At 41.6% G+C, this 144,179-nt stretch overlaps 2 protein-coding genes across 3 annotated transcripts; one reads left to right on the plus strand and one right to left on the minus strand.

The window, feature by feature from the left end:
- Positions 1–27,063: 27,063 nt before the first annotated feature.
- On the plus strand, positions 27,064–91,439 carry PDE3B (phosphodiesterase 3B). The gene is made up of 16 exons (XM_054725684.1): positions 27,064–27,210; positions 29,215–29,265; positions 36,127–36,375; positions 38,986–39,128; positions 47,873–47,979; positions 54,032–54,245; positions 54,807–54,883; positions 57,275–57,426; positions 58,182–58,319; positions 59,192–59,303; positions 61,286–61,399; positions 66,001–66,200; positions 80,237–80,440; positions 83,562–83,723; positions 87,264–87,516; positions 89,263–91,439. The coding sequence occupies exons 1-16, from the start codon at positions 27,064–27,066 to the stop codon at positions 89,469–89,471; spliced, it is 2,532 nt and encodes an 843-aa protein (XP_054581659.1). The 3' UTR covers positions 89,472–91,439.
- An 18,250-nt stretch (positions 91,440–109,689) lies between these two features.
- LOC103294602 (vitamin D 25-hydroxylase) lies at positions 109,690–120,358 on the minus strand. Of its 2 annotated transcripts, XM_008151003.3 has the most exons (5): positions 120,134–120,358; positions 115,206–115,347; positions 112,291–112,923; positions 111,134–111,463; positions 109,690–110,013 (listed from the first exon to the last, which is right to left on the minus strand). In XM_008151003.3, exons 1-5 carry the CDS (start codon positions 120,356–120,358, stop codon positions 109,838–109,840), a joined length of 1,506 nt encoding a protein of 501 aa, XP_008149225.1. In that variant the 3' UTR covers positions 109,690–109,837. The 2 variants fall into 2 exon arrangements, with proteins under 2 accessions (XP_008149225.1, XP_054581188.1); XM_054725213.1 differs by lacking the exon at positions 120,134–120,358 and having other exon boundaries at positions 112,291–112,514; positions 115,206–115,282.
- Positions 120,359–144,179: the final 23,821 nt, after the last annotated feature.

Raw genomic sequence — 144,179 nt, forward strand, 5'->3', positions numbered from 1 at the left:
GCATGAATTTCTAAGGATAAGGACTCCAATATAACTACAAAACTCTTACAATATCTAAGGAAATAATGATTCTATATTAACTAATATCCATTCTTTATGTAAAATTTTCCAAATGCCCCAACACTATCTTTTATACATTTCATTTTTCCAAACCGGTTAAGATTTATACACTGCATGTGGTTATGTCTTTAATTTTATTTAATCTAGAACTGTACCCTTCTCACTATCTTTTACCAATGAAGTGACTTTTTGAAGAATCCAGACCAATTATCTTAAGAGATACTATCCCTATTTTCAAAGAGCTTTATATTAATACTAGAGACCCAGTGTACGAAATTTGTGCATGGGTGCGATCCCTAGGCCTGGCCAGTGATGGAAGCGTGAGCATCTGGCATGGAAGTGCAGGTCCCAGCTAACCTCTGGGCCCTGGGCAGCACCTGGGCCCCGGGACCCCCGCGAGTCCCCTTCTGCTTGAGTCATCGGCCCCTCCCCCCCCCCCCCCCCCCCCCCCCCCCCCGCTCTCTCAGCACCTGGGAGCTGGACAGCGGTCACGCCCCCTGCCACTGCGGGTCGCAGATGCCCGCCATGTTCCACACCGCCCCCCTGGTGGTCAGCACACGTCATAGCAAGTGGTCAAACTCCCAGTCCAGAGGTCAATTTGCATATTAGGCTTTTATTATATAGGATAAGACAGACATTAAACATGCAATTTCATACTTTAGTTTGTAAATGTGTAGAATTATGTGGATGAGAAAACTGGTTACTGCAGCAATTAATTATTCAAGATAACACAATGGATAAGTGTCCAAACTGTGTTTTAACTGGGTCTGGTTTCAAAACTCATTCTATTTCAATTGTTAACAAGATGCTTCAAACTTAAAAATGTTAAAGAAAACTTAGAGCTTGTAAAACTTTGCTGAGATTTTTATTTTTCATTGATACATATTTCTTTTCTTAATTGCAGACAAATAAAGTTCCTAAGCAGTAAAATCTTAAAACACACACACACATACAATATTCTCTTTAGAACTGTCAGGCTCTGGGGTTCTAAATAATCTACAGGTTAATTTGCAGACCACTGTATACTAGTACAGCATCCGCCTGCGTTCTAAAGGGTCCCAAGTTTGATTCCGGCCAAGGGCACATGCCCGGGTTGCAGGCTCGATCCCCCCCCAATAGGGGGCATGCAGGAGGCAGCCAATCACTGATTGTCTCTCATCATTGATGTTTCTTACTCCCTTTTTTCTCTGAAATCAATAAAATATATATGTAAATTTCCAGACCACTGTGACTTAGAGATGTTCTTGTGATATATTCTCTAATGAAGTAGACTTCATTATGAAGTAGACTTCACTGTAGATTTTAGAATTTCCTTTGGTTCAGTTTTTCACAGAATTTTATCCATTGTTTTAATTATTTAAAAATTTGCTTACACATAATCTGTTACCTTGTAAGTAACACTATAAAAGATAATGTTGGCAAGTTTTCTTTTGGTTAGTAGTCAAACACCTGGAAATCAGGTATGGTAGTGATCCAAGACGAAATCTATATATTTGCTATTCAGTCAGGAATCATTCTAGACATACAGGTGATTTCTATGGAGTATGGAGTGTAGAATAAATTCCTTAACTCTTTGCAACTCCATATTTAGAGTTTAGCTGCAAGATTTAATTAATGTTTGCTCTGGAATTTGGGGCACGATAGTAATGTCATTTGTTGTAACTGCTACAGCCAAGGAGCCAGAAATTTTAAATGCCTGAATATTACAATAGGGGATTTGAAGTTAATCCACTTAAGTTTTCTATACTATCTGCTGGCTATTTAGGCACTACTAAATACAAGTAACATTTTCTTATGTTCAATTTTTGTAGCATTTATTTCTGTCATTAGTTCTATATTGTTAAACTTTTGGGGATGAAGGTATTTAAACCACATTGGCAGAGAAGATCATTAATATTTACTGAGCACTTTGTCCTCAAGTACAAGCACTGTAGTAAGTGATCGACTCTGGTTATCTTGCTTAATTCCCACAATTGTCCTTTAAAGTAGGTACCATTATTAGCTCCATTTTTACACACAGCTACTAGGGAGCAGAACTCAGTTGTGGGAAAGATACTCTATTGTCTTACCTCTGCTACTACTGCCTGTTCAACTAACTCTGTTGTACAGATTAGGAAACTAAGTTACAAGGAGGCTAAGTACTTTTCTTCCAAAGGACTTCACTGACTACTTGGCCCACCTGTTAATTCATTGACATATTATTTCTCTAGAATAAATGCAAAGAATGTGCTGCCTTTCAAGACTCTGCTCAAGTGGCAGCTGTTAGCAAAATTCCATTAGTTTGATACATTTCATAAACACGAGTAATGCAAATAGATAAAAAATCATGAAAACTTAAGAAACCACTTAGAATATCTTAACCAAGTCAGTATTGTGTTAGAACTGCAATTTTAGAATTACTTTACTCAGATGCTAATACACAGCGATAAGAGAAGGGCCGCTCGTGCTGTTCTTTCTGAAATGAGCTGTCCTTCCAGACACTACTTCCCTCACTCCCATTCCTTCTTCCTCCTTTCCCCTTTTTTGTCATAATTAAATCTCATCCACCTTGTTTCTCTGGCTCCCTTAAAAACAATCTCTTCTTCCTTTGAACTGCCATAATAAGATTTACCTGCTTTTCTCTTGATTAGGGTACTTTTTCATTTGTCAGAATACATTCTCAAGGAACCTTTGAGGAAAGAATATGTGGAAGATATGCTGTCTGAATTCTTGCAGCACTGAACAGGGCTTTATCAGTCTCAGGCTTGATTATATAGTATCTATATAGTTTCTGCTCTTATTTGCATCAGTATTAATCAGAGATATTGGTCTGTAGTTTTTTTTTTTTTTTACACACATATATATTTTTATTGATTTCAGAGAGGAAGGGAGAAGAAAAGAGAGATAGAAACATCAATAATGAGAATCATTGATTGGCTGCCTCCTGCACGTTCCCCACTGGCGATGGAGCCCGCAACCAAGACATGTGCCCTTGACCAGAATCAAACCCGGGACCCTTCAGTCTGCAGGCTGACGCTCTACCCACTGACCCAAACCAGTGAGGGCTGTAGTTTTCTTCTCTGTGTGTGTTAGCCTGGTTTTGGTTATCAGGGTTATGTTGGCCTCATAAAATGTGTTAAGAAGTATCGCCTCTTTTTCTTTTTTTTTTTTTTTTTTTTTTTTTTTTTTTTTTTAATTTCTTTATTGATTAAGGTGTCACATATTTGTCCTCATCCCCCCATTCCCATCCCACCCCTCTCCCCACGCATGCCCCAATCCCCTGTTGAACTTAACCGTTGGATAGGCTTATATGCATGCATACAGGTCCTTTGGTTGAACTCTCCCCCTCCCCCACCCTCCCCCTACCCTCTTCTATCCTCCCTCTGAGGCCCGATAGTCCGATCGATGCCTCCTTGCTTCTGGTTCTGTTCTTGTTCCTCAGTCTATGTTGTTCATCATTTCCTCTAGATGAACGAGTTCATATGTCACTAGATATATACTAATAAGAACTGAATGTGAGACGAGCAATAATATTTATGCTGACAGGCAAATGAATCAATCTGTAGTGAGCTTCCCCCTGGACCAACAGTTCTTTTGAGACCCAATTTCGATGTCCAGTAGTTCCTTATGTGTACATGTCAGCACTGACCCCTCAGCTCTGGATGGTGGACAAATGGTGGTAACGGAGGTCCGACTCCCTCTGGTTTGGTCTCGGCCGAACCCAGGGGCACGGCGTCACCCGGACTAAGGGGCACGTGGCCTCACCCATACCCAAGGGGCGCGTGTTCTCACCCGGGCCTGGGACCCAGCCTCACCCGGATGGATCCAGGGGCGCACGGCCTCACCCGGACCCAGGATCTGGCTTCACCCGTACCCAGGGATGCTTGGCCTCTCCCAGACCCAGGGCCACTTGGGCTCACCCGGGCCTAGGTGCACGAGGCCTCACCCAGCTCCAGGGACACATGGTCTCACCCGGACCCAGGGACGCTTAGCCTCTCCCAGACCCAGGGGCACGTGGCCTCACCCGGGCCTAGGTGCACGAGGCCTCATCCGGATCCAGGGACACATGGTCTCACCCGGACCCAGGGACGCTTGGCCTCTCCCAGACCCAGGGCCACTTGGGCTCACCCGGGCCTAGGTGCACGAGGCCTCATCCGGATCCAGGGACGCATGGTCTCACCCGGACCCAGGGACGCTTGGCCTCTCCCAGACCCAGGGCCACTTGGGCTCACCCGGGCCTAGGTGCACGAGGCCTCACCTGGATCCTGGGACACATGATCTCACCCGGACCCAGGGATGCTTGGCCTCTCCCAGACCCAGGGCCACTTGGGCTCACCCGGGCCTAGGTGCACGAGGCCTCACCCGGATCCAGGGACGCATGCTCTCACCCGGACCCAGGGATGCTTGGCCTCTCCCCGACCCAGGGCCACTTGGGCTCACCCGGGCCTAGGTGCACGAGGCCTCACCTGGATCCAGGGACACACGGTCTCACCCAGACCCAGGAACGTTTGGTCACTCCCAGACCCAGGGCCACTTGGGCTCACCCGGGCCTAGGTGCACGAGGCCTCACCCAGATCCAGGGACACATGGTCTCACCCGGACCCAGGGACGCTTAGCCTCTCCCAGACCCAGGGGCACGTGGCCTCACCCGGGCCTAGGTGCACGAGGCCTCATCCGGATCCAGGGACACATGGTCTCACCCGGACCCAGGGACGCTTGGCCTCTCCCAGACCCAGGGCCACTTGGGCTCACCCGGGCCTAGGTGCACGAGGCCTCACCCGGATCCTGGGACACCTGGTCTTACCCGGACCCAGGGACGCTTGGCCTCTCCCAGACCCAGGGCCACTTGGGCTCACCCGGGCCTAGGTGCACGAGGCCTCACCCGGGTCCAGGGACGCATGGTCTCACCCGGACCCAGGGACGCTTGGCCTCTCCCAGACCCAGGGCCACTTGGGCTCACCCGGGCCTAGGTGCACGAGGCCTCACCCGGATCCAGGGACACACGGTCTCACCCAGACCCAGGAACGTTTGGCCACTCCCAGACCCAGGGCCACTTGGGCTCACCCGGGCCTAGGTGCACGAGGCCTCACCCAGATCCAGGGACACATGGTCTCACCCGGACCCAGGGACGCGTGGCCTCTCCCAGACCCAGGGCCACTTGGGCTCACCCGGGCCTAGGTGCACGAGGCCTCATCCGGATCCAGGGACGCATGGTCTCACCCGGACCCAGGGGCGCTTGGCCTCCCCCAGACCCAGGGCCACTTGGGCTCACCCGGGCCTAGTTGCACGAGGCCTCACCCAGATCCAGGGACACATGGTCTCACCCGGACCCTGGGGCGCTTGGCCTCCCCCAGACCCAGGGCCACTTGGGCTCACCCGGGCCTAGGTGCACGAGGCCTCACCCAGATCCAGGGACACATGGTCTCACCCGGACCCAGGGGGAAGTATCGCCTCTTTTTCAATTTTCTAGAAGAGTTTGAGGATAGGTATCAGGTCTTTGAATGTTTGGTAGAATTCACTAGTGAAGCCATCTGATTCTGGACTTTTATTTTTGGGAAGGTATTCGATGGTTATTTCAATTTCCTCACTGATTGGTCTTTCTTTTCCAATTCCTCATGATTCAGTCTAGAAAGGTTAAATGTTTCTAGGAACTTACACATTTCTTCCAGGTTACTGAATTTGGTGGCATATAGTCAGTCCTTCATAATATTCTATTATGATCCTTTGTATTTCTGTGATGTCTGTGTTAACTTCCCATCTTTCACTTCTGGTTTTGTTTATATGAGTCTCTTTTTTCCCCTTAGTCTAGCCAAGGGGTTGTCAGTTTTATTAATCTTTTCAAAGAACCAGCTCTTTGTTATATTTTTTTTATAGTCATCTTGTTTTCTGTTTCATTCAGTTCTTCTCTAATATTTATTGTTTCCTTTCTTCTGCTGACTTTGGGCTACTTCTATTCTTCTTTTCCTAGTTCCATAAGATGTAATGTTAGGTTGTTTACTTGAGATTTTTCTTGTTTCGTGATATACTGTAAACTTCCCGCTTATTACTGCAGCCCAGAAGCTTTGATAGGTTGTATTGTCAGTCTTATTTGTCAATATATATATTTTGATCTCACCTTTTATTTCTTTTTTGACCCAGTTAGTTTTTAGTAGTATGTTGTTTAATCTCCACTTATTTGTGGAGTTGTTTACTAATTTCAAAGCTTTGTGGTCAAAGAATATGCTTGGTATGATTTCAATCTTAAATTTGTTGAGGCTAGTTTTATCACCCAATATATGATCGATCTATCCTTGAGAATGTTCCATGTGCACTGGAGAAGAATGTGTAATCTGATATTCTGGGATGAAAGGCTCTGTAAATGTCAATTATGTCCATTTGGTCTACTGTGTCATTTAAGGCCAATATATATATATATATTTTTTTCACACTGAGTTACCAGATTATGATCTCTGAATGCATAATAATCTGGCCACTCAGTGTATAGCCTACCTAATAAAAGAGTAATATGCAAATTGACCGTCACTCCAAGTCACAAGATGGACACCCCCATGTAGTCAAAAATGGCTACCCCCATGTGGACACAAGATGGCCGCCACAAGATGGCCTGCAGGGGAGGGCAGTTGTGGGCAGTTAGGGGTGACCAGGCCAGTGGAGGAGGGCAGTTGGGGGTGAACCAGGCCTGCAGTGGAGGACAGTTGGGGGTGACCAGGCCTGTAGTAGAGGACAGTTGCGGGGGACCCAGGCCTGCAGGGGAGGGCAGTTAGGGGCAATCGGTCTGGCCGTGGAGCAGTTAGGCATTGATCAGGCTGGCAGGGGAGTGGTTAGGGAGTGATCAGGCTGGCAGGCAGAAGCACTGAGGGGCAATCAGGCAGAGGCAGGCGAGCAGTTGGGAGCCAACAGTCCTGGATTGTGAGAGGGATGTCTAACTGCCTGTTTAGGCCCAATCCCACACCAAGATTGGGCCTAAACGGGCAGTCAGACATCCCTCAAGGGGTCCTAGATTGAAGAGGGTACAGGCTGGGCTGAGGGACACCATTCCCATGCACAAATTTTGTGCACTGGGCCTCTAGTCCTATATAATAAAAGGCTAATATGCAAATTGTCCCCTTGACCAGGAGTTTGACTAGCAGGCGGGCTGGCCAACCACCCATGTTCCTTCACCTTGGCCAGGCTGGCCGGAACCCATCCATGCATGAGTTCATGCACCGGGCCTCTAATATATATACATACACATACACATACATACATACAGTGAGTGGCCAGATTATTATGCGTTCAGAGATCGTAATAATCTGGCCACTTAGTGTGTGTTTGTTTGTGTGTGTGTGTGTATATATATATATGTACTTTTTTTTGATCCTTACTTGAGGATATTTTCCCATTGATTTTTAGAGAGTTGAAGTCAGAGGGAAAGACAGAGAGAAATATTGATGTGAGAGAAACACATCGATTGGGTGCCTCCTGCACACACCCTGACCAGGGCCTGGGCCAGGGAAAAGCCTGCAACAGAGGCATGTGACCGTGACTGAATTGAACCTGGGACCCTTCAGTCCACAGGCCTACACTCTATCCACTGAGCCAAACCTGCTAGGGCTAGACAACATATTTTAGACAATAGCATATCAACACAGAAAATATCATTTTATGAGCATCTCTGTAGTATTTTATCAAGTATATTCTAACTTGATCCTTACAACAAACTTACGATAGTGCATTCTTTTCTACATAGATATCTGAAACAAAGGTAGTTCAGCCTTGGTACTCTAAATTTATAGACTGCTTCTTCCACTGCATAAAGTTGTTCTACTAATAGGAGCAGATGCTATTTTAACTGGTTAAGAACTCAACTTCAGCAGGAAGACACGTACTAAAAGCCAGGAGGCAAACAATGCATTCATCATTTAAAAATTCATCATTTTTATATTTTTGTAAACTGGTTTTGTCTATAGGATGAAAGACATAAGTAGATTCTCAGCATAATAATTATGAATATTTCAATATAATATTATCATTAAAATTATTGATTTTGTAGTTAGAAAGACCAGTTTGAATTCTGGGTCTGCCATAGTTAACTGTAAAAATGAGGACAGCCACAGGTCTTAAGTGAGATAATATGCTCTCAATAAATATTAGGTATTTTTAGTAGTATTAATAGATTCCATGAATAAAAGTTCAAATTTATAAAATGTGACAAGTGGTAGATATAGGTTAATTCATTATACAAGTGTTTACTGATCAAATGTTATATGCTAAGTACTCACTTAGCTTCATGATCATGGTTAGGAACAAATCAGACCTTGTCCTCCTGGATGCTGAAGGTGCATAATTTGCATCTGATTTATATTAATAATTTTTGAATTAGTAAACAGTGCCTATAATGATATACATGTTTCCAGCCTAGTGGTTTATTTATCTTTCCTCATTTGCCATCACCATACCAAAAAGGCTAGGTTAGTTTATTTTTTAATAGTTGTTTGGTCAGTAATTAGCACAACTTATCACTATGCTAGACTCTTCAATCTCAGGAAAACACTAGGTTGTGTGCATTTGTCCCATAATGAATGAGCAACCATTAATTTGGGGGTGGGGGAAAGACTGGAGTTAAAAATAGAAGTATTTTTAAAATTCTACTAATCTATTGATCAGTGACAGACCTTAATGTAGCTATATGTGGTTTCCTTTTCTATAAAAATTGGAATTATTAATGGTAACTTTTTTTGTGTGTGAAGCACTGTCAGAAAGTTTAATGTTTGGAATTATAACTTATTCCACATTGCACAGTTGTGTCTTTTTTTAGTTTAGATATATTGACCTAAAACAGACATCCAGATATTTCTCCAGCAAAATGGGTTTATTCTGTAAGAAGGAAAAATTGCAATTCAGGTCCCGTGGGCTAGTGCACAAGTTCCTAGAAACAAAGGAGAGAAAACTTGCACAGAGAAGAGGAAGTTGGGAAAACTATTCTAGATGGTTCTTCCTGTTGGGCTCAGTAGTCCAAGTAGGGCATGAGAACTCCCCCTTCTGGCTTACTAACTTCATGTTAAATGAGGTTTCTGTTTATTTTCACAGATAGGCTCTCTGCAAGTTACTTAAAGCTTGCTTCTATTCTGTCAGTTTCTTTAGCTGATCCATGTCACATTATAACACAACTTACTTTAAATAATTCCCACATTTTTACTATTTTATACATGGAAAATTTCACTGTTTTATATGTGGAAACTCCTACATGGTAAAGAGTTTCTATCTGTTTATTGAAAAAAGTCATTTTATTTATACAGAGCATAAAATGTTTAGTGCTCCCCCTCCCCCCCAAATAAGTTTAGAATACTGTAATAATACTTGAGGATCTGATTTGTTTAACAGATTAGAGGTCCACTTTTTTTCATTTTGAAATCATCTCTAAGGCACTGGTATCTTTGTTTGCTTAATTTTAAGTTTAGTTACCATGACAAAACTTATTTACTCAACTAATGCCTAGCAGTTTCAAACAGATACTGCTGGCAACTTGAGTAAGTTCTGTCTGACCAATAAATATCCCAAATGAAAAATGATAGTTTTATTTTAAATAGAAAAAAGAATAGTTTTGTTAGTGTACATTGATATTTTTTTCTTGGCTAATTAACACCTACTTTAATGCTGTTCTAATTTTTAAAAATATCTATATCTCTTAAATTTAATATTCCGTTATAAAATAAAGGCATGTAAGAGACTAATAAATATATCTTCTATTAAATACTTAAAATTTTACCCATGAAAAGTTGAATTTCACACAAGTGATAAAATATTCTTAAACATACCTGTGCTTCTTTCCTATATAGTCTTTTTTTGTGTATGAAATGTCTTTTATGCTTTGGAGATGAAGCCATTTGGTAGAATCAGCGTTCTTTATTTATGGTCCTAAATCTTTACCATGTTGGCAGTGTGCTTGTTCATATATAAAAGGTAATCAGAGAGAGATGTTTATATTTCCTTTGAGACAAGCCTCAAAAGCAAATAGTTCCTTTGTTTTACTAGAATGTCTGCCCACAGGTAGATTTTTAGTTGAGTGTTGGGACAGTGATAAGAAAAAGGAGAAAAATCACATTACTCTGGTTCTTGTTTTCTTTATCTATAAAATGTGAAAGATTGGAATTATTGTCTTCTAAATTCCCTTCAGCTCAAATATAGTCTATAACAGAACTAGAGGCCTGGTGCAAAAAATTCGTGCGGGAGGGCAGGTGTCCCTTAGCCCAGCCTGCACCCTCTCCAATCTGGGACCCCTCGAGGGATGTCAGAATGCTCGTTTTAGACCCGATCCCACCAGGCTGTTGGACATCCCTCACAATCCAGGACTGCTGGCTCCCAACAGCTCGCCGTCCTGCCTGCCTGATTGCCCTTAACTGCTTTTGCCTGCCAGCCTGATCACCCCCTAAACCAGTGATGGGCAACCTTTTGAGCTTGGTGTGTCAAACTTCGCCAAAAAACTGAGCATAACTCGGGTAGTGTGTCACTTTGAGGAAAAAACATTATTTCGCAAATGTTTCATCCTCAGGAGCAGCAAATGTTTCATCCTCGGCATGCGGCCACCTCAGCGGCCGCATGTCATCAGAAATGGCTACGCATGTCAGTGCTGACACGCGTGTCATAGGTTCGCCATCACTGCCCTAAACACTCCCCTGCCAGCCCGAGTGACGCCTAACTGCTCCCCTGTTGGCCCGATTGCCCCTAACTACCCTCCTCTGCTGGCCTGGTTTCCCCCAACTGCCCTCCCCTGCAGTCCTGGTTGCCTCCAACTGCCCTCCCCTGCATTCCTGGTCCCCCTGACTGCCCTCCCCTGCCGGCCTGGTCACCCCTAACTGCCCTCCCCTGATGGCCTGGTCACCCCTAACTGCTCTCCCTTGCCAGCCTGGTTGCCCCCAGCATCAGTCTACCTGAGTTATTGTATGTATAGATGGGGGTTTCTTGGATTTTGGTCGTAAGACCATCATCTTTAGTTAATCTAAAATCTTCCCAGCAGGACTTTGTCTTGTGATCTTCTGGTTTTCTTTCCAGACCTGGAGTCAAGTTTGTACCATATTCCTATTAGTGAAGTGAGGAGCCAGCCTTATTTTCTTTTTTGGTTTTGTTTATATACTATGCATAGAATTCTACAATATTTATTTGGATTTTCCTCATGCAATCCTGAATTATTCAAGTGTTTCAGTAAGGGCTTATAAATATTAGCTATTATAAATTTAATTATACTGAAAATTATATTGTAACTTAAGAGGAAAATGTTTTATTTATTTGAGGTAGGAGGAAAATAGAAAATTTATTTTTGAAAGGTTCACAATCCCAATTAAGTTATTTTTGGCACTCTATCGTGAAAATGTATGTATCTCTTGGTGAGAATGTACAGTCTATACCCCGGATGGAGATGAAATTTTGCTCATCCATAAGCTAGAAAAACTAGCTGAGGCCTGGGCGAAGGTATATATCCAGAAAAACATAGGAGGTCCAGAAGAGAAGTAGTAGGTAGGTAAATACTTGAAAACATCCCGAGAGAACAAGTGATTGAGTATTCTGGTAAAATAGAGGCAATTTTATATACTTAGAAAATGGGCCTCTGTGCTTAAATTCCTTTAGCAAACTAATTAGACCATGGTATGTAGAACTGTTTTATAACTTTAAAATTGTTCTGAAAATCTTAAGGTTAAGAAAAAGGTAGGTGTTTGCTAAATTTCAGAACATAAAATAATAAAAACAATCTCGTAGGAACTCATGGATAAAATTTTAAATGCTTATTAGTTCATCAATAGGAATAGAGATTGAAATAATTGGTAGGTATACAGATTAAAGTTCTACCCATTCCAAATAATGTATGACTAGTATTTTCGTATTTCTCTCACTCACCCATTTTTATTCTGTCCCTTTAAATATCTTGCTTCTGGTTTTCAATTCTTGACAGAAAAAAAACCCCAAACTTATATGTATATTTCAAGTGCTACTTTATAAAATCTGAATTATCAATACATCTTTAGAAAGTCACACCTGATGTAACATTTATTTTTTAACTTGCTAAGAGAAAGGAAGGGGAAATGCATTTTATTGGACTTGCCTGGCATGTTCAAGGACCAACAAATAAACCAGTGTAGCTAGAGTAGTGTCACCTTAAACAATTACTGGTATAGGAGGAATTGAAAGATAAGTAAGCACCACTCTTCTTGAGGAATTTCGCTGTAAAAGGGGAGCAGAGAAATGGAACTGGGGCTGGGTGGAAGTATGATCTTGAGAAGGTATTTCTGTGAGATTTGGGAAATTGCAGCATGCTTATAATCTAATGCAAATGATTTCAGAAAGAGAGAAAATTATGATTTAGGAGAAAGAGAGAATTGCCAGTGAAATGTCATCATGTAGGCAACAGGGAATTAGAACTAGTGCATTTATTCCCATATCCATGGGCATAGATTCCAAGACTCCCAGTGGATGCTGTGGAGAATAATGACCCCTGTATACTATTATACTATTTTTTTCCTATGCATACATACCTATGATAAAGTTTAATTTATAAAGTAGTAACAGAAAAATTACAACAATCCTAATATGTAAAAACCCTGGGTCCGTCACATCCGCAATGACCGGAGACTCGACCTAATGCCCAGGCTGTGCGTGCGGCAGGTTCTGATGGGTGGGGACTTGTGGCAGCGGAGACGGGGGTGGAGGAGGCAGGGCTGGCACTCACACTCACTCACAACCACACACACGCACAGACACACACAGTGCCCATCAGCTCACAACCTTTTCTCCCTTTTTTTCCCTCCCTCCCAGCTTACTCTTGGAGCCTCTCCGAATGAGGAAACAAAACAGACTGGGCCTAAGGGGCCTGGATGGAAGAGAGGGCGGGCAGAGGGTGGAGCAGCCCCCACTGGCCCCGCCCCCTCCCAGCAGAGAAAGGAAGAGGGACACAGGGAGGAAGGGAAGCCTGGAGGACTGCTGAGAAAAAGAGAGACAGAGTGAGATCAGGCCAGCAGGAGAGGGCAGTTGGGGGCCATCAGGCCGGCAGAGGAGGGCAGTTAGGGGTGATTAGGCAGGCAGAGGCAGTTGGGGGCAAGATCAGGCCGGCAGGGGAGAGCAGTTGGGGGCGAGATTAGGCCGGCAGGGGAGGGCAGTTAGGGGTGAGCAGGCAGGCAGGCAGGTGAACGGTTAGGAGCCAGCGGTCCCTTATTACGAGAGGGATGTCCAACTGCCAGTTTAAACCCGATCCCTGTGGGATTGGGCCTAAACCAGCAGTCAGACATCCCCAAGGACTCCCCGATTGGAGAGGGTGCAAGGCTGGATTGAGGGATCCCCCGCCCCCATGCATGAATTTCATGCATCGGGCCACTAGTATATTATAATAAGTCATGTGAATATGGCAGTAAGTAAAATAAATGTTACTTGAACACAAGCACTGCAATACTGGGACAGTTGATGGGATAGCCGAGATGGCTACTAAATGACAAACCAGGGGATAGTGTATACACTGTGGGTAAGCAGAACAGGATGATTCATGTCCCCAGGGGACCTGCATGAGATTTAATCATGTTGCTTAGAATGGTGTGCAATTTAAAACATGAATCCTTTATTTCTGGAATTTTTTATCTAATACTTTGGACTATGATCAACTGCAGGTAACTGAAACCATGGATAGCAAAAGCACGGGTAAAGGGATTCTAAGTCATACGAGTTTCCTGATCCCCCTCTTCCTCACCCCAACACCTTTTTTTCTGCTTTTCAGTTTTTTACTTGGAGCCCTTCTTTGACATATAGGGGTCAAGATTACTATTTTTGTACTTTAGACTACATTAGAAAGTACAGTTTCAGTTTAACTTTGTGGCTATCGAATGGTATTTTTCATTGGGCCTGAATTGGAAGACAAATAGAAAAGCTAGAAATCCTGAAACTCAGTGTTTCATAACATAGATTTGTACACAAAGCTCAAATAAAATGTCATCAAGAAATATGAGAACAAAAGATGCTATAACCATTAATTCACAGCTCTACTATAATAATATTCTTTTACATTTCATAAAAATATAATAGCTCTGTAAGTTTGATTTGAAGACACATATATGTTTTTCTGTTTGACTGCATAGGGAACAATGAAATAAAACCTCATTGACGTAATTGAGCCTGATAACATCGCCTGGTTGTACTGCTGATGTTTCACTGTGGTATTGGTGGTTTTGTAAAGCATATTGGACTTATAAACATTCAAACAGAAACTTTTATCAGGATTCAACGTTTTAACCACAGAGGAAAGCTGAATTTATATAAAGGCTCAGTCTTGGGTTCACTTTATCAAATCAACTAAAAATATATATATTTTAATAATGTATACCTCATGTTACTTAAAGGAAATGCTGTTTATTTTAAAAATTAGATAACCAGTATGTGAAAATATATAAAAATTATATTTGAGCTTAGGAGGGAATAAATAATGGAAGTGCCTAAAATCAGCAAATTAAATGTCTTATATTATAACACAAGCATGTTTTGAGAACATAACATAGTCACTATAACTTTTTTTTACTGTGATTCAAAATTCAGCTGTATTTAAACTATTCTTATATTTAAATTATTTACAGGTTCTACTTTAGTATTGTGAATAAAGTTTAGATATCTAAAATTTTGCTGACTTTGGAACAATGTATATACTTTCTACTTGGAAGTAAGATTTTAAAAGACCTCTCATATACTATTACATAGGGGGAATGAATGCTTCTATCAGTGTTTCTTAAACTGAGCAAATAGGTTGTGTATGGCAGGTTTTTTCAACATCCAGATTCTTTTCTCTATTTCTCTTAATCAAAATTACAATTTATATCGCAACAAAAAATTTAAGATGCCTAAGAATAAACTTAACTAAGGACGTAAAAGAGCTATACGTGGAAAACTACAGGACACTGAAAAAAGTGATAGAGGAAGACATAAACAGATGGAAGAACATACCATGTTCATGGATTGGTAGAATCAACATCATTAAAATGTTCATACTACCCAAAGCAATCTATAGATTAAATGCACTCCCCATTAAAATACCATCGGCATATTTCACAGACCTAGAACAAACTTTCCAAAAATTCATCTGGAATAAAAAAAAGACCCCGAATAGCTGCAGCAATTCTCAGAAAGAAGAACAAAGTAGATGGGATCTCAATACCAGATATCAAGCTGTATTACAAAGCCACTGTTCTCAAAACTGCCTGGTACTAAATAGATACTTTTTGAAAGAAGACAGAAGGAAGGCCAAGAGACATATGAAAACATGCTCAAAGTCACTATCAGAGAGATGCAAATCAAAACGACAATGCGGTACCATTTCACACCTGTCAGAATGGCTATCATCAACAAATTAACAAACAACAAGTGCTGGCGAGGATGCGGAGAAGAAGGAACCCTTGTGCACTGCTGGTGGGAATGCAGACTGGTGCAGCCACTGTGGAGAACAGTATGGAGTTTCCTCAAAAAACTAAAAATGGAACTCCCATTTGACACAGTGACCCCACTTCTAGGAATATATCCCAAGAAACCAGAAACACCAATCAGAAAGGATATATGCACCCCTATGTTCATAGCGGCACAATTCACCATAGCTAAGATTTGGAAACAGCCTAAGTGCCCATCAGCAGATGAGTGGATTAAAAAACTGTGGTACATCTACACAATAGAATACTATGCTGCAGTAAAAAAGAAGGAATTCTTACCATTTGCAACAGCATGGATGGATCTGGAGAGCATTATGCTAAGTGAAATAAGCCAGTCAGAGAAAACTAAATATCACATGATTTCACTCATTTATGGAATATAATGAACAACATAAAGTGATGAGCAAAAACAGATCCAGATACAGAGAAGCATCAATCAGACCATCAAACCTTAGAGGAAAGGTAGAAGGGGAGGGTGGGGGTCAAAGGGAGAGATCAACCAAAGGACTTATATGCATGAATATAAGCCTAACCAATGGACACAGACAACAGGGGGGTGAGGGCTTGAGCGGGGGGCAATGGTGGGATAAGGACACATATGTAATACCTTAATCAATAAAGAAATTTAAAAATAAAGACAATAGAATGATATGAAACCTTGAAAAAAATTACAATTTATGACAGAAAGCAGTGAGTGCTTGTAGGCTATCGATTCTGAATAATCAGATTCAACAGGGACCTGGAATTTTAAAGAGATTTCTCAATGAAGATTATTTCCAGGGCTCTGTCAATAGTTAAGTTATTGGGCATTGTCACACTGTTAATTTGCATTTTATTGAACAGAATACTTTTATTACATTTGCTATTTATTTTTATATTTGCTTTTTTCATTAAATTTATTGGGGTGACATCTATAGATGTAAAAGGCTAATATGCTAAGTGTCCCTCTGACCATCCGACCAGTTGCTATGACACACACTCTCCACCAGAGATCAGATGCTCAACGCAGGAGCTGCCATAACACGCACTGCGGACCTGGCACTGACAAAGCAACACTTGGCTTCCCCCAAGTGGGACACAGACCCTGCCACCACCCTGGAGCGACATCCCACCAAATCGCAGCCAACGCTGCAAAGACCCCATGGCACAAAATCTGGCCCACATCCCAGCCCAGCCTGGAAATGGTTGCTGTGAGCGGCAGGTAATGACGTCCCATAACAACGCCCGGCTTCCTCTCCCTAGGGACTAGCCTCCTTAGAGTTTCTTCAGCCCAGGAACATGACTTGCTTTATAGCCAGGTGCAAACATTTTACACTTTAACCAAATGTCTGTGAAGCATCTTATTTGATCCTCACAGAAGTCCTGGAATAGGTAGATAGGAGACTTGGTAGAATCTTATTTTCTTTTCATTAGCCGGAAAATGGAGATTTAGAAAGTTTAGGGGCTTCACTGGGCTGAAAAAGTTGAGCTAAATCAGAAAGCACGTCTAATTAAGCAACTTTGTTCTCTATCTATAAAAGGCTAAGTTGACTCATGCATGCACGATACATATATAGTTCTCACTGGCGCCAATTGCACACTGTGTTTCGATCTGTCATTGTCGATCATGAATTTGGTTGACACTTCCATTATAAAGAAAGGGTGAACAGTGATATTAAAATATTTCTTCTAATTAATTTACTTTCAATGTGCACAAATCCGTGCACCGGGCCACTAGTTGGTTAACATCATAGTAAAGGGTAAAGGGGGCCAAATATATGATGATTTAACTTTGGATGGTGGATACACAATGCAATATACAGATCATATATTTGCATTTCAATGTTTATATTTGCTCCATTTTGTCTTAGCTCACTAAAAAGATGTGTTGTAACCACCAGCTTGTTGTCTGTGGATAAAGTGGCATGTAGATTTGCAGTTAGGAGACACTCATTGTTTAGCAAATATCTTCCTTGCTGTACAGGAAACGGATTTTCCCACACATGTTTTTTAGTCTATCATAATTCACAAAAGTAATCATTAAGTAGGGGGGAAATCACTTTTGTAGTAGGGTTTTCTGTGATAAACATGTAAAAAGTCAACTACCATTGTTCTTCATGTGTATTGCACATATACCAAGAGCTGATTCGGACTCAGCACATGAATTCATCTATCCAGCGGCAAAGTGAAATATCTGCTGGGCACAAATATGACAGTACTCTTTTACATTTATGCATTGATTCGGTGCTGTCCCAAGGTTTCATGTGGTAAATACATTTTGGAAATGACTTAATCTGTTCTCTCTTTCAGCATAATGTTTATCACCTGTCTGGCTAGTTTTACCAGTCTCTTAGCAATAGTTTATTGTTTTTACATGCTTTTGCTATGAGAAGAACAGAATCTGAAGGGTATCTCTATAGTTTTTGTCCCATTTTAGGAACAAAAACATCAGTTTCATATAAGAATGCATTGCATGCTGAGAATTTTTTTAAAAAAGATCATATTTCTGTGAAAATTAGAATTTCACATTTGAAATATATGTAAACAAAATCCATTTCTTTTTTCCCTCTAAATAGTCTAGACCATGAGAAACAAGTTATAATTTGATAAATAATGGCTAACACTCTATTACTGTTTCTTAGTTTAAACTTTTATCTAAGTGCTAATATTATTATGAGACATTAGGCTATATTTTCATTAAGGAGTTTGCTCCTTTGGATCACCTATATCATTAGTTTTCTTACTATCCTGGATCATTTTTAAGTACAAACAAGCTCTAGAACCTATCATATTAGTAACAAAAAAGTATCACCCCACATTCTTTTCCAACTATTATTCCATTTTATTTTTGCTTTTGCAGTACAATTTCTCAAAAAATTTCTCTAGTCACTATCTCTTCTTGTCTACCTTCATAAATTCTTAATTTTGTATTGAAGCTGAATACTTATAATGTATAGAGACTAAGAATAGCAAACACCATCTACCCATCATTAACTTCGGAGTTTCCTGTATGCCACTCTCAGATCATTTCCCTTAGAGATGTTCACCACCCTGAATTTCTTTAGTTTCCCAGATACTTATATTCCTAAAAAGTACATTTAAATGTATAATTTTGTTTCTATACTTTGAATTCATTTTCACTGTTGTATTCCATTGCATGAATATACCAAAATTTCTCCATTTTATTTTTGGACATTTGGATTGTATCTAGTTTTCTTTTTCTTTTTTTCTTTATTATGTACTATGTACTATTATTAATTTCAGAGAAGAAGGGAGAGGGAGAGAGAGATAGAAACATCAATGATGAGAGAGAATCACCATTTGGCTGCCTCCTGCATTTCACACTGGGGATCAAGCCCACAATCCGGGTATGTTGCCCCAACTGGGAATTGAACTGTGATCTCCTGGTTCATAGGCCTACGCTCAACCACTGAGCCACACTGGTTGGGCTATATCTAGTTTTCTTGCTACCCCAAACAGAACAGCTATATATGCATTCATGTTCTTGTCTCCTGATGTAAAAGATCAAGATTTGGGGTTTTCCCCTGTATTGTGGAATGATGCTTTTGTAAAATTCATAACAATGTCATAACAATGTCAAATTGCTATAAAAATTTTGAAACATTTACTGTTAATTTCTATATTTAGCTTATCAATTTTCAACCAGTTTTCATTCAACACTTTGAATAACTGTTAAGACATATTTAGTTGTAAAATTCCTGGATCATACATCAAACTTATGTAGAAAATTTTGTTTTCTCAAAATCACTAATATTCTAGTTTTTCAAATTACACAGAAAGCAGTCTACCAGCAGTATGTGGCTGTCGCTGTATCTGTTTTCAGTTCCTAATAATGTAGGGGATTTCAGATAAAAGACTTGCTGCTTTATATTTTATTATTTCCATCACCATTTATCCCCTCTGTGCCCTCTTCCACCTTCACCTCCTCCCTAGCCACAAGTGAGAGAAGACCAAAATGGGATGAAGAGCCAAGGAGAAATGAATTTATTAAAGGAGATGGTCTGCAATACAAAATTCTACAGTAGGGATCTAAAAAGTAATCATAGGGGGGAAAACTGTATATTGTAAGGTTTTTAGAAACCTCTTAAGAGCACAATTAAAATAGGGTGTACATTATCTCTCATGTTAGCAGAAACTTTTGAGTAGGCAGCCCCAGAATGGTCTCAGTGCATTAGGGAACATTCTCAAATTGTAAGCTAATATGCTCTTATACTCAAGAAGCAGGACTACTTTATAGCATTGTTTCTCAACCTTGTTTTCATTCTCAGCCCGCTAAGGAGCCCTTTTAAGACATTTTTCCTACTCTTACTCCCACTCTATAAAATTTTAACACCATAGATTTACGTGTATTTGTTTATTATGTACTATAGCTTTTGGAGGGCCACAACAATTTTAATATTTTTAAAATTATTTTTTGCTCTCCAGGAACCAATTTTCATCTTCTTGGGAGTGATATACTTAGTTAAGAATGCATGGCATGAATATAAATACGTGTTTCAGAGAGGAAGGGAGAGGGAGAGAGAGAAGAGAGAAACATCAATGAGAGAGAATCATCTATCCAGCTGCCTGGTAGCAACATAATGCAAATATTTGAAAATATAATATTTAAGGGGCAAAGGAGACTCAATGTTAAACTATTTTAATGGAAATAAACTTTAGTTAGCAAAAAAATCAACTACAGCAAAAAAAAAAAAAAAAGTCAACTTCTACTAGTGAATTAGGGAAATGAGGTACTGTATGGGCATTTGTCACTGTTGGATGGTACCATTGTGGAAGTATGGATTGGTTGATAAGATAGGTAGGCAAGTTTGTAGATTCAGAATTTAAATTAGATAAATTTTAGTGACCCATCATATGATTCTATCTTCACTCCTGTCTGTTGTGTACTTTCATTAGTGAACTTAAGAAAAAAATCAGATTTATAGATGTCTCAAATATAGGAAAAATTGTTACTGAACTGAACAAGAGTTGATCTGCCCTTACGCACAGACCAAAAAATAATTATTTTATTAAAATTGGCACCAATCTGGAGAATGGGTGAGGTCGTGTTCCAAAAACCCAACTGCCCAATGGTTTACAGACAGGCTTTATAGAGCAAAAGTCAAGAGTCATCATAAATAATGGGGTTTGGGTTGTGGGTGTTGCTGATTGGTCAAGAGTGAGGTAAGGGCAATAAATGGTTTCAGGTCTTTCAGTCTGGTTTCATGAGGGTGTGGTCAGGGGTCATTCCACTTTAGGGCCCAAGAGCTGAAACACAAGTTAGGCCAGGTTATCTTTAGCTTAATAGAGACCTTACCTTGTGAACCTTAGTCAAGGCATGGTCATTGTTTCTTGCTGCCTCAGGGGGTTAAAGATTAGTGAGGGGGAAGAGTTTAGACTTATAAGGCATGCTGTGAAGAAACGGAATAGAGAGCTGGGGTCACATATTAAATCAAAGTCCTACATTAAATAGGGCCCTTGGAACTGGCCAATGTGGCTCAGTAGTTACGACCTATGAACCAGGAGGTCGTGGCTCAATTCCCAATCAGGGCACATGCCCAGGTTGGGGGCTTGATCCCCAGCATGGCATGTAGGAGGCAGCTGATTGATGATTCTCTCTCATTGATGTTTCTCTCTCTCTCTCCCTCTCCCTTCCTCTCTGAAATTAATATATAGTAAACTAGAGGCCCGGTGCATGAAATTCGTGTACGGGGGTCCCTCTGCCCAACCTGCACCCTCTACAATCCAGGAGCTCTCAGAGGATATCCTACTGATGGCTTAGGCCCACTCCCCATGGTTCTCTGCTCTCTGCGGGGCCTGGAGGTTTCCGTGCAGCCAGGGAGATGAAGCCCCCATCCCCTGCTGTCGCTCTCTGCCTGCTGCCGCCATGTGCCATGTGAAGGAAGCCCCAATGCCCTGCAGTGTGCTCTGTCTGCCGGGCCTAGGGGCTTCCCAGACACGGACACACTAAGGAAGCCCCATGCCCTGCTGTCTGGGCTCTGTCTGCCGGGCCTGGGGATATTTCCACCGCCACTGCCCACCAAGGAAGCCCCCAAGCCCTGCTGTCTGGGCTCTGTCTGCCATGTCTGCGGACTTCCCTGCCACTGCCCCACTAAGGAAGCCGCCATGCCCGGCTTTGCAGGGCCTGGCGGCTTCCCGGCTGCCGAGATCAGGAAGCCACCATGCCCTGCTCTGCTGGCACTGGAGTCTTCCCGATAGCCTCTGCGACCAACGGGAAGACAGACGCCAGGCCCCGCTCCTCCGCTGGCTCCATGTGCACGGGGCCTGGCAGCTTCCCGATCGTCGCGGAGACCAACGGGAAGACGGACGCCAGGCCCCGCTCCTCCGCGGGCTCCGTGTGCGCGGGGCCTGGTGGCTTCCCGCTGCCGCAGCACTAAGAAAGCAACCATGCCCTGCTCTCAGTGCTCTGTTTGCTGGTGGGACAGGCCAGACACTCCAGCAGCGGGGCTGAGGAGACTGGGCGCCGCCATCTTGTGGGTATGGGGGTCGCCATTTTTGTCGTGGAGTGACGCCTAATTTGCATATTACTCTATTATTAAATAGGATGGGGCCCTTGGTTTCACTTGCCCTTTTTTATGCATTCCTCAAACCTTAAGGGAAAACAGGCAATGATCTAGCTGCTACCTGCTGATTAGGGACATTGATTAGAGAAAGAAGAATGGCATTGTCTCACAATCAGTTGAAAGTATTCTGGAGTCTCAGGTCTAAGATCCCTAGTTTGAATTACCATTAGATTACTATCCTTGGCTATCTTTTAGGCAGCAATGATAAAGACAGATTACCAGTAGTAGCTCAATATCACTAATGTAGACATTCTCCAAGGGCCAGGCAGAGAAGTGAACCAGTGGGGTGAATGCATCTGCATAGTAATGGTTGTCAACCTGATCTATGGCAGTGTTCATGGAGTTAATAAATTGGAAACATTAAAGTCAGAAGCTCGGATGTAAGTGCAACATTCCTATCTAAAAAGCGTGTATATTTCTTCTTGAGCTGCAGTTGGTAGGTCTAATGCTATTTAGTTCTGTAAAACCACCTTTCTTATTTGGGCCATTACTTGATTCCACAGAAGAATGCTTTGTCTGGAGTTATTAAGAACTGAGGCTGTGACCTTCGTTAAGGCCTGTATTTCTGGCTTTGCTGAGATGTCTGCATATAGGGACATGAAAATGGAGACCAGTCATTCTCACCAGGTCATGATCCTTGGACATCCGGACCTCAGTGCTGGCAGATTCTTTGTGTTCTTTTTTCAGGAAGGATCTTACAGATCCATCCTGACAAGGATGGGAACCCCCTAGTACATTGCCCAGTCCAGCAATAGGTGAGGTAAGGCCAAAGATTAGTGCCACAAATATAAATTCCTTCTTTTGGGAGTAGAAAAGACCCCAGGTAAGAAGGACTTATTGTCTCTTCCTGTCTATTTGTTACCTAGATAGGAATGTATGAACCTATGTACATGCTGACAAACATTCAGGGATGCCCCATCCTACCCGACGAAGAGCAAAATTAGACTGGTTGGTTCATTCAATGCAGAAAGGGGCCATGATGAAAGAGTCAATGTGCAAATCCTAGGCCATCTCAGACATGATATGTGACGGGGGACAATAGAGGCATTAGTGCATTTCTAAGACAAAAATGCATGCTTTAGTCTTAGTACAAGTAAATTGGTGTTCCCCTGGATGTGGGGTAGGAAATAGAGGTCCCAGCTTATCTTTAGTAGCTTGTTCCATCCATCTCTCCCAGTCCGCGATGTTGAAGGATTGTATGATCCAAAGCATTCCTTCTGCACTTGACATAGGCAGCACCCCACAGACCCTGCAGTCGGACTGGTTATGGACTTCTGTGGAAGTGGCAACCCACGGAAAGAAGACGTTTCCCATAACAGAAATTGAAACAGAAGAAAGTTAGAGATTAGAAAACAAACAGTTACCTGGGTGGTCTTCATTTTGGTGTGAGGTTCAGCCTGTGTTTTCAGATGTTTGTTTTCTGATGGGTATTGTATAGTCAAGATGGTCTCACAGGGGTAATCATATTGTTTGGTGATTCCTAATGGGAGTGGTAGGTTCAGGGCTTGATTCCTTCTAGTTTAACAGAGGAATGAGTCATTAGTAAAATCTGATAAGATCCCACCTATTTAGGTATAAGCTGATCAATCCATGTAAGGTTATTCTTGTGGTGTAAAAAGGTGCTCTAGTTTTTTGTTTGTTTGTTTGTTTTGCACATATCTGTCCAATTTTCCCAACACTATTTACTGAATAGACTATCCTTACCCCATTGTATGTTCTTGCCTCCTTTTTCATATATTAATTAACCATATAGACATGAGTTTATTTTTGAGATCTATTCTATTCCATTGATCTGTCTGTTTTTATGCCAGTACCATGCTGTTTTGATAACTAAGGCCTTGTAGCATAGTTTGATATAGGTAGCAAGATACTTCCAACTTTGTTCTTTCTCAAGATTGCTATGGCTATTAGCAGTCTTTTGTGGTTCCATATAATTTTTGAATTATTTGTTCTAGTTCTATGAATAATATTATTGGTATTTTTATTAAAATTTTTACTTTTCATTGATTTCAGAGAGGAAGGGAGAGGGAGAGAGCAATGGAAACATCAATGATGAGAGAGAATCATTGATTGGCTGCCTCCTGCACGCCCCTACTGAGGATTGAGCTCACAACCCAGGCAGGTGCCCTTAACTGGAATCGAAACCCGGACCCTTCAGTCCACACGCTTATGCTCTATCCACTGAGCCAAACCAGCCTGGGCTCATTGGTATTTTTATAGGAATTGTGTTGAACCCAGAGATTGCTTTGAGTAGTGTAGATATTTTAATGTTAATTTTCCCCACCCATGAGCATAGTGTACGCTTCAATTTATTTGTATTTTCTTCAGTTTCTTTCTTCAGTGTCTTATAATTTTCTGAGTACAGATCTTTTACTTTCTTGGTTAAAGTTATTTTTATGTATTTTTTGATGCAATTGTAAATGCCATTGTTTTCTTAGTTTCCCTTTCTGATCATTTATTATCGGTGTATAAAGATGCAACTGATTTCTGATTAAGTAAGAGTGGTGCAAGTGGACACTCCTGTCTCGTTCCTCGTGTTACCGGAAACTCTTTTCATTTTTCCCCATTGAGTATGTTACCTGTGTTATGTTGATGTACGTTCCCTCTATCCTCACTTTGCTGAGAGTTTTTATCATAAATGGGTGCTAGATTTTGTCAAACGCTGTCTGTTTTCTGATGGCCTGGACAATGAATAACAGCAATCTTATGAAGTATTGCTCCATTGTCCAGTTGAAATTCTCTTAGATCTCTGGCAAAAGCCTCTCTAAACAATGGGGGAGGTTTTGAACTCTTGGAGAATAACAGTTCAACAGTCTTCCAAATGTAAATAGCTCCTGAGATTCAGAGTTCAAGGGTATACAAAGGAAAGGCATTTAAGTCCAGGACAGCAAACCACCAAAATTTCCCAAAGTGGTCACCAAGGCAGAAGGGTTAGGGACCACCAGGCAGACGTCTTCCACTGTTTGGTTGAGGGCCCTCAAGTTCTGAATAGAGCTGTATTCCTCAGTACCTCATTTCTATCCTGGTAAAATGGAAGAATTATATGGTGAATGACAGGGCTGAATAAGCTGATATACTAGGAATGCTGTTACTAATGGTTGGATTCCTCTCCTAGCTGGTTCTTTTAGAAGGTCCTGTTTTAGACAGAAAGACATTTGCTCCTGTGCAAAATCATATTTGGATTGGGGTAGCCGTCTTTGCCTCTGCAGGCCTGCCCTTTGCCCATCCTTCCAGACTTATTTCTTGCAAGATTTCTTTGGAGAGCTCAGCCAGTTCTTTTCTTTGGCCAAAGCCAGCAATGCTGCCTGTAAAACACAAGCTTCTTCCAGAGGCACTTTAATATCAACCCTCCGGGGGCAGAGGTTATTTTGGCCTTTAGTTTAGTCAGTAAGTCCCATCCTAAAGGTGGCACTGGGCATTTCAGCGATACAAGAAGCTATGGTTAAGGTTTGTTTTTCCCAATTGGCAATCTAATGGCTTCCTTACTGACTGTGACATTCCAGTCACAAGCCTTGTTTCAGAGGAGAGTTTAGTCAACCTAGTATTTAATACAAAATATGTGCCTCCAGTGTCAATTAGAAAGTAAATTAAGCCCAGCCGGTGTGGCTCAGTGGTTGAGTATCAACCTATGAACATGGAGGTCACAGTTCAATTTCCCGGGCGGGCCTGATCCCCAGTAAGGGGTGTATAGGAGGCAGCTTAAAAATGATTCTCTCTCTTCATTGATATTTCTGTTTCTCTCCCTCTCCCTTTCCTCTCTAAAATTAATTTAAAAATATATTTTTAAAGTCCATTAATTTCTTTCCCCACTGTTCCATGTGGGTGGTGTTGACCAGAGGCCCCAGGTCCGTCACTCAGGGACAATTGGGTTATCTATAATGCTCCTCCTACCTCTCTGTCCCGTTCTCTGTTTAAACTTGTTCACCCCCCTCCTCCCCCAATGACCCTCTGGCTTGCAGTAAGCACATTGTTTGGGGCCCACTTTTGGAGCAGGTCCCTTGGTCCCAGCAGCCTTTACCTTGTTCGTTGTCTTCTTAGGCCCTCTGGTGGTCAGAGCAGCAGCCAGCAAGTCAGCCTGTTGCTTCACCTCCTTCTGCTCCCCAGATCTGGTCTCTGCTATTGAACAACTGAAAAGCAATCTCCACCAACAGTGACAGAGGCATTCAAAAGGACTCTTAACGTTTTGAAGCTTTCTTTGGACATCAGGGGCACTCGGAGCCAAAACAGTCATGTTCACAACCTTTAAGTTTTTAGGGGCCACTGTGTCTACATCAGTATTTTGGTGACAAGCCTCAAAGATACATTCTAGGAATTTGGCTGGGTCTTTGCTGAACACTGTTTTGGCTGCTGGACCTGATTAAAACTTATTTGTTTGGGCACTCCCTTCCTTTTCCAACAGAATGCAGTTCCTGTCATGTCCAAGCTTGCGCTGATCCGCGTCATTTATATTCCAGCGTGGTCCAGTAGTAGGGACACAGGGTTTTGGGGTGGCTCATTATGCAGGTGACTAGTGTTCCCCCCCCCCCCGTCCCCCCTCTTCTAAGATAACCCACCGTTCTTTGGCAGTAAGTAGAGTGTTCAATAGATGTTGAATATCTGCCTAAGTCAGGTTGTAAGTGTCAGCAATGGGAGGAAAAAGAGACTTTCCATATTTCTAGGATGGTCCCTATAGGCAGGCATATTAACTTCAGCATCAATTCCTCCAATTGGCACCTGCTTTAATGGGAATTGTCCTGTCTAGAGTGGCCCCCTGACCAATTTTGGTACCCTGCTGGATGTGAGAGGGGAGACCACTGCTCAGCCTGTCAGAGCTCTTTCTCCAGCTGCCTCACAGCCAAAGGGCAGTGGAATGGCCAAGGGTGCTGCAACCTTAAGCTAGAGTGATAATAAGTCACCTTCATTCTCCTGGAATTCTCATCAGACTTGCCTGGTTTCCCACTCTGGTGTATCATAATTTTACATTTCATTTGAATGGGCTTATTCTGATACAAAAGCATAAACACTTGTACATAGTGGATTTCATCCATTTTTCCTCAATGACTCAAGTTGCAAGATGGTACTCTAGTTCAAAGACCCAGCCTCTGGCCAGTGTTCTCCTGACTCTAGAGCAGACTGTGGCCATGTCATATGACAAAGAAAAAGCATTTTCTTCATTGGTTCATAGCCAAGCATGGCTCAGTTCTGTAAGATGCATCCCAGGGGGCTGCATTAGGGGACCAAGTTAGATATGCAGTTCCCCTTGATAATACAGAGTATAGAACTTTTTTCACAGTAACAAACCAAGTTATTTTAAAGAGAAAAATCAACCTCTAATTTTGCACTAGTTTAACTTTTGATGCTTTAAATCCACTTATTTGATTAGATTTCTTTCAGTCTTACTCAGTTTAACCACACAAAATTTCCTCTCAGGTTTTCACAAACCTTCTACAACTTTTCTAATCCCTCTTAAGTTTGTCTCTTCTTAGTCATTCAGAAGTAATCATCCTTAGTTTAGGACAAATTACTTCCTTCTAATTCCTTCAAAATGTTATTTCCATACTTTATGACTTTTAGGATCTAGAATGAATGCTGGTTAAATTACAACCTGAAATAACTTTATCAGAGTAACAGCTACGGCCATATAAAACAGTGAATAAATTTAATGAGTACTAGACCACACCCATTTTTTGGATACTAGTCCATGAATTTTGTAAGTGGTTATAGGACATCTGGATTTCTTTGGGAGATAATAGGTTTCTCTGCCCTGGCAAGGGATGACTTTTCTTCGAGAGTGTTGACAAGGAGATGCTGGTAATGACAGCTGACAAATTTGAGTGATTAAGGGTGGGTACCCTATATAATAAAAGCATAATATGCGACCACTTAACCAGTCGCTATGACACGCACTGACCACCAGGGGGCAGATGCTCCGACCGGTAGGTTAGCTTGCTGCTGGGGTCTGGCTGATTGGGACTGGGTGAGAGGGTGGGGCAGGCCCTGGATCCCTCCTGCAGTCCCTCCCCAGGCGGCCAGCCTCCATCGGCCCCGATCAGAACTGGGTGAGACGCCTGATCGGCCCCGACTGCCAGCTAGGGCAAGGGACCCCATCCATGCACAAATTTGTGCACCGGGCCTCTAGTATTATATGAAACAGAGGTCAGCGAGCTAGAGACTGCTGACAGATCCTTCTAGCAGCCTGTTTTGTATGGCCCTAAAGCTAAGAATGTTTTTTGCATCTTAAGAGGTTGTAAAACAAAAACAAAAGAATATGCCATAGAGACCTTATGTGGCTTGCAAAGCCTTAAATATTTACTGTCTGTCCTTCACAGAGAAGAAGTCTGCCAACTTCTAATAAAATATTGGACTAATGATAGAGTAGATAACACTAAGATCTTTTGCAATAAAGGACATGAAACAACACAAATAGTTCAGTATATGGAAATTTTGTGATATCACTCATGAGCTAGGCTTGTATTTAAGACTAAGGTTCAAAACTATATATAGAAAATTGCAATTATAATCAATTTCTTAAGCAAAAAGAGACCTATTTATTAACTAAGTAAGCTTAGAAGACATTTAAGATTAATGATATGTAAGTTATAGCTTGCTAATAAATTAAAGCCAATTTTATCTCCTTGAGAATAGTGACTGTTGGATAGGTAAACAGCCAGAAAGCCTGCTAGAAAAAGAGGGGCAGGAAAAAACTAGTCTAGGACTAAAAAGTTACCATTGTATACAGAGACAAACAGGAAAACCACTAATTATCTGCATGTCAAAGGAGTTATGTGTTGCTTTTCGTGCTCCATTCCTTTATACTTAATCTAACCACAAAGATAAGCTTTTTAAACTGCTTTTGACAGAAGTGCCTTATTGGTAAGAAAATAGCACCACCATCATTTAGACTATGATGATTTATATTTTTCCTTACTCTTTTAGTGACTGGATGTGATTTTTTTATGTATATGTTTTCTTTTGGGGCAGTAGATATAGCTTACCGTATTTATGTGACTATTCTGACTTTCCTTTTGGTTTCTCACAGAGTGCATAATTAATAAAATATTCTGTCTAGAGATAATTTTTATTCTGCCCTTCCCAATAGTTCTCTCAAACTTTAAGGTATTTGAAGTATCTGTAATTGAGATGCTCTATTTTGTTTTACATATATTTGCTTATTTTTGGTTTGTAACTAAGTGAATTTTTTTTTCCAGATGATTCTTTGGGATTGGGACTTGAAGCAATGGTATAAACCTCATTATCAGGTAAATATGTGATTATCACTGATATCTAGAATGAAACTTTTGACATTTAAAGTTACAGTCACAAGACTGCTATGACATAAGATTTTCCTTACTTGAACTAAAATGAACTTTCATTTAGATAGATTACAATGTTTTAATTGTAAGGGGGAAATGAAATGGTAAAAAACCAAGCATATATAGTTATACTTAAATGTTGCTATAATAGTCTGGACTCAGGATAAACTAATAATTTTATATTAAGGATGAGATTTTTTTCCTGATTGTGAGCAACTGATCCACACGGGGGAAAAATAGATTAAAGGCCATATATGAGAAAAAGCAAGACAATTGGCAAAATATTTTATCAGGAAAGCAATATCATTTTGCTCTTTGGTAAATTTCCACTAGTACTCATATCAAGAAAGAACACCTGGCCAGCATCCCAGAAGCTTCACTTATGCACCATTCTAGTTTTTACTTATATCCCCAAAGATAATCTCTTTCCTGACTTCAAGCAGTTAGTTTTGCTTACTTGTGAATTATATATATATCTATATATCTATATATATGTATATATATACACACACACGTATATATAACTCTTCATATTAAAGTTATCTATATATGTGTGTGTATATATGTGTGTGTATATATGTATGTGTGTGTATATATATATATATATATATATAGAGAGAGAGAGAGAGAGAGAGACTCATTTAATATTAGTATGTACTCTGTAAATATTTTTGATCGCTTAAGTAATATATGTTTGTATCAGAGGAACAGAAAATAGAAGTATAGGAAAAAAAAAAACATCAGGTAACAACTCATAAATAGCAGGTAACAACTATGTTAACAATTTTTGTTCTTGTTAACCCTCACCTGAGGATATTTTTTCCATTGGTTCTTAGAGTAGAAGGGAGAGAGGGAGGAGGAGAGAGAAACTTTGTAAGCAAGACACTGGCACACAGGCCAACCATGGAGCACTTTTGATGCATATATTTACAAATCTTTCTCTATTGTATTGAAATGTGTTTGTATATTCTATTCTACAAAAATTATATGAGGTTTAATATGCTTTATGAAACCTAATGTTTTCCTGTCTTTGAATTTTACATAAATGGAATCGGTCACATGTACTGTGTGGTTTACTTCTTTGAGAACTTTATCTGTAAGATCAATGCATATCATTGCACATAATACTATGACCTTACACAATATGGTCTCTCTACTTGCTTTTACTTCTCTGACCTCATTTTCCCGCACGTTCTCCTTCGTTTACAGATCCAACTACACTGGCCTCCTTGTTTTTGCAAATGAGCTGGGCAGGCTTCTGCCTCTAAGTCTTCACACTTGGTAGTCTCTCTGCCTGGAATGCTCTTTTCCCACACCTCTGTCAGATCTTAACAAATTGCAGCCTTATACTCTTAAAATTTCAGTGCCCTCCATCACTTCCTTTTCCCTCTCCTTGCTTCTCTTCAACCTGCTCAAAAACCCATGATTCTCCATTGCCCATAGTCCTTTGCCTGGAAGCCAGTGTCCCAACATGCCTCTCCAATCTTATTTTCCACTGCTCTCTCTCTTTTTTTTAAATATAGCCTGTACTTTAATAATTTTGTTTTCTGCACCTTGCTATTTTACCACCTTTTTTTAAATCACCTTTTTATCTTTATTTATTCTCCTTCTTGAAAAATGAGCTCCCCAAAATATATTTTTTGTTTAATTTTATTGTAAAACATTATTTCCCCTATCTTTTATAAATGAAATCCTACCAAATGCTACCTCTCCCATAAAGTTTCTGTTAGCTCTTCATATTAAAGTTATCTATATTTCCTTTGAACTCTAATACTATTTTATTTGTATCTTTATGTCATCATTTCCCATAACATTAATAAAATAATTTTTATTGCACTTTTCCTATATGTATTATACCCTGTCTTATGTGCTCTGCATGTATCATCAGATTTAATTCTCTCTGTTAAGTACAACTATAAACTCTGGAAATAATGCATGAAAAAAAACTTTGAAAAAGAAAAGGAAAGAGTAGGCTGGCCTCGTTAAGGACCACAGTAATGGAGAAACAACATAGTGACAGGGTTTTCTACAACCCCCACCCAAAAGCAAAAGGTGACTCAGGCCCTCACTCTCAACCTAGCAACAGAAGGTGTCGCAAGGAGCCTCATTTCTTCCCTAAGGTTGAAGGAGAGTCCTGCAAACAATACTAAGTGAATCTGGTGGCTTTGGCAAGAGGGACTTGATCAGGAACGCTACTGGCAATAAGTGCGAACATCACAGAGCACACTTTCACAAACCTGTATGTGCAGCCTACTATACGCTAGGCTACATGGTGTATACCATTGTGGTAGATGCAGTCTGTCGTTGATCAAAATGTTATGAGGCACAGGACTGTACTCTCATTCTGTACTGGGCATGAGATTTCCTTCCCCAGTGAGAGACATGGGGTGGCCAGGGGGCCTGGCATAGAGGATACTGCCACAAGTGCCTAGCCCAGAAAGTGTTCTTTGTCCCTGTGGCCTGGAGTCTCCTTTCTTCACCTGAAGGTACCAGGTAACCCAACCTGAGGAAGTTCCCTCTTCCCCACAGAGGAGGAACCAGCAGGGACCAGTGGGAACCCTAGTGACACCAGAAAAAAAGAAAAAAAGCAGACTGAAATAACACTGTGAATGCCCTAAAAATTAAATTGACATTAGAGCCTGGCCAGTGTGGCTCAGTGGATTGAGCATTGTCCCATGCACCACAAGGTTGATGGTTTGATTCTTGGTCAGGGCACAAGCCCAGATTTCAGGCTTGATTGTGCAGGAGGCAGTTGATCAATGGTTCTCTCTCATCAATGTTTTTCTTCCTTTCCCTTCCTCTCTATCTAAACATCAATACAAACATTAAAAAAAAATTAATTAATTGTCATTAGAACCACAGCCTAAAAAAGTAGACCAGGATCTTTGTGTGAAATCTAAACAAGTCTACCTCCTAATATAAAAGTTTTAAATAGGACCCGGTCTCCTAGCATTATATGAAGCATTATTAGCCAAAATATTGATAAAATAAATAAAAAAACACCTGTCGTACCAAAAATCAGAAAAATCACAGCTTGAATGAGAAAAGACTATATTAGTACTTACCACCAAGATGAACAGATTTAGAATTACCTGACAAGGACATTTAAAGCAGCCATCAACAGAAAATTGCTTCTAACAAACAGTTACAAATTCATTTGAAACAAATAAAATAGAAAAATCTCAGCAAATAAACTGAAGTCATAAAAAAGAAACAAATGGAAATTAAAAACTTGCTGAATGGGCTCAGCATTAGAGTGGTGACGACTGAGGACAGAATCTGCAAGCTCGAGGATAGAGCAATAGAATTTACCCAATTTAAACTATATAGAGGAAATAGATGGAAATAAAATGCACAGAGCCTTAGGGACCTGAATGACACAACAAAAGATCATCAGTGTTTAGAAAGGAGGAGAGAAAGAGAGTGAGTGTAAAAGAGTATTTGAAGAAATAATGACTGAAAACTTCCCAGATTTTGCAGAAGACATAATTCTACAAATTCAGGAAGCTGAGCGAATACCAAATGGGATCACTGCAAAAAAAAGTCTCCAAGACAAATAATTAAACTTTTGAAAACTAAAGATAAAATATTTTGAAAGCAGCCAGAGAGAAATGCCACATTACCTATAGGAGAACACCAACTCAAATAGCAGGCTTCTCATTTGGGTGTAAGGAAAGTAGATGGATGCTATTAGGTATAATTTGGGGAAGTATATATAATATTTTATATAATAGAGGCCTGATGCATGAAATTCATGCAAGAGTAGGTCTTCCTTCCCCTGTCTGCCAGCACCAGCTTCCCTCTGGCCACCAGCAGGCACCCAGGACCCGGGCTTCCCTTGCAGCCCCGGCTTCGTCCGGAAAGATGTCCGGTCTAATTAGCAATATTATGCTTTTATTATTATAGACTAGTGGCCAGGTGCACAAAATTTGTGCAGGCGGGGGCGGGGGGTGTCCTCAGCCCAGCCTGCACCCTTTTTAATTGGGGACGCTTTGAGGGATGTCTGACTACCAGTTTAGGCCCAAACCGGCAGTCGGACATCCCTCTTGCAATCTGGGACCACCGACTCCTAACCGCTCACCTGCCTGCCTGCCTGATTGCCCCTAACTGCCCTCCCCTGCCAGCCTGATCTTGCCCCCAACTGCCCTCCCCTGCTGGCCTGATCTCGACCCAACTGTCCTCTCTGCTTCGGCCCCCACCACCATGGCTTTGTCTGGAAGGAAGTCATACATCCAGAAGATGGCCGGTCAACCTGGTCTAATTAGCATATTACCCTTTTATTAGTATAGATAGATTATATAGGATAGGATTGCTTAAATGGAGAGGGGAGCCTTTTTCAGCAGGAGGAAATGCTCTTGGCAGACAAAAATACATAATCCCTATATCTGGACTGATAGCCAGCTATATGCACTATACTGCCAAAACAGTCATTAAAAAATTGAACCACTTTCTTACACCTTACACCAAATAGCTATTGCCCTTAAAACTCCTCCTCAGCCCCCACCTGAGGTTCTGCCTTCGCAGTTCACCCAGATTATGTTCTGATTGGTCGGTTTCAATGCCAGTCAGCATCAAAAGCTCCATCTCCTAGGCAGCCATTGGCTCCTTGCACTTCACCCAGACTTGGTTCTGATTGGTTGGTTTCTATGCCAGTCAGTGTCTCCGGGCCTATCTCTGGGCCTGATCAGAGAGGTGGTGCTGATTAGCATCCCCCGTGGAGGCCCAGAGAGAAAGAGAGGCATGGCTGCTGGAGAAGCCTGGAAAGAGGCGGGGGTGGGCAACGGCTGACCAACAGCTGCCACGGAGCCTGCAGATCAGACCCTGCATTTCTCTCCCAGGGCCTGATCCGCAGCCCCCTTGGCAGTCAGTGCTTGGTCGCCGCGCCCGCAACAGCGGCAGTCAGTGCTGGGTCACCATGGCAACCCAGCACTGACTGCAGGACTGACTTCTGGTCAGTCAAGCCTTTGGTCATTTTGGACGTTACAGACCCTGGGTTTTTATATATTAGGATTTGACCAACATGTGAGGGAAGGTTTATAGTAATAATTAAATTTTAACATGTTCATTAACTTTGGCTTATCAATTCAAATTATAACAAGCCATTTGTTAGAAGTACTCTTAATTGACCAGAAATAGCTGGACTGTGCCCCAATAATGGGGAATTTTTAAAATAAAAATCAACACAAAATAATGCTTCACAAGAAAAAGATAAAAAAAATTCCACATAGAGCAAAGACATTACTTAGCTAATTACTGGTCTCACTTTCATAACATTTTTTTCATTTCTAAAATGTCTTGAGCCCTAGCCGGTTTGGCTCAGTGGATAGAGCGTTGGCCCGTGGACTGAAGGGTCCTAGGTTCGATTCCAGTCAAGGGCACATGCCAGGGTTGCAGGCTCGGTCCCCAGTAGGGGGCATGCAGGAGGTAGCCAATAAATGATTCTCTTGCATCATTGATGTTTCTAGCTCTATCTCCCTCTCTCTTCCTCTCTGAAATCAATAAAAGTATATTTTTAAAAAATAAAATGTGTTGAGGCCCAGCTGGTGTGGCTCACTGGTTGAGTGTCAACCTCTGAGCCAGGAGGTCATGGTTCAGTTCTTGGTCAGGGCACATGCTTGGGTTGCGGGCTCAATCCCCAGTAGGGGGCATGCAGAAGGCAGCCGAGTAATGATTCTCTGTCATCACTGATGTTTCTATCTCTCCCTCTCCTTTCCTCTCTTTAAAATCAATAGAAACATATTTTAAAAATAAATAAAATGTGTTGAGGATAGTTAAACAGTTTCATTGTGAAATCATTAAATACTTTGAATACTTAAGAATTCTAAATACACTCAAATGTAAATTCAAGATACAATAAAACAAACAAAAGTAACATTTAATTCACTGTTCTGATTATTAGTGTACTTATTTCTGTGGTTTATTTAGTTGAATAAAATTTATATAGAATTTCAAAAAGTACAAAATGTATACATTAATGAAATATTTTATTTTTAGAATACATTTTCTACCTATTTTTTAGGACCCAGGCTGATGCTATTTCCAGTAGTTGTTTGTTAACCATTTAGTTCAAAGTTATCACCATTTACTTTGAACTGTAATACCATTTTTTCTGTACTCTTATCTCATTATTTTCCATAATATTGATAGTAATACTATTATTTGTTACACTTTAAATATATGCACCACACATTGCTTTATGTGCTTTGCATGTATTAATAGATTTAATTTTAATATCAGCCCTTAATAAAGTAGATGCTATTATCCCGTTTATAGTGAAAAAAACTAAAAAGTTCAGATGTTAAATGACTTGCTCAAAGTCACACAGTTAGGGTTAAAGTCTAGATTTCTAAGTCATCTTTGCCAACAAAGCTTTGTCTCTGTGCTAGAGTGACAAAGGTAAATGAAAGAAATGCTATATATGTTTAAAAGAAATTTTGACATAAAGGAAATCATCAATAAATTAATGCAATTCTCTGATTGTAGATTTTGATGCATTACAAATTTAGTTTTATGCTAGTTCTTGTCAGTAAAGAATACTATTAAATATAGCTAAGCTAATGGAAAACACAGAAAAAATTAAAATTCATGTTATCTGCTACATACTTCAACATCAGAAATTTTAAAGTGATAATTATACCATGTGTTATATCATTTATATCATGCCCAAATTAATGAATATTAATATTTAATAGAATTAAGTTATTTAGATATTAGATAGACCTTGATTTTAAAATAGAGGAAGTTTGTCTTAAATGTTGAATTTTCTGTGTAACAAATATATAATTTTACTTTTCTTTTCTCCTCTAGAGTTCTGGAGGTGGAAGTGGAGTTGATCTTTCTGTGCTAAATGAGGCTCGCAATATGGTGTCAGATCTTCTGATTGATCCAACCCTCCCCCCTCAAGTCATTTCTTCCCTGCGGAGCATCAGTAGCTTGATGGGTGCTTTCTCGGGTTCCTGTCGGCCAAAGATTAACCCTCTCACACCGTTCCCTGGATTTTACCCTTGCTCAGAAACAGAGGACCCAGCGGAAAGAGGAGACCGAAAACTTCACAAGGTCAAAACACAGCAATCAGCCAGCCCGATTTATCGCATTTTCAAATTAAAACTGCTTTTTAAAATCTTACCTAAATTAGAATTTCTTTTTCAAGGATCAGCTTCTTTTCCTGTATGTTGAGCTCCTTGGGTCTTTAAAAGTAGTAATAATCTCAAATAATTTGAAACAAGTATTCAGTTTTTATTCCAAATAACATGGCTGTAATTAGCTGATACAACTGCAGCGGTACCAACTATTTATTGCTATTGTTGTTGTTTTAAGTACTATAGCAAAAAAGCAATCCAGACTTGTACGACATACTAGTAGTGTAATCATGTCAGTAATCTATTTTATTCTTTAGAATACAGGAATTGTTCTTGTTGAACCAAGAAAAAATGATCATTATAATGTTCATTTTATGCATTATATAGCATTATGTACTTTAAATTGATTTTTACATTTTTTAACCCCCCCCCCCCTTATTTACCCACTAGAAATTGCTACGGCCCAATAGACATTGCTTTTTCCATCATTAGAAATGGGATTAACTTAATTTTCTAAAAATGCATACATTGTGCTTGTCCAGAGTGCTTTTAATTGTTTTGACTATCAATATCTTTACCAATTGCTAAAATCATAAAACTAAAAATGGAAACATTTTGGACATTGTTCTCATTTAACTACTTTGTTCTACAGGTAAAGAAACTAACCAAGAGAAGATAAAATTCAAATCAGTTTGTTTTTGTTTATTGATAATAGTGTATATAGAGCTTAGGAAAAGTTAAATATAGTTTTTGGCGGATTTTGATCATCAGTTAATGTCATTTTGTTCTCGGTATTAGGGTATAGAAATGTTGAAAAACTAACCAAGCCTGATTAAGGCAAACATTTGATAATTATTGATCACAGAGCTGGGTCATAGGTATTTATGTGATGCTTTTGTTTATTTATTTTAGAGAGGGAGGGAGGGAGAGAGAAACAGTGATGGGAGAGAGATACATTGATTGGTTGCCTCTAGCACCCGCCCCAACTGGGGCTCAAACATGAAACTAGGTAAGTGCCCTGATCTGGAATGGAACCTGGAACCTTCCAGTGCATGGGACAATGCTTCAACCAACTGAGCCACACGACCCGGTCTGTGATGCTTTTATTTTTTAAAGTATATACAGTATCACCTGCAACAGTCAAAACCCAGCTATACCAGTGATACTTAGAGGTTAATCATGGGATAGCAACAAATTCATCACTAAAAGAGCTAATATATTCTTGAGTTAGTTTTCACTTGATCTGTTGCTCTTCCTTTTTATTTCTCATGGACATTTGATGTTTAGTAATTTTTAAAGTTTTTTAAAAATCTTAATCATAAAATCATAATTGATAGCATTATTGTTACTATGTTTGCTGTGTAGAAAAGTGTACTGGTACATTTTAGAAACATTTAAACAATAATATTGCCTAAATGCCTCATTTCTTGCACATTCTAGTTAATTGGGCTTATTTTGGTTACTGGACTCTATTGGTAAAAATAAGTCAGATAAGAATCTGGCCCTAGCTGGTTTGGCTAAGTGGATAGAGCATCGGCCTTCGGACTGATGGGTCCCAGGTTTGATCCCCATTGTGGGGTGTGCAGGAGGCAGCCAATCAATGATTCTCTCTCTTCATTTATGTTTCTCTCCCTCTCTCTCTCTCTTTCTCTTTCTCTCTCCCCCTTCCTCTCTGAAATCAATTAAAAAAAAAAAGAATCAGGATGTAACTCTTATTTTTCGTAGTGTTCTTGAAACTTCTTGTTTGAATTTTATATCTAATTTGTCTCTGCTTTTGGAAAAGAAGAAGCCTAATGTTACTTAAGAAAAGAACTAGTTATGAAAAAGTAACTAGTAAGGAAAAGGGAGCTGGAATAGATACTTTAATATAAATGTCTTATATACTGTGTTAAGAAACAAGACAGATTATATGAACCTAAATTTCTAACTAACCACAAGCCTTTACTAAATCAACATCCTTGGGAAAACTGTAAGAGATATTTATCTCTCTGAGATGGTTTCAGTGTCTGCTGATAGAGGAAATTCTTAAGAAAGAAACTTTTCTGTATATCTCAGTAAAACACCTAATCACAGTGGTAAAAAAATAGAACATTTTCAAAAATTAAGGTAAAACTGTATTAAGGCTAAAGGTGTTCTGGATTTAGTCATTTGTTCAAAAAGCAGCTCAGAATCCTGCAGTTTCTCCAGATTAACCTCTATGGACATTAGCCCTGTACTGAAAATATGAATGGTTCAGGACAATCCCTGATCTTAATTTTGTCCTCTGAAGTTTTTTCTTAAGGTAAATCTTTCATATCTACTTTTTAAATTATCAACTGTTTATGTCTCATGATACTAGGAATAAAGTGTGCAAAAGAAAAAATATATAGTTAAATTGTAGGGAGTTCAGATATCATTTTTTAGTACTGGAAGGATAAGTAGAACAATATAGAATGTGGAGTAAAATTGACATACTTTCAGAATAAAATGTTCTGTTTCTCCAGTGCATATTAAAAATATACTTTGTATTGATTTTTATGTGACATCTTTAAGACATACACAGATATTATAGGGTGACGGTTTTAATCACTGTTCAATTATCCAACAGGGACTACACAGTAGGAATAGTTTACCAACTCCACAGCTGAGGAGGAGCTCAGGAACTTCAAGTCTGCCCCCTGTTGAACCTCCTTCTTCAAGGTGGGAACGCAATAATGGCAAAAGGCCTCATCAAGAAGTTGGCATTTCAAGGTAAAATCCCCAGAGCCTGTTAAAGAAATCTGAATCCGATACATTTGCTTTGCTTCTGTGAACGAAGTTTGAAATAGTTCTAAAAGCGGAAAGGAACAGTCGACATACTTATTTAGGTATAGGACAGCATACCAAAGCTATACATATAAAAGCCTAAGCAACCAGAACGACCAGAACAACGAGAACGACCGGAATGACTGGCTGCTATGACGCACACTGATCACCAGAGAGCAGATGCTCAACGCAGGAGCTGCCCCCTCGGGGTCAGTGCGTTCCCACAGCCAACCTCCCCTGGCTGGCCAACCTCCCGCAGTTCCTACCCTTGGCTGTCAGGCCCTGATCAGCCTGCCACCTGCCCACTGCAGTGGTGGCACGGTGGCAAGGGAAGGGGGGGGGGGAACCACGTAGTGGCAAGGTGCCAGCGATGGTGATGTCAGCATCCGGTGTCCGTTCCTTCTGCGCCTGGCCTGGCAACTGTCACCTCCTCTCTGACCCAGCCAAGATCAGCCTGGCCCTGATTATCCCTGTTCGCCAGCCAGGCCTAGGGACCCAACCTGTGCACGAATTTTGTGCACCAGGCCACTAGTATGACATAATAGAGAAAGTGATTCTTAAAAAGAAGAACCTGTCTTATCCCCAAACTTAGGTAAGTTGGGACCTGAAAGGAAGTTAGGATCCATTTAGTACAGGGTGCTGGGAAAGCTTGTAAATTGGTAGAGGTGGACACTACAGGAGCAGTCACCAGGTCCAATGCACGATACCCAAAGTAGGGCAACAGTTACTGACTTGTGAGAGGAGGAGCACATTCTCAGATGTTAAGTGTCTTTGAAAGGCACCAGTAACTATGAAACAGAAAATGCCAGGAGCTGAGATCTGAATGTAATTATATCCATTTACACTGATAACAAAAGATTCAGTGCTTTGTCTTAAAAGCCAGGAAAGATAGTGATCTCTTGTGATCAGGAAAGATAAGCTTCTATTTAGTCAGTCACCTGGTCATATTAATAAAATTGGTATCAGTGTAAATTTCCTGTTAAACCACCGGTCTTACTGAGCATGTGTTTTACTTTTAGCTTGAGCTAGGTAGTTACACATTTAAAACACTAGGTGGCAGAATTGGATCATAGCTATTTGTTAAAATTGGTTAGTATTTATATGTGAAATATGACCAAATAATTATAATTTTCCAGATTATTTTGTGATATATTAATTTGAATCTTCTGTAATATATTGAAATAGATGGACTCCTTACTTATTGAAAAATATTGTGTGAAATGGTATATAAAACAGGAATGGATTGAGGTATGAATATAGTACAGGAAAATGAGCTTTGATCCAAAGCTTGCTCGGAGCCTGAACATGATAGTTTTTGTTTGTGGGGTTATTTTCCTAATGGAATCAGGATATGGGGAAGTAAATGATGTTAGAAACTGAAAATATGAAAGATATTTCTTAACCATGGGAAACATCATCTTGAGAATATTGGATTTAAGAAAGAATGATGAAAATGATTCAGTTTTTTTATTTTCATCACACTGTGTAACAGCAATACATTTGCAATTAAAGAATGATGGATACTAAAATAGAAACACAGCCAAAACCGGTTTGGCTCAGTGGATAGAGCGTTGGCCTTAGGACTCAAGGGTCCCAGGTTTGATTCCGGTCAAGGGCATGTACCTTGGTTGCGGGCACATCCCCAGTAGGGGGTGTGCAAGAGGCAGCTGATCGATGTTTCTCTCTCATCGATGTTTCTAACTGTCTATCCCTCTCTCTTCCTCTCTGTAAAAAATCAATAAAATATATATTAAAAAAAAAGAAGAAAAAAAAAGAAACACAGTCCAAAGAAAACTATCTTTAACTCTGAAAAGTGTTCATATAAAGGTATATGTAGGCAGATTTTATATACTTAATTAACTCTCATAAAAGATTTTAGGAATTTGGAGAATAAAGTAATTGGTGGTATGGAACATCTACTTTAAAGAGATAAGGTTAGAAGTAATTTTTTTAGTGTGCAGAAGCTGGAGCTTACTTTGAACATAGGATAAGATGGGAAGATATGAAGCATTTACAGCCATTACTACTTTTGAAATTCAAGTTTCTAGATAAGTGCTGTCCAATAGAAATTTTTGTGATGATGGGAATATTTTATATCTCACCAGTATGGTAGTTCCTAGCTATTGATTACTTGAAATGTATCTAGTATGACTGAGCAAGTTAATTTAAATTTGAATTTAATTAAAATGTAGAGCTAGCTATATGTGACTACCATATAGGCAAATAGAGCAGTCTTATTAAACAGAAAAGCTATTATCTTTAAAGTATGGTGTTATTTTGTTTAGCGCAAAAGTGATAGACTTGTGACTCTGGAATCATGAGACATCAATCCTGACTTTAGTAGAATGCTCGAAAGCTGAGATCACATATCCTAGATTTGTGAGTCTTGATTTGAATGCAGCTTTGGATTCTGATCATAGCCTCTCTGTGATCTTTGATGACCCTGACTCGGCTTTCAACATTGTTTCATTATTGAACCTTCTTCCCTGAAAATGTCTGAAACCAAATTTCTCAGCCCCCCAGCTGCTTTTTTGTTACTGTCGTTCTGGTCTTATTTCCTGGCACAGTGCTTCCCTCTAGTGGTTGCTTACAAAATTGATTTACCTAGAAAACAGTGTTTTGTTTGCATCCTGTTTTCTTATTCTGCAGGTATCAGTTGTCAACTCTATCTCTTTTTTCCCCTCTATTGCCTATTCTCCTGTATCACTTTACCTACACCATTTCATGCTTTCATTACTCCTTACTTGGGCTATTGAATTATCCTCCTAATTGGTTTTCCCATTTCTAATATCGTTAACTACCCAATCCATCTTATAACCTTCAACCAGAAATCTTCTTTAAACAAAACTTTGATTATAGGTTTTCTAGTCATTAAAATTTTGGACCAATGCCTGTAGAATTGTACCCAAATTCCTAGCCTGGGATTCAAAACCCTGTTATTCCCTCAGGACAAAGATGACCACTTCCTTGGAAAAGTTAAATAGACTAAAAGAGTAAAAGAGATAAGTAGTCTTGCAATGAATGAGAATAGAAAAATTATTTGGGAAGCTGTCTAGGTAAAAAAAAAATTATGTAACTTGTGTTAGACTTTCCTTAAAGTTTTCTGATAATTTTAACTCCATTTGATATTTAAGCTGCATTATAATTTCCAGCCTACCTTATTTGTGTACAGAGTAATATTTAAATTTTCCTTTTCTTCATGCCTTGTCTGGAGAAAAAAATGTAAAGTATTCTGAACCTTATCATAACTATGATAAGAGGAATCTTAGGGAAGAAAACCATAAGGAAAAGGAAGAGTTACTCCTCCTAGGACAGCCACTTAAGGATTTAGTCATCTCTTAAAGGACTTGAGATTTTACTTAATTACAAGGGCCACTGCTTGACTACATAAAAATACCTCCAATATCATCTTTCTCTATCTGAAACTCGGTCAAGCTTCACTTGTCCTCTTCTGTGCCCTCTTTACTTGTGCCCTCTACACTGATTTCTGTAAATCTTTAAAAATGGAGCTCATCCTACCTAATAAAAAGGTAATATGCAAATAACCATCACTCCGCTATGCCCACGATTGGACGGCAGGAGGCTGGGGGGCGGGACTCGGGGTGGCATATCCGGCCATTGAGGGGGGCTGCCTCGGACACCCTGGACACCCGGCTCCCCTGCCATCGGAGGCGGGGAGCCGGTTGTCCGCGCCAGCTCCAGGCCAAAAGCCTCTGCCTGAGGCTTTTGGCCTGGTGCACGCACATGCACCCGGATCCCCTGCCGTGCTCCCCTTTGTCAGCGCCTCAAGCCCCAGCAGCAGCGGCAGCGGCAGCGGCTGGGGATGAGCTGGTGATCCCAACAGCCTTGCAGCTCAGTGGCAGCGGCAGAGGCAGCATTGGGCTTGGGGACTGGCAAACAGGCAGAAGATGGCCCTGATCGCAGGAGGCTAGACCTAGGGACCCTACCCGCATGATTTAATCGTGCACTGGGCCTCTAGTCTACTATAAGGAGCTTCTTCATCAAAACCTCAGCTCTTAGCTTTCTTTAAGTCTGCAGTCAAATATTCAGGGCCAAATTGTGACCAGTCTAGAACAGGTACCAAAGGCATTGTGAACGTTGCTTTAGCAGCCTCTTTTCACTGCTCATTCAGCCAGATTGTTTCCCTTAGCGGCCAGTGGTTGGCAAACTGCGGCTCGCGAGCCACATGCAGCTTGCGAGCCGCAGTTTGCCACTCTGTTGACTAATGAGTTTGCCGACCACTGCCTTTGCCACTTCAGTGTCCTCTTCCTGATGCCGGAGCAGTGCATAGCCGCCACCTATAAAGGACAGCTTCTAATAATTTTAAAATTTCTGCTGCATGCTTAATTTCCTTCTTATTGGAGGTTAATAGTCCTTTTCCTTTCCAGACTGAACAGTGTGCATGCAAAATTAGGAGAGCATACCTCCAGTCAGTATACACATTCATTCTCTTTTGTATGAAAATTCTACTGCCTGCATCAGTGCAATCAGTTCAGCTTCCTGAGCAGAGGTTCCCAGCAGTAACCTCTTTTGGTATTGGAAGTAACCTGTTTCCTTTGTACATCTAACTGCTTCCATCTGCATATAGAGTCCAGTCTGCCTCTTCTAGCGGCTGGTCCTATAAATCATTTCTGCCAGAATAAACTTCAACATTTATTTCAGCACTAGAGGCCCGGAGCACTAAATTCGTGCATCGGGGGCAGGTGGAGAGGGTTGTCCCTCAGCCCAGCCTGCACCCTCTCCAATCTGGACCCCTCGAGGGCAGTTGGACATCCCTCTCACAATCCAGGACTGCTGGCTCCCAACCGCTCACCTGCCTGCCTGATTGCCCCTAACTGCTTCTGCCTGCCATCCTGATCACCCCAAACCACTCCCCTGCCAGCCTGATCGATACCTAACTGCTCCCCTGTCTGCCCGATTGCCCCTAACTGCCCGATTGCCCCTAACTTCCCTCCCCTGTAGGCCTGGTCCCCCCCGCAACTGCCCTCCCCGCAGGCCTGGTCCCTCCCAACTGCCCTTCCCTGCTGGCCTGGTCATCCACAACTGCCCTCCCCTGCCGGCCATCTTGTGTCCACATGGGGGCGGCCATCTTGTGTGTTGGAGTGATGGTCAATTTGCATATTACTGCTTTATTAGATAGGATGGTCATGCATTAGTGTGGCCAAGTTGGGAGAAAGTAGGCAGGAGTTAACAGTTTTGAGGGAGATGTTGGGATGGTTGAGAATAATTGTTTGGTACCTGCCCATTCTTCCAGCAGTGAGTCACAAATTACCTTTTTTCTCTAGCAGCTCATCACTTGGTGGGGTATGTAAATGGGGATAGACCCTTCCAAGGAAAACTTTTCCTCTTCCTGTAAAAGCTCCCAGGTGGCTGCCACAGCTCTCAAGCAGGCTGGCCACCTTAGGACAACGTGATCTAGTTTCTTTGAAAAGTATGCCATGGATTGTGGAATGTCCTAGGGCAGTGATGGGCAACCTTTTGAGCTTGGTGTGTCAAACTTCGCCAAAAAACTGAGCATAACTCGGGTAGTGTGTCACTTTGAGGAAAAAACATTATTTCGCAAATGTTTCATCCTCGGCATGCAGCTGCCTCAGCGGCCGCGTGTCATCAGAAATGGCTACGCGTGTCAGTGCTGACACGCGTGTCATAGGTTCGCCATACTGTCCTAGGGCAACGCTCTGCCTTTTATGAACATATAATTGAAAGGGCTTTAGTAGGTCTGGAAGCCCCAAGGCTGGTGCAGAAGCCTGAGTGCACTTCTTTGTCCATTCTAAAGGGCAATCTTCTGGTCTTTTCTGACATTCATACAGTGGTTTAGCATTGAGCCAAAGTTCAGAATCCAAATGTAGTAGTAGCTCGTCATTCCCAGGAATTCTCTTGTTTCCTGTAAGTCTTTTTTTTTTTTTAATCCTTACCTGAGGATATTTTTCCCATTGACTTCTGGTGAGTGTAAGGGAAGGAGGAAGTGGGAGAGAGAGACACACATCGATTGGTTGCCTCCTGCATGGACCCAAGACTGGGAATCCACAACTGAGTTACCTGAAAAACGTGCTCTTGATGCGGAATCGAAACCGTGACCCTTCGGTCCACCAGGCCAACCAACGCTCTTAACTACTGACCTAACCCGGTCAGTCATTTTAATAAGATAATCCCTTTAAGAAGGACTTGAGTTTTCCCAGTTTAACAGATCTGATGTAGAAAATGTAGTATGTGCCCAATAATATCCAGTGGGCTGGGCTTCTGGCCATACTCCCACTGGAAGTCTTTGCAAAGGGCATTGCTCTGGCCCGGTAGGAAATTGTCCTTCACCAAATTTGGTTCCCTGACATGTTCTAGATGGAGAGACCAGTTCAGGCTCACCTCCTCCTGCAAGGAGGAAGATCCCCCAGGGCTGGAGAGGCCATGGGGCCATGCTTGCAGTAGCCATAACATCCAGATCTACCCCTTCCCTCTCTCCCACTAGAAATGTAGGTAAGGGATATTCAAATACAAAGAATGGCTGTGCACTTACAGGGAGATAAGTTTATTGGGTAGTATCATTTGCAAGTTGTCTCTTTTTGTAAAACTGTCAACAAATTATTATTACTATTGGTTTTGGGGAAAAAATATTCTAGAAACTAAGGCTAGATGTTACCTCAGAAGTCCTTAATTCTAAACCTCTTAATTTTACAAATGGAGAGACACACAGAGAGATAGAATTATTCTGTGGAAAAAAAACATACATTTTAGAATCACAGAAATTGGAAATTGTAATTTAGCCAAGTGAATTCAGGGACATAGCTTCTTGAAGCCTTAATTTCCTTATCTGTAAAATAGGAGACTAACAGAGATAAAATATGTAAAGTACCTAAAACAATGGATGATATATGATCAGTACTCAAAATGGCACATTAAAAATTTTGTTATTAATAAAAGTTTTAATGAATTGGTTGCCAACTGGTTTTATATGCCTTCTTTGTGTGTGTGTGTGTGTGTGTGTGTGTGTGTTTAATATATTTTATTGATTTTTTTACAGAGAGGAATGGAGAGGGAGAGGGATAGAGAGTTAGAAACATCAGTGAGAGAGAAACATTGATTCAGCTGCTTCCTACACACTCCCCACGGGGCATGTGCCTGCAACCAAGGTACATGCCCTGACCGGAATTGAACCTGAGACCCTTCAGTCCGCGGGCCGACGCTCTATCCACTAAGCCAAACCAGCCAGGGCTATATGTCTTCTTTTTGTAATACAGAATTTTTTTTCCTCTCATCAGATACAAAACAAACTAGATTTTTAGAAAAAGGCCCAAGGAGAGCCTTAAAGCAGGATTTGGCAAAAGAAGAGTTCATTCACCCAAAATTGGGGAGCAGAAAAGATATATTCTCTAGAAAAGTGAGAATAGGAACCTAGAGATCATTCATTTATGCCACCATCATCTGTTGAACACCTTTTATCAGGCACTGTGCTATACCCACTGTGAATGTAGAGATGTTTTATAGCCCCTAAAGGAATTCAGAACTTAGTGAGGCAAAAGAATATGTACGCAGTGAAATTACAGTAAACTATGGGTAAATGTTATAACAGAGACATAAACAAAAACCTTTGGTCACAGAAAAATAGATCTTTTTGAGTAATGGGGTGTGGAAGTGGAGAAAAGATGAAGGAATTGGGGAAGAGCTTGAGAACCTAGCCTATACTAAAAATATTGAGTGAAAAGTAAGAGAATCTAGGTTTGTCCTTGAGCCTCTGCCAAAGTACCCACATTAGGAGATGGTGAACGAAGAAAACAGATTAGTGAATGTCTAAGACAGGAAGGTAACATTTATGTTGTACTTACTAGCCACATGGCACTAGGTCAAAACCTTCAAATATATAATTTTAACTTCATGTATTTCATTGGTATGATTGCCTGCCTATATTTAATTTCTTCATAAGAGCCCTAAAACCTATAATAAATATTTCAGTTATAAGAAATGACTGACTTACACATGATCTCACTTATTTGTGGATTATAATGAACAACAAAACTGATGAACAAAAACAGATCCAGAGACTGAGAAGCATTGATCAGATGCTCAAATCTCAGAGGGACAGGAAGGGAGGGGAGGGGTAAGGGGGAGAGATCAACCAAAGGCCTTGTATGTATGCACATAAGCCTAACCAGTGGACACAGACACCAGGGGGTAAGGGCATGACGGGGGTTGGAGTTGGCGGGGGTGGGGGGAGGGAATGGGAGGATAAGGATACATATGTAATACCTTAATCAATAAAAAAAAAAGAAATGATTGACTTAATGGATAATCAGTATTTGTGGAGAGAATAGAAAATAGTGAAAACAACATTAGCATTTCCTCTAAGAATTTACTAGAAATGCAGATTATCTATCCCTAACCCTGGTTTGCAGAAGCAGAAATCCTGGGGGTGTGAATAGCAATCTGTGTTGGAAGAAGCAATCCAGGTGACGCTGATAACCTGCTATATGCTAGGGTTCAGCAATGTAACCCATTTTTGTAAATAAAATTATATTGAAACACAGTCATATTTATTACTGTCTATGGCTGCTTTTATGCTACAAAGGCAAAGTTGAGTAGCTGCAACAGAAACCTTATGGCCTGCAAAGCCACTATTTGCTAATTGAATTGAAGACCATGAATAGAAATGAGGAAATTTCTCAGTTTTCAAATTGTTAACCTATTGTCTTCCTTTTTAGTCAAGGAATCTACCTAAACGGGCCTTTTAGTTCAAACCCACTGACAATCCCGAAGCAAAGGTCAGCATCTATATCGCTATCTCATCATATAGGTCTAAGAAGAGCTGGTAAGTTCTCTCTTTTTTTAATTTTATTTAAATGTGGGAGGTCTCAAAGTATATGGTAGCACAAAATTTTTTCATTACACATTAGTGACTAATTTTGAAGACTATTTTATGTGTTGTAAGTTAACATGACTAAGCAGTTTGAGTTGGCTATTAGATCACAATTAGCTCATTCATTCAGACACTTTTTTTAGTATCTCTATGCCAGGAACTTTATTAGGCACTAGAGATTCGGGGCTAATTGAGTAATGGGGTGTGGAAGTGGAGAAAAGATGAAAGAATTGGGGAAGAGCTTGAGAACCTAGCCTATACTAAAAATATTGAGTGAAAAGTAAGAGAATCTAGGTTTGTCCTTGAGCCTCTGCCAAAGTACCCACATTAGGAGAAAACAGATTAGTGAATGTCTAAGACAGGAAGGTAACATTTATGTTGTACTTACTAGCCACATGGCACTAGGTCAAAACCTTGTGCCATGGGGGGGGGGGGGGGGGGGGGAGGGGGAGAGAGGGAAATAGAACTATTTAATTAACCTGAATTTTTGCAGACCCAGACTCACATATCCAGAACAAGGGAAAATTCCCAGGAAAAGGTATTCAGTAGCCTAAAAATTATGGAGAAAAAAAAAGTCTTACCATGAGAGTAGAAAGAACCCCGACTATATCCCCTGCAAAATTATACTCTAAAAGTGAAGGCGAAAAATACTTTTTCATATAGAAATTGAGGGAACTTGTTGCTAGTAGATCTGATTTGCAAGAAATGTTTAAAGAAGTTCTCTAAAGAGAAGGAAAGTAATATAGGTCAGAAGTTCCAATCTATAGAGAAAGAAGAGCATTGTAATAAAAAAAATCAAGGTAAAGTAAAAACTTATTTTTCTTATATTTATTTGGTCTACAGATAACAAAGGCTGCCCTTGTTTAATTTGTTTAGAATGAGAGTAACAATGTATTTGAATTTGTGTGCATATATATATATATATTATGTGTGCATACTAGTATATATATGTATATATTTATGAATGCTTATATATAAGTGAAATGAATGACAGCAATGAAACAAGAATGGAAGAATTAGCATTATTTTGTTACTTTAACGTAGTGTTATTTGAAACTGGATTCGAGTTAGTTGTAAATGTATATTGCAAACTCTAGGGCAACCATAAGAAAGTAGAAAACAGAATCTATTTATAATGAGTTCAGGAGCGTCACTCAATAAATAATCAGAAACAATAAAACAAACAAAACCAGCAATATAACAAACCTTGGGGGTATGAAGAGTCTGATACCAGAATTGTTAAATGTTCAGTTTTCAAAAAAAATTATGAAACATGCAAAGAATCAAGAAATTTTTGCCATATATACAAGTAAAACAGGTAACAAAATATTTCCCTGAGGGGGAAATTGGATTTTGGGCTTAGCAATTACTTTAAATCTGTTATTATACGTATGTTCAAAGAAGTAAAGGAAATCATATCTAAAATATTTAAGAAGAGTGTGTCAGTAATGCCTCACCGAAGAGAACCATCTGTTATATAAAAAGCCATCACGCCGTAACGACGGATAAGAGGAGGCTGTGTGCGCGGGATGGAAGGGGACTTGACTCTGGAGGACTTGACCAGAGGCATGGGTGGGTTTCTGGGTCCTGCCTCCTGCAGCAGCGGCGGCCACAGGACTCTTTCTAGGTCCCGCCTCCCGTGGTGGTGGCGGCCACGGAACTCTTTCTGGGTCCTGCCAAGTCGCAGGACTCTGGGCCCTGGGTCTCGCGCATTTTCACGCGCTGGGCCCTAGTAAATCTATAATAATAAAAGCGTAATATGCTCATTAGACTGGACATCCTTCCAGGCGTCCTTCCGGACGGCCTTCTGGAGGAAGCTAGGGCTGCGAGGGAAGCCCGGGTCCTGGGTGCCAGAGGGAAGTTGGCGCTGGCAGCTTGGGGAAGGAAGGCCTACTCTTGCATGAATTTCGTGCATCAGGCCTCTAGTTATAAAATAATAAAATAATTTTAATAACTATAAAATAATTGCCACTTCTACTTAATATCGGATTGGCGATTCTAACCAGGGCAGTTAAGTAAAAAGGAATTAAAGACGTAAACCTGTATTTTCAGATGACAATCATCTCATCTAATAAAGAGAGAATATGCTAATTGACCACCACACCCTCACAAAGATGGCGCCGACAGCGAATAAGGAGGGAATATGCTAATTGACTGCCACACCTTCAAAGATGGTGGTGCCCACAGCCCCACCGGGGTGGCAGGCACATGGCACGGCCGACCTCGCCCCCAGGCGGGTCCATTCATTCCACATGCCTGCCTCCAGAGTCACCCATCCCCTCAGTCCCCCAGCCACCCAGGGCCAGCCTGGGGTGCAGGCAAGCCTCAGATGTCAGCTTCCCAGCCACCTAGGGCCGGCCCGAGGTGCAGGCAAGCCTCAGATGTCAGTTGCCCGGCCAACGCCCAAGGCGCAGGCAAGCCTCAGATGGTGGCTGCCCAGCCACCCAGGGCCACCCAAGGCTCAGGTAACCAGGGCCGGCTGAGGCTTGTGCTGCTGGCAGTGGCAGCAGCAGAGGTGTGATGGAGGCATCGCCTTCCACTGATCACTGGGTCATTCCCGCCCCTGAGGGCTCCCGGACTGTGAGAGGGGGCAGGCCGGGCTGAGGGACCCCCCCTCCAGTGCATGAATTTTCATGCACTGGGCCTCTAGTATACTCATAAAATCCTAAGAAATTCGTTAACACCTATTACAACCAGTAAACAAGTCCATCACTGTGGCAGGATACAAGATCTGTATGTAAAAATCAATTGTATTTCTATTTACTTGCAATAAACAATGCAAAACAGCAATTAAGAAAATAATCCCATAAATAAACCCTTACATGGTCAACTGATTTTCAACAAGGGTGCCAAGATAAATCAGTGGGGAAGGAATAGTGTTTTTAACAAATGGTGTTAGAACAACTGGATATACACATGCAAAAGAATGAATTTGGAACTCCATATGTCATCATACTTAAAAAATTAACTCAAGATGCATCCTAGATTCAAATGTAAGAGTTAAACCATAAAATTTGTAGAACACATAGAAAATCTATGTGGCTGTAGGTACTGAGTAAAGTGTTCTTAGATAAGACACCAAAAGCACAGTCCATAAATGGAAAAAATTGATAATTGGAATTCATTCAAATTAAAAACATCTGTACTTCAGCTGACACCTAAAAAAAAGAAAAGACAATGCACAGGATGGGAAAAAATACACTTGCAAATAATATATTTGACAATGGACTAGTATCCAGAATATAGAAAGATGTTTTACAACTCAATAATGAAAAGACAAAAGATCTCATTTAAAAATGGGCAAAAAATCTGAATAGATGTTTCTCCAAAGAAGATATAAAAATGGCCCATAACCACATGAAAAGGTGTTTAGCATCATTAATTAGGGAAATGCAAATCAAAAGCAATGAACTCTGACTTCACACCCACTATGATGTCTTTTATTATAAAGACAGACAATAACAAGTGTTGATAAAAATGTCCAGAAGTGGAACACTCCTACATTGCTGATGGGAAAGTAAAATGTGACAGCCTTATATAGCACTGAGAATGAATGAACTGCAGTCACATGCTGCTGCATGGAAATATCTTTTTAAAATGTCAAGTAAGCAAGGCATAGAAGCATTTCTATATACTGTGTGATATAATTTACAAAGATAAAAAAGGCAGAACTCATCTAAATTGTTAAAAGATACATACACACATGGTATAAATATAAAGAAAGGCAAGAAAAACAGTACTATAAAAGTCAAAATAATGATTTCCTTTAATGAGAGGGAGGGTGGTTTAGGAAGGGTTTCTGATCTAGAGCCATGTTTTATGTCTTAGCTTGAATGATAAGCATTCCTGTTGAAACTTTTCTGTGTACACATTACATTTCATAATATATAATGTTTGAAATAAAAATGAAGGATCTATATTCTAGGAAATCTTTCTTAAGGGTTGCTAGGTTTTCCCCTACCATTTTTCCCTCTCCTTGAAGCTTTTCTATATCAAATTTTTATCCTAAGATTATTTATCCATTAGTCTTCTCGCCTATTTGTTTGGATTTTTTAACACTTGCTGGTATAATTAGAGAAAAGAATGCTGAAAATGTGAGCTTTTTTATGCAGTTAGTAACTAACCATTATGACTTTGACAAGCAAGGCCCTTTCCCTCTCTAGTCTTTAGTTTCTTCTTCTGAAACATTAAACTATTTGACCAGAATATTTATAAAATCCCATTCAGCCGTAATGTCATATAAAATTTATAGGAGCTTCTCAATAAAATAATCTTATAGAACAGCAGTGACAGCCCTTTTTAGAGTGTGTTTCCTCACAGTGTTAACTGCTAACTAAATTAAGTTCCTTAGGGAAACTTTTTTTTGGTAGTATGTTTTCTTCACATATAAAATGAAAATGCTACTTAACTTACATTGTTATTGTGAAGATTAAATAAAATTACATTGTATCAGTCAGGGTTTTCTAGAGAAACAGAACTATTAGGATGTTTGTGTGTGTGAACATACATAACATATATATGTGCATGTATGCATGTATGTAGAGAGGAAGTGGGTGCGTGGTGGATTTATTTTAAGGCATTGTTTTTGTGAGACTGTGAGGGCTATAAAGTCTGAAATTTTTAATATAGGCTGCCAGCATGGAAATTCTACCAGCGTCCAAAGGCAGTCTGACCCTCGCTAGTTTGGCTCAGTAGATTGAGCATCAGCCTGTGGACCGAAGAGTCCCGGGTTCAATTCAGGTCAAGGGCATGTACCTCGGTTGCAGGTTACTCCAGGGCCTGGGTGTGTGCAGGAGGCAACCAATTGATGTGTTTCTGTCTTTACTTTTCTCTTCCACTCTCTAAAAATCAATGGGAAAATATCCTTGGGTGAGGATTAAAAACAACAACAAAAAACAAAGGCACTCCAGAGGCAAATTTCTTCCTTTTGGGAAGACCTCAGCCTTTTCTCTTAAGGCCTTCAACTAATTGAATGAGGCCAACTCACATTATGAAGGATAATCTGCTCTACCCAGACTACTAATTTAAATATTAACCACATCTGAAAAATACCTTCACAGCAACATCTAGACTGCTTTTTGACCAAAACAGCTGGACACCATAGCTTAGCCAAGTTGGCACATAAAATTAACCATCTCACAGAGTTTCTTAAGTGTTTACCTCTGTGCCTAAAAATATAGGTCCTGAATAACTGTTATTTGCTTTCCTCTCTGTTTCATATTTCACTTGGATCTTTATTTCCAAATAAAATTTTAAGTGTGCCTTCTTTCCAGATATACCCATACTGCCTTAGTTCAAAGCACTCGGCAAATTTCTGAAGCACTGTTTTCCCTTAGTTAGCACATAGCACTTGTTCATACTCTCCACTAAACTCGAGGTTTGTTGAATTACAGAGATGGTACCTTTTGCTCTATTGTGAAACCCAGCACATTTTCCAGCATGTACTAGGCTCTCAAGTATTGGTTGAATAAATAAATAAGCTGGACAGATTTGCATATTTTAAGAGGTATATGCTGTTGTGTTAACATATAATTTTCATTATATGTTCAACTTGCTTAATGCTATTAAGAAATTTGATTTTTTAAAATAAAAATGAATTTTATTGTCCTGAAAAATGTTCAATACAATTTGGTAAAAATACTCTGCTCACGTAGATAATCAAGCTGGCAGGGACACAAAATGTAAAAGGTAAAGGATTAGGAAAATTTGTGCCACACGATATGTACATGTTAGTTCTACCCTTGGTATTCACCTGTAATATGCTATCCTGCCACAGGGTGTTTATTCCCAGTCACTGACGATGACCAATATGATGCATAAATTTCTAGAATATCTTAAAGATAGAGCTCCATCTACAAGTCTGTTTTATCATTTAATTGTAAATACGTTGCTTTCTTTAAAGAAGGAAAATATTCTTTATAAGTACACAAACATAAACAATAAACACCATACACAAAAAGCATGAGTATTTATCTATTTCTTTCCTCTCTTTTAACTTCCCAAGGTGTTTTACCCAGCCTGAGTCCTGTGAATTCTCCTGGCCATGGACCACCAGTGTCTCCTGGCTCTCTAACTAGTCGATCGCCTATAGAATTTCCTGATACTGCTGATTTTCTTACTAAGCCAAGTGTTATTTTACACAGATCTCTGGGCAATGTACCCACTTCACCAGATTTTTATCAACAACTTAGAAATTCTGATAGCAATGTATGTAACAGGTAAGTTTCCCAAACGTTTATTTGTTTTACAATATAGGTTACTTAAAATGTAACTAATATTCTAGTTCTGTATAATAACTAGATGATGAATTAAGACTATATTCTCTTCCTTATGTATCTAGTAGAATGTATTCTAAATAAAACTCATTTCAGTGGTATCATTCATTTTCCAATGAAATGGCCTCCATCTGAAGTGAAATATAGTTGTATTCTATTCATCATATCAGTAAATGTAAGAGAATTATTTCATATACACTATTTTAGTGCCTGTTTATAATACCCAGTTCATATGGTGTTCATTCTCATTTCTGCTTAGATACTGTTTACTTCAGACATCAATGTTGACTTTCAAAATATGTTACTTTCTTCAGGGTCACACAGATGCTTTCTAGGATAAATCCTTTTAAATTTATAGAGATTGTATTATTAGAATGTGTTGCATTTGGGACCTTGGTTAAAAATTGAGCAGATGTTCTAATTGTACTTAGATTTTAAAATTTTCTCTCATTTTTATATATACATGTTTATATATGCATGTATATTTATATTTTATTCTATAAGCTGTGGACATCAAATACTGAAATATGTTTCAACATCTGAATCAGAGTCAGGTACAGACTGCTGGAATGGGAAATTAGGTGAGTGTTTAACTTTATGAGCAATTTTTTACATTACTTTTTAGGATGAATAAATGAATGAGTTTAACTTCAGTTTATCTACCTTTAAAATGAACATTATGGTATTTTTTATCTACTTCAGAGAGGAGTTATTAAGAACAAAGTATAAATAATAGATGGTGGAAGTATTTTGAAGAGTAAAAATGGCTGTACAAATGACTATTACCTTAGATGATGGGTTTGGCTCATAAATAGCGAAATAAAGTATAATAATGTTGAAATTTATACTGCACAATGTAAGGCCAAAAGCTTTTTATGGCACAGAAAGGACTTTAAAATTTAATCATATCATTCTGAAATATTTTTTATGCTCAAACAAAAAATATCTATGGTGATAAAATTATAGTAGTTTTATAATATTAAACAATTGATGATCAAGCTTCCAATAATAGGTAGTTAATTTGCACGAACATTCCCCCTGAAAGTAGGTAGAAACGCTGTATAAATTATTAACAAAAAAAATCTGCTTGAAGCTCCTCAGAAATACCACTAGATCTGGAGGAGGATAGAAGTCCAAAAGAGTGAATCTGGAGTTTGGGGCTACCAAAAGGGTGTTTGCCAGAGGGCCAGGGACTGGTAAAATGAGCAATCCTTTTGGTAGCGTCACCCTAGGAATATAAAAGTACAGAAATAGGTAGGTCCTTTCAGGGATTGTAGGCTCCTAGGAATCTCTTTACTAGTTCTTCATTTTAAAGTGTGCAATTCAGTAGTTTTGGCTCTTACATTTTAAAGTGCTATTAGAAAAATAACGACAAAGACCAATTCTTTTAAAAACAACAACAACAAAAAAAAAAACAACAAAAAACCTCTTCCAAAAAATAGAAGAGCAAACTTCCCACTCATTCTGTAAGACCGGTAGTACCCTGATACCATAACCACAGGCATCACAAGAAAACTACAGACCAGTATATCTTATATGTATAGACACAAAAATCCTTAACATAATACCAGCAAACTGAGTCCAACAATATATAAAACCGTCACATCGTGACGAAGATGTATTTATCCCAGAAATGCAAGGGCAGTTTAATATTTGAAATCAATCAATATAATATACCACATTAAAAAAAAATAAAGAGAAAAAAACACGTAATCTTAATAGATGCATAAAAAGCATGACAAAATCAAACAGCACTATTTCATGATAAAAACACTCAAAATAGTAATAACAGCGGCTGGTTTCCTCCCACACGTGCCCCAACCGGGGCCAGGGATCAAATCTGCAACCCAGATACTTTGACCAGAAATCAAACCCGAGACTTTTCAGGGCATAGGCCAACACTCTCTAACCATTGGACAACACCTGCCAGGGTTCAACATTATATTTTTAAGAATCATACATATTGTTGCATGTGATTGTAGTTCTTTCTCTTTGCTCTGTAATGTGCAGTTGTCTGAGTACACTAGTTTATGTATTCTACTGTTGATGAGTTTTGGAAAAGTTTTTTGTTCAAGTTATTACAAATAGAAGAAATAGGAATATTTTTATACATGTGGATGAATACTATTTAGCTAACAATGCTGCTTCTCTTTTCCATGTGATTTGAGAAAAGGGTATTTTTAATCACATTATAGAGAAATAAGTCACACTTATGATACTATGTTTTAATTTTTTTTACCTACACATTATATTCTTTTATAACGTGCTTCAATGGCAGATTTTCTTTCCTTTCCTCTTAATTTTCAATTAGTTTACATTTAATATATGCTTTGATTTTTAGATGTGCTTTAATCTTATTTTCAGGTCTAAAATTCAAACAATTTCAGATGTTAGAAATTGTTTACATCAAATTTGTAAAAAATGATTTGGGGACTTTTTTTTGTTCTCACTTTTATAAAGAATATCCACTTGCCGAAACTGGTTTGACTCAGTGGATAGAGTGTCGGCCTGTGCACTCAAGGGTCCCAGGTTCGATTCCGGTCAAGGGCATTCAAGGGCATGTACCTTGGTTGCGGGCACATCCCCAGTAGGGGGTGTGCAGGAGGCAGCTGATAGATGTTTCTCTCTCATCAATGTTTCTAACTCTCTATCCCTCTCCCTTCCTCTCTGTAAAAAAAAAAAAAAAAAAAAAAAAAAATCAATAAAATATATTAAAAAAAAAAAGAGTATCCACTCATCTCTTTCATCCATGAGTAGATATATCAGGTGAAGTGTTGTATTGCACGAGCACAAGATGCATGGGCCAAATAGTCCAGCAAGATAGGATTAATGGTAATTAATGTTTTAATGTCATTCATTTAGATTTAATGCCATAATGGTTCACTTTATCTGAATATTTTTTCAAATAATTTTTCTGACGAAACTACCTATGTAGGGGAAGTTTTATTTTTATATATGACTTTTTTTGAAAGGTGATGAAGACAACACCAATTTCTCAAAAGAATCACTCAACCTTACAGAAGCTCAACAAGAAATGGAAACAGAGAACGGAGACTGCAGAAAATTAATTTTGGAAGGTGATAATCGCCTAACAGAAGAGGCACAGAATGAACAGCAACCAAATGTAAAACTTATAATTATGTTAAGGTGAAATACTAGTTAGTGCATAGTTTAGTTTTGTTATTTTTGCTCAGAACAATGTTTTTAATATTATGGTACTTTGAAATTTTTTACTGAGAGTCACTCTATCACATTAAAGAAAACCTTGGTTAAAAAAGTAACTACTTCTAAACTTATTATCTGAGAACAACCAAGTCCATTCATTTTACAATGAACTCGTTTTATTTAGTTTTAGAGTAGATATATTACTTTCCATGTGGATTTTTTTAATGATATATGTTAAGATCTGGGAAACGTGTATAGTCATTAAAAACAATGAAATAATCTACTTATTTAAAATAACACTTTTTTTGTTCTGAAAGTTCATAATTTAAGCTTTTTAGGTAAAAACTCATCCATTTCTCTTGGGAAGTTAATAAATGCCACTATAAGGATATAAGTTTCTATTCTTGATACCTCTAAATTCTAAAATGAAAATGGAATTGAGATTTGTATAGTGTTTCAGAAATATTTTTATTTATTTATAAAAGAGTAAAAAATTTTCTGATATATAGAAGACATGTTTATATTTATGTGAAGATAGCATTCCACAAAGAGAGGAAATAGGAAGTACAGATTGTATTTGAGAAAAACGGTTGTAGAAAACAGAACTGACCACTTTTTAATGCTCAATTTTAAGTGTTCGCATTTAGATATGGATTTAACAATATTTATAAAAGATATATTGGTTTGGATCTCTCCCCGCCCCCGTATGTACAGACTGAACAGGAAGCATCACTGGACCCGACTTTAATAGAAGATTATGATTCATTAATAGAAAAGATGAACAACTGGAATTTTCAAATTTTTGAACTTGTAGAAAAAATGGGAGAGAATTCAGGAAGAATCCTCAGTCAGGTTTGTTTCAAATCCCCACTACTTTTTTATTATAAATTAATGTATAAATTATAAATAAAAAGCAGAATCTAAAATGTATAATGTTGGTTTATGCAGAAATTCAACATTTTTTATTGAATTATTATTTTCACAAATGAAGTTTCCAGTAGAAAATTTTAAAACATATATATATATAAGTGAAAAGTATTTGTAATAATGGGGTTTAATTTTAAATAAAGTAATAAAGTTTTACTTTATATTGAATCGAGGTTGAAAAAGGAAAAAGGTGAATAATGATTAAGTGCTAACCAATGAAACTTATGCTTCGTGTTTTTTTTTTTACCTGCCCTCCTTCATCTTTTACTTAAGACCAAATAGTTCATTTCTAGCTACAACCATGAAAAAATATGTCCCTTTTACTACTCAGACTTGAGGTTGTCCCTGATGGGTTCATACAATAGTATCAGATTAACCTTCTAAAAATATCACCCTCATTAACAACAAAATATCTTATTTATGAAACATAAGAATTAATTATGTGGAAGGTATATAAGTTCATCTCATTGAAGTCTTCAGAGACAAAAACATGACTTCTTTTAACACCTAGGACTAGAATAGAATTCATATGCCCTTCAAATAAATTATGAATAATGGGAAAATTTTAAACTAGAACATGACATGGTAATCTTTCTTTGGTTTTCATGGGCTTTCAGGTAATGGCTTCCTTTTTCATGTTTTCAAAAGATCTCATTGTAGGGGAATTTTAAAAAAAAATTATTAATTTAAAGATATGTACATGGTTAATATTCCTAAATGCAAATCACAAAACCATATACTCAACTACAAATAGAAATTCTTTCTTTAAAGTGAACTTTATTTTAATTGATATTTAGGTTATGTATACCTTATTTCAAGACACTGGTTTATTGGAAATATTTAACATTCCCACTCTACAATTCATGAACTATTTTCGTGCATTAGAAAATGGCTATCGAGACATTCCTTGTAAGTATTAACATGTCTTATTATTTAAGTTCAAATAATAGTGGTTTTTAAACCCTTTATTATTTTTCCCTTCAGATAGTCACTAAACACTTTTAAATTACATGTTTGGGAGTTTTAAATAGAAATTTAAAGAGAAATTTTGTATCCTACTATTTAAAATTAACTGACTACTGTTAACATTTTTATATATATTCTTTAAGACTTTTTTCTTATATGTTTATTTTTTATAAAGTAAATCATAATATCAATACCTATTTATAGTCTGCTTTCACTTACTACATGATGTACATCTTTGTTAATATTTGAGTTCCTAATATGGACATAGGCAATAGGGTGGTGAAGACCTGGAGGGGTGGGTTCGGGCTGAGAGAAGGGGGTGAAAGGGTAGAGAAATGGGAGATATCTGTAATATCTACAATAAAAAATATATTTAAAAAAAGAAACAAATCTATTACCTATTACTAAAAAAAAGAAAAGTTTCTGGATCTAACTTTTCTAAATTTCAGTTTTCAAGTTTGTAAATGGGAATAATAGTACTTACTCCATAGGTAGTGAAGATAATCTATATAAATAAAGCACACATCAGAATTCATGGAACATAGTAGATGGTCAATAACAAGTGATTATGACGAGAGGCCCAGTGCAAAAATTCGTGCACAGGGGGAAGGGGTGTCCCTCAGCCCGGCCTGCACCCTCTCCAATCTGGGACACCTTGGGGGATGTCCGACTGCCGGTTTAGACCTGATCACAAAGGGATCGGGCCTAAATCGGTAGTCAGACATCCCTTTCACAATCCAGGACTGCTGGCTCCTAACTGCTCACCTGCATGCCTGCCTGATTGCCCCTAACTCCTCCCCTGCTGGCATGATTGATGCTTAACTGCTCCCCTGCCAGCCCAATCATCCCTAAATGCTCTCCCCTGACAGCCCAATCACCCCCAACTGCCCTGCCCTTCTCTGCCGGCCTGATGGCCCCCAGCTGCCCTCCCTGAAGGCCTGGTCGCCCCTAACTGCCCTCCCCTGCAGGCCTGTTGGCCCCCAACTGCCCTCCCCTGCCGGCCTGATCACCCCAAACTGCCCTCCCCTCCTGGCCTGTTCACCCCCAACTGCCTTTCCCTGACAGCCATCTTCTAGTGGCCATCTTGTGATGATGTTGCATGAGGGCATAACACCACCTAGACTTTTATTATATAGGATAAGCTCCTAGTGTATTGAATCATGCTCTGAAACCTTAACACTTAGTATTGTATCACCTGCCAGTTCTACATAAGTATGCATTAAATATTGGTTGAAGTATTGATTTTTTATTGAATTTCAGCTATGACTATAATCATTAGATTAACAAAGGTTATCTTATTTAATCTTTCTGGGAAAGGTTGTATTATCTGCCGTTCACAGGTGAAGTTAAAAACTCAGAAGGATCTTTCCCAAGATTATAAAATTATAAATAGCAAAGCTGAGTTTTACTTGTAGAACTCACACAGTGGTATTTCAGTAAACAAATGTCTTCTTGATCATGTGCTGTGTCAGACACTCTTCTGAATGTGTTCATATACCATTTAACATTTAATCCTTATAGAAGAGCTGAGAAATAAATATTTATCATTCTTTTTTATGGGTGGATCAAGGAATGTTCAAGTATCCAGAATTTTAACTGTTCTATGCACCCATGTGCAAAAATAGGTCTCCATAATTTAAACACTGTTTACAATTTTTTTTTAAAGCTACACCCTTAAATATATTTTTCTATGCCTTTAAATTAGCCCTGGTTACCTTTCCTTTTCTATGACCCCTTTATTATGTTTTCATGGTGTGAGTTGAGGCTTTTTAAAATAAGATGAAACAAAAATATACTTGTGGGAAATCATTCTAAGCCATATATTTTATATATGGGGATAACTAAAAAAGTATTATACTTTTTAAAATGTCTTATGGTAAATGTAATAGAATAATCATTTTTAAAAATCATTTTGGTGACTTTAGATCACAATCGTATACACGCCACAGATGTCCTACATGCAGTTTGGTATCTGACAACAAGGCCAATTCCTGGCTTACAGCAAATCCACAGTGATCATGGAACAGGAAACACAACAGGTACTTCCTTCTGCAGATCTTCCTTTTAAGTAATAAAATTAATCAAGCTACCTATTTTCATTACCTTTCAAATTTTTCATTAAGTAACCTTTAATACAAAGGGCCATGTAAGTTTTTATGTATAATAATGACATGCAAATTAGGAAACCTACCTCTCATCTTAAGGGCTAAGTTAAGATCCAGTACTGCTGGGTCTACCAAGTCTCTTCTGTGTCCCATCCTGCTGATACACCATTTAGGTAACTACTATCCTGAATATTATATTACTAGAGGCCCTGTGCACGGATTTGTGCACAGGTGAGGTCCCTCGTCCTGGCCTGTGGGGATCAGGCCAAAACCACTCTCTGAAGTCCCCTGAGGGGTCCCGGATTGCGAGAGGGTGCAGGCCAGGCTGAGGGACCCCACCAGTGCACAATTGTGGCCAGGGAGGGACCACAGGAGGGCTTCAGGGCATGTCTGGCTCGTCTTGCCCAGTTGCAATGGGCCGGACCCCAGCAGCAAGCTAACCTACCAGTCAGAGCGTCTTCCCCCTGGTGGTCAGTGCACGTCATAGCAACTGGTCAAATGAACAGTAGGACATTAGCATATTAGGCTTTTATTATATAGGATGATAATCATTTCTTTGCTTTCTTTTAATACTTGGTTTTTTGTTTTAGATGTATCATGTAAATATAAAATGTATAATATTCCCATTATTTGAAAGCCTCACATATGTATTTAAATGATGAATTACAAAACCTTTTCAAATTTTGCTCCCAACGAAGTTAGTTCTGTTCCTCATCATAGTATAATTATTTATGCAAATATAATCTTACCTTATAATAGACAAATATGCAAATCGACCGCACCTTCACTTCACCCAAGCCACGCCCACCAACCACGCCCACCAGGAAACCGTTGCAGGGATGTTGGGGTGTGGCGGAGCCCAAGGCCGGGAAAGCCTGGGGCGGAGGCTTTCCCGGCCTTGGGCACCAGCGGGGAGCCTGCACGGATTGCAGGAAACCACTGGGGGTCGGCTCCTGCGATCAGTAGCAGGCACGCTGGGTGCAGCCGAGCCCAAGGTCACCGCCCGGGGCCACGCCCCGACCCTGAAAGGAGGCAGAAGGTGGTGGCCACAGCCAAGGCCTAGGTCCCCGGTGCTGGCAGAAAACTGGTGCAGGCAGCCAGGTGAATGAAGGTCTATTGCACGAATCTTCGTGCAAATGGGCTACTAGTGAATTATAACATTCATGGTTCTCTTATTCTAGCTCATAAAAGAGTGGAGATATGTTTTGGATCTCTCAAAAAAAAAAAAAAAGAAAAAGAGTGGAGAGCCTGGCCTTTGTGACTCAGTGGTTGAGTATTGACCCATGAATCAAGAGTTCAGTTCACAGGTTCAATTCCTGGTCAGGGCACATGTCCCCCCCGCCTACCCCCCCACCCCCATGCAAGCTATGCAGAGACGAATAGGAGGGCTGCTGCGGTGAGCCTTGAAGCCTAGGACGCCGCCACAGGTGCAGATCTTGGTGGTAGCGGCAAATATTCAAACGAGAACTTGGAAGGTGGAAGTGGAGAAGGGTTCCATGTGAACAGCAGTGGAACACGGGTCAGGCAGTCCTGAGAACTGGGCGAGCACCGTTCTGAAGGGCCAGGCGATGGCCTCCGTTGCCCTCAGACTATCAAAAGGGTGTCGGGTTCAGATCCCCGATTCCGGAGTGGCGGAGACGGGGCGCGGGAGGCATCCAGTGCGGTACCGATCGCCGAGAAGCGGGCGGGAGGGTTTGCCCGAGAGAGGGCCCGTGCCTTGGAAAGCGTCCTGGTTCCGGCGGCACCCGGTGAGCTCTCGCTGGCCCTTGAAAATCCAGGGAAGAGCGTGTACATCGCGAGTGTGTGTGTGTGTGTGTGTCGGGGGGTACCCATATCCGCAACAGGTCTCCAAGGGGAACAGCCTCTGGCCTGTTGGAACAGTGTAGGTGCGGGAAGTCGGCAAACCGGACCCGTCTTCGGGATAAGGACTGGCTCTAAGGGCTCAGTCCGTTGGTCCGGCTGGGGCGCTGGCTCACCCCCACGGCCCTTCCTGTCCACCGCCCGGACCCCAGGTGCAGCTCCTCCACGTAGCTCTTCCTTCCTTGGTGGGAGGGAGGGGGCAGGGCTGGGGTGAGGCTGTGGGGGTGGGGGGTGGGGGGTAGTCCTCCTCGGGGCTCGTGGGAGCCTGGACACCGTGGGGACCGGCTTCCCCAACTCTGGAAGCAAGCTGGGCCCTTCCCGTGGCGTGTGTCATGGGGTAGCCTGGGGTGGTGTTAAGGGTCCCCCTCTCGCCTCCCAGCGCGCGGGTCTCCCCTGCCAGCCGCCCCCCCATCTCCCTCCCTCCCCGCCTCCCTTGGTTAGGCAGGGCGCCTCGCCTCGGCCTAGGGACCAGGGAAATCCGACTGTTTAATGAAAACAAAGCGCGGCGAAGGCCCGGGTGCTGACGTGATGTGATTTCTGCCCAGTGCTCTGAATGTCAAGTGAAGAAATTCAGTGAAGTTCGAGTAAACGGCGGGAGTAACTACGACTTAAGGTAGCCAAATGCCTCGTCTAATTAGTGACACGCATGAATGAATGGATGACCGGGATTCCCACTGTCCCTACCTACTGTCCAGCGAAACCACAGCCAAGGGAATGGGCTTGGCAGAATCGGTGGGGAAAGAAGACCCTGTTGAGCTTGACTCTGGTCTGGCACGGTGAAGAAACACGAGAGGTGTAGAATAAGCGAGGGAGTGGGGTTGGGGGGCCGCTGGTGAAATACCACTACGAGGGTTGTTTTCACTAGCCTGGTGAGGGGGGCGAGCCCCAAGGGGCCCTCGCTTCTGGCGCCAAGCGTCAGGCCTCGCCAGCCTGGCTTGACCCGTTCCGGAGACAGTGCCAGGTGGGAGTTTGACTGGGGGGTACGCCTGTCAAACAGGAAGGCAGGTGTCCTAAGGCCAACTCCGGGAGGACAGAAACCTCCCGTGGAGCAGAAGGGCAAAAGCTCACTTGATCTTGATTTTCAGTACGAATACAGACCGTGAAAGCGGGGCCTCCTGATTCTGAACTTTTGGGTTTTAAGCAGGAGGTGTCAGAAAAGTTACCACAGGAATAACTGGCTTGTGGTGGCCAAGTGTTCATAGCAACTCCGCTTTTCGATCCTTCGATGTCGGCTCTTCCTATTATTGTGAAGCAGAATTCACCAAACGTGGGATTGTTCACCCAGTAATAGGGAATATGAGCTGGGTGTAGACCGTCAAGAGACAGGTTAGTTTTACCCTACCGATGATGTGTTGCCATGGTAATCCTGCTCAGTGTGAGAGGAACTGCAGGATCAGACATCTGGTTTGTGCTTGGCTGAGGAGCCAACAGGGCGAAGCTACCATCTGTGGGATTATGAATGAACGCCTCCAAGTCAGAATCGTGCCCAGGCGGGTCGATGGAGCCTCGGTTGGCCTCAGATAGCCGTCCCTGCCGGTGGGCAGCGCGCCCCGCTTTGTGTGGGGACCGGTCCCGTGGGGAGAGCCCTTTGTCCTGGGAAACGGGGTGCGGCAGGAAAGGGGGACACCCCCCTTGTCCTTCACGTAACGCACATTCATGGGGAACCTGGTGCTAAACCATTCCTAGAGGACCTGCTTCTGGGTCAGGGTTTTGTACGTAGCAGAGCAGTTCCCTTGCTGCGATCTATTGAAAGTCAGCCCTGGACACAAGGGTTTGTCCTGCTCCTGTCCTCTCTCCTTCCCAGGGGGACAGCCGCCCTCCCGCCAGGGGCGAGGGAAGGAGGGGGGAAAACGTGCATGTGGAGCCTCCTCTCCTGACCCCGCCAGGGGCCTTTGGGCCCCAGGCTGGGACAGGGAAGTGGGGGTGGGTGGCAGCGGCGCAGCCCCTTTCCCAGGGGGGCTGAGGGCCAGCTCCCTCCTCCCCATTTTTCTTCCCCCCCCCCCCCTCCGAGGAGCCCTGTGGGCCAGCACTCCCAAAAACCTCCGGCTGGGGGACCGTTGCCCGGTTGCCTGGTGACTCCATTAGACCAGATAGCCGGGCCAGACTTAGTCTCCGGCGGCAGGTCAGAGTGGTCGGGTTGACCAGTTGTCTGTGGAGATGAGATTGGGGATGGGTACTGGCGATTGTGCGGGGCCGAGGAGCGGATGAATGTTGACAGAATACTTAAAAAAAAAAAAAATTTAAGTAGAACTAGGTCAAACTAAAAAATTGTCCATCAAAGAAAACAAAAATAAAGACAGCATCCAGAATGAGGGAGTTTTTGAAACTACATACTGGATAAGGGGTTAATGTCCAAAAATAAATGAAGAACTCACACAACTCAATAAAACCCAAAAAAATCTGATTAAAAAATGGACATTCTTCTAAAGACGACATCTAAATGGCATCAGTTATACAAAAAGATACTGGACATCTTTCATTATTAGGGAAATCAAAAGTACAATGAGCTCCCCTAACACTTGTTAGGATGGCTTGTTATTGTTTTAAGTCCTTGTTTATAAACAGAATCTAATTCATATAAGTAAACATAAGATAATCATATTGCTTGTGGGGATTCGCCTCGGCCTCATTGTGAGAAGGTTGTATGTCTAATGCTGCTTTTGCTTGTTCCTCAGAGTCTGATGACAGAATTAACCCTGGGCAGATTGCTTACATTTCTTCGAGGAGCTGCTCAATCCCAGATGAGAGCTATGGCTGCCTGTCTTCAAACATTCCTGCGTTGGAATTGATGGCTTTGTATGTGGCAGCTGCCATGCATGATTACGACCACCCAGGGCGGACAAATGCATTTCTAGTGGCTACAAATGCCCCTCAGGTAGGAAATACTTTTTCAGAAAGTTTAAAGAGTGATTCTGGAATTTTACAATTATTCTGTGTATTCTTTTGTGTAACATTCTCCAGTTCAATCATATGGCCATTACCTCCACATGGAATTGGATGTTAACACACGGCATTGACATGATGTGTACTAAAAAATCAGGGGGCGCCGGGGGGGGGGGGGGAGGAATCTCCTTCAATTAGAAAAGAACAAGTTTATGAAAGAGTGACTCATTGTTTTATGACATTCTGGAGTTCTTGTTTTCAGTATTTTTGCCTTTGATCAAAACGTAGGACTCACTCTTCCTTCTGGCAAGGTCTTTTGTATGGCTAGAAGCTATAATGAGCAACTGTTATTTTTGTTGTTGTCTTCTTTTTCCTCTAAAACATGCCTTAATACTCAGGCTCTAAATCTCTTAACTCTGAATATATTAATATGTGTAAAAATTCTTCTAGTACCACGTCATTTTTTTATCCAGTACAGCTGAGAAGGTGCAACATTACTGTACTGTCAAAATTTGCATAAGAGATAGGAATTCCCAACAAATGGATACTCGTTTTAATAGTTTTAAGCATTAGGACTCGGAACCAAGTACTTAATTTTAAGTAGAATTTAGTGTGCATGTTTGTTTGAGCAGCTGATTCCTTTATATTCTTTGTCTAAGAGTGAGCCCTACAGAGAGTGAATTCATCTTTTTCACTTTGTCATTCTGTATTTAAACCTCAGTTCTGATTCTTTCATCTTCTGTAGCCATTCTCTGTGTTCCTTTTCTCACTTTTGTTAACGTAAAAGAAAAACCATTGAAACCTGTAAAGAATTTTTGTGAGTTTATTTGAGCCAAACTGTCAACATATGCCGGGAAGCAGAACCTCAACGAATTGAGATAATGCTCCGGAGAATGGCGGGTTACCTTTATATTTATACATTGCAATCAAAGGAGGATGTATGTGGGTTACATGAAATTCACTGGTGATAGATTGAGGAGGTGGGATAAAGCAAAGCTGGGGGTGGGAAGGGGGGGTGGGAAAACCCCTGGGATTGGATAAAAAGTAAAATGATGGACACATACTTAGGTGGGTACAGGACATATCTGTCCTGGTGCCCAGCCCATTTGGTTGTGCCCCAGGGGCTCCAGAAAAAGGGAAGTTACAAGTTACCCAGACATTTCAAAGGGTATGTTATTATAGATGCAAAAAGACAGATAGGCTCAGTTAAGGTAAAGGTTGACCTTGTCAGTGAAGACACCGGCCTAGGACCTAACTGCCCACCATAACTGCTTTTAGTTCAAGTTTAATTTCAGACCATCCTTTGTGGTTACTTAAGGTCTCTGAGTTTGCAAGACTGCCATGCAGGCCTCCCCTGAGCTTGTCAGGTCAGCATGTGGCCCCTTTTGTCTACACTTTTATCTCTTTCACACAGTCTCACTTTAAAATATAGAGGATAGAGTCTTTAGCCACAATAAGAGTTAAGATTCAAGTAGGATTCAGAGATGAGTGGGAGGAGAATGTTAAAAGTGATGTGTAATTCATTTTCCCCATTGAGACTTTTATCTATTAAAAGCTCATGATTTCCATAGGTAACTAATTAAAAAATAAATTTCAACCTAATATTTATTCTCTTTCAAAGAAATTACCCACTAAGGAGCACATATTTCCTCATTTGCAGTACCATTCTGCAAAAGTCAATGCCCATTCTCTCTAGCCCAATACTTCATAATTTTTGCAAATCTCCTGGTGAGTCCAGCTTGGGCAGTAGCAGCACAATGGAGAAAGTACTGGTCTTGGGGTCTGCTGGCCTGTGTGTGATTTCTGGTTACCACTTATTAGTTCTGTGACCTCTTAGGCAAATCAGCCTTATCTTTCTGACCCTCAAAATATGTACCTGATATGGTTAAAGGTAAAAGGAGGTAACATATGGAAAGTTTTCTTCCATTTTATGTATTTGAGAACCTCCTGAACTACATAATCACGTAGAAAGAAATGACTCACTGTTCTTTTCCACGCTCTGCTTTTATTAGCTTTGAGCGTAGGTGAGTCAGACTTGTTTATTGCTTTTCCTTCAAGAATATTAAAAATGAATGAATTCTAGAGTTAACCTCTCTCACTTGCAGAGAATTTTTTTTTAAAAAAAGCTGTTATAATTTATAAAGTTTATACTCAAAACTTGTTCTAGTTCCTAACTTCCCATTGTTAAGAATTGTCAATAGATGAAGCAGTGGGAAGCTCTGGGATGGAAAGGAAGTCGATTAGAGAGTTCAGCTACCAAAAAAGTACAGCCTTTCACCCTGTCTCCTTGCTTACTTCCAGCTCCCCCTTAGTCTGTTCTCCACACACGGCAGCCAAAGTGTGACTGTTTACGCTGAGTTACATGGCTTTCTGTTCCAAACCCTTCAATGACATTCACCACATTCCTAGTAAGTCACTAGGATAGTGCAGAAGGCCCTACTCGATTTAAACCCCATTAAGTCTGCCTTTTTCGTACTCACTCAGGGCTAGCCTCACTGGCCTCCTTGCTGTTTTCTCCGGTACCTGGGCACCCTCCCCGAGAGCCTGTTCCTGTTCTGTCCTCCCTGCCCAGGGTGCTCTTTCCACACATGTCCATGGAGCTCACTTTGTCATGTCCTTCCATCTACAATTCCAGAAGCTCCTTCCTGGCACTCACTATGCTCCTTCGCTGCTTTGTTTTTCCATAGCAATGATTGTTTAGGTATTCTGCATTCTGTTCATTTATGATGTCTTCCCTCAGTGGAATATAAGATTCGAGAAGGGCAGGGATTTTTGTCTCTTTTATTCCCTAATACCTAGACCAGTAGTACCTCACACACAAAAGACATTCCGTGAGTATTTGTTGAATGTTGAAGGACGCCTGATTTCTTTGCTCTGCAGCACCACTAGTTTGTCTGAAATGTACTCAGTTCTTCCCAGAGTAATGAAATTCCTAACATCTGCCTCAGCTAGCGCCTATGAGATAAGGCCTCTTTTGTGAAAGCCTGAGGCTCAGTGTGTTTATTAGGTAAATAAAGTAGGTTCTCTCATCTTGGGAAGCTCAGTGGGTCTAATTAAGCTATAATTAGTAAAAGATATCATTGCTCCAGTGTATTATAAAAAGTGACAGCAGTATACAATACCACCATTAAGTATTCCTCTTCATTCTTATGGTAAATAATGTATGCTGGGAAGACAGGAGGATTATTTTGAATCTTTTCCATGAAAGAAGGTAAAATATTTAGTAAAATTTAAACTGGAGGGATATCAGTATTAAAATTCTGAGATTTCTTAGATATTTCCAAATGAAAAATTGGCTAAAGGAAGGAGATTAGTGCTTGAGGTATTAATATTTTGATGAAATTTAGGGTAAAAGGAAATAAAATTTCAAGTTGGGACCTGTAAACCTCATACAGTCAAAATATGGATCAAGATGACTAGGCACATGCATTTGTCTCCCCTTCCTCCTGATTAAAATGACAGTAAGGGGTGAAGCTCTAGGTGGGAGGGTGTTAGCACCAGTAGATTAAATAATTTTATACTATTTTTAGAAAGTGAAAAACAGATGGCTACATATTAAGACATAGAAGTATTTAGAAGGGGCTACAGACTAAGTGGAACGCTAGAGGAAGTCCAGATGCCTTTGTGTCTGCCCACGTGCACACTCACACACACAGGCTCGCTCACACTTAAGTGCACATGCCTATTAGCAAACCTGCTGCAGCCCTGCATTTACCTCCAGGCAGAAAAGTCAGCTCTTAGATCCTAAAGGAAACTGCCAGGAGAGAAATACTAGTGTGGGTATTACTATTCCCACGTAAATCCTTCTCATTCTGGAAGCTGAACAGCTGGCACCCAGTCTGGTAATTCTAGAGCAAAACCTGCTGGGTAGCAAGCCCCGAACACATTCACATCCTTCCCAATTAAAGGAGAAACTCGGCAATAAAGCATACATAGTGCAGAAGAAAGTCACCAAGCAATCTAGAATTCATTTTCTTATATCAACAGAAAACCAAGGATTTCCAGACATTAATCCGTAGCTTGGAAAGAAAAGGCTAAAGTGAACAGGATTAACTGAATACAGGATAATCTAGGGAATAGAAAAACACTGAATGTGTTTTTTTTAAGTTCTCAGAGCATTTGGAAAAGACTGCATCCATAATAAGAAACTATGAAAAAGAAAACAATGCTCTTAGAAGCTAAAAATACTGCAGAAATTTTTTTTTTGAAATCAATATAAGCATTGGAAGTAAAGTCAGACCACCTTTCCTAAAATACAGACTAAAATGATAAAGACGTGGAAAGTATACAGAAGGAAAAAAGGCATAGGGGACTAGGTCAAGATCTGACTATTGGAAGTTCCTGAAACAGTTGAGTCTTTGGGTTGAGGTGTTCATCAAATGCCAGAAGTTGGGGGTGGGGAGAGAAAATCCCCCAAACCTACCCATGTTATGTCATGGTAAAATTTCAGAACAATCGAGACTTTTTATTATTATTTCTGAGTGGATGAAAACAACACGGGAACCAGAGTCAAGACCCCTCCCACCCACATGTGCATCGAAATCACGCGAGATTCAGACCCAGACGGCCCAACCCCCATTGGGCTAGATCCAGACCCAGCCGGCCTCACCCCCATCAAACCCTGCTGGGTGGGGGGCATGGCCTCAGGTCACCTGGCCCGGCACCAGGGCAGGGGGCTCGGCCTGTGGTCCCCCATCAAGCCACGCCAGGTGGGGGGGGCACAGCCACAGGTCCCCCGGCCCAGGCCAGGGCAGGGGACATGCCTTGAGGTCCCCATGAAGCCCCACCAGGCCCAGTGCCACGCAGCCTCAGATCCCTGCTGATTGCTCATTAAGGCTCGTTACGGGAACTCGGCCTCCGCTGTGGGTGCAGCTATCTTGTGTTACAGAATCCCTGCCTCCGCTGTGGGCGCAGCCATCTTGTTATGGCATGACAGTCAATTTGCATACTCCCTCTTTATTAGATAGGATGGATTCCAGATGGCACTGGAATAAAGTCTTTAAAATTCCAAGGGAATTCATTTCCTCATGGATTTGGAGGAATATTGGCAGTATACTGTGGGTTAGGCACTATTCTAGGCATTATTATTGAACAAAATAGAACCAAAAAATTCTGCCCCCATGGAACTTACGTTCTAGTAAAGCAAGAAAAACAATAAATTGCGGGTGTGTGAGACAAAGAGGAGATGATTATGATGTAAGTGCAAGGAAATGTAAAACTTGGAAGAGCTAAGGAATACTGGCATAGGGGGATTATTTTAAGTTAGATTTCTGTATCCAGCTGAGCTACAGCAGAGCTTTAAGTGCAAAATAAATGAGAATCTCAGATATGCAAAAAATTTAAAAACCATGTCCCATCCATCCTGAGAAAGTTACCTAAAAATGTGTTTTAGCAAAACAAAAGTGATTAACTGAGAAAAAGTGCAGTCCTTAGAAAATATAGGATTACCAGAAATTTTAGAACAAGCCCCAAACTTCAGGGTAGAGGAATCCCAAGATGGCAGCTGTTCATCAAAACTATGTTTGTTTTCTGTAACACCTGACTTGTTCACTAACTCTTGGATTTTTTTTAAAGACAGGAATATTATTTTTTTTAATGAAAACAATCTTGCTTAATCCAAGACTTTTCACTTTTCATAACTACCACCTCTTCGATCTTATGACTCTGACCTAAAGATTTTTAAATGTTTCCTTCTGTGGTGTGTGTGTGTGTTTCAAAAGGGGACATAGTTTAGGTTTCTCAGACTCTTTCTTTGTTTGGTCTTTCATATCAATGACTCTGATTTTGATCAGAGTCATTGAAAAGTATTATTTAAGATTAATTCTATCAGAGTTTATATTAAACCCCTTTCCATATCTTTCTGATTCAAAAAGAAGGTGGAAAAGTAAAGTCCATAAAGTTAATTTGCTTTGCCAAATTGGAGATGTATTTGCATGTGGAGAGAAGTAAGGGAATCCATAGCTAGAGAAAGCCCCTGCTGCCCCTCTGAGTTGGGGTGCTGTCTTCCTTCTCTAGTTGCCATGGAGCCCTCAGGAAGAGCCAGGTTCTACCTGGAATGTTTTTCTCACTACGTTTAACTTCGCTTATCTCTCTCTTACTGGATCCAGTATTTTCCTAAAGGAGAGGTGGCACCTGCCTCCTATTTACTGCTCCTTGATTTTTTTCTTGCCTCCACTCAGCTATGACGTAGTATGACTTAGTTGGCCTTTCCTCAAACCATTCCCACTTTTACTGTGTCTTTGAAATTTCCAGTGTGGTGATTATATCTGGATTCAAATACTGATTCAGATTTTCTTCTGCCCCTATTTTTTATTTCTCTGATAATTTCAAAGGGTAATTTGGATTGTGAAGGAATTCTGAACTTACTCATTTCTTTTTCTGATCTTACTAGCTGAGAGGATATTCAGTCAGCTAGCTCTGCAGAGCACTCATTAGCTTTGTGCTTTATTGAGCTTGGAGCTTGATTACGTCTTCCTAAACCAGTGATGGGCAACCTTTTGAGCTTGGTGTGTCAAACTTCGCCAAAAATTGAGCATAACTCGGGTAGTGTGTCACTTTGAGTAAAAAACATTATTTCGCAAATGTTTCATCCTCAGGATCAGCAAATGTTTCATCCTCGGCATGCAGCCGCCTCAGCGGCCGCGTGTCATCAGAAATGGCTACTCATAGGTTCGCCATCACTGTCCTAAACTATTCTCATAGTTTATCAGTCTTCATCAAATTTTAGCATGAATTAGTCAAATAACTATTAAGTGTAAGTTGACCCCCTGGGAGTCATTGAACCTTTTTTTTCCTCTTTGGGATTTATGTGATTTATAAGTTGTAATAAGGTTAGCTTTAAATGCCTTTTTTATTGAGATATAATTGACATACAACATTGTATAAATTTAAGGTGTACAATGTGTTAATTTTATAAATCTATCTATCTATATAAAAGGCCAATATGCAAAGTGTCCCTCGGGAGTTCAACCGAGATATTGATTGCTCGCTATGGTGTACGCTGACCACCATGGGGCAGTGTGGAATGAAGGCAGGCCCCAGCCAGCAGCCGGAAGGCCCGGATCAGCCCTAATTGCCATCCAGGCCTAGGGACCAGGCCTAGGGACAAATTTCATGCACCGGGCCTCTAGTATAATATAATCACTACTGTAGTAATAACTAACAATTCTATCATGTCACATAATTTTTTATCTGATGAGAATATTTTAGAACTAGACTTTTAGCAACTTTCAAGTACATAATACAATATTGCTAACTATAATCTAATACTGTGTATTATATCCCCAAATTTATGCATCCTATAACTGGAAATTTATATCCTTTAACCAACATCTCCTCAATTTCCTCACATCCTGCCCCTGGTAAACAGACCGTCTACTTTCCGTTTTTGTGAGTTCAGCTTATTTAGATTCCACATATAAGGGATATCATAAACTATTTTTCTTTCTCTGACTTATCTCACTTGGCATAATGCTCTCAAGATCCATTCATGTCATTTAATGGCAGGATTTCTTTCTTACAACCAGATAATATTTTATTGTCTAACATATACATACATCTTCTTTATCTCTTTGACAATTGATGAGCCTTTAGATTATTTTCAGCCTTTATGTTACAAAGTTTAAATCATATCATTGCTTACATGAAATCAAACAGTGTAAAAAAAATAATCAAAAGCTGTTAAGTATTGATGCCTAAATCTAGACTGTAGCTAATTTTCACAAATAATACATAAAACTAAATTCTTAGAATATGTACTTTAATTTAAAGGTTATATTCTATTTTCATCTGGCTTTCTTTCCCATTATACAGGAAGCTCTATGAAAACAGGGATGAGTTTTTAGTTTTATCCCTAGCCTTTAGCACTGGCTGTGTAAGTTCTTTTCATAATTACTATGCTTATTAAAATTGGTTGGTGGCGGGGGGGGGGGGGGGACGGCAAAAAAAACCTTACTCTTTTTATGTTCAAAGCACATAAAATATGCCTATAGTACATAGACAAATATATTACTTCTGTAGTATTAAAATTTCATGGGAATGATTAGGAAAAATTATTTAAGAAGTCTTGTTAGTGGGGCAATAATGAAAAAACGGTTGGCTTACCAGTATACAAACCTTGATATTAAAATCTGACAAAGATAATACAAAAAAGAAAAATCACAGGACAGTCTCACTCAAACACATATGTAAAAACCTTAAATAAAAATTTTATAAAACCTAACCTAGTAATATTTAGAAAGGATAACCATGAACAAGTTGCATTTATCATAGACTGCAAGACGGTTTAACAAAAATGAATCAATGAAATTCTTATCTTAACAGATTAAAGTTATAAATTATTTCACCTCAATGACAATAGAAAAAAACATTTTAGCCCTGTCCGGTTTGGCTCAGTGGATAGAGCATCGGCCTGCGGACTCAGGGGTCCCGGGTTCGATTCCAGTCAAGGGCATGTACCTTGGTTGCAGGCACATCCCCAGTGGGGGGTGTGCAGGAGGCAGCTGATTGATGTTTCTCTCTCATCAATGTTTCTGGCTCTCTATCCCTCTCCCTTCCTCTCTGTAAGAAACCAATAAAATATATTTTAAAAAAGAAAAAAACATTTTATAAAGCTCAACATTGATTCATAATAAAAAAACTCTTAGCAAAGTTGGAATAAAAGAGAAGTTTCTCAATGCAGTGAAGTGTGTCATTAAAAAAACAACAACCTTAAGCAAAGTAACATATGCTTAGTAGTGAATCTCTGAATACTTTCTCTTTGATATCAATAATAAGACAAGTATGTCTACAATTCAAGATAATACTACAGATTCTAACCAGTATAATAAGGCAAGAAAAAGAAGTAAAAGAAACAAGGACTGAAAAAAGAAACAAAACTTATTAATCTCAGATAATGATTGTGCAAGTTGAAAAAATTTTAAATCTTCAAATAAATTAGTAAAATGAGAAATTTTAGCAAGATTGCTAGGTGTAGGGTTCAATATATAAAAATAATTATACTTTTATTATTTGTTTGTTTGTTTATTTATTTAATCCTCACCCAAGGATATTTTTTCCATTGATTTTTTAGAGAGAGTGGAAGGAGGGAGGGATGGTGGGGGGGAGAGAGGCAGAGAGAAACATCAATGTGAAACAGACACATTGATTGGTTGCCTCCTGCAGGAGCACCGAGTGCCCTGATTGGGGCCAGGGATCAAACTTGCAACCCAGGTACCTGCCCTTGGTGCCCTGGCTGACACTCTAACCACTGAGAAACACTGGCCAGGGCAAATATAATTATACTTTTAAATACGAGCTGCTGATAATTAGAAAATTAAATGCTTTTTGAAAAGATAGCCTTTATTATTAATAGCATCCAAAAATATGAAGTACCTAGAGATAAATCTAACAAAGATATGCAAGATTTTGTCAGGAAAAGATAAAACTTAACTCATATACACTAAAAAATGAATGAGGAGATAGTCCATGGTCACAGATTGCATCAGTATTTCAAGATAAATCAATTTAAGAGTAATTGTCTATTTAAAAATTCAGTGCCACCAACAATCAAAATCCCCGAAGGCAAGGATTCCTTAAACAGGAAAGAAGAACACTAACCATGAAGGAAACTTACTGATGAATTGCACTACATTAAATTTAAGAACTTCCCTAAACACACTATTAAGAATGTTAAAAAGGCTAGACACAGAGTGGGGGAAAAAAGTATATGCACCACAACCAACAAAAGATTTGAAACCAGAATATACAGAGAATTTTTTTAAAAAAAGGTATATGCAACAAATACAACCAACCAAAGAATCGAAACCAGAATATACTGAGAATTCCTAAAAGTCAGTAAGAAAAAGACAACTAAATTATAAATTGGCCAAAAAACTTGAACAAGCACGAACAAAATGGGAAATCCAAACAACCAATAACCATTCTAGCTTCATTAGTAACCAGGGGAATGCTAATTAAAACCAACACAAGAAACCCAACAATTTAAAAAAACTTTAAAAGTCTTAACAATATGAAGGGCTGATGTGTGGAACAAAGACACTCTCATACATTATATATGACAATTTGACATTATCTGGTAAAGTTGAAGATCTATATACTGTACAATTCCCTAAATCTACTCCCATGCATATATCCTATACAAATGCATGTGCCAGGATACCTATACAAGATTATTCATAGCAGTATACTATGATAGATTACCCTATATAATAAAAGGCTAATATGCAAATAGACCAAACAGTGGAACAACCGAATAACTGGTTGCTATGACATGCACTGACCACCAGGGGGCACGAGCGGAACATGGTAGGCATGGGCAGCAGGCAGCAGACCATGGCAGGCATCGGCTGTGGCAGGATAGTGGAGCAGGTGAGCGGGTACGCCAGACCAAGGCAGGGTGCTGGTCACTGTCATTGGGGCAAGCCTCTGGTGGTTACTGAAAATTATTTGCTCCCACATGCCACAGTCCCACCCAGTACTCACACCTGCTGCTGGCGCTGGCCCCGCTCACACCTGCTTCCAGCGCCGGCCCCGATCGCTCAGTGCCGTCAGTGGGTGTGAATGGTGGCTGCCAGCCCTGATCGCCCCTCAAGGCTTCTCCACTCCTCCCTGCCACTGGCACCCACTGCCAGTGCCCTGCACCAGTCCCAATCTCTTGGCACCGTCAGTTGGTGCCAGTGGCGGCTGCCGGCCCCGATTACCCCTGAGGACTTCTCCACCTCCCCCTGCCCCTGATGGGCAATCGAAGCAGCAGTGGCCACTCTTACCCGCTGACCGCACTGGCCCTGCTCGCACGCGCTGCTGACGCTGGCCCTAATCACTCCACACCGTCAGCGGGTGCGAGCTTGGCTGGTGCCGCCAGCATGTGGGTGCGGCAGCGGTAGGAGTGGGGCTGCCGGCAGACGGGACCCAATGCTGCAGCAGGAGGGGCTGGGCGGGCACAGAGGATGGGCCGAGACCTGCCCCTGTGCCCACCACAGCCTTGTGGCCCACAGTTCCTTTCAAGGTGAACAAATTCGTGCACTGGGACCCTAGTACATTCATAATAGATATTAACTGAAAATAACCCAAATGAACATATGCAGCATAATGGATAGTAATGTGCCATATAATCACACAAAGGAGACAGCAATGAAAAGGTATAATGGGTGAATGGAATCAAAAGGTACCAACTTCCAGTTATAAGTCCTAGGGATGTAATGTACAGCATGGCACCTATCCTAATATATAAAAACCCTGGGTCATAACGACCAGTAACAACCAAGGCTCAACCAACTGGAAGTCAGTCCTGTAGGCAGCGCTGGATTGCCATGGCAACCCAGTGCTGACTGCTTCTGCTGCAGGCGCGGTGCCCCAGCACTGACTGCTGAGGGGGCTGCGAATCAGGGCCAGAGAGGCCTGAAGAGAGAAGCAGGGACTGATTAGTTGCCTCTGTGGCAGCTTTTGATCAGCACTTGCCTCTCTCTCTCTCTCCCAGTCTGGCCAGCAGCCCAGCCTCCATTTCTCTCCAGGCCTCCACCTGGGCTGCTGATCAGCCCTGCCTTTCTGATCAGGCTCCATTGATAGGCCCAGAGGCTTTGACTGGCATAGGAAGCGACTAATCAGAACCGAATGTGGCTGCTATGAAGAACCAATGGCTGCCTAGGAAGTGGAGCTTCTAACGCTGACTGGCATAGAAACTGACCAATCAGAACCAAATCTGGGTGCTGTGGGGAGCCAGTGGCTGCCTAGGAGGTGGAGCTTTTGATGCTGTCATAGAAACCAACCAGTCAGAACCAAATTGGCCAGCAGAGGAGGGCAATTGGGGGTGAGATCAGGCCAGCAGTGGAGGGCAGTTGGGGGCAACCAGGCTGGCAGGGGAGGGCAGTTAGGGGCGATCAGGCAGGCAGAGCAGTTAGGGGCAACCAGGCAGGCAGAGGCAGTCAGGGGCGATCAGGCAGGCAGGCAGGTGAGCAGTTAGGAGCCAGTGGTCCCAGATTGTGAGAGAGATGTCCCCAATTGGAGATGGTGCAGGGTGGGCTGAAGGAACCCGCCCTCCGTGCATGAATTTCGTGCACCGGGCCTCTAGTCTATACATATAAAACCCCAATATGCAAATAGACCGAACGGCAGAACAACTGGTTGCTATGACGTGCACTTCACACACCAGGGGGCTTGCACAGAACATGGTGGGTGTCGGCCACAGCGGGAGCAGGTGAGTGGGGGCGCCAGACCAAGGCAGGGTGCCGGTCGCTGTAATTGGGGCAAGCCTCTGGTGGTTAATGAAAATTCTTTGCTCCCACTCACCATGGTGCTGCCCCGCGCTCGCGCCTGCTGCCAGTGCCGGTCCCACTCACACCCGCTGCTGGCTCGAAGCGCTGTCCCCGATCACTCAGCGCCATCAGCTGTTGTGAGCAGCGACTGCCGGCCCAAGTCGTCCCTGAGGGCTTCTCCACCTCCCCCTGCTCCTGCAGAGCAATCAGGGTGGCAGCCACTGCTTGCACCCGATCACTCAACGCTGGCAACTATCACTCCATGCTGTCAGCAGGTGTGAGCAGGGCCAGCAACTTCAGCGTGTGGGAACAGCAGAAGGGGGAGTGGGGCTGCAGTGTGAGGGGCCAGGTAGGGGCACAGAGGATGGGCCGAGATCCGCCTTTGTGCCCACTGCAGCCTCACAACCCACAGTTCCTTTCCAGGTGCACGAATTTGTGCCCTGGGCCCCTAGTAGTTAATAATATCGTATTGCATACTTGAAAGTTCTAAGAATATTTTAAAAGTTCTCATCACAAGAAAAAAATATATATATAAATCTATGTATTGTTATGGAAGTTTACTAAACTTATTCTGGTGATCATTTCTCAATATATACTAATATTGAATGTTTTACATCTGAAACTAATATAATGTTGTATGTGAATTGCACGTCAAAATTTTACAAAACAAGTAATTCCCAAAGTTGATTTCTTGTATATCATGTCTAAAAATAGGCACAACTAAAATACTGAATATATTACTTAGGGATGCATATCTTTGTGGGGAGGAAGAAGGTTGTGATAAAAAAGGTGTACAAAGAAAGTTTCCAAGGAGTCAGCAATGTTGTACTTATGGTAACATGGGCATTTTCTCTACAACTATTGGTTAAACTGTACTATTCAAGTTTTAGCATTTTTTGCATGCGTTATAGTCCACAATAAAATTGTTAAAATATTTTTTAAAATTACTATGCTTAATGATTTTAAAAATTGCTTAATTTTTAGAGGTGGAAGAGATGGAGAAAAAGTGAATAGTGCCATAACACTTGAACCAAAGGATTTGTGCTCTTACCTGTTTCCTACTTCTTATTCTTAGGCACAGTGACAAGTTGGAAGTGTAGGATGTGTCCTTCTCAGACATTGGGCCTGCCTCAGCCTAGACCAGTGATGGCGAACCTCTGACACGCGTGTCAGTGCCATTTCTGATGACACGCGGCCGCATGCCGAGGATGAAACATTTATGTCATTTAAACTATAAATATCACGAAATAATGTTTTTTTCCTCAAAGGGACACACTACCCGAGTTATGCTCAGTTTTTTGGCGAAGTTTGAAACACCGAGCTCAAAAGGTTGCCCATCACTGGCCTAGACTGTACTCCTGCTTCTTTTCTGTTGCCACCACCCTTGATTCCATGCTAGCTGAAGAAATGTATCCCAAGCCTGTTCTTTATCCCTAAGGACTAAGCTTTATCTGAAAAGGTTTACTGTTTTCATGTAGTAGACCTTAAACACCAACTTTCCATCTCTTGGAAGGCAGCACGGTATTTGCAAAGATGATGAACTTGGAAAACCAATTCCCTTTCACTGACAAGCTGTGCATGCAGGAAAGGTGTACCTCACCTTGCACTTTGGTCCACTGATTTATAAAAGTATCACAACCCTTCACAAAATTAAAATACCAATGGCATAGAGCTGTTACTCACTGTTTGTTTTTTTCTAATCTGATCCCAACTCTGTTTATTATTAAAAGTTTAATATCTTTAATATGCCTCCCTCATTTTTCTTATTCCTTTTTAGGCAGTTTTATACAACGATAGATCTGTTCTGGAGAATCATCATGCTGCATCAGCTTGGAGCCTGTATCTTTCTAGCCCAGAATACAACTTCCTTCTTAATCTTGATCATGTGGAATTCAAGCGCTTTCGTTTTTTAGTCATTGAAGCAATCCTTGCCACAGACCTTAAGAAGCATTTTGATTTCCTTGCTGAATTCAATGCCAAGGTTTGTTATGTAATTTATGCCTGGTATCAAAAATGGAAACCACTGTTATTAGTGTTACTAAATAAAAGTATCCTATACTAGAGGCCCAGTGCACGAAATTCATGCATGGGGAGGCGGGTATTCCTCAGCTTGGCTTGCACCCTCTTGCAATCTGGGACTACGGGCTCCTAACCGCTTGCTGGCCTGCCTGCCGGATCGCCCCTAACCTCTATAACCGCTCTCCCCCGCCTGCCTAATCCCCCTAACTGCTCTCCCCTGCCGGCCTGATCCTCCTAACTGCTCTCCCTGCCAGCCTGATCCCCCTAACTGCTCTCCCCTGCCAACCTGATCCCCCTAACAGCTCTCCCCTGCCAGTCTGATCCCCCTAACTGCTCTCCCTGCCAGCCTGATCCCCCTAACTGCTCTCCCCTGCCAACCTGATCCCCCTAACGGCTCTCCCCTGCCAGTCTGATCACCTCTAACTGCCTCTTCCTCGGCACCACCACCATTGCTTTGTCCAGAAGGACGTCAGGAAGGTCGCCCGGAAGATGTCCAGTCTAATTAATATCCTATCTAATAAAGAGGGAATATGCTAATTGACCCTCACACCGTCTCAAAGAGGGCAGCGCCCACAGCCAATAAGGAGGGAATATGATAATTGACTGCCACACCCTCAAAGATGGCGGTGCTCACAGCCACAAGATGGTGGCACCCAGTCACCTCAGCCCCCAGCCGCCCAGGGCCAGCTGGAGGTGCAAGCAAGCCTTGGGTGGTGGCTGCCCAGCCGCCCAGGGCCACCTGAGGCTCAGGTAACCAGGGCCGGACGAGGCTTGCACTGCCGGCAGTGGCAGCAGCAGAGGTGTGATAGGGTGTCGCCTTTCCCTGATCGCCAGTTCGCCTCCCACCCCTGAGGGGTCCCGGACTGTGAGAGGGGGCAGGCCGGGCTGAGGGAACCCCCCTCCAGTGCATGAATTTTCATGCACTGGGCCTCTAGTAGATAATAAAAGGGTAATATGCAAATAGACTGAATGGCAGAACCAACCAATCAATCAAAGCGTAATATGCTAATGATATGCTAAGGCTGCTCAACCCTCGCTATGACGTGCACTGACCATCAGGGGATAGTCAACTGGTCGACCAGTCACTATAACGTGCACTGACCACCAGGGGGCAGTCGACCAGTTGATCAGTTACTATGATGTTTACTGACCACCAGGGGGCAGATGCTTTGACCTGTAGGTTAGATTGCTGCTGGGGTCTGGCTGATCGGGACATAGTGAGATGGTCCCTCCCTGGCCTGGTCATGCACCAGTAGTGTCCCTCAGCCTGGCCTGTGCCCTCTTGCAATCCGGGACCCCTCGGGGATGTTAGAGAGCCAGTTTTGACCCGATCCCACAGGCCACTCCCCTTGGGAAGGCGCCCGACACAGGGCTCATGGCTGGTGAGCGCTGCTGTGGCAGCACCAGCCTCTCCTGATCGGGACTAATTGGGCACAAGCCTGCGGCAGGCACAGTGGGGCCGGGATGAGCAGGAGCAGGGAGGTAGGAGCTGCAGGCAGCGTTGGACTGCAGGTTTTGGCCCGATCCCTGCAGGCCACCCATAGTGACCCCACCCGTGCACAAATTTGTGCACCAGGCCTCTAGTTATTTAATATTAAGTTAGAATTAATACTGTTCATGAATTAATGATAAATATCTACTGTAAGATACTACATATTCCAATATTTTAAAACACTATTTTTATTATAATACATCCTTAAATACTATTGCTCGCTATATTTCCTCTCTGACACAGACTTGTAACTTTCACATGATGACAAATCAATTATGTTCAAAGTTTTTAGGGGCAGATTTGAGAAAGTTGTGCACTGTGCCAAGGAAGGCCTTTTATGAAATTAAAGATGTACTTCAAGGAAGCCCATTATGTCTACTGCACCACACCTATTACACCTTCTTTATATTAGTGCTTGGCTGGTGTGGGAGAGAAGTACTCTCCACTCTTCCACTTGAGAATATGCACTCACTGTGCTAAAGAATAAGAAACAAAAAAAGAATAAGGAATGAACAGGTAGGAGTCCCTGTCCTCCTGGGATAGTGGTACTCATCAGCGTGTTCTATGCCTCAGACATTTGGAGTGAAAAAGTGTTGAAAACCATGGCTTCTGATTCCTGAAGGAAGGATGCCCCTTCTTTTGCTGGCAGGAATCTATTGTTTTCTTCTCATTTTTAAAAATCTTCACTTAAGGATATGCTTATTCATTTTAAAGAGAGACAGACATCATGGGTTGCCTCCTGTATGCACCCCCCTCCCCACTGACCTGGGATAGAATCCGAAACCCAGGTATGTGCCATGACTGGGGATTGAACCCACAACTTTACTGGGTAAGGGATGATGATCCAACCAATTGTACCACAGTGGCCAGGGCTGGAATCTGTTGTGTGTTTTTTTATGAGTTTCTGACATAAAGGAAGGTGTCCTTTCATGGTAGAGGAACTGGTAACAAAGAAGTACTAGATTTAACCCCCTGGATAAGACTATCCTCTAGATGAAGAAACACTCCAAGAGATTCAATGATTTTTTCAGTATCACACAATAAATTAGCACGTCATTCTGAGTCAGGATTTTAAACCATAGAGCTCAGCTTCTAAGACTTACGTTCTTTAAACCATATCATATTTGTCTTTCACAGCTAGAGCCAACTTCTCCTTAGATCCTTAAGTATTTTCTTTTTTTTTTTTTGAGGTACAAAGTTACAATTCTACATGATTTATGATGTGTTGCATATATATACTTATAATATTATATTGCATATTAATAATGTTATATATATATTATTCATATACATACACACACACACACACACACACACACAAATTATAATCCTCTGTGGTAATCACAAATATGGAAACCCATGGTTTGTTATGTTTTTATAGTCTCTGCTTCTATTGAAACAAAATTATCATATTTCAAATTCAAGATAAACTTAACCATAGAGGTCCATATTATGGCACAAATAGATTAAAAGAAGCATTTATTGAAATTCCTTGCTGTCATTGGGTTAGAAAAATTTTAAGGTAATTTGGTAGAAACAACAAAACTCCTGTGCTCTCAGAACCTAAAATAATTCTGTTTTTCCAAAACAGGCCAATGATGTAAATAGTAATGGTATAGAATGGAGTAATGAAAATGACCGCCTCTTAGTATGCCAGGTGTGCATCAAACTGGCAGATATCAATGGCCCAGCAAAGGTTCGGAACCTGCATTTGAAATGGACAGAAGGCATTGTCAATGAATTTTATGAGCAGGTGAGTTGAAAAGTGAGATTGGTGGGATTTTTAATAGCTGCCACCTGAAGACACTACCCTTTGGGATTTGGAAAGCTACAGTCAGTGTTTGAAATCTGAATTGCTTTGACTAAGAATGGTTAGAAATAGTTTCATTTGCTCTGGTCTTAGTATATTCTGTGCTCTTTTTGCCTTTGCTGCTGATATTAAAAAAAAAAAAATGTTTATGGCCTATCTAAAGTGGGTTGAAAGTACTTGAGTGTAGAGGTAAGGACAGACTACATTATGATTCCAAGGTCTCTTTCAACCCTGAGAACCGATATAGCCTACGATAATTTATTTCCAAATGAAGTTGTTTTGAATTGATTCAGATTATACTTAGGTTATATTTAAAGACAATCAACCATCTTCAACTCTGCTATAAAAAGATTGCCTTAGAAACATCAACTGGGTAAAAGTCCTGGTAGAGGATAAGAAATTAGCTAGAAATGGGGACAAAGTAGATCTTAATGGTTTTCAAGAATCCAAAGATGTAAACATGGTCTTTTCTCATGTGTTTTAAACTCTTGTCTTGAAAACTAATCCTACCACATTGCAGAATCTTTCCATTTTTTTGAGGTCCAATTTTGAGGCTCTCTACAATGTAAGAGTATACTGATTTTCCCACAAGCCTAACATTTCATTATCTCCAAACATCAAACACATCTTCTTGATTTTGGAATTACATTCCTTGGGAATCCTTATTGACCCTAATAACCAGAAAAACAAGGTATCTACCATGTGAGGCCGCTGTGAGGCTTTCTTACCATGAGTTGCAACTCTAGCAGGAGTGAGGAAGTGGAGTCTATAAAGCATGCACAGTTACCTGTTGTACCTGTCACACCCAGATTGTATCAAATGACCGATAAATGTGCAGTGGCTTTCAGCCACCTTAGCTAAAGGTCCCAACACAATAATGTGTACTCTGCTGTTCATAAGTTAAAATATTCTATACTGTGTAATCATGGAATTAATATTTTACTATTCTGATACACTTGAACTAAATTATTTGTACTTTGGGGTAATATATAGTAATAAATATTTGCCTAATCTGTAGTAATCAGTTTGCATAGTCCCAAATTCATTATTAAAGGTAACGGAAGCCTGTTTTAGGATTTAATTTATGTTCACAAAAGAATTTAATGCTAAGGAAAATGCCATCTGTACAGAGGTAATTAAAAAGTATTGATATATGCCAGATTGCGAAAACTCACAAATTTCATTGAAAGAACATTTGAAAAGTTCATTTCAACCCCATTTACAATATAATTATTTTGAAAGTATATAGAATTAATTTTTATTAAACAAACATAAAGCCATGCCTGAGGTTGAATCCTGGTTCCTTTTCCTTACCAGCAGTGTGACCTTAACCTCTCTGCCTCAGTTTCCCCATTTATAAAACAGGAATGTTGATGGCACCTACCACATAACTTATTTAATCCTCACAACAACCTTAATATTTAAAGTCTTAGAAAAGTTCCTGACAGATAAGTGCTCCATAAATGTTAGCAATTATAATTCCTGATCTTTCACTAAAAATCACATATTTCAGACAGTATCACTTAATTTTTCTAGGTTTCATTATTCATATGTCAAAGGAGAAAAATGACACCCTACCATAGAATTGTTATGAAGGTTAATGTACTAATCTATATATGAAAGTTCTAGTTAACCCTCATCAAAACTATTACATTTCCTGCCAAAACCGGTTTGGCTCAGTGGATAGAGCGTCGGCCTGCGGACTCAAGGGTCCCAGGTTCGATTCCGGTCAAGGGCATATACATTGGTTGCGGGCACATCCCCAGTAGGGGGGTGTGCAGGAGGCAACTGATCGATGTTTCTCTCTCATCGATGTTTCTAACTCTCTCTTCCTCTCTGTAAAAAAAATCAATAAAATATATTAAAAAAAAAAACTATTACATTTCCTCTCATTCTAGCTATGCTACTAAACATCTTGGAGATATGGAGGCAAAATTCTAACTTTACCCATCTTTTTATCATTGTAATTACACTAGCTTTATCTTCCTATATCCAAGTGCCATGAACTTAGAAAAGCCAAACTTCTACAAAAAAAAAAAACCAACAAAAAACAAGCATTAAACCTGTGAAATTGTAGAATCCTGTGGGCAACCTCAACTGGTTTAAAAACAAACAAACATTCTTTTCTTAGTCATAGAAGATTTAAATCACAGGACAGTTCATCACTGCGACAGTTTCATAAGGACATATGACTCATCTTGCCTGCAGCACTTGTGCATTATGGAGCGTATTCATTCCCCACCAGATCAGACACTGGGAACCAAACTGTTCACAGTACCGTTTGGAGAATGCTCAGCACTGTGCTGAACACTTAATATATTAATATTGCTTTTCTTTTTTTAAAAAAATATATTTTATTGATTTTTTTTTACAGAGAGGAAGGGAGAGGGATAGAGAGCTAGAAACATCGATCAGCTGCCTCCTGCACACCCCCCACTGGGGACGTGTCCGCAACCAATGTACATGCCCTTGACTGGAATCGAACCTGGGACCTTTCAGTCCGCAGGCTGACGCTCTATCCACTGAGCCAAACCGGTTTCGGCTAATATTGCTTTTCATCCTCATAGCAACCCTGTAAAATAGATTTATAAAATTTTACACATGAATTGAACATAGAGCTTGCCCAACACCCTCTAGGTCAGGCGTCCTCAAACTACGGCCCGTGGGCCACATGCGGGTGTTTTTGCCGTTTTGTTTTTTTACTTCAAAATAAGATATGTGCAGTGTGCATAGGAATTTGTTCATAGTTTTTTTTAAACTATAGTCCGGCCCTCCAACGTCTGAGGGACAGTGAACTGGCCCCGTTTAAAAAGTTTGAGAACCCCTTCTCTAGGTAATAGGTGGCAAAAGCAGGTTTTAAAGCTACGTATGTCTGATCTTACAGTACTGTGCTCTCCAGAACCCTAGAGGCCACAGTGAATAGTGTATCTCAGGGCAAGCAATTGGGGCTCTGAGCCCAGAATCCTCACCTCAACCACATTAGCTCTACTTCTTTGTTTTACATATTAGGCTTTTTTATTTACATTAATGGGACGGTTATGCTATTACAAAAGGGGAGGGTTGTTGAAAAGCATTTGCAAAACTCACTCTGTACATTAACAGTACCGCTACAACAAGTGTATTTACAGTTTCCTCCTAGGACAAAGAGAATCTGTATTTGACTCTAAGGAATTTTGCAGGTTGTTAGTAAATTTGTTAACACTTACTTTAAAAAGACGTATTTTTTTCTTGTTAACTGAGTATCAACCACACGAGTTGACTGTTAGAGTGTGAGAATAAAGTTTTGTTTAGGATTTCTCAAATATTAGAGAAATACTTACAGTTGAAATGATAGAATAATTAGATTCATTGGCACTTTTTGTAAAAATCGTTTTTATGTAGACTGCTTATTTAAAAAAAAAAACACCTCAAGATAATTTAACAGCAGCTTAGTAGTTGTTCTCTCAACAGTTAAGAATGTACTTTTCTTTTTAAAATAATCAGGGAGATGAAGAAGCAAACCTTGGTTTGCCCATCAGTCCCTTCATGGATCGTTCTTCTCCTCAACTCGCCAAGCTCCAAGAGTCCTTCATCACCCACATCGTGGGTCCCCTGTGTAACTCCTACGATGCTGCTGGTTTGCTCCCGGGCGAGTGGATAGAAGCAGAAGAGGATGATGATACTGAAAGTTGTTCGGATGAGGATGGTGAAGAATTAGATACCGATGATGAAGAAATAGAAGACAATCTAAATCTTAGTAAGAACATAGGGATACTATTTATTCAATGTTCTTAACTGAAATATCCATTTAATTTGGATTTGGATCTTAGTTTTAAAGATTCAGTAGTCTTATCCTGAATAACTATGATGTAAGTTTTCAGGTTGTGAGTTCCTACTGTGGGCTGGGTACCCATTGCTAATGCTGTCACACGACAAGCACTCATAGCTAAAGTAGCATCTGTTATCCTCTAGCCAGTGCTCCTCAGCCGGCTGTACTTGTGCATGCATGACAGGACTGTCACCATATCTGGACAGATGGGAGGAGGTGGGTGGGTCCTACTGGCTAGTCCTCCATTACCGCACCCCACCTTCCTGGCCTGTTATTCTGCCCTTCATATAGACTTTAGAAATGGATCAAAACAGTTGGGAAAACTGCCCTGGCCTGTTTGGCTCAGTGGATAGAGCATCAGCCTGCAGACTGAAGGGTCTGCGTTTGATTCTGGTCAATGGCACATGCTCAAAAGGGGGTCGGCAGGGGGCAGCCAATTAATGATTCTCTCCCATCATGGACATTTCTCTCTCTCCTCCTTTCCTCTCTGAAATTGATATATATATAATTGTTTTATGATATATATATATATATGTATATATATATATATATGTATATATACACACACACACATATATATATATGGCAGTTAGCACCTTTCCTCTCTGAAATCAATAAAAATATATGTTTTTTAAAGCAGTTGGAAAAACTGACTTAAGAGGAGAACCAAGTTTTGTGGCATTACAGATCTTAATTATATAAGTGTAGGGGCACCATTTTCTATATAAAGCAAAGAGTATAGATAGAAAATGAAAAAAACATTTGTCTTTGTATCTGTAAATGAAGTCAGTTATTTGCTCTTTAAAGTAGAATTAAATATCTAATTACTTTGTTTTCCAAGCATGCTGTATACAGAACAGATAACTACAAAGAATCCCATCCACCATCACCCCAAAATTGTCTTAGTATTAGCACAGTGACGAGTAATGTTATCCCATTACCATCTAAGTATCATCTTGGGAAGTTGCTGGCTTCTGAAAGTCTATACTCACCCCAATTTTGTTAATCCTCACCTTAGATATGTTTTCATTGATTTTTAGAGAAAGGAACGGAGAGAGAGGGAGGAACATTGATTGGTTGCCTCCCATACACATCCCTACTGGGGATCAAACCCACAACCTAAGTATGTGTCCCCTGACCAGGAATCGGATTTGCAACCTTTTTTTGGAAGGGGTAGGGGGGAGGTGTACAGGACAATGCTCAACCACCTGAGCCACCTGGCCAAGGCTACTCACCAAAATTTTGATGTGTTTAATACATTAAAAAATTCCAAAAAGGTTGGTTTGTCATTTGATATTTCAGTGCCATCTCCCTCCTACACACACACTTCCATAATCTCATTTTCTGCTTTATTTTTAAAACTATTGTTACATTTTTAAAATTGATTTTTAGAGAGAGAGGGAGAGGGAGGTAGAGAAATAGAAACATGGATGGGAGAGAAAAGCACGGATTGGCAGCTTCCTGCACGCCCCCTACTGGGGATCAAGCCACAACCTGGGCATGTGCTCTGACTGGGAATCAAACCAGTAACCTCTTGGTTCGATCTTACTGTTTATTACTATAACGCCAGTGCTTAGATAGCACCTGGAATATGATAGGCACTTAGGTATTTATTGAAAGAATGGCTGAATCATATTGCTATGACTAAAGTATCTATACTTTTTAATTTCACAGAACCACAGAGAAGAAAAAGCAGACGGCGAATATTTTGTCAGCTAATGCATCACCTCACTGAAAACCACAAGATATGGAAGGAGATGATAGAGGAAGAAGAGAAATGTAAAGCTGATGGGAACAAACTGCAGGTGGAGAATTCTTCCTTACCTCAAGCAGATGAGATTCAGGTGATCGAAGAAGCAGATGAGGAGGGAGAGACAGTTTGAGTGAAACAAAGACAGAATGAAGAATCCCGAGGGCTGTGCCTGAGGGTTGGAAATCAGTGCCTCGTGTTCACTGTGCTGACTTCGAACTGACCATTCCCACGTGGACAGGCCGTCTTACTGTGAGGGGATCCCTGCGGTGCCTGCGGTTTCCCACTCTTACGCACTTTCACCACAAACTAGGAAGCTGTTCCTAGAGCTTGGCTTCACCTGACTCATGTCACAAGCCCTTACTTAATGCCTCACTGGTGTAGGAATACTTTGTCACAATACTGCTCTGTGGGTGGAAAGCACTAACTTTTCAGGAAGGAGAGCTAGAACTAAAAGTTCAAGTAACTTTTACTGCAGTTTCCAAAGTGGCCAGAACTTCTTGCTTTCATTGAAAGCCGGATTCACATTGTATTTCCAGATGTGTCCTTTATGTATTTGAATGTTTTGCGGGGGAAAGTCTGTGCCTATTTAAAAAGGAATCCAGTGTGTCTCCTTTCCAAGGGATCTGTTCAGTGCCATACACTGTTGAGTGCTATTTACCCAGCTAGACTTACCCACGAAGGACTGAGGGACCTTTGTTATATTTAACAAAATCCACACGCATCAATTTCTGATGCTTTTTACTGTTGTGTATTATTTACTGTGTGTGTTTTATTTCTGTTCTTAGTATTCAGATTTGGCGTGGAAATTAGAAGTCTGAATTCTAGCCTTTTTGACTTTATATTCCATGGTCAAATTTTAAAGCTGTTTAGGTTTAGCAATGAAGGATTTTATTCTTTAGTCAAAACTGTTCTCATTTTACTCTTGCTCAGGATTAGAATTTTTAAACAATATAATCCCAACACATATTTTCAAAAGAAAAAAACTTTTTCCTAGTTATTGATACTAACCTTTTATGAAAGGGAGCATTATTTTCTCTTTTCTTAGAAAAATGAGACTAATTAGAACCACAGAAAAGATGTGTCTTTTGCCTTAATGTAAAAAAATAAAATGAGACTATCTTGTCAAAGATAAAGAACAAAAGAAATAGTGTGAGCTCTGGAAGACACATACATTGCAGAAGTGATTGGAATATGTACTTATTTTTATATCTTAGGTGCCATATGTTTAGTTACTGTAAAACTAATGTTCATCTTTCTATTAATTTCTGTTTGCCTTGAGATTACATGAGAGAAATGACTTATGACTACTCAAAACTTCTAGAGCCCAATGCAAGTCGAATTTCTGAGATATGAAGTAAATGCTGGGAATACTTATGTGATTTTTATATAACAAATCTAAATATTTTAGTAAATCATTTCATGCAAAAGCACACTGCACATTATTAAGATAACTGCAAAGAAAATGGAACATATTTACAATGTTTATAAGCTTGTTAGTTTCTGTTAGGGTCCAGACTTGTACCCTAGCTGTGAAAGTTTTGAAGATATAAAGAGCAGAATAACATGGTAGACTAATATTTCTTATTATTCATGGAGACCATATTATATTTTGGATCGGTTCAGCTTTTGTAGGCATTAAAATCATTAATTTTCCAAGGTAATTCCTTTTAAAAAATGATGTCAGCAGGCAATTTCTTGCCTACCTAGAATAGAATTGTTGGCTTACCTGAAAGATACCAATTTAAAATCTTTGGAACTGTTGGATGTTTTGATCCTGTAGAGTATCATAATTTCTAATGAATCACTAAGCTTTATTTATTAGACATGGTGAGTGCCGAGTGTCTTCGCCACTTTTGCTACCATCGCCATATCATCTGTGAACTGGTCCCACATTCCTGAGTAATAAAATTTAACTAATTTATTGAGTTTGCACTTGTAATATATATATATCTTGTGCTTCTCTTTCTCCAGAGTGCATTTTGCATCTGTATATCCCTGCTATTGCAAAGTACATATATTTGTGTAAATTCACATGTAGCATGTATGCATAATGAGACAATCAAATTTCCTTCCTATTTTATTAAAATTTTGTATTGGGTTTAGTGTATATTTGTGTTTTCTTAAAAGAAGCATGTGTTTTTTTTGACACCATATGGGGATGGTCAGACACTTAGATTCATATTAAAATACTATGAATTAGATATTGTTTTAACTGCTCGTAGAAATAATATTGCAGTACTATACTATATGGGCTTACTAACACATTTTTTTTTCTTCATAAAAAAACGCCTACCTTTTTATTTCATGATTTCTTGCTAGTCTCACTTATTTTGCTGGTGCTATTCACTTTTTCTACTGATTTTTACAAGAATCCTGGAAATTCTGGCTATTGCATAAGTAGTCAGAAATTTCCTCTCTCTAGATTGCATCATCTCATGGAAGCAGACTTTACAGAAGAGATGAATGTCTTTATTACAGCTGCCAGGCTAATGTGAGCAGATCTAGAGGATGCATGGGGATGGCATGTGGAAAACAATGAACAGTTTGCCAGAGGCAAGTGGCTTTTATGCTGAGAACTGAAGAGTTGTGAGTTAGCGTGGAGCTGAGATAACAGCAGCATGTGCAGAGGCCAGAAGAGAGAGCATCTCCACATTGGAGGAGCCAAGAGAGATTTACTTAGGGTGGCCGGAACATAGAATGCAAGAGAGGGAGTGGTAGAGAGAGGATGGTGAATAACGGGCCTTATAAGCATGGCATGTCATTAACCTAAGCAAAATGGGAAACAATTAAGTTTTAACTGGGAAGAGCCACATTTTATGAGGCTCGCTCAACAAACTATGTTGAATGGAAGAGTAAGATTAGACATGGTGAGATCTCTGATCTAGACTCGGACTACAGGACTACAGGGAAGTGTTGATGTTGCGAGTTTGTTAACCACATGTGGAGTAGCAAGGTTCTAAAACAAATACTTCAGGAAGAAGAAAAATGACCCCAGAGGGGAGATCTGAGATGCATGATGGAAAAGTAAAAGCAAAGAATAAACAACTTCTTTAGGTAAAGCTAGAAACATTTATATGAACTAAAGATATTTTGTGGGACAGAGGAAAAAAATCAAGAAAAAGTAAAGTTGCTTAAGGGTCTTATATAATTTAGGAAACAGATTAAGATATTAACTGTTAAGTATATACTAGTGACTGATACACGGATTCATGCACATTGAAAGGAAATTAGAATATTTTAATATCGCTATTTGCCCTTTCTCATGTATATGAAAATAATATATAAATTGATTAATAAATGATAACATAACAAAAACAAAGACATGATATAAAAAGAACAAAAACATGATATATCTCTCATGGATGTTTCTATTCCTCTCCCTTCTCTGTAAAAAAAAAAAAAATCAATAAAATATGTAAAAAGATAAAAACATGATATAAAAACCTAATATAAAAACTACATTGATAAAAACAATGATAAATTGATTAAACTTAATCTAACACTGAGGCCAGTGTCAGATGGGGACAAATCAATTCTTAGAATCAGAATAACCTCTCCTCTGCAGATCCTGTTAATACTTCAGCTTTGATTATATTAGGTCGCAATCTTTTGATAATATAGTACCATTACCCCATTTACTATTAAGATTTCTCAATAGCATGATGATTGCACCTACTTTCAATTCTAATTTATGACACGGCATTATTCCTGAAGGAGAAATACTTTTAAGAAATTCGATGGGAAAGTTTTCCTTTTCGGCATCATCCGTTGAATCTAGTATTGATTACACTGCAGTATCCATTCCCCAGCCTTTTTCACCATGTGGGAAGAGAATAGGATATGTCATTGCATCTAATGTAGGAAACAGGATACTGATTTGTTTCATTTTAGTGGCATTCTGATTATTGGGATCTGGTTTACAAAGAGCAAGTCCCTTTCAAAAGAAGGTCCTCCATCTTTGTTTCTGAATATGACAGCAACTTCGGTTATACGGGGATAATTATATCTACCCGGATCACTATTATGATCATATTTAATCACCATTGTTATTTCTGTGTGCCGCCGCCACTTTCAGCTTCACAATGCCAAAACGACCAAATTCACGAACAATGACATATCGAAACACACGCGTGCGATTGGCACCAGCAAGAGCTTTATGTATATGTATTGCGCATGTGCAAGTCAACTTAACCTTTTCTAGTTATAGAACAAACTTGCTTAATTAGACCTTCTTTCTGTTGTAGCTAAACTTTTTCCAGCCCAGTGAAGCACCCCAACTTCTCTTTTAGGTAATTGTCAGCCACACAGCAGTAAATATCAACACAAAGCAGATTATTATTGTAGATCAGGCAGGGAGAACAAAGGGTAGAATATTTAACTGCAGCAGTGTTTGACTATACTCTGCACAGTGAGAAAACCTGAAGTCATTTTCAAGGTCCACCATTTCTTACTTCTTTTCAGTCGGGTCAAGTTTCTAAGCTTTCTAAATCTCCGTTTTCCGGCTAACGAAAAGAAAATAGGATGCCACCACGCCTCCTATCTATCTACTCCAGGACTTCTGTGAGGATCGAATGAGATGAGGCACAGAAAACGCTTCAACGCTCCCAGACTTTTGGTTACGGTGTAAAGCATTTCCACTTGAGGCTAGTCGCTAGGGAGAGGAAGCCAAGTATTGCTACTTGACATCATATGGGGATGGTCAGACACTTAGATTAACCTTTTATATAGATAGATGCTAAAGTTTGGAGAAGAGCTACTAAAATTATAATCAAGTATATAACTTCTAAAGTATATACCAGTAAGGGGATGATAACGAACTACTCAATAAAAATGCAATAATAGAAAAAAAACAAAAACAGACAAATAGAGGGAAAAAAACACACAAAGTAGAAACAAATTTTAAAATATTGACACCCTCAAGAAATGTAATAATTGCCAGTTCAAAAATAATGACTATGGCGGAAACCGGTTTGGCTCAGTGGATAGAGCATCGGCCTGCGGACTGAAGGGTCCCGGGTTCGATTCCGGTCAAGGGCATGTACCTTGGTTGCGGGCACATACCCAGTTGGGGGTGTGCGGGAGGCAGCTGATCGATGTTTCTCTCTCATTGATGTTTCTGACTATCTCTTTCCCTTCCTCTCGGTAAAAAATCAATAAAAATATTAAGAAGAAAAGTAAATAATAATAATAATAATAATAATAATAATGACTACATTCAGCCCGGCTGGCATAACTCAGTGGTTGCCTATCGGCCTGTGAAACCAGGTCACCTCATGGCTTGATTCCTAGTCAGAGCACAGGCTCAGGTTGGGGGTTCAATCCCGGGAGCACGCAAGGGGCAGATGCCTGGGAGCCAGGATTCGCTCGCTGGGCGGAGGGGTGTCTGGGGGCGGAGGGGTGTCTGGGGACGGAGCCCCCTCCCCTGGCAGCGCGGCCATCACGCAGGCGGGCCGAACCCATGGGCGCGCCCTTCTGAACCGGGAGCGCCAAGGGACGGCCCCTCGCCCCACCCGCAAGGACACAGCCAGGGTGGGCGGCGGCAGACACGAACTGGGCTGCGGCGGGCCCAGGAGGCGTCACACAACCGCGGGCAGAAGAAAGAAAAGACCGGACCCGAGTCGATTCTCTCGTGGGGGACACACGGGGTCTCACCGCCAGAGGCCCTCCAGCCCAGGGAGGGTCCGCGGAACCCGGGGAACAACTTCACCACCTTGTGAGGCCCGCCCCGCCGCCACCGGCCCAGAAAACCTACACGACCCTTTTTCTCCGGGTGCACGTGCCCACGAGCCCCGCCCGCGCCCCACTGCCCCTGGGGACGCCACCGACCACCCCGAGGTGGGGGGCTGAGGGGCAACACTGGCGCCGCAGCAAACTGGTTCTCCCTGCGACCCGCGGTACAAGATCGGTTCTCCGTGCGACCCGCAGTACAAGATCGGTTCTCCGTGCGACCCGCAGTACAAGATCGGTTCTCCGTGCAACCAGCGCAGTCGGCTGCCACCATCAGGCCCACGAAGGCGCGAGAGTTCCCAGGGACATGGGGAGCCCGGGGAAGGTCCACTGGGCCAGGGTCAGCACAGGGCCATCCGAGCGCTCGCAATGGTGGCCACCAAGAGGGCGCAACGGGACAGAAAACACTGCGTGGGCGGAGAAAGACACGAAGGGGAGAGCTCATGGCAGACTCGGTCCCATCACCATCCCTCACGGCCAGGCCCCCCTCACGCGCGGGGTACGGGCGGCGCGGGGTCCGGGCGGCGCGGGGTACGGGCGGCGCGGGGTACGGGCGGCGCGGGGTACGGGCGTACCTCCCCTGTCCGGTCGGGTTGCCCCGGGCTCCTCCATGCAGTGCCACAGCGGCACGCCGGGAACGGGAAACCACGCCATCAGCTCGGCCTCGGGAAAGACCCGGCGCGCTCCAGGCGCACCACCGAGGGCCCAGACGAGAACAGCGCCCGCACGCCCGACGAGAGGCGTGCGTGACGCCGCGTGGAGGGCCGCTCGCGAGACTCAGCCGGGAGGCAGGTGGCGTGTCCGCTGCGTCAGAAGACCTGGGGCCTGAGACCGCGTTCGGGATGGGTTCCGCACCCCCTCCCGACCGATCAGCGCCATCGGACAGGGAGGAGCGGAGAGCGGCCCGCGGGCAGAGCGAGGAGCGTGGTCCCATTCTCCAGGAATGTCCGTCCCTTCGTCCGTCCGGCGCGGCTTAGGCCCGGCCCGGGGGAGCGTGACGTCACACCGATCAGCAGGGGTGGGAACCACACCCAGCGGCGGCCAAGAAGGGAAACAAGGCGAGCGGAGGCCAACACGAGCCTGCACTTCAGCCTCAGCAGGAAAACCCCTCCTCTCGGGCAGAGAAGCACGGTTCGCGGTCCCAAGACGCACAACAGCCGGAGCGCGCAGGCTCGAGGCTGGGACGGGAAGTCAGGCTTCGGGTTGTAGCCGAAAAGCCCCCAGGACCCGCGTCGTCCAATCACCCCAGGACAGCATGTCCACACTTACCTTGTGCTCAAAAATACCAGCTCCAGACAAAACACCGACGGTTCCCAGTGACGGGGCGTCTGTCTACAGATCACACCAGCCTCCGACCTAGGAGCTGGTCACGGCCACTGGAGACCCTACAGGACTCCATCGCCACCAAAAAAAAGGGAGGGGGGGGGGCAGAGAAGGGACGAGGAAGCAACTGGGATATCTGGTCGACCCCTAAAGCCTGTTAAGAGCGTGCTTCGCACCAAGGTCGGGGAGCCCGCGCTGCGCCCAAGGGCGTCAGCGTCCCTGAGCCCTCACCTGCGCCTGCGGGCCCTGCGTTCCAGTGGGACCCTGTGCTCCCCGCCACACCTGTGTTCCCTGACGAGCCAATGTTCCCGGCCCCCCCCCCACACACACACTCTGTGCTCGCGTCCGCCCCAGGTTTCTGCACCCCCCTCCGCACAGCCCCTTCCAAGTCTTCCCAGCAGCAGATCCCAGCGCCTCCAGCCACAGCCAGGCCTGGTGGGACCCTGCGCTGGGCGCCCTGCGCAGGGTCCCCGCTGCACCTGCTCCAGCTCCAGCTCCAGCCCCTACGCCTTCATTTTCTCTCCCAACCCTATTGTGACCTCTGGATTCACAGAGCTGCTCTCACCCCAAGGCCCCTCAGAGGGGTCCTTTTCCTCCTGAGAGGTGGACCTCTACAAGCTACTGGATCTATAAGGGATTCTGTCCCCATCAAGTCCTGCAGATGCCGCGGGCCCAGAGGGGCCCAGGGTGTGCGCCCATGCAGGTGCGAGAAGCGCTGGTCGGTGGATCTTTGCCGTCACTTGCTGTCCTGCAGCGTCAGCACACCTCCAAGTGACCCACGGCCCGCGGCAGCAGGCCGGTTCTCTGTGCGACCCGCAAGGCAAACACGCGTGTCGCGCTGCTGCGCGGGGTCCTGGCTGCCCTCATGAGGGCGCACGTGACCTCGCTGCGCGTTCTCGGGGCTGTGGGCGGGACAGCGGGTTCCCCGGGAGAGCTGCCGCCCGCGACCTTTCCGAAGGACCCAGCCCAGCTCCTGCTGGCGGCGTGCTCTGGGCCCGTAGGGCCGGGAGAGCTTTCCGTGTTTGTACATCTGCTGGCTCGTGGCTTCGCTGTGCTTTTCCTAGTTCGTTCCCTGGCCACGGAGAATGGACCCCCTTCTCGCGGCATAATTGCATACTAGAAGACTCAACTCATGACGTGCCTATATTCTTACTCGTTTTTCTTAATGTATTTGAGTTTATTTCTTGTCAATGAACGTGTTACAAACCTTTGTCCCATTTGTATATTATCTAAGTAATATTTCTTGATTTTAATGTAGTCTATTTCAGTATTACTCATTACCTGTTGTTATATTATGTTTTTGTCGTTTTCATCAGTGGCAAACTGATGCTGCAAAAGAATAAATGTATTGAGAGAGGGGGGGGAGGGGAGAGAGGGGCGAGGGGCGAGGGGCGAGGGGCGAGGGACGAGAGGGAGGGAGGGAGGGAGGGAGGGAGGGAGGGAGAGGAGAGAGAGAGAGAGAGAGAGAGAGAGAGAGAGAGAGACCGAGAGACCGAGAGACCATGCCTTGGACAGGCGTCAGCAAGAGACGTGGCCGGAGTCTGGTGTCCAGGACACACTCAGGGACGTGCCCGCCCGTGCCGCCGGGTAGACGCCTCCAGATCGGGGCTTAGAAAAATTCCGTGAAGGCGCCTCTGACTACCAGACCCCTGCACGCCCCGAGGGGAAATAAATAAAAGCAGAGAAAGGGGGGGTGGGGGGGGCGAGGACGTCCCAGCCGCGGGCAGGACAGCCTATGGACGTGTCTCGGGCTACACCCACGGCGGTAACCCTTGGTCGTGCGGAGGGGCCACAGCGAGTGCCGGTCCACCCGCTCCTGGCCACAGCCACTCCCTCTCTGGTCCTGCGGGTCCAATCTCCGGAGAACGGGCAACGAACCTCCAAACCTCCAAACCGGCCCCGGACCGCCAGCATGATCCTGACAGCGCCGCCAGCCTCTTGGAAGTCAGCCATGGGCATTGCGGCCGCTCAGCAAGGAAGGACAAATTTAAAAGCGGCGCGAATATCCTGGGATGATCCGGGTAACTGCCGGAAGGGTGTCCCATCGCCCGCCCGAAGGCCTATTGCGTCCCCCGCCCCCCGGTCTCGTAGGGCTGTCCGAGGTCTCCGGTCTCCCGCCGTTCACTCCCCGGAGCCCGCTCTCACTCCTCCAGCGCCTCCGCTGCTCCCGGGCGGAGCCGCAGCCGCAGGCGGGGCCGCACAGCGTGGGGAGCGAGGCCTCCGGGCCTGGCTTGGCCTGAGGCGGTGAGGGAGGTGGCCCCGCGGACCAGTGATCCTCCTTTTCATCCGCTTCGGGCAACTTCCCTCCAAGACCACCCTCAGGGTCCCGTGCGCCGTTGGGGTCCACCCACGTTTTGCGTACACGCCCCCTCCATCCTGTCACCGCAGACACCCTGTACCCCAAGGACCGGTCTTTGCCGCGTGGTATTACCCTTTGGGGTTGGCCGGCGCGCTCGTGAAGGATTCCATGGGCCGGACCGTCCCTGTGCTGGCGGGCCCCTGGTGGGGAGACCCCACGAGCGTTCCCAGGAGGAATCATCTTGCCTCTGGGTTTACCTTTTTTCTTCTTGTCCGAGAATCCCTGCTTCGCGGTGGCCCTCCGCCGCCGCCTTCTCTCCGCGCATCGCTGCTCCCTACCCGGTCCGCCTGACAACCGCGCTAAGCCCCGCCCGGCCGGGCGCCCCCGCGCCGCGCCCCACCATGCGTGTGCCCTCACTCTCGGAAGGGGACAGGGTGGGGGTGCCAGGCTTTGGTGACTAGATAAGAGGGAGGGATCGGACGCCGCCCAGTGGCCACGACCCATTCACAGGTCGGCCCCTTTCTATGGTAGTCCTCTGCCTCCCATGGTGACCACGGGTGACGGAGAATCAGGGTTTGATTTTGGAGAAGGAGCCTGAGAAACGCCCACTACGCAAATTACCCACTATCAACCGGGGAGGTAATGACGAAAACTTGCAAAACCCTGTTATTGGAACGAGTCCACTTTAAATCAACATCATGCTTCCTGATTTCAACCTACATTCTATGGCTAGAGGTGAAATTCTCAGACCTGTGCAAGAGGGCCCAGAGTGAAAGCAGTTATCAAGAATGTTTTCATTAATCAAGAACTAAAGTCGGAGGTTCCAAGATAATCGGATACCGTCCTAGTTCAGACCATAAAAGATGCCCAATGGCTTAATGTCAAGAGCCACGGGCCAGCGACTGGGAACCAAAATCTGAACCCCATTGGTTATGGGGATTAGGGATTGCAACTATTCCCCACAAAGGAGGAATTCCCAGTAAGTCTGGGACATAAAAAACAAACAAAACAAAAAAACTAAAACACTTGAAAACAATATGCTTAATAGATTTAAGAAATTGCTCCTAAATAATACCAGGTCAAAAAAAGAAAAGTCATAATAGGAATTTAAACGTAAGTAGAAAAAAATTATAATGAAAACATATGTACTACCTTTCAAAATATATGAGATGCTGTGAAAATGGCATTAAATGTTTATATTAGAAAAAAGGCTAACAGATTAATAACAAAGTGTGCAATTTAATTTAGAAAAAGGATGTAGATACACCATGAAGGAGAAAATCTTATATCTCAAGAGATGCAGAAAAAGCATTTGACAAAATTAATATATATTTACAATTAAAATTCACAACAAAATGGGTATATAGGGAACATACCTTAACATAAAAAAGGCCATATGACAAGCCCACAGCTAACATTGTACTCAACAGTGAAAAATTAACGCTTTCTCTGTAAAATCAGGAATAAGACACAAGTGCCCACTCTCACCACTTACATTCAACATAGTATGAGCAATCCTAGAGAGCAACTAGACAAGAAATAAAAGGCAACCAAAATCGGAAAGGAAGTAAAACTCTCACTATTGTAGATGATATATTATATATTAGAAAACCCAAAAGACTCCACCAAAAACAAAAGCAAAATTAACTGAATTCAGTGAAGTTGATGGCTATAAAATCAGTATACACAAATCTGTTATGTTTCTTCACACTAATTAATAAAGCAGCAGAAAGACAAATTGAAAAAAAAAACAATCCCATAAAATACCTAGAAATAAATTTAACCGAGGAAATAAAAGACCTGTAAACTGTAAGACATTGATAAAAATTGAAAACACAAAGTAACAATATCCCATGATCATGGATTGAAAAATTAATACTGTTTAAAAAACCTGTATTACCCAAAGCAATCTACAGATTCAATGCAATACTTATCAAAATTCCATTGGCATTTTTCACAAAAATAGAACAATCCTAAATTCTTTATGGAACCACATAAGACCCTCAAATAGCCAAAACAATCTTGAGAATGAAGAACAAAGCTAGAGACATCATGCTTCCTGATCTCAACCTACATTACAAAGCTACAGTAATCCAAATGGTATGGTATTAGCATAAAACCAGAGAAATAGATCAATGGAACAGAACAGAAAGTCCAGAAATAAACCCATGCATATATGGTTAATTAACTTATGACAAAGGAACCAAGAAAACAATGGAGGAAAGATAGTTTTTAATAAATGGTACTGTAAAAAGTGGACAGCCACCTGAAAAAGAACTAAACTAGACCACTACCTTAAACCATACACAAAATTAACTCAAAATGAATTAAAGACTGGAACGTAAGACCTGAAACCATAAAACTAGAAGGAAAAAGCGGCAAGCTCCTTGACATTGATTTCGGCAATGATATTTTGGATTTGACATCAAAAGCAAAGCCAACAACATCAAAACCAAACAAGTGGAATTACATCAAACTAAAAAGCTTTTGCACAGAAAAAATAACCATCAACAAAATGGAAAAACACCCTGTCAAATAGGAGAAAATACAAGGTGTCCCAAAAAATGTATATACACTTTAACAGCTAGTAGCTCAATTAATGGTTCTTTTCAGATTTGACCCATTGGCATTATTATGATTATTCAAAATGTGTATATATTTTTGGGACACCCTATATTTGTAAGTCATCTGTTAGGTGTTAATATCCAAAACATATAAAGAACTCATAGAACTCAATAACAAAAATAAAAAAATAAAAATAAAAATCCACTTTAAAAATATACTGAGAATCTGAAGACATTTTTCCCAAGAAGACATACAGGTGGCCTACAGCTACACTAAATGAATGGTGCTCAACATCACTCATCAGGGAAAGGCAAAGCAAAACCACAGTGAGTTATCACCTCTTACCTGGTAGAATGGCTGTTATCAAAAACACAAGAAATAACACGTTTTAACAATAAAGTAGAGAAAAAGGAACTCTTGCATACTTGCTGGGAATGTAAATTGGTGCAGCCACTATGGAAAATAGTACAAAGTTTACTCAACTAATTAATAACAGAACTCATACCATACAACAATTCCACAGGACGACGCCCAACCAATGGAGCCACACCTGCCAAGGCTAAGGAAAGCTTTGAAAGATAATATTCACAGTTACTTTCTTCAGGAAGATGTGTTAAGTGGGGATTTGGTCACTAAAGCTTTGTCTTTGTCTATATTCCTTAAAGGGCTGTTTCAATATTAACAGAATATCCAGATATATGAAAAAAATCCACCATTAAGAAAATGAAATTCAAGAGTAAATATGATTCCTTGTATTTAAGTTCAAACAACTGCTTTCAGTTAAGCATAAATGGGGAAGGACTGGTTTAATAAGGCCTCTAATGATAAAAGCCCTGAGAGCTACTGTCAATTACCCATAAGCATGTTTCTCTTGTTTTAAAAACTGCAAAGCATATCTTAAATTGCATTTCTCAAAATATGCTGTCTGTAAACACCCCGTTTTGTAATAGCCAGATCATATGTTTTAAAGGGAACCTTGGTAAATTATAGAGGTCCACAGAAGTGATCAGAACCACGGTATATAAAAAACCGAGGCTATTTAACCTGTGGAAGCAAAGATTCACAGGGGAACCCAAGTAAGAGTTGTTTCTAAATGTTTAAAATGGGGGCCACATACTTAAATTCCCATGAGACCAGATAAATTAATGATGTGGACTTGGCATAATGCATATGTGTATATCATATGCCACAACTCAGCTTCAATTGTTTGCCATTCTAAATGCCAGCCCAGCATCAACAGAACTTCACATTTTTAAAAGATTATACGATTTCGAAAAGAAATCTCAATTTTAAAATCTTAACTTAAGTTTTAGTTTTAAAATTAAACCTAAGGGTTCTGGAACCAATTCCAATGTGGGGGTGTAGTCCCCCCACACCAGCGACAAACAATTCTCCGACACCAGCTAGGTGTCCCAACTTTCAACTCAATTCTGACACTATTTACCACAGATAGCAAATTCCAGTGTAGGTGCTCAGTCCTTCAAGACTGCTCTGTGATTCAGATGCCAATCACGACTCACCGATACAGACTGGAGGGTCTCATGACTCCCTCCTTAAACTTCAGGTGCCAGTTGCAAGTCCTGGTAATAACCTGTACTTCTGAGCGACTAACTATAAACCAGAGATTTCCACAACCCCTTCCTAGGGTTCGAGTAATTTGCTAGCGTGGAAAGTGAACAGGAAACCAGTTCACTCACTAGGTCACCAGTTCATTACGGAGGATATTGAAGGATACGAACCAGCTGGAGGATGAAGACACAGGCACTGTCCTGAATAGAAGAACGTCTATCCTCTGGGAGTTTGGGGATGGGTTCCGTAGACAGACCCCCTCCTGTTTGGGGTTTTATGGTCGCTTCATTACCCAGGCCTCTCTGATTAACTCACTGGCTATTGGTGATTGGTTCAACCTCCAGCCAATTTTCCTCCCTGGAAATCAGGGGGTGGGGCTGAAAGTTCCAACCCTCTATTTTGATTGGTTCCCCTGACAACCCCATCTTCAGGTGCTTTCCCAAAATCGTCGTATTAACATACACCCAGCTGTGGCAGCAAGGGGCTTGATTTGAATAACAAAGACACCCATTTCACCTTTATGGCTCTGAAGCAGTTTTTCAGGAAGTGAGATCAAAAGACCAAATATTGTAACAAAAAATGCTCCCATTGCTCTTATCATTCAGGAAATTAGGTACTGAGTCAGGAACTGTGGATGAAAACCAAACATACGAAAAATATATTTGGGGTTATCTGAATGACCAAATATATATTTGTTATAAATCACAATATTGCAAACCTTTTCTTAATCATCACTACATACAATATTTGAAAAATAGTGACTGTTCTTCATTGAGTACAGAAGCTCATCTGCTTTAGAAGATCATTTATAAGTAGAATATTTTTACCTTAAAAAATGAGTACAGACAGCCCTAGCCGGTTTGGTTTAGTGGTTAGTGTGTTGGCCCTTGAATTGAAAGGTCTCAGGTTTGATTCCTGGTCAAGGGCAAGTATATCAGTTGCAGGCTTGATCCCAGGTCTGGTCGGGGCGTGTGTGTGAGGCAACCAATCCATGTGTCTCTCTCACATAGATGTTTCTCCCCCTCCCTCCCACTCTCTCTAAAAATCAATGGAAAAATATCCTCGGGTGAAGATTAACAAAAAAAAAAAAACAAGTAAAATTTTTTATGTTTTTGTGAAATATACATTATGAATATGAAACCAAAAAAAGGAGGTAAGTAGGGGCTGGACCACGGGAAGGGAAAGTAAAACCCAAAAACCCAACTAGGTGGAGTTACTAAGACACCCCAACTAGATGGGGAAGGAAGGGTGCACGGGAGAAGAATGAACTTTAAAATGTATGGATATTGCTTAGACTGGCAGTTAGCAGATAACCACTCAGGAACTAACAAGCATATACATAAAAAAGTGGCTCATCTCTCCCCTCCCCAATCACAGAGCACAATGGATACCTGGAATTCCTGTTGTGAGGAAGCACATCCCGAGCCCACATGGCGTATGGCCTTGTGGGACTCTACACAAGGACTATTAGACTTTAATTAGCTTGGATGCACTCAATGAATTTTGCTCCCGCTAATTGTTTTCGTCTGCAACTTCATTCTTCTATTTTGGCGAGACAACGAACTCGGACTCAGTTATCCATCCACATTTTGGTTTCATACACACAAAAATATACACAGCAAAATAAAATATTATAAAGTAAATACCATTATACAGCAAACAGGACTTTTTCCCAGAAGTCCTCACACCCCTCTTCCCAACCCCTCCTTCCTCCCTGCTTCAAACAACCACTCACCTGATTTCTATTTGTCTGAAATGTCTCACGGCCTGAAATGAAGATTGTCAAGGCTGCATGTAATTTTATACATCAAGTATTTTCTTTCAGCATTTAAAGAGAGATCATGGTGTCTTCTGGCTTGCCACTGTCTCTATTGTGAAGTTAGTCTTGTTCCTTTGGAGTGGTTTTCTTCCTATTTACCCTGTATGGCATTCATTGGGCTTCTTGAAACTCTGGCCTGGTGTCTTTCATTAGTTTTGGAAAACTTTTATATTAGATTTTCAAATATTACTCTGTCCAATTCTTTCTCTTCTCCTGCTCTGGGTTTCAAGTACACAAGTTAGATATTAACATTATATCTCCTATGTCTCTTATGCTGTTTATTTTTTTTATTTTTTATTTTTTTGTATTTTCCATCCTTTTATCTCTCTGTACTTATTTCTAGGAGGTTTCTTCACAACATTTCAGTTGTATCCTGTCTGCTATAAAATCCTTCTGCTAAGTCCTTAAATTTATTGGTCAGTTTTAGAATTTGCTTGATTTTCTTTTATGGTTTTTAATTTTTTTATGAATTTCTCAATCTTAAACATGTTAGGTTTCCTAGAAGCAGAGCCTGGGCTTGGAATTCTTGTGAAACTGCTATTGTTAGGGGCAGAAGTGGAATAGTGGGGACCAGCTACAATTATAAGAAATATGAAACAGCCGAAACCGGTTTGGCTCAGTGGATAGAGCGTCGGCCTGCGGACTCAAGGGTCCCGGGTTCGATTCCGGTCAAGGGCATGTACCTTGGTTGCGGGCACATCCCCAGTAGGGGGTGTGCAGGAGGCAGCTGTTTCTCTCTCTTCGATGTTTCTCTCTCTTCGATGTTTCTGGCTCTCTATCCCTCTCTCTTCCTCTCTGTAAAATATCAATAAAATATATTAAAAAATATATATATGAAACAGAATCTTCTCCAGCTCTTGCATGACTCATTTAATTTCTCTTAAAAAAACAAACAAACAAAACAGGGGGCGGGGAAAGAAATATGAATCATGCTCTGTTAACTGTGATGGTTCTGTTCTGATTAGAGAAAGCACATTCTAACCTGGCTGAGAGTTATATGGGACATGGGAGCTAACATCCGAATGCAATGGAAAGGTTTACAACCTCGAGACTGAAACAATCTAGTCCCAGGGGCACCCGCTCTTTATAACCCCCAATCCCTATTGCCTGTAATCTGGTCCTGGGGTGCCCAGAGGCACCTGCTCTGTGCAACCCCCTTCTCCCCCCAAGCCTGCATGACTTATAACCTGTAATGATATTATACTGTGCCTACTTTCCCATGCCTGTAATTTCTACTTTCCCACGTAATCTTTGTCCTTCTACCGAATATAAGCAGCTGGCTTATGGAGAGAGGCGGAGAAGATTTTTGTGGATCTATCAAAAACTGTGCTCTCCTAAACTGCCAGCATTATTGGAATAAATGCTCATATATGATTCAATTGGCTCAAGTAGTGACAGGCAGCCTGGACCCCTTGGTTGTCCGGTTACCCTATTATTGAAGAAAGCTCTTAGATGAAACTCTTACGGGCAGGAAGGAGAAATAGAATAGTGGAGACCAGCTATAGTTGTAAGAAATATTAATCATGCTCTGTTAACCGTGATGGTTCGGTTCTGATTAAAGAAAGCATATTTTAACCTGGATGGGATGTGTACACCCCTGGGGATCTGGGAGTCAAGCTTGAATGTGGTCCATTCCTATCTGAGAACAGCCTATTATCATGGAAAGATTAACAATCTAGTTGCAGAAAGGAAACAATGGGATGTGCCTGCCCTTTGCAAACCCCTAGCCCAGATTGCCTGTAATCTGTAACTATTATATCCATTTTCATTCCTTTTGCCTTATTCCTTTTGTATATTCATTTTTGTTCCCTTTGCCTACTTTCCCATGTGATTTTTGTCCTTCTACCCCATATAAGCAGCTGGCTTATGGTGGGGGAGAGAGATTTTCATGGATGACCTGCTGCTCTCCCATGCTGCCAGCATTATTGGAATCAATGCTCCTGTGTGATTCAACCCCATCTCTGCTTAATTGGCTCAAGTAGTGACAGGCACCACAGACCCACTGACTGGTTTCAAATTTTGTAAGAGAAGGATGGGGCATGGGAAGAAGCTCAAGGTGTTTATGTGGCTGAAGTTCTTACCCTGGTCCCATAGGATGAAGCTCTGGAGCACACAATTGTCCTCCTTCAGGCAAGGGTTGTGGGTGTGACTTAAATACTCCTGGATTAGTCAGTTACTGCCTTCCAGGGAGGAGGGGAGTGGGGAAGTTCATACTAACCTCCTAGGGACTCCAGGAGAGATGACCCCATCAACTGAGAACTGTTCTCCTGGCAATGGTAGGAGCAGTTAATACTTGGGGATGGGTTAGGGGTAGAGTTGGAATGAGCAAATCCACCTAGTAAACAGAATCATGGTAGAGCACTACCACTATATTAAGTATGTTCATGGTAAAGTGTGCAGCTGATTATATCTGGATCTGCTGAAGGTCTTTTTCTGTTGTCTATTATTTCTTTTGGTTCCAACCAATACCTTGTCTCCTTGTATGCTAGTTATTATTGAGTGACAATATTGTATATAAAAAAAATTCAAGATATACTTGAGGCCTTGGATTTTCATTTTTCTCCAGAGAGGATCTGATTGCCTCTGGCAAGCAGCTGGGGATCTAGAATCACCTTAATCCAGCCAGGGACTGAGGTGATTCAGAGCTCAGCTTCAATGCCACTGAAGCCCATTTTTTCCACTCTTACTCTGAAGTATACCTTTTTTTTTTTTTAATAGATTTCAGAAAGGAAGAGAGGGAGAGATAGAAATATCAATGATGAGAGAGATCATTGATTGGCTGCCTCCTGCAAGCCCCCGACTGGGGACTGAACCTACAATAAGGGCATGTGCCCTTGACCAGAATGGAACCCGGGACCTTGGGTCCACAGACCAACACTCTATCCACTGAGCAAAACCAGCTGGGGCTGCAATATAGCTTTTTAGAGTCCCTTGGTAGTCTATATTCTCCCATTTTTTATCCCCTAGCTCTGTGAATCTATCAAAAACTGTGCTTTACTCTATCTGCCTCTCAGTTGTTTCTTTCAGATTTGGTTCACAACTCTGGAAGAAAAGTGTGGCATTCCACCTTTCCTCCTTCGTTTAGATCTTGGCCCTGTAATTCTTCACTACCTGGTGTTATGAGCTTAGAGACGCCCTCCACCCCCTTCATATATTGAAGTCCTAACCCTTAGTATCTCAGAATGTGGCTTGCCTTGGAAGACAAGTACTTTAAAAAGTTAATTAAGTTAAAATAAGTCCATTGTGAGGGTTCTAATCAAATCTGACTGGTGTCTTTATAAGAGGTAACTTGGTATGCATGCTAGATATTTTCTTGTGTCTCTGTGCATAAATGAGATTGACATATATTTTCCTTTCTGTATATAGATAATGCATTTGACATTGAAATCATACTAGCATTAAAAATCAGTTGGGCAGATGTCATTTCCTATTCTCTAAAAATGAATAGAATTGTCATTAAAACTAGAATGTTCTTTGTTGACATTGTCTTAAAGTATGAATTAAATTTATTTGTTATATGACTATATAGATATTTTTTATTACTGCAGGTGTCAGTTTTGGAAAGCTGGAGAATCTTAAGACAGTATTTTATACAAGCTGCACATTAAAATCATTTGGGACCTTTAAATGATTCCAATTTAATCTTGGTATTAATTAGTAAAAAAAATTAATTTAATTTTTAAGAATATATCTTTAAATTATTGTGGCTTTAATTTTATTTATTTATGTGTTATATATTTAATGCATATTTTATTATATATTATATATAAATGAATATAATTACTGGTATATAATAAAATTGTAATTAATGGAAGTCAAACACACTAAGATGTCACTTCTACCCTTTCTCTCAGTCTCTTGGAAATCACTATTTTCATTAGGTTCACATTAATCTAGCCAGTGCTTTTTATTCAAATACAAGTGCATAATGCATGTTTATACACACATACATTCTTATTCCCCATGTCATACAAAAAGGGAACATATTTTAACAGAAGTCACTGTTTGTGCATTTACTCCAAGGTTGCAACTATTCATGGGCCAAGTTATGAGAGCACGAATCCTTAATGTACAACTTTAGAAGAATTAAGATTTTAAAACAGAAACCTATAACTGGAATATACATACCTGTTTGATCAGGACAGTCATAGTTTACACTTGTGTTCCTGGCATAATTATCAATGGGAAGTCCCTCATATAACAATAATCGTGGAAATGCTTAAAGACCTCTAAAAGTCAAAAGAATTCAATCTTTAAGCCCTGTGACTGGTTTTAGAAAAAAGTGGTACTATGTAAATTGTCTGAACCTACCAAGAATTAATTGCTACATTTAGTTTACATTTTAAATACATTATTGTAAGAACTGCTGCTTTAGGGATGGACACTCAGTATGAAGACATAGCAGGGAGCAAGATTTGAGAACACTGGAAGGTTCTACATTAAATACATAGATATTTCTTCTATCATCTGCCACCATGTCTTAAATAAAATATCTCTGTAGTCAAACTCATTTGAGTTCTAATTTCTCCTTTAGTTCTCTATTAAACTGGACTAGCACCGCACAAACTGTTAATGACACACCTGACCAGAAGGGAGAGAGCACTGGCATTTGGAAGTAAAGCCCCAGGACAGGAGCAAGATGGAAGGAGGGGTTCCTGGTGCTCAACAAGAGGCTGAAAAGTCAGGCTCTGCTTAAGGCGACCATGGAAAAGCTTAATATCTTAAGCAACACCTGGCATTTGCACCTTTGTTTTCCTCAAGAGATAATTCTACCTTAGGCGTCATAAAAGCTTGAAAAAAATCAAATCTGTGTGGCCTGGCCAGTGTGGCTCAGTGTTGAGCATTGACCTATGAACCTGGAGGTCACGGTTCGATTCCCTGTCAGGGCACATGCCCAAGTGTGCAGCCTTGATCTCCAGTAGAGGGCATCTATCGATGATTCTCTCTCATCATGGATGTTTCTCTCAGCGCGAGCACTGTCTCGCTCCCTCTCCCCTCCTCTCTGAAACCAATAAAAAATACATTTTTGTTAAAAAGAATCTCATAATCTGCATTTAAAAAATTAAAATGAACTAAAGACATATCTGTGTTAACTTTCTGATGCTGTGGCTTTTGACCAAACACACACTGATTAAACTAGGTTCAGGGGTGAGGTGAACATACATGGCCTCATTCCACACAACATCATGCCCTTTCAGCGTCTTTCCACACAGATGAGGTAGGGCTGGGGCTGCAAGGTCATGCCTAACCTGGGCTTCAGATCTGGAACCAGTTCATGGGGAAAATGCAAGTGAAACCGCTGAAGCAATGCTGTAAAAAACAGGAACATTTCCATCCGAGCCAGCTGTTCTCCAAGACAATGTCTTCTTCCTAAACAGAAAAAAACAGACATTGTCATCTTTTTAAAATCCACAATATTTACCGAAATGTATGTCTAATACATTACAAAATAGATGTCTAAATTCCGGAAATCTGTAATTTAAAAAAAAATTATAAAAGGTTATTCTTATTAAAGAATTTCCTTAAACTCCAAAGAATAGAAGTTGGCTTTTCATCTCCCAGAACCCATTTCTTTACCTTCCTGGACTTTGTAAACTTATTAGTCCCTCCCCCACTTCCCTTGCACGTTGCAACAGAGCCTGAGGTATGCTGTGAAAGATCTAATTTGAAGTGTGACATTTTGTTCTATAGATTCAAGAGAAGGTCATTTCATTTCAGATGACTCAATGTGTACCCTTCCCCAATTAAAGGAAGAGTTTCCAGTCCATCTCCCAAGGGTCTTGTGATCTGTGCACTTTTTCACTGCAGAAGCAGTATTTTTAGAAAAGAGATATAATAAACTAGGAGCCAAGAGAGCTCGATTCTTGTTTCACTTCAAATTATGAGTCATTCCCCTCCCTGGATCTGTTCCTCAAGCTACTTGTTACTGACCTTCTAGCTCTTGGAGTTTTGATTACAAGCCAAAAATCCACAGACAAAAATGTTTCAGAAGTCAGAGCTCTCATCAGTTTCTCTCTAGATACTCAATTAACGCTTGTTTATTTTTTAGTAGATATGGTGTTAATGACCTCTAATTAAACTATTCTCTCCTGTAAGAATCAATGCTATGTTTTCCGAGTTGAAATACAGAATTCTGCAACAGAGAGCTTCAGATTAAGATGTTATACTAATGCAATGGCTGGTGTTCTCAGTGGTTAGAACGTCAACCCTCACACTGAAGGGTCATGGGTTCAAAATTTTCGTGTATCTGGATTGCAGGTTCCGACACTGCCCCAGTCAGGGTGTGTGTGGGAGACAACCAACTGATGTGTTTTTCCTCACAGTGATATCAATGTCTCTCTCTCCCCCTCCCTCCCTTCCACTCTCTAAAAAAATCAATGGGGAAAAATATATCCTCGGGTGAGGACTAACAACAGCAGCAAAAATGTTACACTAATGAACCACCATTATACTTTGTCCTGAAGTTATGCCGCTGTGAAAGTTCACTTACCTAGGGAAAACGGAACCAAAGCTTCCTTCTTGGAAAAATATCCACTGCTGTCCAGAAATCGCTCCGGATAGAATATTTCTGGGTCTCTCCAGTACTTTTCATCAAAGTGTACAGAATAGAGATTTGTGATTACTGTCGTGCCCTTAGGAATAGAATAACCACGTACAACTGCATCTTCAGAGGTTGCATGGAAAATCCCTAATGGCACTATATTACAGAATCGTAAAACTTCATGCAAAACTGCCTCAGTATAAGGCATTTTGCATTTGTTGTCCCAAGAAGGCTTCCCATTGGGTCCCATAATTAAGTCAATCTCCTTCTGCACTTGTCCTGTCAGAGAAGAAAGTGTTCGAGTTATTATGCAATCCTGAAAAAGTGTATCTAAAGTAATTTCCCTTTGTGGTAAACAAGGGCTAACCTGTAGTAATAAGTAGGGCATGGGTCCACCCAGATGCAGATTTTTCATGATCTGGGAGTTTATTTAAATATATACCAAATATCTTCTACTACCAGTAATCAATGCTCTGGGTAACCATGTTGTGAATAACACAGTAAGAGTAATGAAAATCAAACAAACCTAGAATTGGAATAACCTCTCACTCTCAGCAAGAAAAATAGTAAAGCATAAAACCTGACTCAAAACAACCAGGGTTCAGGTCCCAGTGCTGCCACTTCCAGTGAATGAGCCTGAGCACACACATCAGTCCCTCAGCCTCCCTCACTTATAAAATAGTCAGAATATAACCTGTCTCTAAGGTGTTTACATGAATTGAGATAATAGATTTGAAAACTTGCCCGGCTGGTGTGACTCAGGGGTTGACCGTGGACCTATAAATCAGGTTGCGTGCAGTTCAATTCCCAGTCAGGGCACATGCCCGGGTTGTGGGTTTGATCCCAAGTGGGGGTCGTGCAGGAGGCAGCGGATTAATGATTCTCTCTCATCATTGATGTTTCTATCTCTTTCCTTTTCCCTTCCTCTCTGAGATCAATAAAAATCTAATTTTTTAAAAATAAAACATTTTATAAGTATTAAATATTTTTCTTCTTGACCAACACTAAAGGAGTTCCAAAATAAACTGCTTTGAACATGGCCAAAGACTCTGAAACATGTGTGAGTCCTAAATGTAAGTTCAGACCTTGAGATTGAGAGTCCTTACCTTGAATGTTAGGATAAAGCGCCATGAAAAGAATTGCCCATCGTAGCACATTGGTTGTAGTTTCAGTTCCAGCAATGATGAGTTCACCCACAGAGAAAATTAGGTTTTCTTTGGAGAAAGTGGATGATGGGTCATTTTTACCCTGATCCATCTCATCTAAATAAGCATCAACAAAATGCTGAGGTAACTGAGGCTTTCTGTTGAGAGAAGCTTTTTCGATAAGCCTGGAGAGAAAATCATAGACCACAGCGGCATTTCTGAACAGCTGTTGATGTTTTCCAAAAGGTAAGAGGCCAATCCACGGGAAGGCATTATATAGGAAGACTGAGGCACTGGCAGCTAGCTCCACATTCTCACTAAATAGCTCAATCATGTGCTGGAAATCAGTGTCTTCGTAAGTGAATCGTTCTCCAAAAATGATCAGATTGGTTATGTTTGAAACAGCATTTGTTATTAACTGTTTAAAGTCAAAAGGTCTGCCTTTATATGTTTCAACAGCATCAATTAAAAATTTGGTTTCTTCTAAAATTTTAGATTCAAAAGACTTTTGGCCATATCCAAAATAGCGAAAGCTGTTTACAGCTAACCTTCTGTGATCAATCCATCCTCGGCCATATTTGGAATTGAGTAAACCTGAAAAAAAAAAAAAAGGTAAAAAAATGTTATAATTTCTACAATCCCTGTCCCTAACAGCTAAAAAGGCTATGGAGAAAAGAAAAAAAAAAAAAAAGAAAGAAAAAAGATGGTTAGTTATTCTTCTCCAAATGATCTTTCTATAAAACTAAAATTAGACCCAGTGGATAAGAGCTGTTTCCTGCTACTCATTAGCTACAGAATATCCTATATAATAAATAGGTTATATGCAAATTGACCCTCACGCCCTCACAAGATGGCCACCCCACATTGACACAAGATGGCTGGCAGGGGAGGGCAGTTGTGGGGGACCAGACCTGCAGGGGAGAGCAGTTGGGGGTGACCAGACCTGCAGGGGAGGGCAGTTGGGGGCGACCAGGCCTGCAGAGGAGGGCAGTTGAGGGCAGTCAGGCCGGCAGGTGAGCAATTAGGCATCAATCAAGCCAGCAGGGGAGCAGTTGGGGGTGATCAGGCTGGCAGGCAGAGTGGTTAGGGGTAACATGTACTTAACTCAACATTTCATTCATAATTTATACATAGGTATAACTATGATAAAAAATGTCATGTTCTCTTGTCTACATGAGGTACCTATGTAATCTACATTCCATTAACTTTTGTGCAACAATTTTTAATTTGGAGATTATGATAAAGTTAGCCATCCATAATGGGGTTTTTAGTGCTGTGCAGTGATCTTATATTTCTGCATTTCATTTTCTTTCCATACTCCCAGATGACTATTCATTCAACAAATACTCATTCAACATGTATTCATGAAGCACCTGCTATGTTCTAGGCAGTGCAGTGTTCTAAATGTCATAGATATATCAGTGAACAAAAAAGGCAACAGATCCCTACTCTCGCGGATCTTACATACTCGTGAGGAGAGGCAAATGAACACGTAAAGTATACAGCAAGGAAGCAGGTAGTGTGGCCAGAGAAAGCCTCACTGAGAAGGTGACACAAGTAAAGACATGGAGATGACACAGTAAGTCAAGCAGGTACTGGGGAGAGATCACTGATGGCAGAGGGGACAGCTGATCGAATGGAAGGCACTGGGATGAGAGCAAACCATGGGTAAAGGTATACATGTTCAAGAAGGCACAGAGGAGCCTTGTTATAACCCTACACTGGCAACTTGTATGCTTGGGCAACGTGTTCCCCAACAGGGGGCTAATGGTAGTTCTGATTGATTTCAGAGACAGAACAGGGAAGGAGAGGGGGAGCGGGGAGGAGAGAGAGAGAGACAGGGGGGGGGGGAGATGAGTGAGAATGAGAAACATGGATTTGTTGTTCCATTTGTTTATGTATTCATTAGGCCCGATGCACAAAATTCATGCATGGGTAGGGTCCACAGGCCTGGCCAGTGATCAGAGCCAATCGGGGCCTTCTGGTTGCTGGCCGGGGCCTTCCTTTCCCCAGCTGGCTGCTGGCCGGGGCCTTCCTTCATTCCGTGCCACCCCCTGGTGGTCAGTGCACATCATAGCAAGTGGTTGAACTCCCAGTGGGTTGAACCTCAAGAGGACGATTTGCATATTAGCCTTTTATTATATAGGATGTATCAAAACCATTGCATCTGACTTCAGCATTCTATTTTAGACTTTTTGTTTCAACAGTTCTGTTAGCATTTAGCCCTTTTCCCTTGTTAAATATGGACTCCTCCAACACTGATCAACACTAAACCATATAAAATCCTAGTCCTTTACACAAATGCCACAATTCCGTTTTTATATAGCATACTGATTAGTAGCTAAGAATGGCTGCTTCAGGTTCTATAATCTTATAAGCAAAATGATAGTAAAAATGTCACCATCTACCCAAGCCTGGCTTCAAAAGGCACCACCAGTGTGCATGCACATATGTGTATTCCTAATTTGTTTCACAAAACTTGCATAGATTAAGTGCTAATTCTTTAAAACATTATGTACAATATTTACTAAAACTGGATTACAATAGAATTAGTATGTACCAGTCTAAAATACAGGGGTAGGCAAAAGTAGGCTTACAGTTGTTCCTATGGAAAATAATACAATAATAAATAATCATAAGAGGATAAACTGTGGTTCACATACTCATAAATGTAAAACAAGTTCTGCCCACCCCTGTATGATTGAAATGGAGCCTGAAAGTCCTCAAATACTTGGTTTGTAGCCTAAATTGATTAATAAATACCTCTTATTAATCAGTACAATAGAATGCAAACTCTACATGCTAAATTTACATAAAATAATAAATATGATTTGAAATAGTTTAGTAAATCACTAAATAGGTAAAAATAAACATACCTCCCATTTTTGTCATCTTCATGAATAAAGGAAGGCATGGTCTGTCTGCAAAAATTTCGCTTTGATGAACAAGGCATTCCTTTACTACATCGTAGCCATTTAGAACCACAGTGGATATACCTCCAAGATCTAAACTGAAGATCTTTGAGGAAGAAAAGAAAAACAAATTAACATGTACTAAGCAGCTCTCCCAGATTTGTCACTTCTCTGAAAACATAGGCATTTATTTCCTTCTCAACTGATAATGTGTAGAGTGCCTTCTCTCTACAAGGCATATCGAACACTATGATTTCATTATGCATTCGATGCCTGAAGACATAATCTTTCAAATAATATAATGAAAAGAGTACCAGACTCAGAAGGCCTGGATTCTAGCTTAAACTTTGCCATTAAAAAAATATAAAACCCTGTGCAGAACCCTTAACCTTCTGGGGCGTCAGGGTTGCCATGGAAACTATGGTACTTGAGTCAGATGCTCTTTTACGATTCATTCCAACTTAAAACATTCAATGATATCTAGGAATTTCCTTTTACTTCCAAGATTTATGGAGAAGCATCACCATCTACATATCATTTATTACTCCGGACTTAGGAAAAGGGGCTGTCAAAGGCATAAGAGACAACTTTGAAGTATAAAATTCAAATGAGTAAATCTGAAGGTCTAATTGGCTTTTTGAATGATTCACGATTGGACAGTATTCCATCTAATAAGGAGAAAGGAGCTCCAAAGAGCCATAGAAAAGGAAAAAAAATTAAAGGTAGAAAGGAAGTGTTCAAAGGAAATTAGCAAACAATGCACTGTTTCAGGCAAGGTCACACTCCTAAGGGGAACAAAGACATCTGTCCAGCACATTCCCTGACTAGTGCTGACCAAGTAATTTCAGGTTGACTGGTCAGAGGTTACATTCCTGGGGAGGTTGAAACTGCAGTGAACTTAAGTCCTGGTTTGCTGACATGGGGTTTAGCACAAGTGACTCCATGCTGTCTCCTTTCACAGCATTCACCACACAGGCACAGGTGACCATCCCTCAGCGAAGGGGAAGGCAAGACAGAATATCCATGCTACGCCTTGCTGGAGCTTCTCTTCTGTATCACCTCAGGTTCACTTACAATGTCACACCTCTTATACCCAGGCCCATAAGGGACTAGTCCAGTGAGAGAACAGTGCTACCTTATCAGTGGGAGGCAAAGAATGCTTATCCCCATCCTCTCAGGAGTTGGCCGAGAGCTTTTTACCGTCAAACAGGCAGAGCTGAGTTAGCCAAGGTTCACACTACTTTGGAAAAAACAAAAAGACCAAGAGTCTTGGCAGAGAATAGAAATTCAGCAGAAGTAGTTATAGCAGCAATACTGATGGAAACCTCCAAACAGTAACAGAATCAACCAGCTGAGCAATGGAGTCTTGGGCTCAAGAATAGGCCCAGCTGAGCAGTGGAGTTTTTGGCACAAGAATCAACCAGATGAGCAATGGAGTCTTTGGCACAAGAATAGGCCCTGCCAGCTGAGCAGAAGGTACGTCTGGAACCTGGGGAAGGAGCATGGCTGCCTGCCACAAGCAGTGGTATTAGTCAAAAGTGGCAGTGTAAGGGTTTCAGCTGAGCAAAGGTGGGACTTCTCCAGTTCCCGAGGCAGTAATGAAAAGGAAGGACCTACCCAGAAGGGTAATTTTCGCAGATATAAAGGAGAATCTCCTCTTCCTGTGTGTCTCTTCTACTCTCGATATTCGACTACACTGCTGACTGCATATAAGGATGAAACTTCAGCTCCTGGGTGCTGCCATCTTCTCCTCAATGTCCCGTGCAGCCCTTCCCTTTGGATATCCCATCCCCCATCCTTAAATAAATTCAGTTTTTCTTTATCCAACGTCTGAGATGGCTATTTAACCTGCCTGTGTGCACCACCATGCTAACCTACCATGTTCACCTTTCAGTTACTATATAAATAAATTAATAAGTTGTCAATTCCGCTTGCCTTAAAGCAATTCTTTTATTGTCCCACATGTATTACCTGAACATAATCTGTAAAAAAACACTTGTTTACCACTTTACTGGCTAGGGAATCCTTTTCCAAATTGAAATAAGATGAAAGTAACTGCAGAAAGATTCACTCTTGTATATTAAGAGTGAATCTCCAAGGAATTGGCAATTCTTGTTGTAGTACATTTCTATTTAAGATTGCCTTTAAAATAAATGTATAAAACCTGAGGACTGGTTGTTTTCCTTTCAAAAGTCATAAACGAGAACTGAACTCACAGACTTCATAAAAGTAGGCGCCACTTGAAGTGATTGTCAGTTCTCATAAGCAATTTCCAAGTCCTTTTTTTTTCTGCTAGCACACATTTCCAAATTATAAAGATAGTGCAAAAAAGATTCCATTTACAAATAAGCCCTATAAACAACTTTCTACAATCTCCCAGAAGTATAGGAGATAACAGTCTCCTTCCACTTCCAAAAAATTTTTGTATAGTATATTATAACTGTATAGTGTATTAACAACTTACACTAACTTTGAGACATTGTCAGAATTGGGAAACACCTCTAAGATAATGGGAGATCTCTAAGGGTATTTCACCACTAAGATAAAGACCAAATGTTGCTGTAGTTAAAAGGTAATGCTAGGTAGCATTCAAGTCTTATGCAGAGTCAGGCAAACAGTGTCTACTCTTCAATGCACACATCTTCTTCATTTTTGTTCCTTTCTCTTTTTCCTCTATTTCTCCTGCCTATTAAAAGAGCTTGATTTGCTGCCGGAGCCGGTTTGGCTCAGTGGATAGAGCGTTGGCCTTCGGACTGGGAGGTCCCAGGTTCGATTCCGGTCAAGGGCATTACCTTGGTTGCGGGCACATCCCCAGTGGGGGGTGTGCAGGAGGCGGCTGATTGATGTTTCTCTATCATCGATGTTTCTAACTCTCTATCCCTCTCTGTAAAAAATCAATAAAATATATTTTTTTAAAAAGAGCTTGATTTTACCACCTCCAGTAAAAAGCCCTATTTGTAAAGAACCACAGCTATACCAGCAATAAAGCCATTTACTCATGCCAAATTCTTAAATCCATTGAACCAAATCTACCCATCCCAAGATAAGTTTTCCGGCATGTTTCTAATTTAATTTGTAATTTATTATGAGACTTAGATGACTCCCTTCCAGAAAAGTGTTCAATGTAAATATAGCATTCCTTTCAGTTCAAATCTTTATATATAAGAAACACATTCCTATTCTGAAAGACACCATTTCAAAAAAATTGATTTTAAAATATGTTTGAGTCCTGGCTGGTGTGGCTTGGTTGGGAGTCTTCCTGTGCACCAAAAGGTTGTGGGTTCAATTCCTGGACAGGATCCCCATGAGGCAGCCAATGGATGTTTTGCTCTCAGATCGATGTTTCTCTTTCTCTCCCTCTCCCTCCCTCTCTAAAAAAAAACAATTTAAAAATCTTTAAAAAAAAAAAGAAATAAAATGTGTTTGAATTCGTAGGCCTAATAAATTGTTCTGCAATTAATAAGCAAGAATATTTGAGTAGCACTTAACTGCTCTCAGTTATTATTCTCATTACACACATGAGGAAAAATTAAGATTCAAAGAAGGTAAAATTTTATCTGGCTTCCTGCTCTCATAGCTAATGATTTCTCTAGAATATTATGATGTTCTGTACCAACACAGCAGAGATCAAATGTATTAATGGAAATACACTCAATTCCTGGAGAACTGGAGGGTACAAAATAAAATCTAAGAATTGTGTGTTTGCTTTCCTCAGGCCAGCTTCCTTTTAGCGATGGAAACCATTAGGGAGCTGCAGAAACCTAGAATAATTCTTGTAAAACCTGGTTCAAATAAGGACTGAAGCCTCAACCTGAAACAGTTGCCAAACAGCCCTGCTGTACTGTTCCCTCGAAGCCCTCGCCACAGCTTGTGGTGGACAATTAGACTGATTTTTTCCCCCTCTTATTACTGGAACTCCCTGAAGTGGGGCTGTGTTTGCCTCCCTCTCCTCTTCACCCCTAGCACCTGGCAAGAGTCTGGTTTGTTGTTGCCCATAAATGAATGGACTCAAAACAAAACCGGGGAGCTGGGTCCGTGCCAGCGCTCTGAAACGTCTGCCTGCTTCCGAGGTCAGGCGGGGACACTCCCACACACAGGCTTGCGTCCTGGCCCTTTCCCCGGGGGGTGCGCAGCGGGGTGGCTGTCTGCAGGTCACCGGGCATTTCTGGGGGCAGTTTCCTCCTCTGTAGAAGGGAGGCGCAGAGGGCTCCCCGCTGGGCCCTTGGGAGTTTAAAGGAGTCCACAGTGGAAGGAGGCCCACAGCAGGTGCAGTCTGGGTGTTTGCTGGGAGGATGCTCCTGGCCTGTCAGCCCGACAATGACCGCCCTGCGCCGTGGAGCTCCGCACGGATTTTTAGTCATTCATTCACTCATTCACAATCATTTACCAGAGCCACGGATTTTTAGTCATTCATTCACTCATTCACAATCATTTACCAGAGCCCACCTCTTCGCTGTGGCCTTCCCGAGTACTTGCTAATCCTCACAGCAAACGCCTAAACAGCCTTCCTTAAATGCAAACATCCAAGAATCTATTACCTACTAACTCGGTCCCAGAATTCACACGCCTACTTTCCCAAGATGCGTGGGCTGGAACCTGGAACCCAACTCATTCTTAGGAGGGATGGAGCCCGTAGGCCCACTGCGCAGGCGCGGGAGCCCAACCTGGCGGCTAAGGGGACGACAAGAGCCCGCGGGGCGTGGGGCGGGTCTGGGTCAGGCCCAGGCGGAGTGCCTCAGGCGGGGGCGCGGCTTCGAGGGCTTTCCCGACCCAGGAAGTCGGTTTCCCACAAAGCCGGAAATACACGGACAGGGGTCCGGGCCCGGAGCGGCCGTCAGCCCACCCGGGAGGAAGGCCCGGGCCCTCCCTGCCCGCGGCCCGACGGGCTGTACCTCGCCGTACACCTGGCTCTGCTTCCTCATGTAGACATGGGGGAGCTCGGCGGAGGCTGCCAGCGAGTAGATGTTGCCGATAAAGGGCAGCCCCGTCGGACCCGGGGGGAAGCCCGCGGGCCGCCTCTGCTTCAGCAGCTGGCGGACCCCCAGGGCGAAGAGCAGCAGGAAGAGCGCGAAGCCCAGCGCCCCCGCGCACGCCTCTGCTCCGCGGGGCCCCCACATGGCCAGGATGTGGGGCCGGCGAACTCCCGCCCTGGGACGGGCTCGCCCCTGCTGCGCCGCACCCCATTGGCCCGACACTCTGAGGTCCCGCCCCGGGTTCAGGGCCAATGGCTGGCCGAGCGTAGGCCCTGGGCCCTGGGGTCAGTTGCCTCTGTGCTCCCAGGCTCAGAGCTGGCTGCGGGGAGGTGGGCGCGCCCCTCTGGCCCTGGGCGGGCACCATTAGGCGGGGCACGGAGCCTGGAGGCCTTTTCAGGGGGCTGACATCTCCCTCGCCGGGCTAGGCACCTTGCGGCCAGCCCAGAGGGTCTTTTTAGGAACCTGGTCTGCGCATTTCAAACTAGGAAACCTGGAGAGCTTATCAATACTGACTCGGACAATCTTCAAAATCTCAATTAGAGAATTGCTCTATCAATATAAAAAATAATCTTACTTCTCATCTGCTCTTTCCTCCTGTTTCCAGGCATTTCTGTGTGTGATCCCTTGAAAACTGTGATCACGCAATATTTAGGTAATCTGAGTTCATTACATCTTTTCTCCCTTCCTGGTCTTCCGAGACTGGTTACTCCTTGCCATGAAACCTAACATGTTCACAGGTCCCAGGTTATTAGGACATGGGCACATGTGGGGTGAAGGAGGACATTATTCTCCCTACTTCGGGAGGGAAACCTGAGGAAAATCTCCCAAAAGAGGGAATACCAAGAGCAATGTCTCCCACATATAAACAAGCTCTTTCCTCTGAGGGTGTGTCCAGTCTCTCACTTGTCAATGTAAGAAATGCCCAAATCTGTAAGAATTTATATGAGTTTATTTGAGCCAAACCAATGACAATTGCTGGGTAGCACAATCTCAACACATTGAGAAAATGCTCCAGAGAAAGGCAGTTCTGCACCTTATTTTATTCATTAAAATCAAAGGAGAGTTACATGTAAAAGAGTTACATGAACTCCACTGGTGGTAGATTAGGTTGGCTGGAGAAAGCAAAGGGGGAAATCTCGGAGATTGGATAAAGAGTGAAATGGATAGACACTTCTTTTACATTGGTGGATATAGGATAGTTAACAATTTTTACAGCACATAGAGATGGTAAGTGAGGGACAGGATAACAATGAAGGGTTCTGTGGTCTCTGCTCTGGTGGGAAATTGTGCCCTGAAAAGTCCGGAAAAAGGGGATCACTCTGACATTCCAAAGGCATGTTATAGATGCAAAAAGACAATAGACAGGCTCAGTTAAGGTAAAGCTTGATCTTTATTTTTATTTATCTTTTGGTTAATCCTCACCCATTGATCTTTTAAGAGAGTGTGGAAGAGAGAGGAAGGACAGAGAGAAACATCAATGTGAGAGAAACACACCAATTGGTTGCCTCCTGCATGTGCCCTGACCAGGGCCCAGGCCAGGGAGAAGCCTGCAACCAAGTTACGTGCCCTTGACCGGAATCAAACCCAAACCCTTAGGCCCTCAGGCTAAAGCTCTATCCACTGAACCACACCGGCTAGGGCAAAGCTTGACTTTGTCAAGAAAGATACTGGCCTAGGACATGACTACATGCCATAATTTGCTTTTAGTTAGGAAGTTTTTATTTCAAACTATCCTACGTGGTTGATCTCTGAGATCGTATGACTCGCCATGCAGGCCTTCCCCAAGCTTGTCAGGTTCAGTATGTAGCCCCCATTATTTTTGTCCACATACTTTGTGTATCTCTGATGCAAATACACTGGTAATGAGGACAACCATTTAGTTAACCTTAGCATTCTCACTGTCTAAAGTTTTGTGCTCACTCTCTGGCGTAAGGACATCCCCAAAGTCTGAAAGTGAGTTTCACAGGATCCCCAGGTACAGGATATCAACCTATTGAAACAGGGTATGTTTCACAGGATTTTTAGCCATGAAATATCTGCCTATTGTAAAATACAAATGCCTGGTATTTTATCTTTAGAGATAAATTTCTTATTAATCAAGAATCTTCTAGTGAAATGGATAAATTGTAAGAGATTGTTGCTAAATCTAGTCCTCAGTGACATAACAAAGGCCAGTGGAGATGACCAAGGATGGATATTGGGACTTCGGGTGTGGCACAATGCCACTGAGGCACCAGGAACAGAGGAATGGTACCCATGGGAAGCCCGAGGTCAGCCCTCCCTGCCTTCCCCAATGTCATCAGTCTGGCCACACTGTTACGCAGTATTGGTATTCTGTTCAAGAGTGGCCCCCTTGCATCATTTATGTTAAAAAAAAGAAAAAAAGAATTCCCTTTAAAAAAATATCCTGTCATTCATTTAAATTAAGAAACATTCCTTCTTTGGCATCCCCCCTGGCCATATACTAGCTGAGTAGAGCCTGAATCCTGACAGCTGCCTAATTGCATTGATGAGAGGCCTGCTTACCTCCCCTACCGCCCCTTTGAGAATGATGGAGGCAGGTCCTCAGAAATCACTAAGTTTCTCAGAACATGGATCCTTCCCTGTCATCATTTATTATCGTCTCTCAGTGCTCAGCAAAAAGAAATAGCTCACTGCATTTGCTCCTAGTGTGATAGCGAACGATAATGTCTGTCAATGGAGTTTATCACGACAGGGATGTTTGGCGGAACAGGAAGTGAAGGATCTCACTGTTTCTTGGCAGGAACCATCCTCACTATGCAGGATGGAATGGGTGCCTGGAGAAATGTGAAAACCTTGTACATGCCTCTCACATTTCTGTGTGCAGATAGTAATGATTTCAACAGAGGCCAGCGCTGCTGGGCAGGATTAAAAGCCTCTTTTTGGCCTTTGGGAACTATTCTTCCAGGGTTCATTCTGAGGGCCAGGGTCAAATGAGAGTGTCTCCAGGGCTCCCTGCCAGTTCATAGATGGCTTTGAACTGAAACCCTGGCCTGTGCCCTGGGAGCTGGCCAGAGAGTCCTTCCCCAGGGCAGTGATGCAATGAGCACAAATGTGCCTCCTTCTCACATTCCATTATGGGCACTCACAGTTGTGTTTCACTGGAATGAAGAGGAAGTGAGAGCCAGAGGAAGTGCCCAGTCAAGCCATTTTGGAGCCTGGGGTAACAGGAAAAAAAAGCAACAATACTGGTCTTGGCTTATTAAAATTTGGATATCTTGTTCATGATGGATTTTTGCATTAATTTTGATATTGTTATATTAGAGTATTATCTTCATTACTGAGCTTTTTGGTGCCCCATTAAATTTTGCTCCTGAGGTGAATGCTTCACCTATCCCACCTTAGTCCCATCCCTGGGAGGCAGGGTACCGAAACGATGATTTGGATGACAAAGTGGTTTGTAGGAACTAGACTGCACACTTTGATTTCCCTGACTCTCTTAAGAGCCAGGCCCTGAGGTAGGGCTATATCATATACATCTCATTTTGTTCCAACAACTTTGAAAATACTTTCTTTCCTTTGGGAGAGACATTTGTAGGTACCTGGTAGCACAGAGTATTTATTTCTCTGGGGTTTTGAAGACCAGCATTTTGAGTGTGAGGTAGGAAGTGCATAATTTTCTGGGCCTGCAGGACATGGAGGGCCAGTAAGACTTCCTATTTTCTGCCTATCCCCAAATTATCCCACTTCAGCCTCCTTCACTGGGGAGCCTTATGCAAATGCTCTGGACCATAATGGCCTCCACACTTGAGTTGCTCCAGCCCTTAGGCACATTATCACTCAGATCAGCTTTTACCTTTCAGTAACTTCTGTTTTTCATTGATGATTTTATAAGAATGACTGGGTTTCTGGAGGGTAGGATCCCTGTCTTATTTTTCTCCTGAATTCTAATACCCTAATTCATTGTTAGTCACACCACAGTTCCTAAATCCATGCTGGATGATTGGCAGGATGTACCTGGGAATTCTCCCTACAGGGCCCTCAGGGGAGAGTATTTTGTGCCAATTTGCAGGCTCCGGCAGAAGATGTGTTTTGCCTCTAGGTTTATTCATCAGGCAATCACATTGGAAAGCATTTGTCTATAGCAAGGCATTGTGCCATCTGCAGAAAATGTATACTGAGAGAAGCATGAGCCCAGACACAAATACGAGTCTGTTTCAAACAAGCAGGAATGAGCCCTACTGCTGGTGAAGGGCATAGTGCTCCTTTCTGCTTTTTCTGTCTCTTCTGAGAATCACTTACTCCTCCATATCAGGTGGGATGTGAAGGAATTTTCCTGATTATACCTCACACTGCAATGACACATCCTTGTACCTCTTGGCTACAATTCTGGAAGGCATAGAGTGAACTGGTATTACAGAAAAGTAATGTAGGGTTAACGTGGCACGAAGTTTACAGTAATTTTCGAGGATTTTAGAATTGAAAGGAACATTAGGGAGCATTCAGTCCAAATCAAGCTCCACTTTACAGATGTGGAAGCTGAGGCCCTGAGTGGACAAATGACACTCAAGGTCACACACTGAGTTAGTAGCAGGAACTAGAACAAAATTTGCCCATTGCTGGGGCTTTGTTCTTTCCGCTTTCTCAGGCTGCCTCAGCTGAGTGGTTTAAACCTAAGATTTGATAATATGAGGCACTCCAATGCAAAGTCAGTTCACAGATGTTTGAGTTCCAATTTGAGTAAAATGGATTGATTTGTTTAAGCAGATTCATCAACACAGAATAAATTGAGTTGAGAAATTTTCTGCTGGTGTGTAGTGTTTGTCTCTTTTACTTAGATGTAGGAAAATGTAGTACTCACTCTGAAATCAATGAGTAAATACGCAAATTTCTGCCACAAAACAGGGAGTTTCTCACACATTGATGTCTTTGGGAAACTTATGTACTGTAATGGTATCTTTTATTATAAGCAGTATGGTCCTGAAAGACCTGACTTTTGAGCACAACCATAGTATCAGAGAACCAGATGTCTTAGCAAATATGGCAGAAAATAGAGAAGTCTGTTAACTAAGTATTTTAGTAAAAAGCCTATGGTAGAATTGCATAAATGTTGATTTTTAGATTTAGAAATATTGGGAATATTATTACTGAATTTAAGCTTAACAGTTTGTAGAACATAAGTATCTTATTTTTGGCATCAAGGTTTAGTTTAAGGACATCATATTTATATTTGATATCTGTAAAACACAATATTACAATTCGTCAAACTTTTATATAGTTTTATAGTCAAACTTTCAAAATGTCCTTACATTTTCTTGGGCTAAAGTTATATAAATGGCGTTGTAATAAACATCTTTCTTCATTCAGAATTTTCTGTTTGAGGTCATTTTCTTGGTGTATATTTCCAAATGTAGAATTGATAAATTTATTAGTCAGGTTTTTGCAGAGAAACAAACCAATAGGATATAGATATAGATGACATAGATAGAGATAGAGATATAATACATAAGAGCAGTTTATTATAGCAGTTGATTCATGTGATTATGGAGGCCCATGATCTGCCAAGAGGAGAACTAAGTAAGCTGGTGATGTAATGTAGAAGTCCTGAATCTGAAGTCCTGAAAAACAGGAGAGTTATAAATATGAGTCCAAAGGCCCAAGAACTAGGAGTGCAGAAGATGGTGCAGCGACAGCAATTGGAGTCACTACTGGTTAAGCTTAACATAATCCACTGTCATTCTCCAAGGTTCATCTGTCCATGTAGGAGAGTTGAATAGGGAATGTGTGGGAATCATCCTGCATCATTCAAGTCCTTGATGGTGGCATGAATCTCTGTAATCCCTCCAAGGATACATTATTGCTTTTTGTTTATTTATTTTCGTCTTTCAATATTGCTTTTTAAAATATATATATATATTTGTAGATTTCAGAGAGGAAGGGAGAGGGAGAGAGAGCTAGAAACATCAATGATGAGAGAGACTCATTGATGGGCTACCTCCTGCACACCCCACACTGGGAAATGAGCCCACAACTCGGGCACGTGCCCCTACCGGGAATCTAACCGTGACCTCCTAGGTTCACAGGTCGATGCTCAACCACTGAGCCACAGCGGCTGTGCCAGTACTGCTTTTGGTTCACTATTTTTTTTAGGTTGAGGCAATTCTAATAGCTTTCACTTGGCCTTTCCCACCATAACAGCCCTTGCCCCAAAGTTTAGGAAACCAATGTGGGGATTCTGCTAAGTGTGTCTGTTCCAATCTAATCTAATAATAGACAAATATGCAAATTGACTATACCTCTGACACACCAACAAGCCACGCCCACAAGCCACGCCCACCATCCAATCAGAGAGAGTATGCAAATTAACCCAAACCAAGATGGCTACAGCCACAGAGAGCAAGGTTTCCTAGGTAACAGAGGAGGCCAAGCTTTCCGCCTGCCATTTCCAGGCCTAAGCCTCCACTCAAGCTACAAAGTTTCAATTATAGAAGGTAAACAAATTCAAACAAATGGCGGCAGAATGGATCTTGAGAGAGCAGGCCAGGGTTGCCGCCGGCAACAGGGGAAGCAAAGCTTTCCACACACCCTGGCCAGGCTCACCTGCTTAAGGCAACAAAGTTTCAATTATAACCCCAACACAATGGCTGCGGCCTCGGAGGGAGCCCCAGGCTTGGCTTGGCTCCTCTCCAGGCTACAAAGTTTGAATTGTAGAAGGAAAATAAATTCCAGATACCAGGGCCTCCGCTTGGGTTACCAGGGGGCGTGGCCGGCCTGCAAATCACCACAGGCCCCTCGCTCAGGCCGCCCCACACCCCAAGGGAAACCCCACCTGATCTGGGACGCCCTTCAGGGCAAACCAGCTGGCCCCCACCCCTGTACCAGGCCTCTATCCTATCTAATAAAAGAATAATATGCAGATTGATCATCACTGCAACACACAATATAGCTGCCCCCATGTGGTCAAAGATCCTGCCCCCATGTGGACACAAGATGGCCACCACAAGATGGCCAGCAGGATAGGGCAGTTGGGAGGCACCCGGCCTGCAAGGGAGGGCAGTTGTGAGGGATCAGCCCTGCAAGGGAGGGCAGTTGAGAGGGACCAGGCCTGCAAGAAAGGGCAGTTGAAGGTGATCAACCCTCCAGGAGAGGGCAGTTAGGAGTGACCAGGCCGGCAGAGGAGGGAAGTTGGGGGCAAACAGGCTGGCAGGGGAGCTGTTAGGCATCAATCAGGCTGGCAGCGGAGTGGTTAGGGGGTGATCAGGCTGGCAGGCAGAAGCAGTTAGGGCCAATCAGGAAGGCAGACAGGCAAGCAGTTGGGAGCCAGCAGTCCTGGATTGTGAGAGGGATGTCCGACTGCCCGTTTAGGCCCGATCCCAGTGGGATCGGGCCTAAACGGGCAGTCGGACATCCCTCAAGGGGTCTCATATTGGAGAGGGTACAGGCTGGGCTGAGGGAGAACCCCCCTCCGTACACGAATTTCGTGCACCGGGCCTCTAGTTATAAATATTAGAAATGGGAAAATAACCATTAGAACCACTGTGAGATGGACCTGAGCTAAAACCCCACAGATCACCTGACTTTCAGGATCCCATATTCTGAGTGGAGGGACACAGTGATGTTTCAGGTCTCCTGGAATTAGTGTCACTTCAGTGGTTCCTGAAGGATCTGATTATTTACTTCTCTGCAATGTACAGTGATCCTGGTAAAGGGCCGGAGGCAGATTAACAGTATACATTTTAGGTAGTGTACCAGGGCCCTTCCTTAAGAGGACCGCTTCTTCATTCAAAGAACTCTGAGTCTCTAAACTTGCTCAATTCTGAGAATTGATTAAGGGCCCGTAACTCTGTTTTCATGACTCAGGTTAGATTTTTGTTCACTTAACCTAGAACTTTTTTCTGCTTGTACAGATTAAGTAAAAATTTAGTAGGCTTGCTATTGATTTCAATTCTAGGAACCTCTCGATTAATTAGGCAATACGAGAGCTCTGTGTGAGTCAGACTGTTCTGATTGCTGCTTTGACACTGCTGTCCATTATAGTAATCATGTCCACCTTGCGCTTGGCAGTAAGTACCATCACTGAGCCCCTACCATCCTGGGACCCAATTACTCCCATTGCGTTTAGGTTTTCCAATGGAGTGCCTCAGTTCCTTCCCATCATAAGGTCTGGCCTACAGAAAGGAGCAGGCAAGGAGCTTTTCAGGAATGCTAGGGCTCCCCTCACAAATTTCTCTCAGTGCTGGTATGGCATCTGGACTTTCCCAATGTAAGTGAGTGAGTCTTAAATGACAAAGTCACTCTAACATTCCAATCTCCTTAAGCCTCAGAATCCCTTCCTCAATGTTAAACCAAAGAAGGTAACGCATTTCCAGCCTGCTCATTGTGGGCCATCTTTCGGTCCATGTTTCAGACAACTAAACAAACTTAAGAGTCCTTTCTAACAATCTAAACTGCAACATTAAATGCAGACTCTCTCCTTATTGAGCCTATATCAATAAATTTGACCTGGTCCAACCTTATTCCCTCTTTCCACCATTATTCCACACTGTTAGTATCCATTCCCAGGCACATTCCTCAGATTTCTGCTTATGCAAATTAGAAAACTCAAGTAGTTCTTTTGGAGTATAGCACACTTTAACTATATTTTATTGATTTTTTACAGAGAGGAAGAGAGAGGGACAGAGAGACAGAAACATCGATGAGAGAGAAATATCGATCAGCCGCCTCCAGCATACCTCCCACTGGGGATGTGCCCACAACCAAGGTACATGCCCTTGACCGGAATCAAACCTGGGACCTTTCAGTCCATATGCCAACGCTCTATCTACTGAGCCAAACAAGTTAGGGCATGGGTCACACTTTATAGCTCATCTTTAGGGACCTGCTGAGACTTGAGTCTAGTTATATGTCTAAAAACAAAGTGGTAGGAGAATGAGCATTTATTTGTCTTGCTTGGCAACTGCCTCAGGGGAGAGCATTATGGTTTCTTCTCCCTATGTAACTCTTCATCTGGTTGTTCATCTTTTATCACATTCTTTAATAAACTGGTAAATGTGTTTCCCTGAGTTCTTTGAGCTACTCTAGCCAATTAATTAAAACTGAGGAGGGGGTTGTGGGGAAATGATGTGGAGCCAAGTCAGACTGGGGACCCTCTACCTGTGACTGGTGTCTGAAGTTGGGTAGGAGAGTCTTGTAGGACTGAGCCCTTAACCTGTGGAATCTGACACTGTCTTCAGGTAAAGAGCATCAGAATTGAGTTAAATCGTATAACACCCAGTCCACGCCACAGAGTATTGTTTGGCTGAGGAAGCTCCACATATCTGGTGTCAGAAGTGTTGTGGTGTGGAAGAAACCAAGATGGCAGCATAGATAAACACCTAAACTATTGCCTTGCACAACAATTTCAAATCTACAACTAAAAGACAAAACGTCTATCACCCAGAACCAAGGGAAAGCTGGCTGAGTGGAAGTTCTACAACTAGAAGGAAAGAGAAAAAGAGCATTGAGACGTGCACAAGCGCTGAAAAGCTGAGGTACGGAGGCGCGTGAATCAGGCAGGTGGCGGGTGTCTGGGTGTGCTGCTTCTTTCAACCCGAGGGGAGACAAGCTCCCAATTACTCTGAACTCCAGTTTCTGGGGAGACGCTGGGGACCCAAACTCCTACGGGGAGAAGCTGGACTGTCTGCCATCGGGTCGAAAAGTGAGGGCGGCTTTCTTGCAGAGGTGCACCCAGCAATCATTGTTTACTGCGCTGGGGCACGGGATGCTGGGACTTGGAAACGTGGAGATGCAGAGATGGCTGACTGGCAGCCATTGCTGTTTGCCATGCCCTAGCCTAGTGACTCCCTGAGACCCTGTCCTGCACAATCTACAAACCCACTCAAGCTCCACTCAGCGGCTTTTGCATATAAATGGCCTTCCCTATCGCAGCTTAACCAAACAAACTACACCTCTGGTCAGACAGCTCCAAAACCTCCAAACCCCAAGCAAAGAGAATAAAACTGTAGTTCTCGCTGTAGCTCCTATTGGGTGGCCTCAGACAGTAGCTGACCTGCACCCCATTGGAGATCCAGAAGCTAGTGTATCTAGTGGTCAGTGTGAGACGACACCAGATTTCAACTACTCACATCCATAAGTGACACATTCAAGAGGCAGACTCAGTGAGCACAAAAACCCCACTGAAGCAAGTGCTGCCCCATAAGTGTGTCTCCAGCGCAGCAGTTTTACCATTATAGACACAGTGGGTCCTCACAGCCAATTGGCCTGGAGGTCAATTCTTCCCAGTGACACCAACAACAATCAAGACTTAACTATAACAAGGCTGTACACACAGTCCACAAAGGGGTGCACCAAGAGTGTCCACCTCAGGTAACTGGGAGGCCGACCCACTGGCCCATATAGGACACCTAGCACACAAAGCCACCCTACCAACTCAGGGAAGCAACGAAAATGCAGAGACAAAGAAACAGATCACAAACGAAAGAAATGGAGGCAAACAAACGACTGGATATTGAGTTCAAAACCATGGTTATAAGGTTTTTCAAGAATTTCCTAGAAAAGGCCGATAAATTTAGTGAGACCCTCGAGGATATGAAAAAGGACCAACTAGAAATTAAAGATACACTGACTGAAATAAAAAATATTATACAGAGATCCAACAGCAGACTAGAGGAATGCAAGAATCAAGTCAAAGATTTGAAATACAAAGAAGCAAAAAACACTCAACCGGAAAAGCCAAAAGAAAAAAGAATCCAAAAAGTTGAAGATAGTGTAAGAAGCCTCTGGAACAACTTTAAGCGGACCAACATCAGAATTATGGGAGTGCCAGAAGAAAAGAGAGAGCAAGATACTGAAAACCTATTTGAAGAAATAATGACTGAAAACTTGCCCCACCTGGTGAAAGAAATAGACTTACAAGTTCAGGAAGCGCACAGAACCCCAAACAAAAGGAATTCAAAGAGGACCACACCAGGACACATCATAATTAAAATGCCAAGGGCAAAAGACAAAGAGAGAACCTTAAAAGCAGCAAGAGAAAAACAGTTAATTACCAACAAGGGAGCACCCATATGATTGTCAGCTGATTTCTCAACAGAAACTATGCAGGCCAGACGGGAGTGGCAAGAAATATTCAAAGTGATGAATAGCAAGAACCTACAACCAAGATTACTCTACCCAGCAAAGTTATCATTCAGAATTGAAGGTCAGATAAAGAGCTTCACAGATAAGAAAAAGCTAAACGAGTTCATCACCACCAAACCAGTATTATATGAAATGCTGAAAGGTATTCTTTAAGAAGAGGAGGAAGAAGAAAAAAGTAAAGATAAAAATTATGAACAACAAATACTTATCTATCAACAAGTGAATCTAAAAATCAAGTGAATTAAAAATCTGAGGAACAGAATAAACTGGTGAATATAATAGAATCAGGGGCATAGAATGGGAGTGGATTGATAATTCTCAGGGGGAAAGGGGTGTGGGGGGTACGGGAAGAGACTGGACAAAAATCGTACACCTATGGATGAAGACAGTGGGGGGGGGGGAAGGTAAGGGCAAAGGGTAGGGTGGGAACCGGGTGGAGGGGAGCTATGGGGGGAAAAAGGAGAAACAGTTGTAATAATTTTAACAATAAAGGTTTATTAATTTTTTTTTTTTTAAAAAGAAGTGTTGTGGTGTGGTGGTAGTGTGAGAGTAAAGGAGACATGAAGGAAAAGAACTGGATTTTCTTTTCCTAGCACACTGCCAGATCTCTAGCAAGCTTCCCTCTGGGTATCTTGCTACCTGGATTAGTTGTTCCCTAAGGACAATGTCATAGTTTTCTGTGATAAAATCCTAATCTACAACCATTTTATTTCCTTTCTACTTCCTTTGATAGAAAGCTTTTGGCTCCCTCTTTCCAAAACCATAATTCTGTACAGTTTGGAACACTCCACTTAATTAGAGATCTTTAAATTCTGCCAAAATAGAGGAAGGATCAGACTTAAAAAAATATTGTCTTGCTCACACATGGATTGATCCAAAAACAGTATTTTAATCTAAGCTCTGAAATACAAATTTATAGTAACTATTATTCAAGGGGAAATTAAAACTTTGAAAAACTGCACTTTGGCTATTTGATATATTTATTACTCAATTTCAGAACTTCATAATAAGCTCATTCCTATGAATCTAGTGATTGCTTAGAATTTACACAGGAATTTAAAATCAAAGTTAAACCACTTATTTTGTCTCTGTAAAGCTGTTTGTGTGTGTGTTCCTGTGGCAGTTGTATTAGATATCCAAAGAGAAAGAACATTGTTTAAAAAAATATAATCAATCCTCTCAGATTATTTTAGAATATATTACAAAATAGAAGGTCTACTTTTGAACTAACTTTTGAGAAATGGCCATCACTGCCAAGTAAAAGTTATGACAATAGTCAAATACCAAAGGTTCGACAGTTATGGAGATAATACCTTTATTATTAAAACAAGCTTTTAAAAGTATATAAAAACATTTGAAATTATAAGAAATTATTTAACAAAACATATGAGTAAATCTATAACTCATTAAAGAGTAATTACAGCTGTTAAACAAAGAAAATGAAAATCCATAGCCTTATTCATTATAATAAGTGCAAAATAAAACATTTGTAAAATTCATAGCCGCTTTATTCAGAAAAGACAAAAACCAGACATAGCCCATCAAGAGTAGAATCAATAAAATACCTGTGTTACATGGAATACAGCTCAGCAGTAAAAAGGAAGAAGAAAACCCGAATCTCAGGAACATTATGCTCCATGAAAGAATCCCAATGCCAAGAGTACATGCTGTATGATTCCATTGACAGGATGTTCTGGAACTGGGGCAAGTAAACTATGATTTAAAACACTGGGAGGCTGTTGCTGGTTTGGCTCAGTGGATAGAGTGTCGGCCTGCAGACTTGAAGGGTCCCGGATTCGATTCCTGTCAAGGGCACATGCCCAGGTTGCAGGCTCAATGCCCAGTGGGGGGCGTGCCAGAGGCAGCCGATCATCATTAATGTTTCTATCTCTCTCCCTTCCTCTCTGAAGTCAATAAAAATATATTAAAAAAAATTTTAAATACCACACTGGGAGAAGGGCAGGGTTTAATGAAAAATGGCATGAAGCAGCTTTTGGGCACAATGGTAATGTCCTGTATCTTTTCTTTCTTTCTTTCTTTTTCTGTTGAGGAACTAATTTATTTCATGCTGAGATCCTCATAGGTGACAGGTTGACACTGAGTACAGATGACGCTGAGTGGCGGACAACATGCAGCAGTAACAAGTGTGTCTGCAGAGGAAATGGTCCAGACTGGAGACCCTAAAAAAGTCAGTAGGTGGCCATGCTGAAGCCTGGGGCGTGATGCTGGCTGGGGTACGGCCCTCGGTCCCACACGGAGGACTGTCCACTGTGGGAGCTACAGAAGCCAGTGATGCAGGCCTGGCCTGGAGAATCACAGGCACTGGTGCAGTCACAGAGACAGGTAGGTCAGGGTGAAGTGGTGGTCCGAGGGCTGGCGGGAAGCCTGGTAACTATGGGCTGTGTGCGTGTGTAAAACAGGCTCCTCCCCATCATGGTAATTTTCCAGTTCACAAACTCCCTTGGTAGTTGAAGACCACTTTTCCATGTTCACCTGTATATTGGTCAAACCATCTAAGGTGGCCTGCAGCTCCTTGCGAGTTCCTTAGTGTATTCTGGAAGCCTTGGCTCTGCATTTTCATTGTAAGCCAGGCTGCCGCTCTCAATCTTGTATTTATTCAATAAACTGATTTTCCTGTTGGCAATATTATTTGCAGTAGCAAAGCCTGCATCATTGAGGGTTTTCCATTTCAGCATTAAATTATATCAACTGACTGCATTGTCCTTAATTTTTCTCTCACTGACATATAGGACAGGTTTCCTGGGCATTGCACTTCCAAGACTCTTTGCTTCCATGTAATTCGCTGATATCTCAGGGGAGAGTGTCCTGTATCTTGATAGAGGTTTGTGTCTCATACGTGTATGTTTGCCAGAACTCATCAAATGGTACAATGAAGATTTATGCATTCACTATATTTAAATTTTACCTAAAAAACACCAGTTGATGCCCTGGGTGGTGTAGCTCAGTGGTTAGTGTCCACTCTTGCACGGATGGGTCACATTCTCAGTGAGAGGCATGTATCTGGGTTGCAAGTTTGCTCCCTGTCCCTATTCAGGACGCATGTGGGAGACAACCAGTCAGATGTGTCTCGCTCACATCAATGTTTTCCGCTTCCTTCCTTCCTCCTTCCCTCCCTCTCTCCCTCACTCCCTCCCTCCCTCCTTCCCTCCCTCTCTCCTTCCCTCCTTCCCACTGTCTCTGAAAAGCAATGGAAAAAATATCCTCAGATAAGGATTAACAACAACCACCCCCCGCCCCCCAGTCAACACATATTGAACTCTAATGATATGTTAAATGATGTGCTAATGATATTAAAATGCTGAGAGGGAAAGTATACAGTTTAATACTTTGAAATATAATAATAATATGTATTAGTGGATAGATATTTAAGTAGTGTTAAAGCAAATACAGCAAAATATTCCTTCTAAATTCACACTATGGATATATGGGCAGACAATAAACAATTCTTTCAACATTTCTGTATCTTTTAATTTTTTCTTAGTACATTTTTAACTAAAAAAACTCTAAAATACTATTTTACCTATTAAATGAGCAAAAAGATTAAGTAAATATTTAAGTATTTTTTAAAGTATGAGCAAAAGTTTAGAAAATAATGCACAATAATGGCTATGATCCTATAAAACTGTTTGTCTGTCTGTGGGTGTATAATTGATATAATTTTTTTGGAAGGCAACCTGGCAATTTGAATCAAAAGCCATAACCTTGCCCTACCTCACTTAATAATCCTACCTACATTTTTATTACCTGTGCCTTTGGTATCATATCTAAGAAATAACTGCCAAATCTATTGTTATGAAGATTTTGTCCTGTTTTCTTCTATGAGCTATGTTATTTTAGGTCTTATATTTAGTTCTTTCATTCATTTTTAATTAATTTTTGTGAATGGTGTAAAATATGATTTCAATATTATTTTTCTCAAAGTGGTTATCCAGTTTTTCCAACATTGAAGAGATCATCCTTTCCCTATTAGATGTTAGTACTTCCCTTATCAAATACTAGAGGCCCAGTGCATAATTGAATCATGCATGTTTAGGGGGGGAGCTGGGTGCCTGTCCGCTGGTGCCTGAGCAGACAGGCACCCAGCTCCCCGCTTTTGATGGTCCGTGGTGAGTCGTGAGCTCGCTGCCCCAGAGGCCCCTTCTGTGCCGCAGCACAGCCATGGCGCAGATGCTGAGCTCGAGCCGCTGCTGGCGACGCAAGCTCAGCGTCCCGCTGGCCCAAACGGCTACCCCGGCCACCCCGAGTCCCGCCCCCCCGCATCTCCTGGCGAATCGCGGGCATAGCGAAGGTAAGGTCAATTTGCATATTTGTCTATTATTAGGTAGGAGTAGTTGACCACATATGCGGGGGTATAATTCTGAGCTCTGTATTGTGATACTGTTGGATAAAATGTTCTATAGATGTTTGTTAGGTCCATTTGGTCTAATGTTTGGTTCAAATCCATCATTTCCTTGTTGATTTTCTGTCTGGATGATATATTCATTATTGAAGGTGGGATATTGAAGTCCCCTATTATTACTGTATTAGTGGCCTGGTGCATGAAATTTGTGCACAGGGTGTGTGTGTGTGTGTGTGTGTGTGTGTGTGTCCCTCAGCCCGGCCTACACCCTCTCCAATCTTGGACCCTTTGGGGGATGTCCAACTGCCGGTTTAGGCCCAATCCCTGTGAGATCAGGCCTAAACCAGCAGTTGGAAATCCCTCTCACAATCCAGGACAGCTAGCTCCTAACCACTTACCTGCCTGCCTACCTGATCACCCCTAACCACTCTGCCTGCTGGCCTGCTCACCCTTAACCGCCTCTGCCTCGGCCCTGCCACCATGGCTTTGTCCAGAAGGTCTCCCAGCCTAATTAGCATATTAACCTTTTATTAGTATAGATTACTGTATTACTAGAGGCCCAGTGCACGAAATTCATGCACAGGTAGGGTTCCTTGGCTGGCCTGGAGCCTGTGGGCTGGAGGAAGCTCCTGCAGTGAGCATCTGCCCCCTGGTGGTCAGTACATGATATAGTGACCAGTCGTTCTGCTGGTATTTCTGCCATTCAGTCAATTTGCATATTAGGCTTTTATTATATAGGATTGCCTATTTCTCCTTTCTTATCTATTAGTATTTGCTTAACACGTTAAGTGCCCAGTCAGTTAACATGACTGACACTATAATTTCCGTCCAGAAGACAAAACAGGCTGGGCGCTTAACATGTTAATATATTTGGTGCTCTAATGTTGAATGCTTATATCTTGACAATTGTTGTATCTTCTTGATTTCTTGATGAATTGACCCCTTTATCATTATATAATGATCTTGTTGCTTCTTACTATTTTTGGCTTAAAGTGTATTTTATATGATACTAGAGGCCCAGTGCATGATTGAATCATGCACGTGTAGGGTCCCCTACACGCTTTCGCTTTTCGTGGTGGAGCTGGGTGCCTGTCCGCTGGTGCACCAGGCCTTTCAGAAGCCTCTGGCTCGGCGGAGGCTTCTGAAAGGCCTGGTGCCGGAGCAGACAGGCACCCAGCTCCCCCACTTTTGATGGTCCGCGGCTGCTGAGGGGGGCTACCCTGCTGTTGAGAGGTGCAGGGGGCGTGAGTCCCGCCCCCTGTGCCTCTCAACAGCCAGATCCGTGGCCGCTGAGGGGGGCTGCCGTGGACACCTGGCTACCCTGCCGTTGAGAGGCGCAGCTGGGTGTCCGCGGCAGGCCCCCTCAGCGGCAGCGGATCTGGCCGTTGTGCCTCTCAACAGCAGGGTAGCCCCCCTCAGTGGCAGCGGATCCGTGCCTCTCAATGGCCGGATAGGCCACCCCGAGTCCCGCCCCCCAGCCTCCTGCCGCCCAATCGTGGGTGTAGCAGAGTGATGGTAATTTACATGTTACTCTATTATTAGATAGGATAAGTACAGCTAACTCGATTTTCTTTTGGTTTCCACTTGCATGAAATATCTATTTGCTTTGATTCTACATATCCTTAAGGCTCAAGTGAGTCTCTTATAGGTAACATATAACTGGGTCCTGTCCTTTTAAACTATTCAGCAATTCTGTGCCTTTTGATTGATGAATTAAATCCATTTACACTTATAGCAATTTTGCTTTCTGGTTCTTTTGTATTTCCATTGGTACCTTTCCTCTCTGTTTCTGCTTACCTATGTAAATTGGATATTTTCTTTGTTTGTATACTCTGCTCCACACCCTCTCGCCCCTCCCCCTTTCTTCTGCTCTAGGTTTTTGCTTTATAGTTTCCATAAGGCTTACACATCTTATCAATAAAACTATCCGTTTTAGGCTGATAGCAAGTCAATTTTGGTTACCTATAATAGCTCCAGACTTTTATTCCTCCCTTTTAAATTGTTGATATAATGACCTGGCCAGCGTGGCCCAGTTGGTTGGGCATTGTCCCTATACCGACTCTTTCTAATGTCCCATCATTTATTCATTCAACATTTTTTGAGAAGAGAGGAAGAAAAAGCATTCCAGCCCTGGCTGGTGTGGCTCAGTCTTCCCATGTACGAAAAAGATTGTGGGTTTGATTCCTGTTCAGGACACATGCCTGAGTTTGGGGCTTGATCTCTAGCAGGGGCTATGCAGGAGGCAGCCAATTGATGTTTCTCTCTTATATTGAGGTATTTCTCTCTCTCTCTTTCCTTCTCTCTCCCTCTCTCTCTCTTCCTCTCCCTCTAAACTCAATAGTAATAATAATTTTTAAAAAACCATAAATAAAGAAAAAGCATTCTAGATGGAGAGAAGGCCTACAAGAAGTCTGGGTATGAAAAGGTGTGTGTTCCAGTAAGTGAAGGAAACGAATTATGCCTAGAGTGAAGAGAAGAGAAAGAGTGGCAAGAAATGAGGCTGGAATCAGGGAATGCACCAGGTCCAATAAATCCTAAGGTCAGATGAGGGTTTTGGACATTATTCCAAGGACAATGGAAAGCCATGGATAGTTGTTAAGCCAATGAGTGACCAGACTGGGTCACCTGGGTGCAGTGAGAAGGATGGTTAGAAAGGAGTAGGCCTTAACCTCTGTAAGGCTTAGTTTCCTTATGCCTCACAGTATTAGGGTAAAGATTAAACAAGGAAATAAATCCAAATTCCCTGGAAGGATGTGACATGTGACAATCAGGAAATGCTGGTGCCTTGTTCTCCAACAATTTTGTTTTCATTTAATCCCATTTTTCTCTTTATTCTCTTGACCATATTTTGAGTAAAACATTACCTTTCTAACTTTTTTGCTGCAATTAAAACAGATTACTGTGCTAGACATAGTAAACAAATACAAATAAGACCTGGTCCTTCTTAAAACACATTTACAATAAACCATAGCATGATCTAATATGAGCTACTACACTAATGTCAAGCGCCAAAGATCTCAGAGAGCAAGAAAAGCATCCTTTGTCTCTCTATCCTTAATTGGGCAAAATATACAGCATGAACTTCTTGGAAAATGATGCATGCTCTGGGAGCTCAGGGGATTGAGTAGGAGGCGTGGATGCACTGAGAGTTCAATCTCAGGCTTTCATATAGACGCAGAGATGACTGTGGCTTTTCCACCCTGTATATTTTGTTGGTATTATTTGGGATCTGTCAGTGCACTTTCTGATTCATCTTCTATGAGTCATTCTCAGAGTCAATGCTAATCACATTTTCAAATAAAAAGTTTCTACCATAAAACACACACTATAATAACACGAAAACTTCCCTACCAAGACTTTCCTTTACATATCAAAGTTTAGCACAGCTGGCATGGCTCAGTGGTTGAGCCATCGACCTATGAACCAGAAGGTCACAGTTTGATTCCCAGTCAGGGTACATGCCCGGGTTGCGAGCTTGATCCCCAGTGTGGAATGTGCAGGAGGCAGTCAAACAATGATTCTCCCTCATCATTGATGTTTCTTTCTCTCTCCCTCTCCCTTCCTCTCTGAAATCAATAAAAATGTATTTTAAAAAATAAATATCAAAGTTTATTGCCACTCAACCACACCACTAGTGATTTGCTAAACTTTCCTTTTTAGTACAGAAATGACTACCTTGTAGAACTTCATTTCAATGTTTGCTACAATTCTGAAAACTAGATAAATATCCCAGTGAGTTGCTGCTAAAAAGCTGATTTCTCCAAGGAATGAAGTTTTATTATTTGGCATTTGTCTGAACTCTCCAAAAGCATCTAAAAGTCTTATAGCCCTTTTTTTCTCCAGTCCTATAGTGTACTAATGAGGGTTTCCCACAGCTGTATTAAAGATTTTTATATTGGTCCTCTTCTATTCTTGTCTCAGTAGAAAATTCATTGTCAATAGTTTTTGAGCATATAGTATATTCTGGGCACTAGAAATACAAGGGTAAACAAGACAAGACACCATTCCTGCTTTGTTGTTGTTGTTGTTAATTCTCACCAGAGGATCTTTTTCCATTGATTTTTCAGAGAGAGTGGAAGGGAGGGGGAGAGACAGAGAGAGAAAAAAATGGATGTAAAAAGACACGTTGATTGGTTGCCTCCGCACGCACCCTAACCAGGGCCCGGGATGAAGCCTGCAACTGAGGCACTTGCCCTTGACCGGAATTGAACCTGTGACCCTTCAGTCCATGGACTGATGCTCTAACCACCTAGCAAACCGGCTAGGGCCACCATTCCTGTTTTAATGATGCTTAGCCTGATGTCAAAGAAAAGAGATAATTATATAAACTGGTATAGTGATTATATATTAGCCAGTGTTCCACAAGAGAAATAGAACTAGTAGGATATATACATATCTAGAATATATTTAGAATATACATATAAGGTATTCCCCAAAATGTATACATACTTTGAATAATTATATATTCCAGTGGGATAAAGCTGAAAAGAAAGAAATATCAATTGAGCTCTCAGCTGTTAAAGTGTTTACACATTTTTGGGGACACCCTGTACATATATAAATATATGCATATTTCTGTGTATATATGTGTGTATATATGTATATAATTATATATATTTACAGAGAAAGGGAGATTTGCAAGGGATGGGCTTACACAATTGTGGGGGTTAGCTAGTCAAGTGCAAAATTCCTAGGGCAGGCAGTCAAGAAAGGAAGGCTGGAAACTCTCAAGCAGGAGGTGATATTTCAGTTCATAAGGGAAATTTCTTATTTTCAGGGAAACTTTCATTTTGCTCTTAAGGCCTTTAAACTACTTGGAACAGGCCCATCTTGATTATGGAGGCTAAGTCAAGTGATTATAGATGCTAACGGCATCTTTAAACTACCTTCACAGCAACACCTCAATTAGGGTTTGAGTGACTAACTCAGTGAGTAGCCTAGACACGGTGACATACAACTGACCATCACGGCAATGTTTGGAAAATGCTCTGGTAGAGAAAGAATATAATGCCAACAACATACATAGCAGGGGCTTCTATCTCAGTGTTTTCCTGAAAGAGGTGACAAATAAGGTAAGACCTGATAGATGAGTAGAAATTAGATAAACAGGTATGTGGAGAATATTCTGGGATGTGGGAAGTTTATGCAAAGCCAGAGAGACCAGAGAGAGCCCTAGAAATGCAATTTTCTCTTAATCATGGCTTTTTTTTTTTTTTATGGGGAGGGGGCTCTCTTTAGAGGTGATGATTGTTTAACAGATGTCAAGATTTTCTTTACGTTTTGGTCATTATTACTTAGCTTATTGTAATGCCCTTAGTACTGAGTTAGATGCAACTCTACTTTCATGTTTTAATTGGCATTTCAAATAACTGGTAAGATGATGCACATTTTCATATGAAGCACTTTTTTCATATGTTTGACATTCAGGTTTCCTCCTTCATAGATTGCCTGTTTGTAAATTATCCTATTGAACAGCTTTCTTTTCCTTATTGATTTTATGTGGTGTGTATATTACTAGAAATCCTTTGTCCTAATATGCATTGCAGACATATTGTCCAGAGAAGACCAGTCCAAATTGGGAGCTGGGAGTAACTCTGTAGACAAAGACAGAGAGTGCCAGGGGCGAAGGGGGAGCAGTGGTCTCTATTCTGGGCTCCAGATTTGCTGCTAGGACAAAGCCCCCATAAGGAGCAAGAACAACAGGAACAAAGGAAAGAAATGGGGAAAGGAGAGCACACATCACAAAGCACAGAATTTTCTAAAAATTCAAATAAATGAAGTAAAGGGAGCTTTGAAGCTAGGAAAGCTACGTTCGCTGTCTTTTTTTTTCTAGTACAGGCACACTCATTTTGCTGAAATATAACCACTGGGAAAGAAGAGTAGTAAAATTATTTCAGAAAAATTAGGAGCAGAATATCATTCTTTTAAGCAATGAAAACAAGCTAGAAAGACATGCCCAGGAACAAGCTCAAAGAAATCAAGAAAATAATAGAAGTTATAAAAGAACAACTTAAATAAGAATAAAAATAATTCAGAAATTATATTATTGGAAAAAATAAAACAAGGAGACTTGAAAATATAGCTTACAAAGCATTATAAATAAAAGAAACAATATTTTAGAAATGGAGACTAAATAAAAGTGATATATTAGTTAATAAATACTATGAATCATGTATAAAGAGAAATAGGAAATGGAAGAGAATTTTTAAATTAAAATTAAAAAAACACTTAAAAGAAAGTGATATAGAACACTAGCAAAGTGTGTGTGTGTGTGTGTGTGTGTGTATGTGTGTGTGTGTGTGAATCCCTGAAGAAGACCAAAGCAACAGAACAAATATTAAAGAATGACCACTGAAGAAAACCATTCTGAAATAAAGTACAATTTGAAATCATATATAAAGAATATACTGTGTACCCTGGAAAATCAATCCAGAATTACACCAAGGCATCCATATATATAAAGAGGTACTATGCAAATTAGCCTGGACGCCGTAACGAGTCATGGCTGAACCATTAGCATATTAGCTCTTTATTAGCTTCTATGCATGCTGCGGGGCATTACTCCAGAGACAGGGTGGAAGCAGGGAGGCACCAGGAGAAGGCGGGACTAGCCTGAGGCAACTTGAGGGTGGGCAGCGCCATGGGAGAAGGCAGCAGGGAGAAGGTGAGAAGGCCAGCACCATGCACGAGAAGGCAGAAGGAGAAGGCAGAAGGGAGAATGGAGAAGGGAGAAGGCAGCACCCCGGTAGAAGGCAGAAGGGAGAAGGTGAGAAGGTCGACACCGTGCATGAGAAGACAGAAGGGAGAAGGCAGAAGGGAGAAGGTGGCAGTTAGGCAGGGTGATCAGGCCAGGATGGTAGAGCAGATAGGCAGTTAGGGGGATCAGGCCAGGAGAGGAGAGCAAATAGGCTAGTTAGGGCGATCAGGCCAGGAGGGGAGAGCAGATAGGCAGTTAAGAGGATCAGGCCAGCAGGGAAGAGCAGTTAGGGCCATCAGGCCAGCAGGGGAGCAATTAGGGGGATCAGGCAGGCAGGCAAGCAGTTAGGAGCCAGTGGTTCTGGATTATGAGAGGGATCCCAGATTGGAGAGGGTACAGGCCGGGCTGAGAGACTCCCCCTGCCGTGCATGAATTTTGTGCACCGGGTCTCTAGTATTCTAATTAAAAAATTAGAATATAAAGGAAAAATTTTAAAATGGATATTCAGTTTCAAAAACTTATCTCTTTCAGCTAGAAATTTTAAGATATTATATGATTCAGGACTCACTGTAAGGGGGTAATATCAGGTGATAGCGGCTCATGGCTCCTGCCAGTTTTGGGGCAGCTGCAGCCGTGGCCTGAGCCCTGAGTGCTCATCCACAGTGCTCTCCCAGTGCAGAAGAATGCAACTAGCACAAAGCTGTCCCCTTTGCATATTCTACTTTGTACATTCATGAGAATGAGGGCCTAAGATAGGTAGGGCAACCTTATTTATAATCTCAATGATAAAGTTATACAAGAGAATATACTGCATTTCTGGGCAAATGTAAATATCTGTGTTTTCCGATGGTTTTAGGCTCTACAGCAGCGGTTCTCAACCTGTGACCCACGGAAAACACAGATATTTACATTACGATTCATAACAGTAGCAAAATTACAGTTATGAAGTAGCAACGAAAATAATTTCATGGTTGGGGGTCACCACAACATGAGGAACTGTATTAAAGGGTTGCGGCATTAGGAAGGTTGAGAACCACTGCTCTAGTTAATTATAAGGCATCAGTAAGTAAACACTAAAATTGGTAGATATCATTTATGTGTTAAGATCTAAAGAACCCTCCCAACATTAAGAGAAAGAAGAGTTTCGCTCAGTAATGGATGAAGTTCCACTATAAGACATTCATTCCTTTGGTTTAAGTCTTATCCTTGGCACACTGGAAATATTTAATACCCTTGGCTATTATGATGGAAATGGTAGCAGCATACTCAGGATTCTTTCCACCCTCCTAGTTAGCTGGAAAACTAAAGCATAAATATTCCCACACTTCCTTAAAGTTATTGAATGGGGCAAATTTTGTCCATTTAGATAACTTATGAGAGAACTGGAAGACAGAGTGAGACTGTTCTATCTTTCCACTCTTCTGTTTTCTGCCGGTGAGCACAGTCAAGAAGCCAGAGATTCTACAGCAGCACCTCAGGGCCCAGAATCATGTGGGTGTTGAATGGTAGTTGTGGCAGCTCCAGGGGAAGATCACAGCCTCCATGGGATTTTTTTGATACCTACACTTCAAATGTGTGGACACCCTTAGTCCCCAACTTTATGACTATGGTAAACATAGCCTCTTCCAGAACTACAAATATTGTTTTTCAATATGTAAGTCCCTGTATAAAATGCCATTGTGCTTAAAATACCCAGAGTAGCTTCTATTTCTAAAAGTGAATGAGGACTGTCACAGATGTGATTAAGTGTGCCAAGTGGGGAGAAGGAATGAAGCAATGTGAAGGAATAAATTGTCAAATGAGTGCAT

The sequence above is a fragment of the Eptesicus fuscus genome, chromosome 13, assembly GCF_027574615.1.
Source record: "Eptesicus fuscus isolate TK198812 chromosome 13, DD_ASM_mEF_20220401, whole genome shotgun sequence".
NCBI lineage: Eukaryota > Metazoa > Chordata > Mammalia > Chiroptera > Vespertilionidae > Eptesicus > Eptesicus fuscus.

Coding starts and splice junctions, on each gene's coding strand:
- PDE3B (XM_054725684.1), top strand. CDS start 27,064: ATGACTCAAGTTGCAAGATGGTACTCTAGTTCAAAGACCCAGCCTCTG. Junction 66,201..80,236: donor TGGCTACAAATGCCCCTCAG/GTAGGAAATACT, acceptor ATTCCTTTTTAG/GCAGTTTTATACAACGATAG. Junction 80,441..83,561: donor TTGCTGAATTCAATGCCAAG/GTTTGTTATGTA, acceptor TTTCCAAAACAG/GCCAATGATGTAAATAGTAA.
- LOC103294602 (XM_008151003.3), bottom strand. CDS start 120,358: ATGTGGGGGCCCCGCGGAGCAGAGGCGTGCGCGGGGGCGCTGGGCTTC. Junction 111,464..112,290: donor GCTTTATCCTAACATTCAAG/GTAAGGACTCTC, acceptor CTTCTCTGACAG/GACAAGTGCAGAAGGAGATT. Junction 110,014..111,133: donor TTTGGTTCCGTTTTCCCTAG/GTAAGTGAACTT, acceptor TTTTCTGTTTAG/GAAGAAGACATTGTCTTGGA.